Consider the following 144,179-nt stretch of genomic DNA (forward strand, 5'->3'; position numbering starts at 1 on the left):
GATCATGAAAATCTAAGCTCGCGGAGACAGTACTGCACCCATTATAGAGCAACAATGTTACATCTTATGGTGGCGCGTACATCTGTTACTCTGTCCTCAGTTATTTTACAGAACACGAGTAAGGAGCTGGTCATTGGCCTACATAATATATTTTTGTCTGCCATGGCCTTTACAGAATAATAAATAAAAAAAAGTGGCAAATACGGTTGTATTGTAATATCCCGATGTAAAGCCGAATAAACATCTGTCATATGTGGACATATCAATTGGAACAGTTGCAATAACACAAACGTCTCTAGCAAAAGCTATGTGCATATCCACGTTGTTTGAAAATAATGCAAAAAACGTACAGTATTATTTCATATATAAATAGCTATGTAGGCTATTTATGTAAATGTTTCAGCAGCGTAACCACAAAAGTTATAGTTTAAAATAAGGTGGAATGCACTAAATTGAAGTAGCCTATAGAGTTCGCGTACAGTGGTTACCATGGCAACAGTTCGCTTCTCGAGCGCATTTCGCTTGGATCAGTGGGCCTACCGGACAGTAACCGCAGTTAGCCTAGTGTCTTTATCATTTTTTATTTATTTATTTGCTATTCACACTATTTTAAGATTTCTATATCACTGAAAACGTTTAGCTCGCATTAGAAAACAAATTGGGGACCTCAACAGGACATTAGAAACCCCTGAAAGTTATTAAATTATCTGCACAATTGAGAAACCATAACAGCTTTAAAATTAGAATGATACAGTAGGTCAAGGGGGGAGGAGACGAAAGTGAATTTTCTCCCATTTAGTTCAACTTAAGCTATTGAAATAACAAAACTAACAACTGAAATCGATATATTCTTGTTATAGACCCTATATGATGGCAAGACCGTTGTGAGATTTAAGATTCTTTTCGAACACCTTTAAATAATCATATTCAAAAACGTCTTCCATGCACTTATTTACCAAACAGGTGACCGAATCTTCATTTTTCACTTCTGGCTCTATCAATTATTAAGGTCAGCATTGATCATTTTCTTGGCCTGCCAAAACCCGTCTCCCCTGAAAATGCCTCGATTCGCTAATCCTAAATCAATCGCGTCCATCCTCGTGGGCTGGGAACTAGAGGCGAGACTGGAAGTCATTTTGATGAGGAGGATGGTGATGATGATGTTGAGTGAAAAGCAAACACTCCACTTAAAAAGTGTTGTGTGTGTTTATATAACTTGTACCAATCCTAAATTGATTGATTGCGCTTAGTTCCATGCGAGAGCAATTCTTATACTAGCCTATAGTTTAACAGAGATTGTCAAGTGGTTTAAAAAAATCATATGGGCAAGGTGGTGGGTATAATTCTCAAAGGGTTGCTATGCAAGAAATGTATAAGCCATAAACATTTGGGTTAAATATAGACCTATATAAAGGAGACATTTATATTCCCGTATTGATGCATCGCGTAAAAATACAGATGGACTTTATTATTGTATTATAATTTCCTTATGACTAAGAGAGACTGCATACGATACACAGTAAAATCTACATCCTTCCTCCTAACGAAACGGTAGGTAAATCCAGAGTCCAATGGGAGAGAGTGCTGAGCCGGTATAATTGATAGATGTACTGGCTATCTTTATTGATCGCTGTATTGATTGGGCCAAATACATTGAGATTGAGTGTGGAATACGGCACAGATGCTGAGACGAATTGTTTTCATTGTTAATGCAATCTTTAAATATTGCGCATTGCGTATTTTAGGTTTGCACTTTCTGTCAGAATTAGGCTACGTGCGACCTATGCCTTATATGCTGCTTATATTTGTCGTTTTTATTAAATATTTGTAAATATTCTCATTGCTGTTGTTTTTTATAGAACGAACTATGCCTAGGCTACTGTCCAAAAAAAAAAAAAAAAAATGCTTCAGCGCCTCAGAAGAACAATACCAAAATGATCCCACAGACACGGGCATTTTCACATTAGCCAAGCAGTGCCACGGCATTGATTTTTGTGACTGTGATGAATTTGGAATAGTAATTTGAATTTATTGATTGATGTAGTGAACGAGTATTCCCAGACTCTGAAACACAACCCCCCAACTACATGCGCGCTGTGCATAATGGCTCATTTAAATTGCACTTGCTTTTGTTATTTGCATAGCATAGTAATTCCTCATTGAGCTAAATTTACTATAGATCCGGAACGTAGGCTACAAGGGCTTTTATTTTATAAAGGGCATCATTTTATTCCAAGAATACGGTTTAGTCAATAAAAAAGACAGTGAATTCACTTAAAGCATATGTTTGTAGTCCATTTCAAATAAATAATTGATAGGCCTACATATAATATTTAAAATATTATATGCATATATATAGGCTATTTCAAGGGTCTCACTTTACAGTGTTCGTGTAATTAATTAAAGTATCATGGATTGTTGTAATATGGACGCATTGTGAAGTGTAGGGCCTGAAACTAAAGACAAAAGTTTACCCTAAAGACATGAGTTACCATACCTTTAAGTTACTACCGAAGTGGAGAGTTCGTCTTCCGTTTAGGGTAACTCCCTTTTAATAGGGTGTGGAAGAAAAAAATCTGATGCCCAATTAGCTTTAACAGCAACGGCACTTAAGAGGACAATTGAATAGCGTTTAAATCTTTATTTACCAGAACAACTTTAAATGCGCAAAGGAACAATTTACATTCCATTAAGTGCTTTTCAACGGGGCATTGACTGGAACTAAAATATGCCACTATATCCTGGTTAATTGAACCCACAACTGAAATACGACGTGAGGCGATAGGTTTTGACGGGTCAGAAGCCTCTATTCCATTATCAAAGGTAATGTTCAGTACACACACTGTTTATTTATTTATTTAATTTTATACATTTCCTGTGGGCACATTTTAAGGTCGAGATTACACATTTGTCTTGTTTTAAGTTTTAATTAAATGAAAAGGGGACATTTATGAAAAGAAATTAAGCTGAGGAACTATTGATGACATGTTGCTGCAAAACGAATGCTTGTTAATGTCTTGAAATCATTGGAACCAAATTATTTAGAAATAATTATATATTAAAAAAACATCAGTTTTTACTTTCATTGTTGACCTGCAATGGCCTTTTCACAAGCCTGAACACCTGCAACAGGCAGCTGATGGAGTGTGTACTTGTATGTATTTACACACTAGTTGATTTCACCTTCATTTGAAAACATTCTAATAATTTGAAATAATGTTTATGTATCTATATTTGCTCAGGTTATTAGCAAATATATTCAATTGAATCATTTTAGATGTCTCTGAAATACTTGTAGTTCATTTAAGGATACACTGCTTTTGTTGAATGTTTTATTCATATCGTCTGTATTTTTATCTTTCTGAATAGAATGCCTTCAGATGTGACCAAGCACAAATAAGAAGAACAAAGAATATTAGGTCCATGCACAATATATTGATTAGGCTACATTACTGAAGATAATGCAAGAAAATAAAGGTAATATATATAGATATAGATTTTGTATGACTGTTTTGATTTCCTTTTTTTTTTTTTTTTTTTTTTGCTTTGCACAAACTTCAGTGACCTTTACTCACCTGCAAGCCTAAGAGCTGACATGCGCTGGAACTCGGGTTCCTGCAGCCACTTCCACATCCGTCTGAACGTCTCCCGACCTGACTTGAGTTTACTCCAGGGTTTGGGATTCCTCAGGAGGTCCGAGAGAGTTCCTTGAGAGCGACACAAGATCCTCTGGGCAAAGATGGCCTGTGGAATGCTGTACCTCTTTAACTCCGCCGTTATTCGCTGAGCCACCTCCTTGGTGTTGATCTCCTCCACCTGCCCTGACCCACCACCCTGTCCGCCGGCTCCTGCTGCCTGCCTATCCCGCTCCGAGAGCACCGACCCGTTCGCCTGAGAGTGCGTGTGACTGTGGTGGTGGTGGTGGTGGTTGATGCCGTTGAGAGAAGACATGATGCCCGCCCCATGCCCGCCCAAACCCCGCGCCAGGTGCTCCTCGCCCCGGCCGAGCATCGCAGCGTGAGACTCGAACCCTCCCGTGGAAATCATCTTGTCGTTCCCCAGGTGAGCACTCGGACCGTACGCGCTCAGAGTCTGTTGGGAGTTGTGCAAAGACCCAAGGCCATTGGAAAGAGGCGATAAAGGTTGTCCCATCCCGGACAAGTCTTTGGAGTAGTGGCCGTATAGGTTGCTCATGGACGCGAGGCCCCGGTCATCCCGCATCAGCGTGAAGCTGCCGCTGACATTCCCGGCGGCGAGACGCTGGTGCGCGGGATGGTGATGAGCGTGAGGGTGCGGGTGATGGTGAAATTTCTCTGAGACGTTGGATATGGGAGGCAAATGGTGCTGCAGCGGCGTCAGGGTTGTGTAAGTGCTGCTCAGGCTCATGCTCGAATCGCACGACATGGTCATCGCTGGATGGAGAGGACCGGACAGCGAATGGTCCGTGCGATACTCCCCGGCACCGTCCAGTATCGAGGCCATGCTGGACACCATCGCTGACCTGCCGTGCGATGACACCAAGTTCCTATGGGTCGCTGACTGTCGCGCGTGAGGAGAGTTCATCAAGTCCCCCGTTTGATGGGAGTGTGACACGCCGTGCAGATTCCCAATGTTTTCCATTGTAAGTTCCATTGTTGAAAGACACTGTTTTCCCTCTCTCTCTCTTTCCTTTCTCTCTCACACTCTCCCTTCCAATAAATTTTAAACGATCTCAAAGCCGCGCGCCATTGATCCCCGAGATCTTCAGTGTTAGTCAATCCAGCATTTCACCACGCACATGTACGTACGCCTGGTGTCTAAACGCTTGTATCTATCGCCGTGGCGCGCGTCTTACTACTGACAGTCGAAGCTGACCGAGTGAGAGTGTCTGTCTCGTGACCGCGCAATATATTAAGATGTGTGTGCACGGACGCGCGCAACCCACAAAATAAAGGTTCTTCGGTGATTCTTAGATTCAGCAAAAAGCCTTTTTTTCTTTTCCAGATCCAAGTTTTGTTATGTAGGGATCTTGAGTTAATTTTGATGTTTCATTATTCAGGTTGTTCAACCTATTGGTTTCTGATTTGTTTGAATCACCAGTAAGCCAGAGAAAGCTATAGGCAATGTGTTTTCTAAAGAACTAGAGAGTAAAAATATCTTTGTGAAACTTAATCAAGATGCAAAAGCCTTTTAAATGGTGTACACTCACGCAGTTTTCCGACTAGGGCTGACGTCATCAATACTGTCTAGAGACACCTAATATAGGTGATTCACTTACTCTCACAATTCGTCCCTCCACTGTCTTTAAGAGACCGAAATCGAGTTTTTTCCCCCACTTATGTGGGGGTACATCTGCACAGTTTGACACCAGCAGTGTTGTTGTGAATTATTGGGGATTCCTTATGGACATGATTCATCGGTTTCTCCTGATAAAGTTGCTTAACTTGGCGCCAGTGTGCGACATCTTAATGGTTAAATATTAATGGATTTCCCAAACCCCAAGTAGATAAGATAGTCAAATTCCTTTTGAACGACGCGAGATCACATGGTTAATCATATCATATTTGTGTTCAACGCTTGAAAGTTTAAAGAAATGTCATTATCAAACAAATGGGCTATTTGCAGTTTTATAGGCTAATTGCTTTATGTTGTGGCAGAAACTGACGTGATATAATTAACGACACGCTTTGAACATCAGAAAAAAACACATTAAAAGGGAAAGAAGGTGAGACAAAAAATCAAAGAAAGGAAAATGACAGTAGCCTACACTTCATGTTCACTGTTTTTTAGGCACAATAAACAATGTTTTATTAGACGAGGTTGAAGGTAGCCTATTTCTCTGTTGCATGGATAACATGCAAATGTGTCACATTCATTTATTTACTTTGTTGTTCCATTTACATACAGGCCTGCCATTTGTAATGTCTTTTGTCAGGACCACTGAATTGTTAGTAAGCAGTGTAGGCCTATTTATAAAAAAATAATTAAAAAAATGTCTTAAAAGGTAGCGGTATATAGCCATTATATTTTAACTTTTTCATTTTCAAAATAATAGTTCACACTGCTAACATTTTATGAAATAAAAATGACTGCATAGGCTACAGTTTTTTCTCTCTCTCCAGATGATCACTTCCGGTTCACGCCTATTATTAATGCCTCACTCGCTGATCAATAAATTGATCATTCAGAATGGGATGGGTAATAAATGTAATGTATTAGTTTTCTCTCGCTAAGGGTGAATCCCCGTCGTCATTGACTATCATAGGCCCACTCGTTTATTTGCAGTCATTAACAAATAACGGAAGAAAAACATGGATATATTTATATAGCCTACCAAAAAAAGACCATTTCTTTTTGGTCAAATTTCCTTGGATCTTAATCGCTGGACGAGTCACAAAATAGTCAACAACACAACAAGAAAAACGACCTTTAGTTTAAAACTTAACTTCACCATTAGCTTCACTGCAAATGTTCAGATAGGAAATTACAATTTTATTATAATGATGAATAGGACTATGACATTAGGAAAAACATCCTTGTCCGTTGGGATTGCTGTTTCTTTATTGATCCTTGCAATCAGTGTTATTGAAAATAAATTAGGCCGCTCACAAATCTTTGCAGCAGCTTTGCAGAATTCACGGTCCTTTCACTATTTCTCATACTCTCACAACTAGGCTACGACTGCACGTATATCTAGGCAATATATATTTGAAGTTAAATAACTGTTTGTTATTTGACCATGTGCAACTAAAGCCTGAATTAATTCCGATGTTTATCGTAGTCTATTATTGTAGGGTATATTAATTGCAAGCATCTAGCCTAAATGAACTAAGGGGTTAGTGATACGATAATGTTATGAGTCTTGGGCGGCCGTATGCTATAGCTACACGACAAAAAAGGGTTCAGATATTTCTGGTTCATATATCTGGACACAACCACAATTGATTATTGCATTGATTTGTTCCTTGCTATTTACAAAATCATGCTCGGCTATGACAGGATAATTGAAAGCGGTTTAATGTAGAGATGCACAACAGCTGATGCGTTTACTGGTGAGAAGATCGTATAGGCCTAGTTATAACGATATGTATAAAAAAATATATCTGTACTATTTATGATATTGGCACCGTATATTGCAGCCTATAGGCTACAGTGCATTTGCCTTTTTATTTTTTTTAATTTACAAATTATTAGATTTGCTTAAGGTAAACATAAGGGTGACAAATAATCAGGTTTTGCAGAGAATGTCAATTGTTTAACAGATTAATGATGTTAGAAACGTGCCATACACACGAGTGTACATACTTTTGTTAAGTTATATGATAATTATGATGAACTTTTTCGGTGTAATTATATGAATATTTCTTGTATTTTGGAGAGATTTTAGGAAGTGGCCTATTTAAATTGTAAAAATGCTTTGACTAAATGCTGCACTAAGAAACACATTCGCCTTTGTTTTGAAATGATATATTTTAATACTTTTTTTCTAATTGTAATTATTTGTGTGGGCCTGTGTGGGTTAAGAGGTTGTTTCTATTGCATATTTAATCCACCCAACAGAATTTGAATTCTTTAGGGAGTAAAGTTTTGTACTATTCTCTAATATAGTGTTTTGATTCTCTGAATAATGTCTTGGAGCTTATAGTGTAACATTGTACTTGCTGCATACATTATTAGAGAGCAGACCCTGATTTAATTTTCGCTCGAATATTCAAACGAGCTAGACGTACCCTGTGGCTCTCATATGAAATATTAAAGCTGTCGATATCCAAATAGAGACTAGGAAAGCCATAGATACTCAATATTTTATTTTGCATTTCTAAGGGGGTGTAAGTCTACAAACACAATTGCTTAAGAAGTGAGTCCACTGGTTCCATTGTAATGCATTATATTTAATATCATACAATAGTTTTTTATACATTCAATTTAAGATAGAACATGTTGTCAAAAATCTCCTGAAAATTAGTTGTCCCGGTCGTTATGACAGATGACTGTGATTTCATTTTAAATTTGTAATTAGGCCTTCCAATAATCAATAATCAGTATTTGTCAATATTTGTGTGCAAACCAATTACCCTGAAATATTCAAAGAGCAAAATAAACAGTAAAGTAAATTAACAATTTATTTTAGGTCGCTTAACTTCAAACAAATCGATTTTTTTCTGAATAAGTGAACTCAACTTTTTTTCTAAACTCAAACTCATTTAATTTTTTCTAGTTGTGTTTTCCTTCTCATTTATTATTATATATTTAATAATATAATATTTGTCGTTGCATACATGCATTCGGATATGCGAAGATTAAATGAGTGCTTTATAGTGTGCTTTAAAGGTCCAGATATTCTTTCTGTGGGTTTGATTTGTTTCTATCACATAGTGTGACAAAGATAGACACAAATATGCTTGACTGCATTAGTGGTATCACTTGGCTGATCGATCACACCCTAAAGTAAATTTACTTGAATCGGTTTATTGGCAGAAGTCAAGCAGTTCTGTTGAACTGACCATTGCAGCAGAGTTAGGCGAGGCGTTGAAATTTGTTTTCTCTTCAGACAATGAAGTCTTCAAGATTTGGCTCTGTAACTACTTACAATATTAAGCATGTTTTTATATTATACACTGTAAAACAAAAGTTGCTGCCTTAAATTTTGAAGTACAATCAATTCGGATGTTAAAGTAATTTCAACTTAAATGACATTAAACTGACTTGAAAAAAAAAAGTTGAAACTTGTTTAACTTATAAAAAAAAGTTAAAATTGCTTCACTTATTTTGATGAGTTGAAGCAATGTAAAACATATGTTGTCATAACTTATTGTTCATAAAAAAATTATAGGAACAGCAAACACCGACGTTACTTTAATTAAAACGTGGAGCACAAAAGTACAAAAAAACTGATTGTTTCTGACAACATATTTGGTTACACGGTAATTTTAACTTAAACTATAAACAAGTTATTTGGAAAGTCACATTTTCTTAGAAAGTTGTTTGTATTCTTAAAACGATATTAATAATGTCTGTGCCTCATTGAAACACGTGCAGGCTATTTCTTAGATATTACAGAACACTCGACACACGACATATTCACAAGTTGAACACATCGAATATATTTTTTCCCAAATAAAAATAGGTTCTACAAAGCAAAGAGGTTTTGAAATGTAATAGTTTTAAATGACTATTAGTAACCCTTTATTTTACAGTGTCCTTGTTACACGTTACACTAGTGCGCGTGTAATTATGCACAAACCTTAACCACAAAAACCCTATAAGTAGGCTACATGTAGTTAATTATTATTACTCACTACTTAGATATGTAATTGCGCTGTAACAAAGGCACCATAAAATAAAGTGATGTTTTTTTCTAAATTAACATTAAATAGCTACATTCTCCTGTATTTATAACAGTTTTTGCTTATTTAACTCTAAATCTTTATGGCTATTAAAATAATAATAAAAATTCTCGGATTGAGCCCTGCTCTGCAGGTGGAACAGGATTCTCAGTGTATTTAGAGACCTGTGTATTTGACAATGCTGTGCGAAAGAGAGCGTGTGATCTATGGCTCTGGTCGCTGATCGATATATCCGCATTCTGATCGATTGGTATAAAGCTTTTCATCAGAAAATGCTCCATCTTAGCCAAACGCGGAATTTTAAACATTAAAATGTTGTTGTAGAAAATATTTTGTTAGAAATGTGCGTTCTGAACTGATTTTCTTTTTGTAGTCTAATAATTTAAATAAGTAGCCTAGACTAATATTAAAATATAGGCCTATATATGTTTTTGTTTTGTTTTTTAGACCCATTACTCACATTATCATATACGGTTTGTTTTAGTATAGCGTTAAAAACAATGTTTTAGGCCTAATGCTCATCATAAGATAACGATGAATACAAAAGACGTCGTATAAAATTCTAATTTTGTCATTTGCGCTTATTTGATATTTTCCATATTGACCGACATATGCTAAAGCTATTTTTTATTTGTCTTTATAGGCTATCGCTCTGTATGTATCGATATTATTCTCATATGGTATATTTTTTTCTTTACAGCTGCATGCACATGTGATACACATTTTAACACATAAGGTCTTTGCCTTCTCAGTCGGATAGCAGCATCATCATTTAAATATGATCGATTATATCGATTATATAGCCGGTTTCACAGATGTCATATACTTTCCTTTTTTATCTGACCTCTATTTTTTTTTTTTCGAAAGAAGATAAGGTTTAGTTTGCTGTAAGTAGAAGTATGTAAAACGGGGCAAAAATTTGATCTTTTAGTCATGCAACATGTCTCCTTTGCAGCTGCATAGCCCATTAATATAATATTTATCATAACATTTTATTTCCAGTCATTTCTTAAATCATACCCATTTTTGTTTACTTTTTGTTTACCACAGTCAGGTGTGTTGACTTATACTAGCTATAAGGTGTGTTATCATTTTGCATAAAGCCATGCAAGGAAAATCTGTTCTTATATAGCCTATTTCACTGAAAGTTTAGATGTCAGCATGTCATAACACCACATGTGTCAGACACCTCAGCTCATTGCTTTTCCCTTCAGTATTTTAGTAACATAACAAGGGTGAAACTAATATTAGTCTATTATTGATCAGTAATAGTTCAATTTATTGAAACCGCATTGATAACTGTGATTGGTGAAGTTTTAGGCCTATTTAGCCTATTGTTCTTGTAACTTATTGGGCACATATTGTCTGCACTGAAGATTTAAAAAGATGTTTTTGAAATGCTATTTTGTAATCTCCACACACCTGTCTGTGTAAGAAATGTAGGTTATCTTTGGAACTTTTAAAGTTTAAAAAAAAAGTAAAGTAAAATTTTACTTTAATTGTCTTAAACAGTATGTGAACAAGAATAGTTTTTTTGGTCTTAAAATAATCATATTCAGCATTTATACGGTTATGCAAAGTCAACATATAGCCTACTGTATATGTTGCAGAATGTTTTCATTTATAGTATGTAATAACTCCTGGTAGAGCAGTGAATTTAGAGTCATCAATATCTGTGTACGTGTGTATGTGCGGCGCACCTTCAGCTTTCAATACAAGGCTTTAGACTGAGAGGAGAGTGGAGAGTGGAGAGAGGAGGAGGGGGGCAGTTCCCAGCCGAGAAAGCACCGGTTGCTAGGCGACAGGCGAAGGAGAGATGGATTGAAAAGGCATACTCGATCAATTCCGGTGAGAGTGAGGGGAAAAAAGGAGAGAGTGACCCAGAGAAAGAGAGGGGGAGAATGCTATTGCAGCCAATATCATCCTGAAGTCTTTAAGCTCGGTTAAAAAGCATCGTTCTGTAGTGGCTATAGCCATATGTCTCCGTTACTCGCACCTGCCGCCGCCAAAACATTTACCGCCGCCATTTTCTGAGTGACCTCAAAACCGCCCGTCCACCTGCCTCGAATACGTCCCAACTGACGGAGGATTGTTTTTTCTTTTAAATTCTCCAATTCACAGCCCGATTCGACTGATCCGAACAGATGCCCTCTTCCACCCCCCATACGCGCACGCGCTCACCCCGCAGTGTGTGTGTTTCTGCTACACAGAGCAGTGTTGAGTGTATCGACTGTGCATCGATCCTTCCACTCACCTCCCTGCAGTCAGCTCTTGTCCTACATAGCAAGGCCTGTCTGATTCCTCCATTAATGGCCCTTATCCAGCGCCAATCTTTATTTAAACTGAAAAGTAGGAATCAGCACCCCCCCCCCCCCACATACACAAACCTTTCTTTCTTTCTTTCTTTCTTTCTTTCTTTCTTTCTTTCTTTCTTTCTTTCTTTCTTTCTTTCTTTCTTTCTTTCTTTCTTTCTTTCCTGGCTGTTTTGATTACTCTACATATTGCTCTTGTGGTAACATCGAAATCGCTAAGCTCTGTAATCAGATCAAAGCGGTTTGAGTTGAATTTCTGTGCTGGATTCAAATTTGGCTGTGGAAAAAGCGATGGGGGATCCTTATCTTAGCCATGCAGAAACAAGCCATAAGCAATAAGACATTGGTTTCTATCTGTGCTGGCACACACAATAGGGATTAATTGATCTCCTAATACCACAGATAAATCAATGTCCTCCGCCCCCCTCCATTTATTTGGCCAATCAGAGCAGGTGTCATTGGATAAACGGAAGTCTTAGGCCAATAGGAGTTGGACTGTTCGTGGATTGACATGATTGGAGTCAATCAAATTGGCACTGGCAAGGGAGCTGTATGGACTTAGCTCCCAAAATACTCTTTCTCGCCACAAGCTATATCTGCAAAGGAAAAGAAAATAGGTCTATGTAACCTAGGCTACTACAACGTGTAGCAAAGTAGCCTAGAACAGTGAAATTGAAAACAAAAGAATGTAAAGTTTGTTTACCGGATGCAGCTGCCATATTTAGTGTTACGTGAATGAACTAGGGCTGTCAGAGACTGACATTTCCTTGCCTTTCCTTTGTAATTAAGTATAAAAGTAGAAATTACATTTTTTTTCTAACTATTTTTATGTCTTATACGTCAATTTAATACATTCATAAATATAAACTCCCATGCTCTTAGACGCCTTTAATTTCCCTTATTATTGTATGACCCTAGTCTGTTCAATATGTAAAAAAAATTCGCCACTGGAATTTTCTTGGGAATATGGATTTTCAGGATTTTGTTGGGTGAAGCCTTTTCAGCATTTTGTTTTGCGTCTTTTTCACTGATATCGAATTAAATAGGCCGTCAACCCTGGCTAGCATCTGTACATCTACACATTGTACATAATAAAGCTGCGTCCTGCATAATGTCCTACTGACCCTCAGTGTTGACCTGCTGAAATCTCCAGTTTCTATTCGATCTTCTTGCATGCTCTCTGTCTCTTTGTTTTGCATCCTTTATTTTATTTTCTTCCACAGATTCCCTTCGTTTACCACAGTCATGATTTATCCAAACATTTTGTATCAAACACTGCTAAAAATATTCCCTTTCTTTCTCGAAATATTGATTTTGCCTGTAGCATTGTCTATGGTCTGTGTGTGTGAGTGAGTCTTTGGATGTGTTTTATGGGCTAAGGAAGGGGGGTGCCAACATTAAAGCAGAAAATGCATTCAAATACTATGTGTTTTCCACTTTTAATAAAACCCTTGAATCGCCAGACACCACACAATCATCTTCATCAACTTTGCTCCTCAACATGTCCTCAATTCCTTGGAGTGATTTGACATGCTTAACTTTTACCAGACAGTCCTATTCAAGTACACTATGAATTTTGCAAGTTAGTCATTTGCAAAATGGATGAAAAGCATATAATTTTGCTGCAACAATCGCAGGCTCTTTTGTCGTCGGGGCATAATGGAAATGGAGGGAACTGATCAATAGGTTATTGATTTTCATTGGATGGAGTTGGGGGAATTGAGAGAAAGCGAACAAGGAAGAAAGAGAAAGGCGGTGGGGGCTGACTGTGAAATGCAGGTTTTTGAAATCTTCTGTTTAGAAGATGAATGCTTCTACTGGAAGCAGGTGATCTTGTTTGTCTCCTCACACTTGCCTGTTTTGAAACCGTTCTGGTGCATTGTGGGATTGGCTGACTCACGGGGCATAGTTCGCCTCCTTAAACTATGTTGCCAAAACACATTATGTGAACTTTAATCTGTGTCTGTTGGGTCATTATGTCGAAAGTCTAGCAGTAAGAAATTATTTTTGCAAAGAAATACAAAACTTTGATGTCTGTTTTTTTTCTTCATTCTCCTTTCTGCAGCATTAAAGGGACAGTTTACCAAAAAATGAAGATTAATTTATTCACTCTCATGCTGTTCAAAACATTTAAGACTTTCTCTCTTTTGTGGAACACAAAAGAAGGTGATTTTTGTTGTTGTCCATAATAGGGGCAAAGGAGTCCAGTGTTGTTTTGGACCTGACTTTCATTGTACAGACAAAAACACTTCAACATATCTTCTTTTGTGTTCCACAGAAGAAAATCATTCATACAGGTTTTGAACAACATGAGGATGAGTGTATATACCTTTCATTTTTGGGTGAACTATCCTTATTTTCTTAGAGCCTGACTCATTGTAGGAAATGAGTCCACCTACAACATGAGGGTGAGTATTTACCTTTCATTTTTGGGTGAACTATCCTTATATTCTTTGAGTCTGACTCAATGAGTCCACCTCACCATTAACTCTACAAAAACTCTCAGAAAATACAAAATTACAATCATTATCATGCCTTTATCTCCACATTTGAGAGGGAGTTCCAATTGATCTGTCCTTGAGGGCGATTGGCCTGCACTTTGCAGTGTTTGGGGTGCAGGCTATGTTATCTGGGCCGGTATCGCAGGCGGATGTGTGGTGATACGTGTGTATGGCGTGTTAATGCGTGAAGCTGGACTTGCATTGATCCCTGTGCAGGATGTCAAACATTTTAGCGGCGATCTCGTCCTTGTTATTGCTCTCCACCGCCAGGCTGTTAATGCATAAAAATCGTTTGTCCCCATGTTTTCCTCCCCATCTCAATTGGACGCCCAGAGCAACAGAAGAATACCACGTTGTTTTACTCCATGGGCACTCCTCCCCCTCCCTTCTTTCTGTTCTCCTCATCCCTCATCCTTCCATTTTTGTGTCCATCTATCTTTACGACACCTGGTTTCATCTCCTTAATGTTTCCGGACTTGACAGTCTCCCTGGTCAAAAAGTCTTAATTAAGCCTGCTGTGTGTATTTGCAGTTAGGCAAATTGCAACCTGACAGGGCTAATAAAAACATTTTCGAGAGAGGGAAAGCGAAGGAACCGAGCGAAGGTGTGGAGAACCGTCATCCACACCCCAACAACCCTATCTGTTCCTTCCTCTCTTTATCACTGTCAGCCATTCCCTGCATCCTCGCATTTTCTACATCACAGCCCAGAGGAAGAAGGATTGATAAATATTGCGGGGTCTACTTTTGCAGGTCTTTAATCTCTCTCGCTTTTTGTTTTGGCCTGCGGGACTAATCGATTAGAACATTAAATCAAAAATCCTGGAGATATCTAGATATGAAAGTTTTGTTTGCAAGGTTTTGAGCTCAATTGAGCTCAGTTTGAGGACGTATGTTTCAACAAATAGGCGTCTAGGATAGCCAGTATGCGTTTGCTGAAGAACCTGCCAAAAGTTGGGGTCCAGCTACTGACCTGGAAGGCCACAGATGTTGACCTTTCAGGATAATTAGCTTTGGATCAGTGAAGGCCACATAATCTCCAATGATATTTCAAACCTTCATTCCTTGTATGTTTAAAAAGGGTTTCAAAGCTTTTCCATTTGTCACAACCTTGAAAGAAACTACACTACAAAGTTTTCATCATTGCAAATCTGTCACAATTTCTATCATTTTAATTCGAAATACATGATCATTCATCTTGCTTTACTTTACTACTATTTATAGTGAAAAAGGTACAATGAATTTATTCATGTATTTGTAACTATTGTAGATTAAATGACTTGCTTTGCATAAAGAGGCAGCAATAAAATCTTAGTTTTAGTCTATTTAAAAAAAATTCAATAGGCATATATATTTTAAGAAACTGCTAGATGAAGGCATATTGTGCCATACACATGTTGTAAGACAGCTGTACATGATCTGACACACCTTATTGTCCATATGCCCATCACTTATCTGAAGTGTGAGAAATCCATTTCTGTAGTCTCAGGCCTTCCTATGCGAGACCACTGGTCTCCTCGCACCTCTGGTAATAGTGTATGAGATCCATACCTTCAGCTGTTGTATTGCTTGCTCATGTGAGAGAGTGGACATTGGCTGTTGCGGTCGCAGCTTTCTCGAGAGTGAGAGAACAAGAACAGGAACCAGAGGTGTCACAGCTTCGTATCGCAACGTCTCAAGAAAAGGACTCTTGTGTGCCTCGACATGTTGTATTGTCATTGTGTTAAATGTGTGTGTGATTGCACGAGCCTCTTTAGTGGAGGACACTGCAGCTAATCAGCCAAGAGGTCCTGTAGGGTGTTAGTCCTAATGTTAAGAGCGTCCTCCTTTCCTCTCCAAGTGTCTTGACATCTCTTAACCTCTGTCAATTGTAATGGTGTCACTAACCACGTTTCTTCTCACAAACCGCTCCTTGCAGACTTGCCTAATGCAGCTGTGCATGGAGAAGTATTTGAATATGTAAAAATGTAATGTAATAAATGTAAATAAATGTAGGCTAATACATGTTATGTTATAATTAAAGCTCAAATAAACTTCTAAGCAATTGTCTCAAATGAGAAAAGCATTGTGTAATTTGAAAATGTTATAAAAACGTTGTGTTCCGTTCATTTGATTAAATTTATTCAAAAAATCTGTTTCCTGAGCTATTTGACATGTTGAATCTAATGAGCATGCTCAAAGAAACTGAATATTCCTGCTGCAGCCTTCAGATGGAGTTTGAAATATTGGAGCCTATTTATTATTTCCGACTACTGAGCACATTAACGACCAGGCAACATCGTATTTACATGTGAGAAACTTGGAGTTGCGAGAAACTCATTGAGTTAAGTGAGTGTCAGTGTAAAACATGCAGCAAACTTGCTTTGCAAAATAAATGTTTGATATAGGTCTATCATGTAGAATTAACTGACAGTTAGAAATCACAATGATGTGAAAAATAATGTATAGGCTAAAATATATTATGACCGAAAACGACCGTAATGTTTTACGACGTGACGTGCCATGTTGTCGTATAGGACTCTTGTCAGTTTGAAAGCAGAATTAGGCATAGGTCTCAGGTGCTCTTGAAGGCAGCATCTTAACAGATTCACTCACAGCTAAGACAAAAGAAAGGTGAGTTCGTGTGTGAATTAGGCTAAGACGTTTAGGAATTTCTGTGAAAGCTTCCTTTCGCGAAAACAAAAGAGTGTTTTGTCCTGTACACAGCATAGCGTCGACCGTCTAACGAGAGAGAGAGAAAAAGACATTATAGATTTAAACTTTAGCCTATTTCTTGTTAGTTACACTAGTTTAAATATTTAATAAAGTCGTTTTTTGTAGCTATAGGCTACTCTTCGGTAGTCATGTTCGACTCTTAACACACTTTTAATTTGTTGCTTAATTAAAATTTTGTGGTAGGCTAATTGAAACGTTATTTGGGAAAGATGTGTATTTTTATGTAAAAAGAAAATATATGTATGCTATTCGCGTGTAAAAAATACATCATTTAAAATGATTAAAAATTAACTTACAGAAATTATGAAAATCGACAACCATCTAATAATAATAACACTTGCTAGAGGAAAAGTAAACACAACCGTTTTAATGAGATGGAGAGAATGATGAACAGGAGGAACTAAAGCGACGGTGGTGTCACTATAGTGTCTGTAAGTGGGGTCAGGAGCTTAGGGTCAGTGCTGGAAGGTGAAAGGTCACTGCTCCTAAAATACCTTTTAAGAGTCCTTCAGAGATCTTATGTAATAGCTTGACCAGAGGTTGTTAACCTGTATATGAGGAGTGCTTCCTTCGAATATATTTCGACATATGCTAGGTTAATGAGAATGTGGAAATGTTGGTCAAGTTACAGCTCTTTCCTTTATGATCATGTTCAATAGAAAATCACCTTATTTGAACTATTTTCATAAAACATGAAATAAATGTAACAATAGGAAGTATATAAATAATTTCATAACTGTGCAAAAGGTTCTCAGGCTATTAAACTGTAAAAATGTTTGTTAATTAACCTATACACATAGGCCTACGTATTGTGATAAAATCTAAATTAAATGTTTTAATTTAATTTAATTAATTCAAAAAGCAGTATATATATGTAATACTAAGCACCAATGGACAACATGTAATTTTCTCTGCACTTTGTCATTGACTTTACACCTGTAATAGGCAACAACAATGCAGAGTATTAAAGAATATTCCTGAATAATCTATTCTAACAGCATAACATTTCTCAGGAACCTGGTGTCTTTGTTAGGGAGACGCCATCCTTTTCTTCCTTCTTCAGTTCTACGAGCACTCTGCGTCCACCTTCACCTTTGCACCCCCCTTATCCTCCTCTATCTCTTTCTCTCCATCTTCTCTTAACCCCCCCCCCCCCCCCCCAATCCTACCCTTCTATCAGTCCATGACCATTACGCTCATAAATCAATATTGACGACCCATCATCCAAAGGATGAATTACGGGACTGTGGATTGTCATGTGACCACCAGGTTTTACATTATGTTTCGGCTATTTAGTTGACGCCATTATGCACAGGGATTTGGAATGAAGTCCTTTCAATGCAAGGCAGAGGAAGGAGACGCATTATCGTCTTTAAAAGCACTTCATTGCCGTTTCTCTTCAACTGATAAAGAACGAGGTGTGAAAGAAATGAATAGGCCGCTTGGTGATGCAAAGCAGATACCGTAGCTCTTAACAAGAAGTTTCATACAAACACACACCCACACATTCACGCAGAGGGAATATGATCGATGCTACGTTTTCTGTTTTCACAAGAGTGTTCCGATGCATTCATACGCCTCACATAGTGAGTAATCAAATGCTCACGATGTCGGACTGAGTTTCTTGCAAGGTGTCCGTCTATTTGTGGGAAGCTACAGTCTTCTCATCTGCAGAATTGAGGGACGAGGCCTGTGCTTAAGCTTCAAAATTAAAATATGTGGGCTGGTAAGAGAGCCAATCAGGGAAGTGCTTTTTATTGCCCTCTGGCCACTTCTGACCTCTTGACCCTGGCCATGACCCCTCAGGCCAAAGGTTACCCTCAGGGGTCAGAAAAGATCACTGGCAGGCAGGTCTAAGAGTTGTCACCATGGAAACCACTGGAGATAGATGAAGATAGGGAGGTTGAGGGGAGATCATGATGCTTGCCAAGGTCCTCTTTGTTTCATCGCCCAGTGGTTTTGTGGGTTTAGGATCCCCCTGCTGGACAAAACCAGCCGGGTTTAGGTTGAAAACTGAATCAGAAGGTCATTGGTTGCTTTTTCTTTAGCTAAACACATTATATTACACTGTAAATATCAGCATATTCTATCATATTGGTTTCCTTCAGTGATTTAATCTTTTTTTTTTTTTTTTTTTTTTGCAGGTTCAGATGGCACATCAAATAGGCTACACTAGTCTATGGCCAGAAGTTTTCTCTTGGTTGAGACTAAAATACAATATGGAGGATTGGTTTTGAAATGAAATGCTCAACAAGCACATTGGTCCATATAGTTCTGGACCTTATTCACAGCAGCGCCATTTTTGGATTTTTAACGGGAATGAAAGCGAGGCTGTGATGGATAGACATACATCTCTTTAGTGTGCTGTTCTGTTATTTAAATGGGTGGTTGATTATGATTTCACTTTTCTAACTTTAGTTAGTGTGTAATGTTGCTGTTTGAGCACAAACAACATCTGAAAAGTTACAATGTTAAAAGCAAAGGGAGATATTTGCTTTTAAAGAAATTCCTTTTTAAGGACTGGCTGGTAGGGACTACACATTCCTCCCGGGTTAGTGACATCACTAACGCTAGAATTTACATAAATACATCGGGAACACGATTTATAGATTATCACGCCAGAATATGCTAATCAATGACAAGAAGATAACTACACATAAGCTACATAAATTCATCAACTAACCATTCAGAAATGTCCTGTTGCTTCTACATGTTGTAACTTCTTGAGTCTCTCCATCATTGTCTGACTCCGGTTTGAACATACTAAAAGGCTAAAAGTTGTTGAGGTAAAAGGACATGAGCTCTTGATGCTCCGCCCATGTGCTGGGAGCAGCAGCTCATTTGCATTTAAAGGAACCGAAACAAAACGGTGCGTTTTTGCTCACCCTCAAAAATGTAAAATTTTAACATGCTATATATGAAAATATATGTGGGGTATTTTGAGCTAAAACTTCACATACACACTCTGGGGACATCAAAAACTTATTTTACATTTTGTGAAAAGGGCATTATACCACCAGTAATGAGATTTGGGTCGTTCTGTTGATGAAACACTGCAAAAATATTTTAGAGAAATTTCAGTAGACAAAAAACTCCATAAGCTGTAGAAAATTATAAGTGATCTAGGAGCTTTAAACAGCTTTTTACAGCGGATGCCATTGAAAACGGGGACGTACGCTGTTTCTTGTGAATGTGCGAGAATTCCGATTATTTTGCGCTGCAAACCAGTGTGTTTATGATTATGATAATAATATAACATGTTAACAAATACCAGTTTGCAACGTCAAGCAGCATAACGGACTGTTTTAGAACAGCTCAAATAAATAGCCTCGAAGCGGCTGACACCAGAAGTCTTGCACATTCAAGTTAAAAATAGCTGCGCCTGCTCTTTCTTTAAAAATAAAGTGGATAAATAAATCCTGTGAGTACAATGAGCGTATTGTGCCACCTAGTGTTTAGATTGTGTATAGATTGCTATAAAAACAAAAACAAAGCTGAAAGGTCATGCAAAGATAATGATACTTTCACCCTAACCAAGCCCCTTAGTGTAAATTCTATTGTAATAAGTATTCAGAAAAAAAAAGAAATAAAGAAAATAACTTCAGTTGTCTATATCAGCCTTTGCACCTCAGAATCCAAATCTGTACTGTTAGGCAGCCTCAAATGTCTGATGATCTGGGGTAAGTCTGTCTTAACCAAACTGTGCTGATCCTGCGTTGCACAGTTAATCACCAGGTAGCAGAAAGCTTTGGCACCGTGAAGGCGTTTGATCAAATCAGCTTTGGAATGCTGAATAGGACTAAAACCGGGGCCAGAATGTTTTGATCGGCCTTTGCCCCGCGACTCATCTCTTCTTACCCCACTGTCCGTTAATCAGGCCCACGTCTCCGGCGTTAATCTCCGCCCCCTCCCATGTACCTAATTAGATTAAGGGGATCAACACACCAAGCACTCCTCCACAGCTTAATGGGGTTGAGGGGACAGGCCTTTGATTAGAACGAGAAAATGAACAGAAGTCAGTAACACACGCATGCGTGTCTCTTTACCAGAGATACAGTGTGTTGAGATGGGAGTCAAAATGCTTGAGCCTTTACACTTTTTACACAGCTACAAAATAGCCAACAGTAATGAAAACAGATTCACTCAAAACTGTGTGAGTTTGTGCTTGAGAGAGAGAGAGAGAGAGAGAGAGAGAGAGAGAGAGAGAGAGAGAGAGAGAGAGAGAGAGAGAGAGAGAGAGAGAGAGAGAGAGAGAGTGCAAATTGCAACCTGGTCAACAGCTTGTATCTTATAAACATAAGGCACGCATATGCAAGAGAATTAACGTCCTAAAGCTGTCAAAGGCAAGAGGATTTAATGCCGAGGACCTTTCATGGGAATTAAGCAAATTAATGCAAAGAAAAGAAAGATTTGGTTCAGAAAATTTAATTAGATGGCTTTGTAACAGTGATAATTGCTTAACAACCTTGTTTCTTGGGTAGGTTCCCACTCCTCTCTCCCATAATTGTGGATATTTATGTCTCAGTTATCCTTCAAAGAAAAAGGAGAACATTGTTAATTAAATCTAATTTTCTTCAAATAAATGTGCGTTGTATTTGTGTTGGTTGATAGAAATGCACATTTAATTGATCAATTAAATATGTATAATTAATAATAATTATTAATAATATTTTGTTCCAATAATATATAGCTATATATATATATATATACATTTTTAAAAGCTAGTTTTGTCAAGTATCCTCACAAGCACAGTTAAATTAAATCTTAAATGAACATTGTGAGAAAATGGGTTGTGTGTCAGGTCCACTTGATGTGCCTCGGGTCTTAAAGTGACAGTTGCCTAATAATAAACCTGCTGCTGATTGTCATTAAGGATAATCAAAGAAACAAAGACATCACCAACTCGCTGCTCTTAACTGAATTACTTTAGCTTTAGTAAGGATTAATCTATATTTATTTTATAATTTATGCAGTGAAGACTGTGAAGTGTTTGTTAACTTTATTCAATTTCTGTATCCTACCTGAGACCTATACCTGAAAATCTCAACAACAAAAAAATCAAAAATAACAAAAAAACATTGTGCACAATAAAAAAACAAACATTTAGCATTTTGCCTGGGCAAGTAAAAATCTGAACCGGTCTGACTGAGCCAATAGAAAAAAAATTGATCCCTGATGTATTGAAGTGCACATCAGGTAAATGGGACATTTATTATAATGGGTTTATGAGAAAATTCTTTTAAGTTCACTTAAAAGTTGTATTTTTTAAAGCCTAATAAATGTTAAAATGTATAGCTTTTCAACAAATGCTGAATGGCTATAATTAATGGCTAAATACTGGCCTTCTTTCATAAAAAGATGCCAATAAACAAATATTTAAAATATGGGCTACTGTCTTTATGTTGCTTCTACATTAATTTGGAGTTTAAATGGGAAATTATTACGATATAAAAATATATTAAAAACTTTAATGTTAGGTGTGATCATCGCGATTAATTACAGAAAAACTTGGGATTAATTAGTTCAATTAGTTCAATCGATTGACAGCACTAATATATATATATATATGTGTGTGTATATATATATATATATATATGTGTGTGTGTGTGTGTGTGTATATATATAAATAAATATATTTAAAAAAAAATATATATATATATATATACGCACACACACTATATATATATATATATATATATATATATATATAATTAATTAAATATATATAAATGTATAATTACGAGTCTATAAAGTATGTGCACTATCATTAAGACCTGCCTGAACAAGTATCAGAAAGTATGTTAGCTTTATGGTAGGACACAGCAGTCTTTACAAGAATAAATGTGAATTTTGACTGTAAACATTTATAAATTGGGTCACTAATTTGAGCTCTCTTTTTCTCCAGGCGGGTCAGGGTTATGCGAATGACTGCCTACATCTACATGGCGTCTTTAGTTCATCCTTTCGAAAGTGAAGTGGGTCAAGACCGCTGTCTTCCTGAAGCTGGTAGGAATCAGAGAACTCTTAAAGGCGTCAGAAAGGACGTAAGCCGAAATCATAATTTAGCCACTAATTATTCTGTCCAGATGTCCCACATTAGCTCATGACCCTCTTGTTCTGCACACGGTAATACAGTTTTGAGGCTACATCTCGCCCCACACTCGGCTAACTCATCCCTCCCTCCCTCTTCTCCAGCAGAAGTGTAGGTCTTCACCCGAGGAACGCTTACCAGATTATGCTGTGTGATAAGCTTCCTATTTTTCGAAACTGCATGGCGATTTATGGGATTATCTGGGTACTTATCCCGGAGTCGGCTTTGGGCAGCCTGCCGAAATCTCTTAGACTAAAGATTTGGCTTCTGAGCTCTTCTGTCTAATTATTATCTGGAGTGGCCACATCCGTGAGGAATGTGTTCACTTTTTTTACACCATGCATAATGTCCTCCCGAAGTGATGCGCGCACACTAACACACTTGGTGAGAAATTAAATGGTATTATTGTATTACTGGTCTTAATCATTTGTTATGTTGCCCTCTAAGATTTTTTTAACCTAATTTCACGGTTTGCCTATATCTGTTTAAGCGCACAGGATTTTGTACTATCCTTATGGACCTTATTAGTTCTATCTCTAATTGCACAATACAGTTTATTTTCTTCACTGGATGTTTGGTTTATATATTCCGGGTTCAGTACGTAATGTTGGTTACCACAAAAATGAAAAAAAAGGGGGGTTACAGGAAGGCACTTAAGTGAATGGGGCCATTTTGTAAACCTTAAAGTATCACTGTTTCAAAAGTTTAGATATAAGACGTAAACAGTGAGCTTTACAATGTTTTTAGTGTGAAAAAAATTACCTATTAACCTTTTCTGTGTAAGGTCATTTCAAATTTTACTTCACAAAGCCATAAACCCTAAAATAACTGTAAAAATGCTGATTTTAAACAGCTTTACAATTCAAATAATACACACATTTTAATAGAACAAGTGCTTTTATAAAATGATAAGATTCACATTTGTGACCCTGGACCACAAAACCAGTCACATGGGTCAATTTTTTTAAAGAAAATTGAGATGTATACACCATCTGAAAGCTGAATAAATCAGCTTTCCATTGATGTTAGGATAGGACAATATTTGGCCAAGATATGACTATTTGAAAATCTGGAATCTGAGGGTGCAAAAAAATTTGAACGTTGAGAAAATCTCCTTTAAAGTTGTCCATTTATGTTCACGATTGTGCTGCATTCACTCACAAAAATTAATGTTTTATATTTACAGTAGGAAATATATAATTTTGACCCATACGATGTATTGTTGGCTATTGCCACAAATATACCCGTGCGACTTGTGACTGGTTTTGTGATCCAGGGTCACATTTCTGTTTTTAAATCCTGTAAAAATTTGGCTAATTTACTTCCATCGTAAGTGCATCAATGTAACCTTGAATTTTGCTTCTTTTTTAATATAACAGATGTTGAAATAGTTAAGAGGACTCCTTTAAGAGGATGCGATGATTAAGAAAACGCAATACTTTTCATCTAACTTTATTTATTTTTCATTTTACATATAAATGTGCACATATACAAGATGGATTAGAAAATATGTACAATTTAATTTCCAACACTGTTACATGCAGACATTATTTCAGGGTTAGATCCGGCTATATCAATCCATGAAGGGATGGTGTGCGATGTGTCTGAAGTGCAGCCCAGCTCCAGTAGACTCTGGGCGAGAAGCTCATCATTAACGGATGGGATGGTGGACAACACCAACACGGTGTCCGTTTCAGGCGGCCGAGGGTTTGGTAATGCGCGGGTAGAGCGAAGGGCAGCTGCCCCGTTACCCTGCGGATCCTTCTCCGGGCTCGACGCCGGTGGTAGTCCCCATTAGAGAAGTCTTGAAAGTTGGCCGGATGAATAGCCCAGAAATGGCCCTTGCCGTTGTCACTGCGGCCGGCTTTGATGAAGCACTCGTTTAAAGAGAGATTGTGTCGGACGCTGTTTCTCCAGTTCTTGTCCTGTTTAAAGAGTAGAGAATGTGAATTATGGCTCATATGAAAGTCAAAGATGATACTTGAACCTCCGAGTATGAAAGATCTATAGACAAAATAGGCAGTGTATAAATTATTATCAAGCAACTGCAGAGGGATAATTTAAGAATTACCCGTCACAGTACAATATCATGCTAAATTGTCAAATCTTTTGGTTTTGACGATACAATCTCAATGTAAGTCTTTGTCAGATCATGGGATTCAAACTTGGTCTAACAGATAAAGATCCAATGACTTTATTAGACACTAAATTCAGATCCCAGTTCATAATATTTTGCCGTGGTTTGTGTTTCCTTGTCTTTGTGTTGTAGGTCTTTTAAAGAAGTGCTTTGCCAAATGCAGTAAACAACAGGATTACGGTTTGTAGACTTCCTTAGAAAAATTGTTTGGTAAGGATTACAAATGTGAAGAACTGCAGTGTAAAAAAAAAAGTTGCTGCCTTAAATTTCTTAAGTAAAATCAACTTGGATGTTTAAGTCATTTCAACTTTAATGACATTAAATTGACTTAAAAAAAAAGAGTTGAATCTTGTAAAACATATAAAAAAGTTAACTCTAACTTATTTTTAATGAGTTAAACCAATGTAAAAGCAAATGTCATAACTTATTGATCACATAATTTTGACTTTTCAAGAGATTTTGTAGCAAAATTGCCCAACATTTGCAGACAAACTCTTTGAGGGAGCTTATGGCTTTCAAAGGTACAATACCTTGCTTTTGAAGTAAGGATAGTGATCCATGATCCACTGGTAAATATCACACAGTAGGAGTTTCTTTTCTTCTGAATCCAAGATGGCCATGGAAATGAGGGCAATGTAAGACTGCGCTGGCTTCTCATCCGTTCCTTCACTCTTCTCGCTCGCCTTCTCATGTTCCTCTTCACATTCGTTATCTTCGTTTTCCTGGTCCTCCGATTTTACGCTATCCTGTTCTGAGAGAGTTTTTTGTTCGGTTTCGTCGACTGTGGTTTGAAGACATTCTGGAGGGACATTGTGCTCTGGTTCTGCTCTCTCGGTGTTGCGTCCCTTATTGTACAATAGGTAGTCAATGGTGAACTGAAGTCCCAGTTGTTCTCGATTGCTGCGGCATGTGTTGTCCTCCATATCTGTATTGTTGGATCTCTGTCGCTTAGTGGTTGAAAATAAATTTTTTGGAACCCACTAACATTTTGTCCTGGTTCGACTTTGAGCGTTCTGTCTTTTCAAGAAGCGCTGTTAAAGATTAGTCCAACAAACAATTAATTCGGTAACAGATGTGACGTCAGTCTCCGAGGCATGCGTAAAGCGAGTAAACGGGTAAATACGTTCGTTAAGTTGTGTGTTTGTTCGCTTAGCCACCTGTTCGGACCGAACAACAACACCAGTTGCGAATCTTCCTAGAAAGCCTCCTTCTAGATAGACTTCTCTCACAATGACCAGAGAGTTAACGCCACTTAATTTAAATGCTCTGCATATTTAACCACGTAATTAGAAGCAAAGTGGGGTACAAGAGAGTTAGAGGCAGGGGGTCTAATTGAGGGGGATTATTTTTTATTAACCCAAGCAAATCTTTGTAATTACGAGAGATTACACAGATTAATGTACACAAATTGTCTCGGGTGGTGGCTGCAGTGGTACAACATGACCTCTGGGTGTGTTTATCCTGTTTGGGTCAAGTCTTTAGGACCAAAACAAAAGCATTCTGTATTTTTGATTACTGTAACTTAAGATTTTTTTTTTTTTAAATACAGTTTTAGAAATCCGCTTTCATGCACTAATGTCAATATGAATGTTAAAATGTTTAGTACAGTACTTTATTTATGATTTTTGTTGTTGTTGTGTTCAATCAACAGTTAACAGTTTAAGTAGCCTAATATACAGTATAATGCAGTTATGTGACGCAACCTTTTAATTTAATTCCAAACATTAAAGTTTAATTTTAAGAGAGCATTTCCAATCAAATTTCACATTTATGCTTTATTACTTTTATCCAAAGTGACTTACACTGCACTAAAAGTATAATTTCTTTCTTTCATATTTTTCACATGCTTACCCTGGGAATCGAACCCATGACCTTGCTGTTGCTAGCACTATTTTCTACTGTTTGAGTTAAATAAATTCTCAAAATGACCTTGTGTATAATGTAGAAATCATAATTTTCTTTTTTCCATTTGTCTTTTTTTCCCATTCAGGTCTATTGTAAAGAAAATACTACTAATAATACTTTAAAAAATATATATTAAAATTTATTTTTCAAATGGAAAAAAAAAATACTTTAAATGAAATCTGGTGTCAGCATAAAATAGGCTACATTTTAAAATATAAAAGTGTCTACTAAATAAATCTAATATAATAAATTAAACATAAAATAAAGTACCTACTGAATGAAAATATTGTTTAAAATAGAATGCATTATGTCAATTAAGTCAGCTTTTATGGTCATTCAACCAAGTGTGGCCCTTATAGGCCCTGGTGCTAATTTTACACACTATTTTGAGATTTGAGATTTAAGACTCACCGTCCACAGGACATTGCATAACAGTGCAGCACATAACAGAAGTGAGATGTGATTGTGAAGTATCTCATTATTGGTTTCAGTTTAAGTATAAATAAAATTCTATCTTTATTTTTCAGCTTTTCTCTGACATTTATCTTTATTTGTTTTATTTTATTTAATAAAAGGTGTTGAACTGGGTCAACATCTGCACTAATATTCTTATTTTGCACAATAAAACTTTTTTTTTTTTTTTTTTTTCAGGAGTCATTTTACCGGAGGTCTATATGTGAACAAGCATGTTGTATTGGTTTCAGATTATCCAAATGAGTGCCCTAAAAGACTTTGTCAATTAGTTCATTATAGGTCTTATGAAGGTAGTGATTGGATTACATGTGAAACTGTGTTCCTGTTAAAGCCTCTGTTAGTGTGGTTGTTTGTCTGTTGTTGACCTGACACTGGAGTGGACAATGATATTACTGGGACGTGAGTGATTGATGTCTTCACTCAAAAGGTATGAGAGTTGAGCACGTGGACTACAGCATATCCCTATGACTCATGTGCATATTTGACTTTAAATATAACCACACACACACACACACACACACACACACACACACACACATACAGGCATATGTGGTTTATGAGGCCACTGTGTTTTTTCAGTGGTTTATGGGGACCCACCTTTTCGATTATCCAATAAAGATAAAAGTTATGTCAAAAATTTTCATTTGGTCTACAGAAGACAAATCTCACTTCAAAAACTTAATTTCATTTTTATAACATACATATATTAAATATGTGACATTGTACAGGGTTATGGGGACAAAACCACATTGTGGTTTATGAGGACAATAGTGTTTATGAGGTCTCTATATATACAACACACAGATCGAGTTAATTGATGGTTTATGAGGACAATAGTGTTAATGAGGTCTCTATATATACAACACACAGATCGAGTTAATTGATGGTTTATGAGGACAATAGTGTTTATGAGCTCTATATATATATATACAACACACAGATCGAGTTAATTGATGGTTTATGAGGACAATAGTGTTTATGAGCTCTATATATACAACACACAGATCGAGTTAATTGATGGTTTATGAGGACAATAGTGTTTATGAGGTCTCTATATATACAACACACAGATCGAGTTAATTGATGGTTTATGAGGACAATAGTGTTTATGAGCTCTATATATATATATACAACACACAGATCGAGTTAATTGATGGTTTATGAGGACAATAGTGTTTATGAGGTCTCTATATATACAACAGATCGAGTTAATTGATGGTTTATGAGGACAATAGTGTTTATGAGGTCTCTTTATATACAACAGATCGAGTTAATTGATGGTTTATGAGGACAATAGTGTTTATGAGCTCTATATATATATATACAACACACAGATCGAGTTAATTGATGGTTTATGAGGACAATAGTGTTTATGAGCTCTATATATATATATACAACACACAGATCGAGTTAATTGATGGTTTATGAGGACAATAGTGTTTATGAGGTCTCTATATATATACAACACACAGATCGAGTTAATTGATGGTTTATGAGGACAATAGTGTTTATGAGGTCTCTATATATACAACAGATCGAGTTAATTAATTGTATATGGGAACACAAACTACAAAGTCATTATCGTTTATACATATATGTACAAAATGGGAGAAGGAGCAATTATACATCTGCAATCAATTCACTTCTGGACAATATGTCATTGCTCTACTTTGCCACTACCTGTTTGTGATTGCAAGTATGTACTGACATGTGCACATATACTGCAGAAAAAGTACAAACCAAGAGAGAAAATGTCTGGTTTTGCATTAGGAGATACAGACAGTAGCATAAATATTAGTGTTTCATTAACAAGTTATTTTTTAATGGTTTCCTGGCCAGGAATTACCGTAGATTAATCAAGGACTATGCCTCACATAAATTAGGACATTTCATATATTATAAATAAATATTTTGTACACTTCATATAATGGAAATGGTACTATTTGTGATCACAGGCTCCTGGCTCCTTTTGAGTTCATGTTGTTATTAAGTAAATTAACCTATCACTGGATAGTGCAAAATGATTCTCACAGATATGAAATATACCAGCACAAAAATGGTCTATTACACAAATAATCTGTCATCTTTAAACTATTTTCTCTTATGTCACAATTCATACCCTAGTAAAAAGTAAGTATTATATTTAATATATTTAAAATACATTTATTTCATACTAAGTATAGTTAAAATCCATTAACATATTTACTGACAGATTTTTGAGACTTACTGATATAAAAAGTATTATTAAACTTTATTTGATGTACTACTGCATAATGCATATTTCTTAAAAATAATTGTTTTAATTTCTCTTTTGGTGAAGACTGTATGATCTCTGAAAAATAAATGAGAAATATTTATAGTGCTTTAAGAACAAATTTAGTTGTTACAATTTAGCAGACTATAAGTATTCCAGTTTAGGATACTAAAATTACCAATTGCAGGGCATTTTAATTTAATTCAATTACATTAAAGTATTTTTATTTTTTATTAGGGTGTACTTCACTGTTTCAAAGAACTAAAGGTAAATTAGTGGAAAAACAACCTTGGTATAACCCTGACTCAACTGCGGATCCAGTTTTCCTTTAGCTACTCTAACAATGTTTGTTACTTTTATAGAGAATGTGTAATGTTTTTAGCTATTAACCTAGCTCCAAAATTGTTTACTAATGTAGGGCTAAGTCTGTCTCAATGGGATCTCTGTCTGTCATTTTCTGGTATCCTCAAGAACCAAAAGATGAGACCTGGAATTAAACAGTGTACTTTTACTGCAGAAGTTGTTTGTCTGTTGTATAGGGTTATATATTGTCACTGTCCTTCCAAAACCTTGTATGTCCAAATAAGCAGGTTTTTAGGAAATTGAAAAAAACACTTAACTTTTTAAACAATTACTAATACTCTGTGTTGTCAAAGTTAACAAGCACTTTTTAATACTTTTTATTGGTTAAATATTTTCAAAACCCAGTGATAATCATGAAGAATGACAAATATGAATGATTTATGGCTAAAAATATGGAGAGGACGTTTCAGAAGGACAGCAGTGTTATGACAGTAAAGCAGAATAATGGAGCCAAATCAAAAACATCAGAGAAATCAGATAAATGCTTTGTTAAAGAGATAATCCTTACAGTGTGTCTGTATCCCAAAAACTAAAAATAAAGAATGTTTGTAAATAGAAATGTTTGACAGCGTAAATGTACAAACACCTTAAACTGTTTGAAGCAGCCATCTCACTAGTCAGCTGAAACTGAAGAAGGTGCTGGTATTATTTGAACACTTTAGGGTGGTTTCCCATACAGGGCTTAAGACTAGTTCTAGACTAAAATAAACATTACAGCTGTCTGAACTGAAAACAGGTTGCGCTGACATATTAAAATGGATCAGTGCTATTGTTTTGTCTCAAAATGAACACACATTCATTTTTGTAAGCCATGTTTGTAAAACCACTTGGGCATTAATATATTTGTTAATCTATAAAATATTTCCTTCAAACACAACATTCAGCCAAAATTATCCATAATAATTATCTAAGATGTCTTCCTCTCCTCAGCTGACCATAGCTCAGCTATTTTATATGTCCAGTGATGTTATGTTTACACTGAAATGTTGATACTGTCCCAAACATTTCATTTTGCTTCATAAGATATGTAATAACCCCCTGATCTCATGTGGTTTACTTTTAAAGGGTTCATCCCAAAATGAAAATGTTATCATTAATTACTCACCCTCACGTCGTTCCAAACCCGTAAGACCTTCGTTCACCTTCAGAACACAAATATTTTTGATGATATCAGAGAGGTATCTGCCCCTCCATAGACAGCAACACAACTGAAATTATTTAGGTCCAGAAACATAGTAAATACAGTCCATGTGACATCAGTGGATCAACTTCAGTTTTGAGAAGTATTTATTTATATTTTATGTATGTTTTTTTTAAATGTTTTTTTTATATATATGCATTTTTTGGGAAAACAGATGACCATAGACTGGCGAGGAACTATATATGGTAATTTCATTGATCTAGATTTGCTAAATATAGATTTTTTTAAGTCACAAAAGCTCAGAAGTCTTGTAATACCCTCCAATAACACTTCAGGGTTGAAGTTATAAATTTCCATTTATTTCAATGAGTGAAAAATGAATTTAATTTCTGGATAAAACACGAAGAAGTAATGCTATTACACAAACTGCTATATGTTATAATGATAACACTGTCAATTCATGAAAGATTTGTGAATATTCATAAAAAAACAACTTTTAGGAAGTACAATCAGTAAACACGTAAGAATTAGAAGAGTAAACGGTAACACTTTACAATAAGATGTCATTTGTTAACATTAAATGCATAAGTTAACATGAACTAAGAATGAACAGCTGTATTTTTATTCACTAACATTAACGTTAATGTTAGTTAATAAAAATACAGCTGTTCATTCGGTAACACTTAATAATAACGCTCAGTTGTAAGTTATTTACAAGTAATTAGTTAATGATGAACTAATCATTTACAAAACATCATCATAAGTGATTAATAAGTGATATGTTAGTATTTTTATATACGTTTTATAGATTAGGTTATATATAATTTACAAGTGATTAGATAATGATGAACTAATAATTTACAAAACATGATTATACGTTCACAAATGATTATTAAGTAATATGCTAAAAATGTACAAATCTGTCGTAATTTATCTTAAATAGCATATCATGAAATATTCAAACAGATCCTTAGTAAGTGGTTAATAAGTTACTAGTTAATATATTATTTGTCACTTCAAAATAATTAAAATATCAATCATTTAAATGTTTAACCTTCACTGAAGATCGCATCATGAATAAATTTACAAATCTTTCTGCATCCCCTAATCTAAAGTGTAAACAATTCATCAGTTGTAAATGTTTTACTCATTTTTCAAAGGTCTTTCACCCAGTGTGTATACCCACCTGATGCCCACACAACCTGTAACCGGCAGGTTTGTAAAACATTTACAACTGATGAGTAGTTTACACTTTAGATTAGGGGATGCAGAAAGATTTGTACATTATTTATTCATTATTTATTCATCAACAGCGTTTGAATACTTTGTAGTGTGTACTGCAATGTAAGGACTGACTGGTGAGGGTAAAGATGTTTTCTTTGGCAAACATGAGCTGCTCCCCAAATGACGCACTATAGACTCTGCACTTAACTAACGCACTATGCACCATGTAGTGTATGAATTAATTATTTAGTTATTTAGTATTTTATAACGCCCCACAGGAACCTATTTTTTTTTTCATATCAACTTTAAATTTGGAATAACTTATTTAGATGTAAGACTTCAAATTGATATAAAATTTAGGATAAAACCTGTTATGTACAATACGTATTTTATATAAAATATAATACAAATTTTTGTGTATTCTCTTTACAGTAAATTTAAACTTCTGTAATTTGTTAATACTTTTTTTGGTAACACTTTAAAATACGGATCCTTCGTTAATGAATAACTACACAGGAACAAATGAGTAACACAATGTTAACAATCTAGTAACTACAGTTAACTAACAAGTAACTCTGATTAACGAATTAGTAATTGATAGCACACAGATTTTAAGTAGTAGTTAACTATTAACTAATCAATAACTACTATTTTTTTAATACTTCCCAGAGAACTACTGAATTTTTTACAGATTTAAGTGGTAGTTCACTAATAACTACTATTTTTCAATACTTCCCAGAGAAATAATGAAAAAAATTCACAATTCATGCAAAACTTAATAACTAATGCAGGAAAAATTACTAGCACTAGATTAACATTACTGCTAGATACTGTACACTAATTATAAATATGTAATAGCGTAGCAGACTTATGATTTGGGAAAGCTGTCAATAATTAGCCTATGCACTGCTGTCTTTTAGAGAACTATTCATAAACTAAATAATTTTTAAGAATTGTTTTTATAAATGCACTTGTCTGGAACACTTACCCTGTGGCCGATTTTCCGGCATTCCTCTGGACTGGCTTTGAAGAACTAGACTCATCATGGTGAGTACTGGAACATACTGAGTCATCAGCCATCCAAATACCAGTTATTTTATTATTTAACCTACTTCTCAAAAGTGTTTTTATGTATGTCTCTTTGCTCATATGTAGATATATATATAAATATGTGTTTGTATATATATCCTGTGAATGATTAGATGATTCTACCCTTTCGGGTTGGCTCTTCATTAGTAACTACAGCATGGAATCATGATAACTAGTAATGACTCAAGTGTTACTACATACTTCTATAGGAATTATTAATTATTTGGATCCGTATTCTAAAGTGAAGATCATGTTAACTAACTAGTAATGGCTCAAGTGTTAATGCATACTTCTAAAGAAATTTTCTAAAAGTATAGTATTTAAAAGTTCACAAACAATATCTCACACGCTTGAAATGACTTGTGTTTGGTATTCCTATAGAAGTATGTAGTAACACTTGAGTCATTACTAGTTAGTTAACATGATCTTCACTTTAGAATACGGATCCAAATAATTAGTAGTTCCTATAGAAGTATGCATTAACACTTGAGTCATTACTAGTTATCATGATTCCATGCTGTAGTTACTAATGAAGAGCCAACCCGAAAGGGTAGAATCATCTAATCATTCACAGGATATATATACAAACACATATTTATATATATATCTACATATGAGCAAAGAGACATACATAAAAACACTTTTGAGAAGTAGGTTAAATAATAAAATAACTGGTATTTGGATGGCTGATGACTCAGTATGTTCCAGTACTCACCATGATGAGTCTAGTTCTTCAAAGCCAGTCCAGAGGAATGCCGGAAAATCGGCCACAGGGTAAGTGTTCCAGACAAGTGCATTTATAAAAACAATTCTTAAAAATTATTTAGTTTATGAATAGTTCTCTAAAAGACAGCAGTGCATAGGCTAATTATTGACAGCTTTCCCAAATCATAAGTCTGCTACGCTATTACATATTTATAATTAGTGTAGAGTATCTAGCAGTAATGTTAATCTAGTGCTAGTAATTTTTCCTGCATTAGTTATTAAGTTTTGCATGAATTGTGAATTTTTTTCATTATTCTCTGGGAAGTATTGAAAAATCGTAGTTATTGATTAGTTATTAGTGAACTACCACTTAAATCTGTAAAAAATTCAGTAGTTCTCTGGGAAGTATTAAAAAAATAGTAGTTATTGATTAGTTAATAGTGAACTACCACTTAAATCTGTGTGCTATTAATTACTAATTCGTTAATCAGAGTTACTTGTTAGTTAACTGTAGTTACTAGATTGTTAACATTGTGTTACTCATTTGTTCCTGTGTAGTTATTCATTAACGAAGGATCCGTATTTTAAAGTGTTACCCTTTTTTTTTATTCCGCTTCTGCAGTAATCTGCTGATTGTTTTCTTTAAAAAGAGACCTACCTTAGATCCAAAGTGTTCATGAATTACAATTTAAGTTTGGATAAACTTAAAAAATGGGGGTGACAGTTAAGGGGTTAACTAGTAATTTTTTACCATTTACTAAGGATCTGTTTGATTATTTCATGATATGCCATTTTTCAGATAATTTACGACAGATGGGTAAATCGTTAGCATAGTACTTAATAAAATTAACATATCACTTATTCATAATTTATAAACACAGTCATGTTTTGAAAATAATTAGTTCATCATTAACTAATGACTTGTAAATGAATTAATAAAACATACACAAATTGTTAGCATATCACTTAATCATTTGTGTATGTTTTGTAAATGATTATTTCATCATTAACTAATCACTTATAAAAGACTTACAACTGAACATTATAATAAAGTGTTACCGTTCATTCTTAGTTCATGTTAACTTATGTATTTAATGTTAACAAATGACATCTTATTGTAAAGTGTTACTGAGTAAACAAGAGTGGAATCAGTTAAAAGTTAGTCATTTTGCGCCTTAGGGTTACCCCTCTGTTACGGACAAAATCTCTGATGTTTTGTAATGTTCTATTTTGTAGAACTGGCTCGCACTTCTTGCACAGCTCACACTCTCTTAAAGATGCCAGATGACCTTTGGCAATGTGTGGTTTGAAATGCTTTAATACTGCATTGACCTCTGCATTCGACCACGGTCGCCTTGCACCTTTGTCTGGCTTCGGTTTACCACCAACTAAGAACAAACAAGACAATACAAATGTTTGTTAAAATCAATAACTAGTTTTTTGGTATTGTGCCTTGCAGGACACCTTTGAATAGAGAGTATCCCAAATTGAATAACAAAGTGTCATGTTTCTTATCAAAAAGCCAATCTGTAGCTTTTATTCTTTATGCTTTGTCTTTTAATTATTTAATGAAAAGTCATTAAATCTAATCCATATTAGCACTAGAAATTGAGATTCAATTTTGTAAAATATAGGGGTGTAACGGGGTATCGTGTGTCATACGATTCATGGTAATTTTCCAAATCATAGTGATCATCCCTATCCCCTTGTTAGTGGAGACTTGAGTGAGCAGAGCAGGTGCGTGTCATTTATTCGTTTGGAATGGACTTGTCAAAGGGAGCGATGTCATTTCCTCATTATCTTCAGCTGGGATGTTCCCGTGACGAACATGTGTGCGTAGACAGATGTCACTGTTTTAACGTCATAAATGTATTTTTATTTATGTGACCATGAAACGTACGATACGCAGATCATTACACCCCTAGTAAAATATATTTTATATTAAATACAAATTAAATTCCAACTTGACCATACCAATGCGTCCAGGAATTGGTCTGTCAGCTGAACTGCATGTAGGTTGATCGGTGTGCATGTCCAAGTTACTGCCTGAAAAATATGTAAAAACAGAACAGATGCAATTTATTGACATAGTATTTGAGGTATGCCTGTTTCACAGTGAGTGTACAGAGAAATAGAAACCTGGTATAACTTTTTTTGTAATTTCTTTTTTTTTAAATATTCTATTAGCAAATAAAAATCAATCTACATACCATTTTGTCCACATATATTTGTGTCAGTCTCCTCTCTGTCAGATGTGTCCATGTGTTCATCTAACAATCATGTAACAGAAAAGTGTAGGTGATGCATTTTATTAAATTCAGTGCACCCCACTGATGATCAGTGCTGCTACAATTTCATTTTCTGCAGAGTTGTAGTGAAATTCTCTAGGTTATGTACGGTAACCCTCGTTCTCTGATGGAGTGAATGGAGACGCTGTGTTGAGTGTACGACACTAGGGTTGCTCTTGGGAGCCCAAACACCTTTGAGATCTTTGAGAAAAGGCCAATGAAATTGGGGTGTGCAGAATTTGCATAGCTAGCCACACCCCGATATCCGGGTATAAATAGCCTAGCTTAGCATCTGCTCACTCATTCCATTCTGAGGGCAGCGTGTCACAACCAAATGACCCTCCTTCTTCACGACTTTCCAACGTCCAAAATTTTAGGCTGCAGTCTCCACCATCGGGAGAACCTCCATGTAGGCGGAAGCCCATTAGCTGTTGCCTTTTCTCTATACTTACCAATAATTAACTTGGATGTAATGTTGGGAAAGTGCCCTGATTCCACCAGGGAGAGAAGACACTACGGATATCACATCCTGCCGCCTAGGGGAGGTGACGTGACAATTCCACCTATAGACTCACTGAGGAAGTACTATGGGGAAGGTCTCCACGTGAGGGGAGATCTGCCAAGCACAAGACCTGTTAACAGTGTGACCTAAGGGGAACACTGCGCCCCACATGTGGAGCACAGAGCTTGGGCAAGGGTTCACTTTCTGGGAACTTGACTTGTGTTGAGTTCTCAATAGCAAGTTCCTCCACCAAACTTGCTAAGAACAGGGAGTGCTTTGTGTGATGGAAGGGTGGTCCAGGGTTCATAGAAGGAATTCATTCTGGAACGAATGAGCGAGTCACCACCAGAGGGGGTGTCGCTGGAATAGGCTTTACACCTTGCAGTCATCAAGGGCTGACGTTCAGCGTTCGTGAGGATGCCTGCCCCATTCACAGATTGTAAAATCTGGTGAATGTATTAGGTGTACCCCAACCTGTAGCTCTACAAATATCTGCTAGAGAGGCCCCATTTGCCAGGGCTGCCGATGAGTGTGGATGCAGACAGGCGCCTTTCCAGGCCACCTTGTAGGAACGAGAGCACAGATCCGAAGCTACATCTCCGTGGGTCCTTCCCATGGGAAGAGCACCAGTTGACGAAAATGCACCACTTCAGGTCGTACAGTTGTCTCATTGAGGGGGCTCTGGCCTGAGTGATGCTGTTCACCACTGCTGGTAAAAGCTCTCTTAAATCCTCCTGGTTCAGGAACCAACATGGAGGTTGGACCCTCAAAGGTGAACCGTAGGAACGGTCTGTGCTTTGGCAGGATTAAGACATGGAAATACGCGTCCTTCAGGTCTGAAGCAACAAACCAATCTTGTGCTCTGACTCTGACACATGTCAGTATGCGTTTCAGGGTTAGCATTTTGAACGAAAGCTTGTGAAGGGGCCGGTTTAGAATCCTCAAGTCCAAGATTGGTTAATATTAGTCTGCCATCTTCTTGGGTACAATGAAGTATGGGGTGAAGAAGCCCTTCATTTTGGCTTGGGGGACAGACAGACTCAACTGCTCCCTTCCTCAGAAGGGTTGCAACCTCCGCCCGCAGAACAGCAGCATTCTCGCCTCCCACCGAGGTAAAAAGAATGCCCCTGAACTTGGGCGGTTGCCTGGAGAACTGAATCAAATAGCTGAGCTGAATGGTTCTGAGGAGCCATCAGGAGGAACTGGAGAGGGCTTGACCAAGCATCCAGATACCCAGCCAATGGTGCCAGAGGAACTACAATCAACGTTCCTTGGGTGGGGTTGTGGCTGGGCAGACTGGCAGGAATTGTGGTAGGAAGTGAAATGTCCTGCAACCCAATCCATGCCTTGTCTACGAGGGCTGCTCTCTGCATCAGTGGTGGATGTGGGAGACTGTGCTCGCCAACATGCACTGACTGGGCAGAGAGTGCACCCTCTCTCACCTGAACATGAGGAGCCAAACATGCCTTAAATCCAACAATGAGGTTCAAAGAGGTGAGTGAAACGCTGCTTCTCATGAAGAGACGCTGCATTCGGCTCAGAAGAATAAAACAAGTGAGCAGATGCTAAGCTAGGCTATTTATACCCGAATATCCGGGTGTGGCTAGCTATGGCAAATTCTGCACAGCCCAGTTTGATTGGCCTTTTGTCAAGGATCTCAGAGGTGTTTGGGCTGCCAAGAGTGACCCCTAGTGTCGTACACTCTACAAAACCTTGAAGTAAATGACTGAAAGGGAACATTTAGCCTTGTCATTTCTAGACTGTTAATGTTAAAATCAGCATTTACTGTTGTGATAATACATGCATTATCTGCAAATCTTTAATACTGTACTTTTTCATAGCAGAGAGGCAGCACACACAGACTGGAAGATCCTTAATTGAAGATAATTTGGTGGTACATAATTATAGGATGTAGAAACGAAAGATCATCATCACCATGACTCTAAAGCATGTGAGATTTATACAGCCTCGTTACATTGCTATTAAAAAATAGCACTGCTTATTTTAAATTGTGGAAATAAGCAAAAGATTTTAAAAGTTGATTGTGACACGTGGTCCCAATGAAACGGTGGTGGGCTTACAATGCTTACAATGAGTGAAAGTATAGCAGGACACTGACTTTTTAACCACAAATAAAATAAAAATAAAAAACTCATCTAACCATGGGTGTGTGCACTGGTTGTTGATATAGGGGAAGAGAGGTGCTCCCATACCCCACTAAAAAAATAGTTTAAAAAATAATTACAAAAACCCTCACCTATTGCAGACCATGTTAGTACGGAAAAGAAATAAAAAAAATTTTACTCTAGTATGCTAAAACGTTTTTGTTAGCATTTAAAATACATACCATTAATTTCATCTGCAGTTTCTGTGTCCAGGGTTGTATCTTCATCACTCTCATCCTCATCGTCGTCATCATCATCTGTGAAATCTGGACAATCAATGGGAAAGTACCAATTCAATCTTCAGTCAAAACAAAATTCCAACTTTCGTATACTTCATTGTGGCTGGGTTCTTATGCTTACAAGGTGATATTGGGTAAAACTAGTCTTTACCATACAGTGGGGGTAGTTGCAAATAATGTACTTGGCATTTCCTTTCCTTTTGTATTTCCTCCCCCTCACTGTTTTTGATGTGCAAAATAGAGGTTCAAAATATAAACAAAATATAAATAAACAAGGCAGACAGCCTACAACTGTTTGTTTTCTTCATTTTCTAAATGCACAAAATTGTGTTGGTATTATGTGTATACAAATAAAAGTAGATCCACAGATTCACAGATTCGATTGCTGTATTGCTCTTGTCTATAGGATCAAAACTGAATGTGTAATTTAAGTTCTTATTGGGGTCATCAGGAGAAGACGCTTCAAAATGCGTATTTGTGTTTGCCAACCCCAGGGGGTTAAGTTGTACTCATTAGGGATGTACGGATGAGGAAATTAAGCATAAACAAAATGTTCCGTTGAGCTTTTGCCTCCCTCATTGTCCGGTCAATGATTGTGCTGTTTTATTATTGTAACAATACACAGCAACATCAGACAAGGGTAAAAGTCAAACTGAATGGTTTAACAACATGGGCAGATAAAACACAATGCTAAACAGTAAAGCAGTGGGAGGTAAGTATAATCCAAAGGGAAAAGGGTACCAGGTACGTATATTCCAAAGAGAAAATAGTACCAGGTAAGTATATTCCAAAGAGAAAAGAGTACCAGGTAAGTATATTCCAAAGAGAAAAGAGTACCAGGTAAGTATATTCCAAAGAGAAAAGAGTACCAGGTAAGTATATTCCAAAGAGAAAAGAGTACCAGGTAAATATATTCCAAAGAGAAAAGAGTACCAGGTAAGTATATTCCAAAGGGAAAAGAGTACCAGGTAAGTATATTCCAAAGAGAAAAGAGTACCAGGTAAGTATATTCCAAAGGGAAAAGGGTACCAGGTTGTAACGGTCACCAGCTGGAGTGCCCTTGAGAGCCACCTGAGGGCACTCCACATCAAGACTATTATCATTCACTCACAGACTACATCTCCCATCATTCTCTGCCTGGACTCATCAGCACTCATTATCACATTCATCTGTATCTCATCTTCTTGTTTAGTTCACCCCATATAAGCCTGGTTCACCCCATCACTCACTGCGAAGTTTTGTATGTTGTTGCACTGCATTTCCGAGCGTTTCTCCTGGTTTCATGTCTCTTGGTATTTTGGATTTCTTGCCTGTTCCGTGGATTACTCTTTTGCCTCTGACCCCTGCCTGTTTTGTTTGTTTGTTTGGACTGCCTACCTGTGCTTTGACCTTTTGCTTGTGCTGATTACGATTCTGGATTACACTTCAAATAAAGCTGTATTTGGATCTCACCTTCTAGTCTCGGAACAGTTTCGTGACAGAAAACTTCGCCACACCGAGATCCAGCAGCCATGCCAACATGTGTCCGGATGTCCAAATCATGCGTCTCCGTCAGGAGAATCGGTCCATCGAAGACTACGTCGCAGATTTTATTGAACTGGCACATCTCACGCTAATGAGCACCGAGTGCTTAATGATCTTTTTCCGCGGAGGATTATCTGAACCGCTCCGGTCATTGATGCCCAACCATGATCCTCACGGGACATTAGAACAGTATATAGACCTGGTCCTGTTGTTGAGCGGTTCATCATTTACTGTGGGCATGGAGGAGAAGGAGCTCCGTGAACCTGCAGTATCCCCTCAGTCTGATCTTCACGTCACGCCTGCCCAGCCTGAGAATCTTCACATCACGCCAACCATAAAGCCTGCCACCAGATCGGTCTATGGGCGTCTAGGACTTATTTCCAACATGACAGATCCACCGCTGATGTCAGCACGTACTGCCAAGAGGGCCGCCCGAACAGAGTCTCGTTCCGCCGAGACCACCGTCCCAGGGTCTGGTCCTGCTGCGACCACCGATCCAGGGCCATATCCTAAGATGGCCGCCGTTCCTGAATCTCTTCACTTCATGCCGGCCAAGTCTGAGTATCTCCACGTCATGTCTGCTGATCCAGAACCAGAGACTGTCCACGTCACGTCTGCCGATCCAGAGACTGTCCACGTCACGTCGGCCGATCCAGAGACTGTCCACGTCACGTCGGCCGATCCAGAGACTGAGCTTCACGTCACGTCGGCCGATCCAGAGACTGACCTTCACGTCACGTCGGCCGATCCAGAGACTGAGCTTCACGTCACGTCGGCCGATCCAGAGACTGAGCTTCACGTCACGTCGGCCGATCCAGAGACTGAGCTTCACGTCACGTCGGCCGATCCAGAGACTGAGCTTCACGTCACGTCGGCTGACTCCACGCCTGTGCCTTCGGACAAGATGGCCGACTCCACGCCTGTGCCTTCGGACAAGATGGCCGACTCCACGCCTGTGCCTTCGGACAAGATGGCCGACTCCACGCCTGTGCCTTCGGACAAGATGGCCGACTCCACGCCTGTGCCTTCGGACAAGATGGCCGACTCCACGCCTGTGCCTTCGGACAAGATGGCCGACTCCACGCCTGTGCCTTCGGACAAGATGGCCGACTCCACGCCTGTGCCTTCGGACAAGATGGCCGACTCCACGCCTGTGCCTTCGGACAAGATGGCCGACTCCACGCCTGTGCCTTCGGACAAGATGGCCGACTCCACGCCTGTGCCTTCGGACAAGATGGCCGACTCCACGCCTGTGCCTTCGGACAAGATGGCCGACTCCACGCCTGTGCCTTCGGACAAGATGGCCGACTCCACGCCTGTGCCTTCGGACAAGATGGCCGACTCCACGCCTGTGCCTTCGGACAAGATGGCCGACTCCACGCCTGTGCCTTCGGACAAGATGGCCGACTCCACGCCTGTGCCTTCGGACAAGATGGCCGACTCCACGCCTGTGCCTTCGGACAAGATGGCCGACTCCACGCCTGTGCCTTCGGACAAGATGGCCGACTCCACGCCTATGCCTTCGGACAAGATGGCCGACTCCACGCCTGTGCCTTCGGACAAGATGGCCGACTCCACGCCTGTGCCTTCGGACAAGATGGCCGACTCCACGCCTGTGCCTTCGGACAAGATGGCCGACTCCACGCCTGTGCCTTCGGACAAGATGGCCGACTCCACGCCTGTGCCTTCGGACAAGATGGCCGACTCCACGCCTGTGCCTTCGGACAAGATGGCCGACTCCACGCCTGTGCCTTCGGACAAGATGGCCGACTCCACGCCTGTGCCTTCGGACAAGATGGCCGACTCCACGCCTGTGCCTTCGGACAAGATGGCCGACTCCACGCCTGTGCCTTCGGACAAGATGGCCGACTCCACGCCTGTGCCTTCGGACAAGATGGCCGACTCCACGCCTGTGCCTTCGGACAAGATGGCCGACTCCACGCCTGTGCCTTCGGACAAGATGGCCGACTCCACGCCTGTGCCTTCGGACAAGATGGCCGACTCCACGCCTGTGCCTTCGGACAAGATGGCCGACTCCACGCCTGTGCCTTCGGACAAGATGGCCGACTCCACGCCTGTGCCTTCGGACAAGATGGCCGACTCCACGCCTGTGCCTTCGGACAAGATGGCCGACTCCACGCCTGTGCCTTCGGACAAGATGGCCGACTCCACGCCTGTGCCTTCGGACAAGATGGCCGACTCCACGCCTGTGCCTTCGGACAAGATGGCCGACTCCACGCCTGTGCCTTCGGACAAGATGGCCGACTCCACGCCTGTGCCTTCGGACAAGATGGCCGACTCCACGCCTGTGCCTTCGGACAAGATGGCCGACTCCACGCCTGTGCCTTCGGACAAGATGGCCGACTCCACGCCTGTGCCTTCGGACAAGATGGCCGACTCCACGCCTGTGCCTTCGGACAAGATGGCCGACTCCACGCCTGTGCCTTCGGACAAGATGGCCGACTCCACGCCTGTGCCTTCGGACAAGATGGCCGACTCCACGCCTGTGCCTTCGGACAAGATGGCCGACTCCACGCCTGTGCCTTCGGACAAGATGGCCGACTCCACGCCTGTGTCTTCGGACAAGATGGCCGACTCCACGCCTGTGTCTTCGGACAAGATGGCCACCGCCACGCCTGTGTCTTCGGACAAGATGGCCACCGCATCCCCGGAGCCCGTTCCTGAGCCGGTGTCTGCTCCTGAGCCGGTATCTGCTCCAGCCTATGACCCCGTAGCTGCCCCCAAGAAAATGTTTAGGGGGGGCAGTAGGTCCCACGATGGGACCATAGAGGCCGCGCCGCCATGGTCTCCTGAACTGCCGGTTCTACCGTGGCCACCAGAAGGGTCTTCTTCACCATGGCAGCCCGAGGATCGTCTCCGCCATGGCCGCCTGAAGGGTCGTCTCCTCCCTGGTCGCCTGCGCTACCTGATCCGCCCTGGTCACCTGCTCTTCCTTGGTCGCCTGCTCCGCCCTGGTCGCCTGCTCTGCCTGCTTTTGGATTTCTTGCCTGTTCCGTGGATTACTCTTTTGCCTCTGACCCCTGCCTGTTTTGTTTGTTTGTTTGTTTGTTTGGACTGCCTACCTGTGCTTTGACCTTTTGCTTGTGCTGATTACGATTCTGGATTACACTTCAAATAAAGCTGTATTTGGATCTCACCTTCTAGTCTCGGAGCAGTTTCGTGACACAGGTAAGTATATTTCAAAGGGAAAAGGGTACCAGGTAAGTATATTCCAAAGGGAAAAGGGTACCAGGTAAGTATATTCCAAAGGGAAAAGGGTACCAGATAAGTATATTCCAAAGAGAAAAGAGTACCAGGTAAGTATATTCCAAAGAGAAAAGAGTACCAGGTAAGTATATTCCAAAGGGAAAAGGGTACCAGGTAAGTATGTTCCAAAGAGAAAAGGGTACCAGGTACGTATATTCCAAAGGAAATGGGTACCAGGTAAGTATATTCCAAAGGAAATGGGTAACAGTTAAGTACATGCACATGTAAGCATGTTCCAAAGGGAAATGGATAACAGGTAAATATATTCCAAAGGTAAAGGGGTACCAGTTAAGTAATTCCAAATTGAAACAGGTAACAGGTAAGTATATTCCAAAGGGAAAAGGGTACCAGGTAAGTATGTTCCAAAGAGAAAAGGGTACCAGGTACGTATATTCCAAAGGATATGGGTACCAGGTAAGTATATTCCAAAGGAAATAGTAAGCATGTTCCAAAGGGAAATGGATAACAGGTAAATATATTCCAAAGGTAAAGGGGTACCAGTTAAGTAATTCCAAATTGAAACAGGTAACAGGTAAGTATATTCCAAAGAGAAAAGAGTACCAGGTAAGAATATTCCAAAGGGAAAAGGGTAACAGGTAAGTATATTCCAAAGAGAAAAGAGTACCAGGTAAGTATATTCCAAAGGGAAAGGGGCAATAGGTAAGTATATTCAATTGTGTATTAACTTACCACCAATTTCATCAAGCGTTTTTCCTCGTAGCTCATGCAGCTTTCCTTTCTCAAGGGCAAGAAGCAGCTTGGAAATTTTTGCACTCTGTATGGTGGCCTCAGAAAGACGGTAAAACTGTCTGTGCACTGTTATGTCGTGACCCAAAAAGTCCGCCAGCTGATCCATTTCGTTGTCCTTTAAATTTAACATCTGAGAAGTAGTTGCCATTTCTTTCCTCAGCAGAGTAGATCTTAAAAAATCAGGTTTTTGGGCACCACATTCATCTGCAAACTTCCTGAGACATTGATGTCCCCTGTAGCATGTGAGGCAGTGAGGAACGGCGAACAAATACTCGTTCTTGTTGGGCACACCACACTGCTCTCTCTTCATAATCATTAGATTTAAGGACTTCGTCATTTCAGGAGTCAGCAAGACTGCCACTTTTCTTCCCCTTTTTCCCTTGAGCTCGACCCGCTCAAAGTACATGCACAATTTCTGTTCATACTCCGATAAATTCATTTCTTTCTGTGTAATTGAACAATCTCGTTCCAGGAAATTTTTAAGCTTCATTTTTGAAACTTCTCCTACTCGTCTCCTATTGAAAAGCACAATCTTGGTCAGCGTTGTTCTTGCAACATTAGAATAATTCTGTGGTGTTGCTGCCTTCTCCAGTGCTGCAGTTGCTGACTTTGTCTTTACATCAAGATGCTTGTTAAGCTTCATGATGTCTTCGGTGAGTGGAAGTTTTGCTGGCTTGTTGTATTTTAAATCACTAATCGTGTTTAAAGCACTGTGTGAAATGTATTCAGACCACTTGGCCCGATAAAGCTTTTGGAAAGCATCTGAGGACTTCACTAGGTTTTCATCTTCAGCCATGAGGGCATGGCAGTGAATTATGTCATTTACTTTCAACAGGGAGTGGCCGATTTTTAATGCAAGACTTGGAGTCTTATAGGTGTTTTTGTTCTCATCAAACCCTGCAGTTTTCTTCACAGCCTCAATCACATTCAGGAAATTTGATGGTTTAACCGCATCCTCTAAAGTTAGCACTGGAGACCTCTTGCGCATTGTCTGTAGAAATCGGCCAAGCTGGCGGATTTTTTGCCGAATATAGTCATGTTTTGAGGGATCGTGTCCATGTTTACTATAAAGGGACTCTGCAAATCTTAAAAGGCAAAAGTCATTGCGAACAAGTGCAGCAATTTCATCATCGTGCATGCGGCTTAACATCTTCAGTACCCCTTCTTCAACAGCGCTTGAACATGTTGATTTGGCTACTGATGCTAAGCCAAGTATTCTCTTCCTGCCTTGGTGGTCATGGTCCGTTGGTCTTGAAGGGCACCTTTTCATGTGTCTCCATAGCTCTGCTCTCAAAAACATGCCCTTACAATGGAGACAATATTCATATTTTTTAAAGCCACCCTGGGCTCTTCTTTTGACTTTAAGCGAACCAGCTCCATCTTTCAGCACCTCACAGTTATGTATGAAGTTCCCTTTGTTTCTAAGTTTCTCTAGGCACTCCTTTCTACTTTTTGAGCCTGCAGGGAAACTCAAAGCTTTGGCGATCTCTGCATTTTCCTTAACATGAACTTTAAAATGTCTAGCTATTTTAAAATTAGCTTTTTTGCAAACAAAGCAGAAATTCAATCCCTTCTTTGCAATAGATGTTGAGTCTGTTGTGTTTGCGGATGTTTCCTTTGCAGTTATTCCACTGATGTGACTTATATCCATCATTGACAATTCTTTCTCTGCCAGAACTGTAGATTTTGCCAATCTGCTTGGTGGTTCATCATCTTCTGAATCGGTTTCTGAAGCTGGAACATATTCTAGATCATTATCTGATATGTCCTCTTCACTTGTTTCAGTTTCATTCTAATTCAAAGATTACAAAACAAATAGTAAGGCATACATAACACACACATAAAGCATTACAATGACACCATATTGAAGCATTGCAATGTACAACATTTTCTTTTGGAAACTCCTGAGTTAGCAATTTATCTCACTGATAATCCATAATGGCTTGATAAACAAGCATTTTGGATAGGGTTGGGCGATGTGTACCAAACTGGCATCAGGCAATGTCTACAGTGAAACATTGCAATGGACAATGATATTGGGTAGTGTGCGCAGTTATAAAAGTCAGACACATCACCTTTGTATATACATGTGTTGAGCAGATATTAAGTCACATGCATCTTCACACAAATGGTTCATCCAAAAATGAAAATTACACCATAATCTATGGTAATGAACCAGGCTGGGAGTTTTTAAAAGCCTCAGGAATCTTTTGCAGGTGTTTAGAGTTAATTAGTTGATTCAGATGATTAGGTTAATAGCTCGTTTAGAGAACCTTTTCATGATATGCTAATTTTTTGAGATAGGAATTTTGGGTTTTCATGAGCTGTATGCCAAAATCATCAGTATTAAAACAATAAAAGACCTGAAATATTTCAGTTGGTGTGCAATGAATCTAAAATATATGAACGTTTAATTTTTATCATTACATTATGGAAAATAATGAACTTTATCACAATATGCTCATTTTTTGAGAAGGACCTGTACATTTGGCATGTATGACATAAAGTTGAGTAAACTGTAAAATAATTTTCATATTTGGATGAACTATTCATATGATTTGAAAGTTCAGCGTTCATCAGGGTTGGCCATTATACTTTACCATGTTACTTTGATGCTAAAATATATGATTTAGTTATTAATTTAACATTAGTGTTGCACGATATACCGGTACTAGAAAGGTATCGCGATACCCAGCTATTAAAATCGGTAGGATACTACATTTTATTAGTACCGGTAATTTAAGAGTGACAGCACTCTAAATAATAAGAGCCGTATTTCTTAATTTTGCGTTGATGTGTGACAGCCGGAGTCAGGGTGTGTGTGTGTGCAGAGCTCTGCTTCCACTTTACATTCACTAAACGACGGAAGCAGAACAGTAAAATATATACACACAGCGAAATATACGTGAGAAAATAAAGCGCGGGACGTGCTTGCGCTGCCGGCTTAGACCTGAAGCGCACCGTGCACATGCCTTTCACACTTTCACACAGCATGCGATCGCGACTTCAGTTCTCTTTCGCGCATTATTAGGATTGAATAATGAAAATTCTTGGTAAAACGTACGTCCTGGCGAGTATTCACGTAAACACAGTCGGGTATGTCTTTAGTGAACGAAAACCGTTTGTAAAAATAAATAATGTTTCATTGGGTAGCGTTTAGGTCTTAAAGGGCCGGACCAGCAGCCTAATATTCTGTGTGATTAATGTAAATTAAACAACAGAAAATAGACAATCACCCAATGCTTGACTGAATAAATTTGATCTATTTATTAAGAATCAGTCTATAGTTCATTTATAGAGTGAAGACTTTATTTTTTTCAGCTACAGTACACTTAACAGTATTCAAAAAAGAAACGAAGCACTGTTTATTTTATTTGTCTCATAGTATGTCATATTGTATGTAATTAGCTTTTTTGCTTATTTTTAATAGCAAAGATAAAATTAAATTAAATATCTATATTGTAATTATAAAATTACATTTTAAAAATAGGCTATTAAATAACTCGTTTCATGAAATAATATTTTGGTCATCCCAAACCTGTTCAGAATTGTGAAAGGTTAGCAAATGTTAACAATTGATAATAATGTAAATGTTGCAAACATCTTTGTAAGGAAGTACACACTGGCATGTAATTATTATTATAGGGGAAGGGGAAGGTCAAAAAGCAGGGCAGGAACAGAGTTTTAAGTTTTTTTTTAAATTAATTTATAAAATTGTAAGTTCTGTCATATTTTTCAATTACTTTTACTGTTTTTGTTTTTTTCCCATGGTATCGATTCAGCATCGGTATCAAGGTATTTTAGTCTGGTATCGTATCGAAGTCAGAATTTTGGTATCGTGACAACACTATTTAACATTAAATTCAACTAAACTAAAAGGTAATGTTATAAATGGTGGTCTGTTTGTCTCACTTCTCTGTATTTGAGAGTGTCAAATGCTTTGAATGTCACAAAAATAGAGTACTTACCCAACTGTTTTGCATTTCTTCTTTTTTATGGTAACAGTACACATGCCATGTAGTAGTGCACACTGTTTAAGAAAATATAATGTTTAATAGGAAAATTCATAAATAAAACAAAGCACTTATTAGTAAACCTAAAATAACACGTATTTGGATATTACAATAAACATTACCACAGGAAGCTGTCCATGCAAATGAACAACAGTAATAACAACTAGATAAAAAAGTTTGAGTGTTTGTCGTTGCTACAGATAGACAGATAGATAGACAGATAGACAGATAGATAGACAGATAGATAGATAGATAGATAGATAGATAGATAACTAGATAGATAGATAGATAGATAGACAGATAGATAGATAGATAGACAGACAGACAGACAGACAGACAGATAGATAGATAGATAGATAGATAGATAGATAGATAGACAGATAGACAGATAGACAGATAGATAGATAGATAGATAGATAGATAGACAGATAGACAGATAGATAGATAGATAGATAGATAGATAGATAGATAGATAGACAGATAGATAGATAGATAGATAGATAGATAGATAGATAGATAGATAGACAGATAGATAGATAGACAGATAGATAGATAGATAGATAGATAGATAGATAGATAGATAGATAGATAGATAGATAGATAGACAGACAGACAGACAGATAGATAGATAGATAGATAGATAGATAGATAGATAGATAGATAGATAGATAGATAGATATACAGATAGACAGATAGATAGATAGATATTTTTCAACAGTTATGCTAACAACAATAAGACATTTATAACATTAAAAAAGTGACATCTGCTGATGCACACGTAACACTACGTTGTCACAGGAACATCCCAGCGGAAGATAATGAGGAAATTACATCGCTCCCTTTGACAGGTGCATTGCAAAAGACTACATAATGACACGGATCTGCTCTGCTCACTCTAAGCTCCCCACTAACAAGGGAAGAAATCAAAGTGATAATAATGATCACTTTGAATTAGAAAAGATATAGCACACTAAGACAGATCAGTCTGAAGATTAGGGCTGGGCGATATAGGCCTATATCGTTCGATATATTCATGCACATCTCATCAGTAAAGCTGGTTCTTTGATTAGCAATAAATCTCCATCAGCTGTTTTCAAACGGACCGCCAGTTCGTTCAGAGCTGTAGATCACTGATGAGGCGAAACTGAACGCGATATTGCGTAGCTTGTCACTGATCTACGGCTCTGTGAACCAATAGCTAACGGCTTAACGACCATCAGTTGTAGGTTATGAGAAATAAAATAACCAAAATAAACATTCCAATTTATATTATTAATACAATCTAATAAAAGTCCATCAGAAAAAATATATATTAATAGCCTGCCTGATAATGAATTATCTAAATAGTCTAGCAAAGTATGAAAACTCATTAAACTTGTTAAAATATTTTTATGTAGGCCTATAGCCTACAGATTAATGTTTTTTTTTCTCCAACTGATGAAGAACAGGCTATTAGCATTTAATTTGTGCAATAGGTGAAATTATGTATGAAAACAGCTCAAAAGCAAAATCTTTTTGTGATAGGCCTACACTAAAACTTATGTAACAATTCGTTTTTTTAAGGATGATGTCATCACGCACAAATATCAATATAGCTTTTTTATAAGCAAAACAAAAACTGCGTTTGTGAGAATAAGAACGCTGGCAATTTCGATGACGTCACTGGCATGGTAGCAAAATCTTTTTGTGATAGGCCTACACTAAAACTTATGTAACAATTCGTTTTTTTAAGGATGATGTCATCACGCACATTTTATTTCACAGATTTGAAATAAACTTTCTAAAATGTTATTTCAATTATTTTTCAAATAATTTTTAAATGTGTTATATTATAATGTTATTGTTGTTTTATTTGGTTATTTTATCTCTATTTAACAAAACTGTAGTCAGTTTGGAAACCTTGCGCCATCTGGCGGTAGTTTCGTGAACGACTTTAACACGCGACTGAACTAAAGTTAACTCCGTGGCCCTGCAGCGGCGGTACATGCGGCGGTAGTAGGCGTTTTGGTTGGCCACCTACTGTACAACCATAGATATGTAGATTCCCTATTAAATCGCAGACACCTCTGCGTGCTTGAAACGATCGAATGAGGAATCTACCAACACATATCTATGGGTTCAACAATCCGCATGATATTGTTGTTTACACGGTCGTCAAGGACATGCAGAGAGAATGTGGGAAGCCACGCCATCGTTTTTCAAAGTCTCCATTTTCCTCCGTTTACACTGAAACACAACTGCAGCGTTTTCAAAAGTCTCAATTTTCGAAGTTGGAAAACGACAGAGTAGTGTAAACGATAGGCGTTACTGTTTTAAAACTAAAATCCACTAGTGTAAACGGGGCCCAAGTCGAATTCCATCAAGTTGGCTTTCTCATGCCTACTTAATAACATGCCTTTTAAGTTGCATAGTAACCTGACCATGATTATGAGCCCTAATGCTAGAAAATATTCCCATTACTTTCCCTGTGCTCCCCTTAATGTGGAAATAGTATGTCATCACAATTCTTACCTTTAAGCCAGAAAGCCAAACATGGTTTTATAATTTCTAAATATATGTAATATGTTGTTCATTTGCCATATATGTATTTGTTACCATTACACCTGTCAACATGAAAAAGTCGCATGTGAATTTTAATACTAACCTTGACATTTCAGCCCCCACCACTTCAGCGGGGAAAATGGTCCATCACAAACTGAGCATTTTTTTAAAGATGACATCATCTCTTTGACAAGCTGATGTGTCTTACAACCTAAACGAAACAATTTCTGAAATTAATCATTTAATGTGTTCATTATGCAAATGTAATATTACATTTCAGTAATCTGTAAATGTTTAGACAAATCAAGTGCATAGGTTGAGTGCAAGTAGAAGTTCCAATACTAATATTTTGAATTCAATACCATTAAAGTTGTTCGGCATTGTGATGTTTAGCATATTTTCTTAGCATGTGAAATGCAGTAATTGATCATCAATAAAGTTTATTAGCTGGCAGTGAGTTAACTTTTGCATATGAAATACTGATTGATTTAAAGCAAAGACAGTTAAAACATACCATGTACATACAATTTGTTTTATTTAATTGTAAATAAAATCTTGTTATTTATTAGGCACCTTAATATTTTAATTTATAAGTAATATTGAACGCTTCAACAGAGTATTCCAGAGTGCCATGTAATATAATGTAATAAACCATCTTACCTTGACAGGCACTTGCTGGCTTCTTGACTTGCTTCTGAGAACCATATATTATTTCCTGCAGAAGAATGAAGCCTTCATTAAAGATGAACTGAACTGAAAATAATCAACGTTGATAACGTGTTGTTTATGACAATTAAAAGTAAATGACACACATTTTTTAAATAAAAAATATCAATATAGCTTTTTTATAAGCAAAACAAAAACTGCGTTTGTGAGAATAAGAACGCTGGCAATTTCGATGACGTCACTGGCATGGTAGGACCTGCGAAGTTATATAGGCAGTTGCAGCTGCAGGTCCTATACACACGAAAATTAGTCATTTTAATGGCATGGGTTAATGTGAGGGACAGTCCAGTAGTATGACTACACATTTACGAACTAATCAGTGGCGTAACTTTGTTTTAAAGGCAGACAGAAAGAAAGACAGGCAGACAGGAAGAGAGAGAGACAGACAGGAAGAGAGACAGGAAGAGAGACAGGAAGAAAAGACAGGCAGACAGACAGACAGGAAGAAAGACAGACAGACAGACAGACAGGAAGAAAGACAGGCAGACAGAAAGAAAGAAGACAGGCAGACAGACAGGCAGACAGACAAAAAGAAATACAGGCAGACAGACAGGAAGAGAGACAGACAGACAGACAAGATTCAGGAGACAAATATATTGACAAACCTCTGTAGAAGGTCCGTGAGTAGACACAGGCTGACTCTGCTCTGTAGACAAAGTTAAGGGCTGATGAAGACCCTGAGAAACAGAAACAAAACACAGAACAAACTTATAACAAATGTAATGTTTAATAGATTATTGCTAAAGTTCAATACATTACAGACTGACAGACAGGAAGAGAGACAGGAAGAGAGACAGACAGACAGACAGAGAGACAGGAAGAGAGACAGACAGACAGGAAGAAAGACAGGCAAACAGGCAGGAAGAGAGACAGACAGACAGGAAGTTCAATACATTACAGACTGACAGACAGGAAGAGAGACAGGCAGGCAGAGAGACAGGAAGAAAGACAGGCAGACAGACAGAGAGACAGGAAGAGAGACAGACAGACAGACAGGAAGAGAGAGAAGCAGGCAGATAGACAGGAAGAAAGACAGGCAGACAGACAGACACACAGGAAGAGAGAGAAGCAGGCAGAGAGACAGGAAGAGAAACAGGCAGGCAGACAGACAGGAAGAGAGACAGGAAGAGAGACAGGAAGAGAGACAGGAAGAGAGACAGGAAGAGAGGCAGGAAGAGAGACAGACAGACAGACAGACAGGAAGAGAGACAGGAAGAGAGACAGACAGACAGACAGACAGGAAGAGAGGCAGGAAGAGAGACAGACAGACAGACAGGAAGAGAGGCAGGAAGAGAGACAGACAGACAGACAGGAAGAGAGACAGGCAGACAGACAGGAAGAGAGACAGGCAGACAGACAGGAAGAGAGGCAGGAAGAGAGACAGACAGACAAGATTCAGGAGACAAATATATTGACAAACATCTGTAGAAGGTCCGTGAGTAGACACAGGCTGACTCTGCTCTGTAGACAAAGTTAAGGGCTGATGAAGACCCTGAGAAACAGAAACAAAACACAGAACAAACTTATAACAAATGTAATGTTTAATAGATTATTGCTAAAGTTCAATACATTACAGACTGACAGGCAGACAGAGAGACAGGAAGAGAGACAGACAGACAGGAAGAAAGACAGGCAAACAGGCAGGAAGAGAGACAGACAGACAGGAAGTTCAATACATTACAGACTGACAGACAGGAAGAGAGACAGGCAGACAGAGAGACAGGAAGAAAGACAGGCAGACAGACAGACAGAGAGACAGGAAGAGAGACAGACAGACAGGAAGAGAGAGAAGCAGGCAGATAGACAGGAAGAAAGATAGGCAGACAGACAGACAGACAGACAGGAAGAGAGAGAAGCAGGCAGAGAGACAGGAAGAGAAACAGGCAGGCAGACAGACAGGAAGAGAGACAGGAAGAGAGACAGGAAGAGAGACAGGAAGAGAGGCAGGAAGAGAGACAGACAGACAGACAGACAGGAAGAGAGACAGGAAGAGAGACAGACAGACAGACAGGAAGAGAGGCAGGAAGAGAGACAGACAGACAGACAGACAGGAAGAGAGGCAGGAAGAGAGACAGACAGACAGACAGACAGACAGGAAGAGAGACAGGCAGACAGACAGGAAGAGAGGCAGGCAGACAGACAGGAAGAGAGGCAGGAAGAGAGACAGACAGACAAGATTCAGGAGACAAATATATTGACAAACCTCTGTAGAAGGTCCGTGAGTAGACACAGGCTGACTCTGCTCTGTAGACAAAGTTAAGGGCTGATGAAGACCCTGAGAAACAGAAACAAAACACAGAACAAACTTATAACAAATGTAATGTTTAATAGATTATTGCTAAAGTTCAATACATTACAGACTGACAGACAGGAAGAGAGACAGGCAGGCAGAGAGACAGGAAGAGAGGCAGGAAGAGAGGCAGGAAGAGAGACAGACAGACAGACAGGAAGAGAGACAGACAGACAGACAGACAGGAAGAGAGGCAGGAAGAGAGACAGACAGACAGACAGACAGACAGACAGGAAGAGAGGCAGGAAGAGAGACAGACAGACAGACAGACAGACAGGAAGAGAGACAGGCAGACAGACAGGAAGAGAGGCAGGCAGACAGACAGGAAGAGAGGCAGGCAGACAGACAGGAAGAGAGGCAGGAAGAGAGACAGACAGACAAGATTCAGGAGACAAATATATTGACAAACCTCTGTAGAAGGTCCGTGAGTAGACACAGGCTGACTCTGCTCTGTAGACAAAGTTAAGGGCTGATGAAGACCCTGAGAAACAGAAACAAAACACAGAACAAACTTATAACAAATGTAATGTTTAATAGATTATTGCTAAAGTTCAATACATTACAGACTGACAGACAGGAAGAGAGACAGGCAGGCAGAGAGACAGGAAGAAAGACAGGAAGAGAGACATGAAGAGAAACAGGCAGGCAGACAGACAGGAAGAGAGACAGGAAGAAAGACAGGCAGACAGAAAGAAAGACAGGCAGACAGGAAGAGAGAGAGACAGACAGGAAAGAAAGGCAGGCAGGCAGACAGGAAGAGAGACAGACAGACAGGAAGAAAGACAGGCAGACAGACAGGCAGACAGGCAGACAGACAAAAAGAAATACAGGCAGACAGACAGGAAGAGAGACAGACAGACAGACAAGATTCAGGAGACAAATATATTGACAAACCTCTGTAGAAGGTCCGTGAGTAGACACAGGCTGACTCTGCTCTGTAGACAAAGTTAAGGGCTGATGAAGACCCTGAGAAACAGAAACAAAACACAGAACAAACTTATAACAAATGTAATGTTTAATAGATTATTGCTAAAGTTCAATACATTACAGACTGACAGGCAGAAAGAGAGACAGGAAGAGAGACAGACAGACAGGAAGAAAGACAGGCAAACAGGCAGGAAGAGAGACAGACAGACAGGAAGAGAGACATGAAGAAAGACAGGCAGACAGACAGTAAGAGAGACATGAAGAGAGGCAGACAGACAAAAAGAAATACAGGCAGACAGACAGGACGAGAGACAGACAGACAGGAAGAGAGACAGACAGACAGGAAGAAAGACAGGCAGACAGGCAGACAGGAAGAGAGACAGGCAGACAGGAATAAAAACAGGCAGACAGACAGGAAGAGAGACAGACAGACAGACAGAGAGACAGGAAGAGAGACAGACAGACAGACAGACAGGAAGAGAGGCAGGAAGAGAGACAGACAGACAGACAGGAAGAGAGACAGACAGACAGACAGGAAGAGAGACAGGCAGACAGACAGGAAGAGAGGCAGGCAGACAGACAGGCAGACAGACAGGAAGAGAGACAGACAGACAAGATTCAGGAGACAAATATATTGACAAACATCTGTAGAAGGTCCGTGAGTAGACACAGGCTGACTCTGCTCTGTAGACAAAGTTAAGGGCTGATGAAGACCCTGAGAAACAGAAACAAAACACAGAACAAACTTATAACAAATGTAATGTTTAATAGATTATTGCTAAAGTTCAATACATTACAGACTGACAGGCAGACAGAGAGACAGGAAGAGAGACAGACAGACAGACAGACAGACAGACAGACAGACAGACAGGAAGAGAGACAGGCAGACAGACAGGAAGAGAGGCAGGCAGACAGACAGACAGGAAGAGAGGCAGGAAGAGAGACAGACAGACAAGATTCAGGAGACAAATATATTGACAAACCTCTGTAGAAGGTCCGTGAGTAGACACAGGCTGACTCTGCTCTGTAGACAAAGTTAAGGGCTGATGAAGACCCTGAGAAACAGAAACAAAACACAGAACAAACTTATAACAAATGTAATGTTTAATAGATTATTGCTAAAGTTCAATACATTACAGACTGACAGACAGGAAGAGAGACAGGTAGGCAGAGAGACAGGAAGAAAGACAGGAAGAGAGACATGAAGAGAAACAGGCAGGCAGACAGACAGGAAGAGAGACAGGAAGAAAGACAGGCAGACAGAAAGAAAGACAGGCAGACAGGAAGAGAGAGAGACAGACAGGAAAGAAAGGCAGGCAGGCAGACAGGAAGAGAGACAGACAGACAGGAAGAGAGACAGACAGACAGGAAGAAAGACAGGCAGACAGACAGGCAGACAGGCAGACAGACAAAAAGAAATACAGGCAGACAGACAGGAAGAGAGTCAGACAGACAGACAAGATTCAGGAGACAAATATATTGACAAACCTCTGTAGAAGGTCCGTGAGTAGACACAGGCTGACTCTGCTCTGTAGACAAAGTTAAGGGCTGATGAAGACCCTGAGAAACAGAAACAAAACACAGAACAAACTTATAACAAATGTAATGTTTAATAGATTATTGCTAAAGTTCAATACATTACAGACTGACAGGCAGACAGAGAGACAGGCAGGCAGAGAGACAGGCAGACAGACAGAGAGACAGGAAGAGAGACAGGCAGACAGACAGAGAGACAGGAAGAGAGACAGACAGACAGGAATAAAGACAGGCAAACAGACAGGAAGAGAGACAGACAGACAGGAAGAGAAACAGGAAGCAAGACATGCAGACAGACAGTAAGAGAGACATGAAGAGAGGCAGACAGACAAAAAAGAAATACATGCAGACAGACAGGACGAGAGACAGGCAGGCAGAGAGACAGGAAGAAAGACAGGCAGACAGACAGAGAGACAGGAAGAGAGACATACAGACAGGAATAAAAACAGGCCGACAGGCAGAGAGACAGACAGGAAGAGAGACAGGCAGACAGACAGGAAGAAAGACAGGCAGACAGACAGGAAGAGAGACAGGAAGAAAGAAAGACAGACAGACAGAAAGACAGGCAGACAGAAAGAAAGACAGACAGGAAGAGAGAGAGACAGACAGACAGGAAGAGAGACAGGAAGAGAGACAGGAAGAAAGACAGGCAGACAGACAGGAAGAAAGACAGACAGACAGGAAGAAAGACAGGCAGACATAAAGAAAGACAGGCAGACAGACAGGAAGAAAGACAGGCAGACAGAAAGAAAGACAGGCAGACAGGAAGAGAGAGAGACAGACAGGAAAGAAAGGCAGGAAGACAGACAAGAAGAAATACAGGCAGACAGGAAGAGAGACAGACATACAGGAAGAAAGACAGGCAGACAGACAGGCAGACAGACAAAAAGAAATACAGGCAGACAGACAGGAAGAGAGACAGGCAGACAGACAGGAAGAGAGGCAGGCAGACAGACAGGAAGAGAGACAGGAAGAGAGACAGACAGACAGACAAGATTCAGGAGACAAATATATTGACAAACATCTGTAGAAGGTCCGTGAGTAGACACAGGCTGACTCTGCTCTGTAGACAAAGTTAAGGGCTGATGAAGACCCTGAGAAACAGAAACAAAACACAGAACAAACTTATAACAAATGTAATGTTTAATAGATTATTGCTAAAGTTCAATACATTACAGACTGACAGACAGACAGACAGACAGGAAGAGAGGCAGGAAGAGAGACAGACAGACAGACAGACAGACAGACAGACAGGAAGAGAGACAGGCAGGCAGACAGACAGGCAGACAGACAAAAAGAAATACAGGCAGACAGGCAGGAAGAGAGACAGACAGACAGACAAGATTCAGGAGACAAATATATTGACAAACCTCTGTAGAAGGTCCGTGAGTAGACACAGGCTGACTCTGCTCTGTAGACAAAGTTAAGGGCTGATGAAGACCCTGAGAAACAGAAACAAAACACAGAACAAACTTATAACAAATGTAATGTTTAATAGATTATTGCTAAAGTTCAATACATTACAGACTGACAGGCAGACAGAGAGACAGGAAGAGAGACAGACAGACAGGAAGAAAGACAGGCAAACAGGCAGGAAGAGAGACAGACAGACAGGAAGTTCAATACATTACAGACTGACAGACAGGAAGAGAGACAGGCAGACAGAGAGACAGGAAGAAAGACAGGCAGACAGACAGACAGAGAGACAGGAAGAGAGACAGACAGACAGGAAGAAAGAGAAGCAGGCAGATAGACAGGAAGAAAGACAGGCAGACAGACAGACAGACAGGAAGAGAGAGAAGCAGGCAGAGAGACAGGAAGAGAGACAGGAAGAGAGACAGGAAGAGAAACAGGCAGGCAGACAGACAGGAAGAGAGACAGGAAGAGAGACAGGAAGAGAGACAGACAGACAGACAGGAAGAGAGGCAGGAAGAGAGACAGACAGACAGACAGACAGACAGACAGGAAGAGAGACAGACAGACAGACAGACAGACAGACAGACAGACAGGAAGAGAGACAGGCAGGCAGAGAGACAGGAAGAAAGACAGGCAGACAGACAGAGAGACAGGAAGAGAGACAGACAGACAGGAAGAGAGAGAAGCAGGCAGATAGACAGGAAGAAAGACAGGCAGACAGACAGACAGACAGGAAGAGAGAGAAGCAGGCAGAGAGACAGGAAGAGAGACAGGAAGAGAAACAGGCAGGCAGACAGACAGGAAGAGAGACAGGAAGAGAGACAGGAAGAGAGGCAGGAAGAGAGGCAGGAAGAGAGGCAGGAAGAGAGACAGACAGACAGACAGGAAGAGAGACAGGAAGAGAGACAGACAGACAGACAGACAGGAAGAGAGGCAGGAAGAGAGACAGACAGACAGACAGGAAGAGAGGCAGGAAGAGAGACAGACAGACAGACAGGAAGAGAGGCAGGAAGAGAGACAGACAGACAGACAGACAGACAGGAAGAGAGACAGGCAGACAGACAGGAAGAGAGGCAGGCAGACAGACAGGAAGAGAGGCAGGCAGACAGACAGGAAGAGAGGCAGGAAGAGAGACAGACAGACAAGATTCAGGAGACAAATATATTGACAAACCTCTGTAGAAGGTCCGTGAGTAGACACAGGCTGACTCTGCTCTGTAGACAAAGTTAAGGGCTGATGAAGACCCTGAGAAACAGAAACAAAACACAGAACAAACTTATAACAAATGTAATGTTTAATAGATTATTGCTAAAGTTCAATACATTACAGACTGACAGACAGGAAGAGAGACAGGCAGGCAGAGAGACAGGAAGAAAGACAGGAAGAGAGACATGAAGAGAAACAGGCAGGCAGACAGACAGGAAGAGAGACAGGAAGAAAGACAGGCAGACAGAAAGAAAGACAGGCAGACAGGAAGAGAGAGAGACAGACAGGAAAGAAAGGCAGGCAGGCAGACAGGAAGAGAGACAGACAGACAGGAAGAAAGACAGGCAGACAGACAGGCAGACAGGCAGACAGACAAAAAGAAATACAGGCAGACAGACAGGAAGAGAGACAGACAGACAGACAAGATTCAGGAGACAAATATATTGACAAACCTCTGTAGAAGGTCCGTGAGTAGACACAGGCTGACTCTGCTCTGTAGACAAAGTTAAGGGCTGATGAAGACCCTGAGAAACAGAAACAAAACACAGAACAAACTTATAACAAATGTAATGTTTAATAGATTATTGCTAAAGTTCAATACATTACAGACTGACAGGCAGACAGAGAGACAGGAAGAGAGACAGACAGACAGGAAGAAAGACAGGCAAACAGGCAGGAAGAGAGACAGACAGACAGGAAGAGAGACATGAAGAAAGACAGGCAGACAGACAGTAAGAGAGACATGAAGAGAGGCAGACAGACAAAAAGAAATACAGGCAGACAGACAGGACGAGAGACAGACAGACAGGAAGAGAGACAGACAGACAGGAAGAAAGACAGGCAGACAGGCAGACAGGAAGAGAGACAGGCAGACAGGAATAAAAACAGGCAGACAGACAGGAAGAGAGACAGACAGACAGACAGGAAGAGAGGCAGGAAGAGAGACAGACAGACAGACAGGAAGAGAGGCAGGAAGAGAGACAGACAGACAGACAGGAAGAGAGGCAGGAAGAGAGACAGACAGACAGACAGACAGGAAGAGAGACAGGCAGACAGACAGGAAGAGAGGCAGGCAGACAGACAGACAGACAGACAGGAAGAGAGACAGACAGACAGACAAGATTCAGGAGACAAATATATTGACAAACCTCTGTAGAAGGTCCGTGAGTAGACACAGGCTGACTCTGCTCTGTAGACAAAGTTAAGGGCTGATGAAGACCCTGAGAAACAGAAACAAAACACAGAACAAACTTATAACAAATGTAATGTTTAATAGATTATTGCTAAAGTTCAATACATTACAGACTGACAGACAGACAGACAGACAGACAGGAAAAGAGGCAGGAAGAGAGACAGACAGACAGACAGGAAGAGAGACAGGAAGAGAGACAGACAGACAGACAGGAAGAGAGGCAGGAAGAGAGACAGACAGACAGACAGACAGACAGACAGACAGGAAGAGAGACAGGCAGGCAGACAGACAGGCAGACAGACAAAAAGAAATACAGGCAGACAGGCAGGAAGAGAGACAGACAGACAGACAAGATTCAGGAGACAAATATATTGACAAACCTCTGTAGAAGGTCCGTGAGTAGACACAGGCTGACTCTGCTCTGTAGACAAAGTTAAGGGCTGATGAAGACCCTGAGAAACAGAAACAAAACACAGAACAAACTTATAACAACACAAGTCTGTGCTACACAACCACAGTTTATTACACAAGGAAGACAATTAACAATTTTCCCCAAAGAAGACAATACAGTATATTGTATCATATAATTTTTGATTCTATTTGTCACTATTATTTTTTCAATAAAAATCCATTATACCCTACCTTCTTTATACTGCGTTTGGAACGCCATGGCAAGTCATCTCCTCCATAGTCATAAGTAATTTCTTGACCTTCATTTATGTCAGTAATGGCGAATAAACAAAGATGAGGTACACCATCCAGCACAATTTTCTTCATCTTGGAATTTGGCTTTGTATCATCATTAAGTAGCCTTCCAAGTGATCCATCCTCTGCTGATGCATTAATGCTACAGGGGTCATAAAAACCAACCATTATAAATATTAACAAATATTACACTTAAGAAGATAAACATTATTGGTAAGCATTTCAACCTGCCTCAGAGCATTGGTTTCAGGGTTAAGAAGGTCCAGATATATTTTAAGATGAGATAGCTGGCATAGTACCAAATGAAAATGTATTCAATATTTGCTCAACTTTTGTTTTTATTTGTTTTGTGTGACACGGCTACTCACCAGAATTCATTTCCATTGTGCTTAAAAATATATGTGTATTCAGTTGTTGTTGGTTCAAAAGAGTGCGTTATCTTGCTTAAAACACCACGGTATTCAACAATGAATGACCCTTTTGTAATAGGGCCTTTTGCAAACACACCTCGTCCTGTTAAAACAAAATTAAAAGTATGGTAAACAGTTGTTTTATTATGCAAAACAATGTTTTAAAATTAACCACAGAGCAGGTGTTTTTCCTTACAAGTTTCAAAGGGTAACACTGCAGTGTTTCCCAGACTTATTTGTGGTGGCATATATATGCAAATTCATTAACTTTAACTTTGCTCCAGGGTTACTTTAAAGGGGTGGTTGATTGTGATGTCACTTTTTTCATTTTAAATAGTGTGTAATGTTGCTGTTGGTGCATGAACAGTATCTGCAAAGTTGCTGCGCTGAAAGTTCAACGTAAGCAGAGATATCGTCTTTTAAAAATCAGGAAGTTTAATGCCTACAAAAACGACTCGAATGGGACTACAACGAGATACTTCCCGGGTTTTATACGGAACTGACCCATACATTTACATCAACCCTCCCTCCGGAATAGGCAAAAAAGGGGGCTTTGTCGAAGAGGAATAGTTATAGTGGAGAGCCGTATGCATGCCGTCGAAAGTGTGTTATTAAAACATGAATCAGTTCCAACTTTAAAACCAGAGGCAGCAGTTGTTGGGCCACAACCTATAAGTAAGACTTAATCATTTTAAATGTATTTGCATGTATAATTTCAGACGTAATGTTTTAGTTTTATCAAGGATGTAAACAAATGCCAGTGCTGGCTTTAGGAGCCACTATGCTGTGTGTCTATGACAACGCGTACAAACATTTTGGACCTGAATTTGTAATTATTAGGGGTGTAACGATACGCGTATTCGTATTGAACCGTTCGGTACGAGGCTTTCGGTTCGGTACGCGGTACGCAAATACAAACCGAACGATACGTTGGACCATTTTTCCTGCCGACCAAAATTTGCACGGGCACGACCACCACAAGCATTACACAGCGACAAATGTCAAACGTAGTGAAAGCGGAACGAAACTGCGCAACTCAATATTTTGTTCTTCATGGAGCGTTTATCAGTTTGGACCATCAGTGTCAGTTCAGCGCGAGTCGATCTTGATCAAGCGACACTGTTACTACACAGCGCTAAGAGATCCAGTAAAGAAAGCATTTGAGTTCGCCACTGAAGTAATGACATCGCTGCGCGATCTAGTGAGAAACATTCACATTTCTCCGTTATTAATGGACCAAACAGCGCTGACGTCGAAACCAGGAGAAACATTGTTCCATGAATGAACTAGTTATAGGCTTTAAGTCCACATATCTGCTGCAACATTCACCATGGATTTAATGTAGTAACACTAACTGTAACCATAGAAGTTTGGCAGAAATAGTAAAATGCTTTCAAGTACATCACACATCTTTTTCCAGCTCTTCAAAACTCAAATATGATCATATTTAAATGTTATTTTTAATGTGATGACCAAAACATTATTTGTTCATCATTCAAAGATTACCACCAATTATAAAACTAAAAGTTTCAAGATGTAGGAGAAAACACTTATTTAAAAATATTTTTTCTTTTAATTAATAGGACATTTTTCTGGCATTTCTTTCTTTTTGCTGTAGGCCTATTGAAAACGTATCGAACCGTGACACCACTGTATCGTATCGAACCGAACCGTGAATTTTGTGAACCGTTACACCCCTAGTAATTATGTACTAATTTTGTAAATTTATTTTTCCATATATATACTTTATGACGTAATTTTTCGTTTTGATCAAGGACGTAAACCAATGCCAACGCTGTTTGTTTATAGTAGCCAGTTAGTTCGATGCTATTTTGTGTGTATAAGACAAACGTATATAAAGTAAAAAAAAAATTATAGAGCCGTGTTTGGGGAGGTTCTGCTTGACTCTTCATTGCCGCTTTCTGGGTCTGATTCTGGCTCAAACTGATACGGCAGTATTGACACCATTATTTACATTTGACCAGAGCACATGCAACTTTCACCCGTAAAGGTAATGGGCGTGAAGTTTCCGGACAACGTGCACTACGCAGTTTAGCCAATTACAACACACCAGCCCAACTAACCAATCTAAGCCCATTGCCTGTTTCTGAGGGAGTGGTTTCATAGAATCAGGAAGTCAACCGGTCGTTCAAATGACAGAGGAGAAAGCGGCTTACAATAAAGGTGAAATTTATGAAAAATAAGGCTTTAAAAAAACACACACACACGAAGACATGTTATATTGCACCCCATAAACACAATCATGCCAAGAAAAAAAGCAGTAAACCACCCCTTTAACACTCTTATTTTAACACTTTCACACTCTTGAGTGTGGTCTCACATGTACTCCCTGTGGCTCCCTGTGGCACAGTGTATAACTGTGGTTAACCTGCAATGAGACACAAAGTTCACAAAACAAATATTACCTTTAGTTTGACTGATATATTTCCAAGTGATGCTTTCCTTGTCTTTAGCCAGCCTCACGTAATATTCAGCCTCTTTGAGAGGATTTAATCCTCTCAATCGACTCCTCACCAAATTCACTATTAAAACATTATATCAGTTTATAACATTATTAAACACATAATATGCAGTGCAATAATAATACAAGATATGGACTGTAATATTTCTCTACGAAAGGGACCAAAACAGAACAGAGTAACAACAGTTAGGCTACCTAATTTAAAACCATTTGACAAAATATAGGCTAGCACTATAAATGGAGTGCTTTCTGAACTCTGTTTACCTCCTTCAGTTTAAGATAACTTAAATGTTTATGTAAATGTAAATCAATAAAAATTAATAATTTTATATTGATTGACTACTGGTTTATAATCAAGCTTTGATTATAAGTTAACTCCCTGCATCAACACTTTTAAGGGTAAATTTATCCACATGTACAGTTTAATTGAACAAGGTTATCAGATACAAGGCTTTTGGGAAAATATAGCGACAAATTCATATTAATTCAAAAGTTTAGTTCAATCGTGCTTAATTCACGTTTGGTTAAATTGTGTCCACGTAATACTAATGTGTACACGACTTAAACACAGATCACTGTTGATCACATACAGTCACTATACTGAGTCCTCATACACCAAACCATGATCTCATAACCCATGACTATAACACACACACACAATAAACACACACGGTTGATCACATACAGTCACTATACTGAGTCCTCATACACCAAACCATGACCTCATAACCCATGACTATAACACACACACACACACACACAAGACTTAAACACAGATCACGGTTGATCACATACAGTCACTATACTGAGTCCTCATACACCAAACCATGACCTCATAACCCATGACTATAACACACACACACACAAGACTTAAACACAGATCACGGTTGATCACATACAGTCACTACACTGAGTCCTCATACACCAAACCATGACCTCATAACCCATGACTATAACACACACACACACAAGACTTAAACACAGATCACGGTTGATCACATACAGTGTCCTCATATACCAAACCATGACCTCATAACCCATGACTATAACACACACACAATAAACACACACGGTTGGATCACATACAGTCACTATACTGAGTCCTCATTTACCAAATCATGACCTCATAACCCATGACTATAACACACACACACAATAAACACACACACAAGACTTAAACACAGATCACTGTTGATCACATACAGTCACTATACTGAGTCCTCATTTACCAAACCATGACCTCATAACCCATGACTATAACACACACACACAATAAACACACACACAAGACTTAAACACAGATCACTGTTGATCACATACAGTCACTATACTGAGTCCTCATTTACCAAATCATGACCTCATAACCCATGACTATAACACACACACACAATAAACACACACACAAGACTTAAACACAGATCACTGTTGATCACATACAGTCACTATACTGAGTCCTCATTTACCAAACCATGACCTCATAACCCATGACTATAACACACACACACAATAAACACACACACAAGACTTAAACAGATCACGGTTGATCACTGTTGTGGTTTCAATCTTTTTGTGAAATCACTTCTCAGAGATCTTTGATGCCAGAAATATTTTAGACTTTATTTAACAAAACAAAGCCGAGCAACCTCCTGCAGGAGATCACTCCCGAACTTTGGTTAGCTTTTCACATATATACATCGCCTCCAAAAATGGTCATACATCCTATAGATAGGGTCTTACACCATGTGACACACTACAATACAAATAGAATTCTCTGCTTGCATCAGCATTATGACCTTTCTTTAAGCCCCCAAAAGTCAAACCAAAGACACACACAGAGGAAATAATGGTGTACAAATATATAGCTGAATTATTTATTTTCTAAATAATAAAATTTTCAACATTCCCTCCTCTGGGGCTTATTTAAGCCCCACTTTTAGTATCCTTTTCCAGAGTGTAGTTTCAAAATCCAGCCCCCTCACTTATGCTAACTTGTGACTAAATCAAGTCACCCAGTCTCTTTTCCAATGACTAGATTATGTAACCACACTCGGGAGGAGCATTCGAGCCAAACATCTCTCTCCATATATTTATCTTTCTTTCAGTTGTATTTTTTCTTTTTTTCATTCAATGGAGAAAGTAAAAGACTTCGAATTCTCCCTAATAAAACAAAAAACATTGTTATAAGTGTGTGGATAAAATTGGTTCAGCATTGCCTGTCACAGTAGAGTATGTCAAACATAAAAATCCCTTATACATTTAAAAGTGTTCTTGCGGTGTAGATATCCTCTTCGACCCAGACTCCCAGGGTCTGGCTCATCAATCATCTTCTTCATCTTTATTTGAGGTACTTGAATCAGCATCCAATGTTTGTAAATTTTAATTTGGTTTAAGCCCAATCTTAATAATATATGATTTGGTTGCCCTCTAAAATTATTTTCCATTATCTTGATAATTCAGCATTTCCATTTGTTTAAAGGGTTAGTTCACCCAAAAATGAAAATAATGTCATTAATGACTCACCCTCATGTCACCTCCGTTCATCTTCGGAACACAGTTTAAGATATTTTAGATTTAGCCCGAGAGCATTCTGTCCCTCCATTGAAAATGTATATACAGTATACTGTCCATGTCCATAAAGGTAATAAAAAGATCATCAAAGTAGTCCATGTGACATCAGTGGGTTAGTTAGAAGTTTTTGAAGCATCAAAAATACTTTTTGGTCCAAAAATAACACAAAATAAGACTTTATTCAGCATTGTATTCTCTCCCGGGTCTGTTGTGAATCCTTCACAGTTACGCTGCTGGCGTAAGACGCTGATGACGTGTATTTCTGGTGCGCCCGAGCTTCGTTTACAGTCTGAGGGAAACGCACGTGTGATATATCTTCATGTGTAAAACAATTCAGAGTTTATTTGATATGTGTTTGTGATAACACGCAGCGTTTATTATAATTGCAACTTTTATTGCATACTACTATAGTAATGTAGGGGGGGAACCAAAGAAAGCGGAACCAAAAAGTGCGGGTATTGTTGCACCGCGCTGTTTAGGTGACGGACGCGTTCATCGTCTCTCATACAGATATTTGGAGATGAAGATGGCGGTTCGCTCTTTCACTCATTGATTCCATGATTCTGTTTTCCAGACTGACATCTAGGAGAGTTGAGAGTAGTGAACCCCAGTCAAAATCATTTGTTACTCCAGTTACACCATTTGAAACTCGTAACAAACTGTGGGGGCTCGTCCGGGATCTCTCCTCATCACAACCAGGAGGAGCAGATCCAGAGATACTAGAACCACGCGACCAAGGTGACAAGACGCTGCTGCCGGCCAGGAGTCAAGCCGTGGGTGTCCGAGGAGGGAGACCAAAGGGAAAAGGGATCTCAACCTCGCTTAGGAGCCGCACTGCTGATCCAGAGGCCCGGGCGCGCTACTTACCAGAGGGCTACACGCTGATCCTTTGGTCATCGCACTCCAGCATCAGGGGATCTCACCTTTGTTTTGGGAGGTCGACACGCACACACACACGCCACTTACTCCACTGATTAAGTCACTACACCACTGATTTACTGAACTCACAATCCACAAGGGGACATCAGAACTACACACCATGTCAGCAACGCGTAAAGAATTAGTATGGGGCATCAAGAAACAACTATTCAGACTCTCAAGCAACGACATCTATCAGGTTGCAAAAGAAATTGCAATTAACAGTCAACATGAAGAAGAGCTGAATGCGAATGATGAAGAAGGGTGCATGGAGTATGTAGTCTCCTACATGCAATCTGACACTTTATTGGGACTTGAGGATGAGGGTATGGGTCAGTTGTTGGTTTTAAATGATTTGATAGGTAGAGTAATTAATGCTGATGCACCTGTTAATTTTCCAGTGGGTACTTTGAGTGATGGTAGCACACACGTTACACCTAGTCACAGTCCATCCACTACAATCCCAAACTCTGCATCACAACCTCATTCTCACCCTAACATTACAGTTATGCAAACACAACCCCACTCTAACACTCATACCAATACAACAACACAGTCATTAGAAGAACTGAGACAAGTGTATGAAGAGATGGGTGAGAAACTGCGACGACGTGAATTTACAGAGACCTCACCACCCACAACTTACCTCCACCAGACTGAGTCAGAGTTACACTGTATGCCACAGATGACCTCAGAGAGACCAGTAATACTGAAGGACCTCTCCTACCTGCAGCGCAGAGACTTCAAAGTACATGGTGGTCAGGTTGGGGATCAGAACTCTGATTTAAATTTCAACAATATCAGCAAACAAATCGACGAGGGAGTGAAAGAGGGCTTTGCGGAAGCAGAGGTGGTGAGAGGGGTGTTGAGGATCATCAAACCAGGGGCTTTTAAAGATATGCTTGTAAACAAAGATTCAATTACAGTATCTGAACTCAAAGGTTTCCTCAGGTCTCACCTCGGAGAGAAAGCAACGACTGAGATGTTCCAGGAATTGATGTGCGCCAGGCAATCAGACCAAGAATCACCACAGCAGTTTCTCTACCGCATGATTGGGCTCAAGCAGAAAATCCTTTTCCAGTCTCGACAGGTCAGTGCAGACATTTCATATGATCCCAAGACCATCCAGGAGGTGTTCCTCCATACTATCTATCAAGGTTTGGGGACAAAACATGCTGACCTCCGACAGAGACTGAGGCCTCTAATCTCAAACAGTCAAGTCACAGATGAGGAAATCCTTCGACAGGTCATGAAAATAATAAGTGATGAGAACGAGCACCAGCGTAGGCTGGGCCAAACTCCCCGACAAAAGGTAACACAAGCACACAGCGCCAAGGTTGAGACAGTAGATCGTAACAACAATTACAAGTCACGGGATACACCATCAGACAATGAGAATCTCCAGACAATACAACAGCTCACTTCTCAGGTAGAGACCCTGACACAAATGGTGGCTTCTTTGATTGAGCAGCGGACAGAAAATACTCGTGTGTCTTATCCTCCTCCTCAGCCAACCTCTAGCAGACCTGTCCAACCACAGCTGGGGCAACCTACAGTCCAGGTGAGAGGAAGGACAGCTCGTTGTCCGAAATGTACCGAACAAAATGCACAGGAGTGTAACCATTGCTTCGTGTGTGGAGAGGCAGGACACAGAGCAGTGGGATGTCTGCAACGAGTCAGGGTGCAGGGAAACGGGGCTCGGTCTTTGTGGAGGGACGCCCAGAGACCGGTGAGCAGCTTCAGTCCCAAATAGTAACAAGTAACAATCAAATAACAAGGCACCCCAAGCAAAACAAACAGCAAAATCCACATGTACTGACCAGCCAGAATAACTTAGCCTGCAAGGCACCCCTAATTGGGAAGAAAAGTCTGCTGAAATGTTTGATTGGCGGGTACCCAGCTACAGTCCTGTTTGATTCAGGCTCGCAGGTGAGCATAATTGACCAACAATGGACTGACACTCACATTCCTAATCATATCTTGAGACCCCTTTCTGAGCTTTTAGATGAAGAACTTGGCGTCTATGCAGTCACTGGACACGCTGTCCCCTATAGTGGGTGGGTTGAGCTCACTGTCAATCTTGTAGGGAATGAAGACCCGAATCTCACCATACAGGCCCCTTTCCTAGTCAGCCCACTGCCACTGCCCCAGCCCCTTCTAGGAGCCAATGTCCTCCAGGAGATCATCAGAAGGAAAGAGTCCTCAGGCGATGCTGTTGCAACGGTGGTCAGCCTTCTCCGCAGTGCCTTTGGGATAGATGAGGAACAGGTGGAGACCATTGTGAATTTCATTCAAGTGCCTCCTAGGACATACTGTGATCCAGTCACTATAAGAGTGGGCCAAGACCATACTATCATTCCCCCTGGCAGAACAGCTCATGTATGGTGTAGGGTACCCCCAAACTTTGATGTCTCTAACCCCATTGTTCTATACGAACCGACGGAGGAAAGCGCTGTCTTAGGGCAGTTGAGTGTAGGAGAAGGCCTCTTGGAAATCAATAACACCCGACGGCCTTATGTTAAAGTGCCCATCTCCAATCACTCAAAACATGAGGTCACCCTGCCGAGAAGAACCTCTCTGGGAACCATCCAACATGTCATCAAGGTCATTGAGACTGATGCACCAGAGTTACATCAGGCTGATCCCACACCAAGAAAGATGACATCAGTTGAGGTCAAGGCCGTCGCTTCTCCCAGCACCTCTCCACCCGAGCCCTGGCTTCCTCCTGTTGATATCAGTCACCTCAGCCCTGAACAACAACAGGCGGTAAAGGAAGTGCTCTACGAGGAATGTGGAGCATTCGCCCGCAACAGTGGCGACATAGGGTGCATCCCCTCCCTACAGATGGAGATCAGGACTAAGGATGACATCCCAGTTCAGAGGGCCTACGCTTCCATCCCAAAACCACTCTACAGGGAAGTTAAGGAGTACATCCAGGAGCTGCTGGTTAAAGGGTGGATCGTGAAGTCCCAGTCGCCTTATTCAGCTCCTGTCATCTGTGTAAGGAAGAAAGATGGGTCCTTGCGCCTGTGTGTCGATTACCGGCTTCTAAACAACAAAACCCTGCCGGACCGTCACCCTCTTCCCAGAATTCAGGACCTTACTGACTCCCTGGGAGGATATGCCTGGTTTTCAATCCTCGATCAGGGGAAAGCCTACCATCAAGGCTTTATTGCCGAAGGATCCAGGTACTTGACCGCATTCATAACCCCATGGGGGCTGTACGAGTGGGTCAGAATACCCTTTGGGCTATCGAACGCCCCAGCAGCTTTCCAAAGGAGCATGGAAAGTATGCTTGACACGCTGAGAGACGAATGCTGTATTCCTTACCTCGACGACGTGTTGTGTTTCTCCAGGTCCTTTGATGAACATGTGCAGGTGCTACGCAGAGTCCTCCAAGCCTTGCAACACCACGGGGTAAAGCTGAAGCCGGAGAAATGCGAGCTCTTCCGCAGGGAGGTCCGATATGTCGGCCGGTTGGTGTCAGCGGAAGGAGTAAAAATGGACCCCAAAGACCTTGAAGCAGTGCGGGCACTGAAAGACAAGACACCACAGACCGTTGGGGACGTCAGGCAGTTGCTTGGGTTCCTGAGCTATTATCGAACATACGTGCAGGATTTCTCACGTATAGCTAAACCCCTGTATGATCTGCTCCAGTCGAAGCCCAGCACCCCTCCAGCCAAACCGCCACGAGGAAAAACAAAATGCAATCAGCAGTCCTCCCGTACTCCGGTAGAATGGAATATGCAACACCAACAGATCCTTGAACAGCTTGTGGATCGGCTAACCAAACCCCCAGTGCTGGCGTATCCCGATTTCAATAGCCCCTTCACACTCCACACAGATGCCTCCCAAAAAGGGCTCGGTGCAGTTCTTTATCAGAACCAGGATGGGAAGATGAGGGTGATTGGGTACGGGTCACGCACACTAACATCGGCCGAACAAAATTATCACCTACACAGCGGGAAGCTGGAATTTCTCGCGTTGAAGTGGGCGGTATGTGAGAAGTTCCGGGACTACTTATTCTACGCCCCACATTTCACAATCTTCACGGACAATAATCCCCTCACATACATTCTGAGTTCTGCCAAACTCAACGCAGTGGGTCACCGGTGGGTGGGACAGCTGGCCGATTTCAACTTTGATATCAAATACCGGCCAGGCAAAACCAACATCGATGCTGACACCTTATCACGCTGCCCCTGGACATTGACACCTTCATGGCTGGGTGTTCGGAAGAGATATCGGAGGAGGCAGTATGTGCTGTATGGGAAGGAAGCCGGAGAGCACAACAAGGAGATGTGGCCTGGGTGGCAGCCCTCAACTTAACATCCCACAGCCAACCTCAAGTTGAGCCTCTGCCGGAAGTCAATCATGATGAGCTTGTGAGGGAACAAAGAAAAGACCCTGCTATTGGGAAAGTAATGGCGTTGAAGGAAAACGACACACCACTAACAGAGGATGACAAAAGGGGAATGGACACACACGCAAGGAGGCTGTTAAGAGAGTGGAGCAGATTACACATAGAGAATGACCTTCTCTACAGGAAGAGTGCAGGTCGACAACAACTGGTCCTGCCCGCCACCTACAGACGAACAGTACTCACCCAGCTACATAACAACATGTGCCATGTTGGCGTGGAAAAAGTTCTGAACCTAGCAAGGGAGCGATTCTATTGGCCTTTCATGAAAAGAGATATAGAGGAGTATGTGACCAGAAAGTGCTCTTGCATTAAACAGAAGAAGCCAGCCACACATGAAAGAGCACCAATGGGAAGTATTACCTCAAATTCACCCCTTGAGTTAGTGTGCATCGATTTCCTTCACCTGGAAGCTTGCAAAGGTGGATACGAGTATATCCTGGTAGTGGTTGATCACTTTACCAGATTCGCGCAAGCCTACCCCACCAGAAACAAGGCTGGTAAGACAGCTGCTGACAGGCTTTTCAATGATTTCATTCCCAGATTTGGATACCCGGCCAAACTACACCATGACCAGGGTCGAGAGTTTGAGAATGAACTCTTCAGAAGTCTAAGGCAATTAGCTGGTGTCGCCCACTCGAGAACCTCTCCGTATCACCCCCAGGGCAATCCTGCAGAAAGATTCAACCGCACGCTATTGCAGATGCTCCGCACTTTGGGAGAGAAAGAGAAGGAGAGTTGGAAAGACCACCTGCCCCATGTACTCCAGGCATATAATTGTACAAGGCATGAGGCCACAGGGTTCTCCCCATACTATTTGTTGTATGGCCGACATCCTCGCCTACCCGTGGACATCCTCTTCGGCCTCATAACAGATGAGGGAGCTGAAACTAATGGACCAAAAGGATATGCTGAGAAATGGGCTGGAAAAATGGTGGAGGCGTACAGAATAGCAGACGCAAACAGCCGACAGTCAAGCTCCAAAGGGAAGACATACTACGATAAACGGAGCAGAGGTGTGGTTCTTCAGCCTGGGGACAGAGTCCTGGTACGAAATCTCAGTGAGAGAGGGGGGCCGGGAAAGCTTAGACCGTACTGGGAGCAGCTTATCTACATTGTGAGAGAACAGGTTGGAGAAAATCCTGTCTACAAAGTAAGCCCGGAAGCGGGAGGCCGACCAGTTCGAACTCTACACAGGAACCTCCTGTTGCAAGTCAACGACCTGCCTGTAGAGCCTCTTCAGAACCCGACTACCAGTACAGCTGAGTCACAAAATAGAAAGAAGAGAGCTTCAGACATCTTGCAACCCACGCATGAGACACAGGATCCAGATATAAGTGACTCTGAGGAAGAGGAAAGCGTGCCTCGTTACTGGCTGCGAATACCGATGGAGAAACCAAGAGCTGGGAATTACCTACCTGTGCCGCATGTTAATCCTGACTCCCAAAACAGATCTGGACAGAATGAGACCCACCTGGGAGAAACGATTGATGTAGAACCTGAACAGGACAGGGAGAGTGTTAGAGACGAGGAACAGGGGACATTCAGTGAGGATGAACATGGCATGGAACAGCTTCAACCTGCAACCGTTCAAGAGGAACTGCATGCTGTCCATCAAGAGAACACTGTCCCCACACCACAACCAGAACATCAGGTCCTATTGAGACACTCCACAAGAGAGAGACGGCCAAACTATGTGTTTACTTACCCATCCTTGGGTCAACCTGCTTATCACCCGCGGCCCACTGTGAGTGCAGTTGAAATCCAGCCAGTACAGTGTACTTACCAGTGTCTCAGTGCACCATACCTCCACCACTTCCAACCCCCGTCCATGGCCCCATACCCTTACTTACCTGTTGTGTATCCAGCTCACTGTGGATGAGAAGCCTTGAAAGACAATTACACACACATTCTATACTCACTAGACGATATCTAGCACACACACTATATAGGACATACAGGATACACTAATTGAGAGTTGAAATGTGTTTTGTTGAAAAGAGTGAATGTTCAAAGTGAAATTGTTAAGAGTATCTCGTGTCAGGAGCCACTTTTATTTGTTGGGGAGTGTGTGATATATCTTCATGTGTAAAACAATTCAGAGTTTATTTGATATGTGTTTGTGATAACACGCAGCGTTTATTATAATTGCAACTTTTATTGCATACTACTATAGTAATGTAGGGGGGGAACCAAAGAAAGCGGAACCAAAAAGTGCGGGTATTGTTGCACCGCGCTGTTTAGGTGACGGACGCGTTCATCGTCTCTCATACAGATATTTGGAGATGAAGATGGCGGTTCGCTCTTTCACTCATTGATTCCATGATTCTGTTTTCCAGACTGACATCTAGGAGAGTTGAGAGTAGTGAACCCCAGTCAAAATCATTTGTTACTCCAGTTACACCATTTGAAACTCGTAACACACGCTGTAAAAGTGTCTCATCCGCGACATGCACATTTACGCACCATTAAAAAAATGATATCCACGCAAACAATGTAGAATAGCTTGAATATAGCGTGCGTCTCCCTCAGACTGTAAACGAAGCTCGGGCGCACCGGATAACACGTCATCAGCGTCTTCCGTCAGCAGCGTCACTGCGGAGTCGTGAACGCAGATTCACAACAGACCCGGGAGAGAATACAATGCGGAATAAAGTCTTATTTTGTTTTATTTTTGGACCAAAAAGTATTTTCGATGCTTCAAAAACTTCTAACTAACCCACTGATGTCACATGGACTACTGTGATGATGTTTATATTACCTTTATGGACATGGACAGTATACTGTATATACATTTTCAATGGAAGGACAGAAAGCTCTCGGACTAAATCTAAAATATCTATAACTGTGTTCCGAAGATGAACGGAGGTCTTACGGGCTTAGAACGACATGAGGGTGAGTCATTAATGACATTATTTTCATTTTTGGGTGAACTAACCCTTTAACAGTGATTTTGACAATTACTATGGGAAGTACACAACAGAATAATAACCACCTTTCAATATTGCAACGTCAGAAAACATTCATAATTTAGCAAACCATGCTCATAATTCTCCAAACTTCAAATCAAGTTTTCCTTGACTTTTTGCTCTTAAACTTTTTTGACTTAATCCTGTATTCGCTAAATGTTCCTCCCTGCGCAGTATTATTTGGTATAAGTGCAACACTGATCTTCAAACATAAGTCTTTCTACTTTTTGTCATGTAATTGTTTTCCTCCTGATGCAGACAAAGCATTACAGTACATCTCTGATGATTTATAATAAATAATTTTTTAATTCTGCGTTTTTGTTTTTCGTGATCCATATGAATATTAAAATAGGGCTGGGTTAAAATACCTATTTCTCATTTTTAATTGCTTCTTATTTATATGAAGGAATATCAATTCTTAAATTTGAAGAATCCATCTTTTAGTCAATCATTTTTTAGTTGATGAACGAACAGAACATTGTAGTGCACCTTCTATCCTTTAAATCGCTTTGTGCTTCGTTATAAAGTTTTATATTTTAAATTCTGTCTATTTTATTACCAAATTTAAACATACCATTTTGCCTTTTTCAATGCCATATGTTATTGCTCCTCATTGTAGCCCCTCAGTTCAAGCGTTTCTAAACTGAATACCACTAATTCTAATTTCTAAATAAACTATCATGAATAAACTAGTTATGTCCCATGTAATCACTCAAACTAAGAAAGCTTTAGAGCAATGTTACATTTACCTCATAAAAGTCATTCAATAAACTCAGACAATTAGGAAGAACTGCTAACCCATTATCTGAACTTATTTCTGATAGCATTTCTGCATCTAAGGAATACTTCTCTGTTAGAAATCTCATTTCTGCATCTGCCCCTCCTCTGCTAATATCATTGCCTTTACCCGTCTATATCATGTCCACATAATCCATTATCAAGTGTTTTAATAGTCCTTCTCGCCTATTTGTGTCGCTGTTCCTTTCTTAACTTAGTTTTTTAGTTTTTTTTCCACAAATTTAACATTCTTAATCTCTCCTTTTCCTTAATCTCTCCTTATTCCCCCCTTGCACACTGGTCAAAACCATGCGCATCTGGATTGAAAATATTCAAAAGTTATGTTGGTGTAACAATCTGTTCTTTATGTGAATGTCAAATATCTTTTTGACCCTCCTCTGGTACCATAGATTTTTCTTAAGGCCTGCTTGTTATTGAATTCGAATAACTTCCAATTGAGTTTGTCGTTCTATTAGCACTACTTGATATATATTTATTTAGTCAATAGCATATTGAATCATATCATAATCTTATGAATTAAAGTTGAAATTGAATATTTGTTAATAGCCAGTCTTAATACTTGTTTTTAATTTCAACTCTAGCCTTAAACTAATTAGGTATACCCCATGTATTGACAAGTTGCATTATGAGTACCCGTTTGGATCTATTTTAAAATGTCTTTTAGATCATTTTTTTTTTATTTTCCTTTATGAATTGTCTTAATTCCCATTATGCTACATTTCTTGAATTAGTCGTTACCATTCATTTTATCATCATACCATACATTTTTTTTCTCTTCAATCTATTTTTTCTGGTGGGGTTATTATTAAGTTGCTACTAAATATTCAAGGGCTTTAACATTACATTTTTTTAGAAAAGTTTGGTTGATGTTGAGTATTGTTTGAACTTGTACTCATCTCTTTCACTCTGTTGATTCTCTTCTTTGCACAACTCCTTGTGAATTTCCCACATTCTGCAACTTTTCATTCCTGTGATGCTGGTCAAGTTTGTCTCCTTTTTCCATTTATGTTGATCTTTGTGAGTTTGTTGCAATGGGTTGTAGAGCCCTGCACGGGCCTCAAATCTAGGCCCTAGCCCGAGATGCTCAGGCCCTAGCCCGGCCCGTGTCCGACAGCTCATCATAATTATCAGCCCGAGTCCGACCCGAGCCCGTTTTTTTTTTTTTTTTTTTTTTTTTTATACAGCTGTAGCTTGGCCTAGGGCAAACTAGCTATTTGCAGTCATTAAAATAGGTCCGTTTTGTTAGTTATGTTTTTTTTTCATTTCTTTATTAAAGGGTTAGTTCACCCAAAAATGAAAATAATGTCATTAATGACTCACCCTCATGTCGTTCTAAGCCCGTAAGACCTCCGTTCATCTTCGGAACACAGTTTAAGATATTTTAGATTTAGTCCGAGAGCTTTCTGTCCCTCCATTGAAACTGTATATACAGTATACTGGCCATGTCCATAAAGGTAATATAAACATCATCACAGTAGTCCATGTGACATCAGTGGGTTAGTTAGAAGTTTTTGAAGCATCGAAAATACTTTTTGGTCCAAAAATAAAACAAAATAAGACTTTATTCCGCATTGTATTCTCTCCCGGGTCTGTTGTGAATCTGCGTTCACGACTCCGCAGTGACGCTGCTGACGGAAGACGCTGATGACGTGTTATCCGGTGCGCCCGAGCTTCGTTTACAGTCTGAGGGAGACGCACGCTATATTCAAGCTATTCTACATTGTTTGCGTGGATATCATTTTTTTAATGGTGCGTAAATGTGCATGTCGCGGATGAGACACTTTTACAGCGTGCGTTTCCCTCAGACTGTAAACGAAGCTCGGGCGCACCAGAAATACACGTCATCAGCGTCTTACGCCATCAGCGTAACTGTGAAGGATTGACAACAGACCCGGGAGAGAATACAATGCTGAATAATGTCTTATTTTGTGTTATTTTTGGACCAAAAAGTATTTTCGATGCTTCAAAAACTTCTAACTAACCCACTGATGTCACATGGACTACTTTGATGATCTTTTTATTACCTTTATGGACATGGCCAGTATACTGTATATACAGTTTCAATGGAGGGACAGAAAGCTCTCGGACTAAATCTAAAATATCTTAAACTGTGTTCCGAAGATGAACGGAGGTCTTACGGGCTTAGAACGACATGAGGGTGAGTCATTAATGACATTATTTTAATTTTTGGGTGAACTAACCCTTTAAGTTAATTTAGACAAATGTTCGGTTTCTTTTTGTTTTTTTTATTGACGACCAGCAGCCGACAGCGAGTTAAACATGTTTGATCCATTTAGCCTCTCAAATCAACACTTTACTTGGCTACAATAAAACCCATAAAACACCTTAAGCATATCACACAGACAATTATAGTTTAAACGTTTATTATCAAAGCTGAGGCAAACTGCTCTGCTGCACAGTCGCAACAGCGCTCGCAAACGAAATGAGCTATAGCCTACAATCTAAACAAATCAAATAGGCTAAATGGCATTAAATTAAAAACAAACATGCAGATTATCTTACCTCAAAAATCAAGTCTTCACTACAGAACATGGCCATTCTAATTTCCAATAGTTTCCAGCAGACTAATGAAAATAAAGTCGTTTTTCAAACGAAAACCAACAAGACAGCCCCTAACATGGCTAAGAACAGTTTCTTACAGAGCAACGTGAAGAAAAATCACAGCATCCACGGTGGAAGGTTTTAATCCAGTCGTACTTTTTTCTTGAACTATTCCAGCTGCGCTGAAGTCACGCTCGCTATACTTCTGCTGCTGGCGGGGACACTAGAGCGAGCCGGTCGCGCGAATCTTGGGCCGTGCCACCGGGAAAACTGTGTGCGTGTGTGTGCGCGAGCAGACTATAATGTGTCAGTCATATGTCAGTGTGATAGGTTTAAAACGTCTTTCTATGTTTGTTTTTCCATCGTCAACTTCTCATATTTAATTTTAATACATGTCTGAAATAGGCTATAAAAAGAAGGATAAGCCTAAAACAGGCCCGAGGCACGGCCCGCGTGTGAACTATGACGTGAAAATTGGCCCGAAGCCCGGCCCTAGGGGCGTAAATAAGTCGGGGCCCGTCGGGCTCGGGCTGAAATGCAGGGCTCTAATGGGTTGTTTCCTCTCATTTGCAAGGGAAGATCATTGCCAGCATGTCCTTGATCTAGGGCTGGGGTAAACGATTATTAATTAAACGATTAGTCGGGCGATTATTTTATCGATTAGTCGACTAATCTAACGACTAATTGGACGATTAATATAGCGATTATTTTCTGTTGCTCGATTAATATAAAAAACATAATGTATCAAATAAATACCAAAAAATTCTTAATAATATACTTTATTAAACAGTTTTGCACAGCAAAAAATCTTCTGCTTTACATAAAATAAAATTATTTTACTGTTATACAAAATGAAAGGCCAGCTTGTTTACTCTTTTACAGTACTAATATAACTTGTTCAAAAAATGATAAAGTTGTAGTGCAAAAAAACCACTGCATTGCACAGTATAGACATTCCTGAGAGTGTTTAACACTATAAAATTCCTGTTTTCTTTTTAGTTTTACTGTCCCAACATAAATCTCTCCTGTACAAAAAAATGCAGTGCAAAAACAAACACTGTGCAGTGCACAGTACAGACATTCCTGAGTGTGTTTAACACAATATAACAGTCCCAACATAAAACCTGATGGAATCGAACTGACTCTCTTAACTGCTATTCTGTAAGCTAAGCTTACATGATAATAAAGTGTGTGTACAATATAGTACTGTCCACTTTCCTCCACTTTTCTCCATCCATTACCACTCTTTACTCCTCTTCTACACTACCTACTCTGAATTACTGTGGAGGAATGCGAGCATGTCCACGTGCTCTTTGGTGAGGCTTGCTCTTTTTTTGTTCACAATGAACCCTGCTGCTGAGAACAGACGTTCAGAAGGTGTGGATGTTGCAGGGGCAGCCAGATAGGATTTTGCCACAACAGCCAGGGCGGGGAACTTTGTTTCATTTTCCTTCCACCATTGGAGTGGGTTTTTGTCCTTTGGAATGGGTTTCTCCCCAAAGAACACTTGCAGCTCATTCCTGACAGCATCTTCCCTCTGGTCTTGGCCTGGTTCTTCATCTTCCGACTTCTCATCATCTGTGCCAAGCAGCATGTCCAGAACAGACTTTGGCTTCTGTCTGGCCACTGGGGGAGTCATCTTCAGGCTCTTCCCTGACTTGCACTCGTCTGGCTTCAAGTGCAAGGGTCTGAAGTTTGTTTTTTACCTTCAGGATGTCGTCTGTGGACAGGAACTTAAGCTTTCGGAATCTCTGATCAAGGGCCGCGGCGAAGATGCACACATTGTTCCCGTCTTCATCATATGTTGTCTCAAACTTCCATCTGAAAAATAATGGATTTGATTTGCACACTTAAGATCAAAGAAATTCAAGGTGCTTAGAGAGAAAGATAACAGTAGAATCAATAGCTCTACATGATAGAATGGCAATGGGAAAACATTGAAAGATGCAAACTGGGAAAGCCTAATTTAAATATTCTATTAGTTCACTATAAGCGATTTAAAGAGCTGAATAATTAAACTAACCTTGAAGCAATCTCTGCTGTGGCTGGTGTTTGGAAGGTGGTAATGGGAGCAGACTCAAAGGCTGTCTGCGTGGACTTCTGTAGGCCTTTCACCAGCGGAGGCAGGACAGAGACTGTGACGTATGCCTGTCCACTCAGGAAAACGGTGGCTTGCTCGAAGGGCTCAAGTGCTTTCTGTAGCTCCTCCAGGAGGCTTCACTGGTCGGCTTTCATATCCAGGTAGTGCTTTCCTGCTTTGGTGACCTCTGGGTCTGAGAGGGTTGCGGTTACAGGCCACCGCTGCTCAAGGAGGTGTGTAATCATATAGTAAGAACTATTCCATCTAACAGCTACATCCTGGGTCAACTTGTGTTGAGCTGTGCCCAATTGCTCTTGTTTGAGTTTCAACTTCAGGGTGGCGATACCGCTGCTATGGAAGTACCCGACGAGGCTCCTTGCTGCCCCAAGTGCCTTGTTGATCCGGGGATCTTTCAGAGCATGGTTGACGATCAACTGGGTGGTATGGCCAGCACATCGAAGTGAGGCAACACCATGCCTCTCCTCAAGGATTCTTAGGGCTTTCACTACATTAGCTGTATTATCGTGAAAAATCGCCTGGACATCATCACGGAGAGAGAAGTCAAACTTCTCTGCCACCTCTTCAATCCAGCGAACAATGTTTTCTGCAGTGTGTCGGTCCTCAAGGGGCTTTGTGCACAAAACGAATGAGACCCTCTCCCAGTTGTCGTTGATGTAGTGGCAGGTCACTCTGAGGTATGCCTCTGTGGCAATACTTGTCCAGGCATCGGGGGTGAGTGATTTTTGAGGACCGGTTCTTTAAGTCTTTCTTCAGATCTTCAAGAGTACTTTGATATGCCTTCTCCATCTACTTTGTGAACCACCACCTGGAAGGACATTTGAAGCCTGGGCAGGCATATTCAATCATGTCTATGAAGGCTTCACCTTCAACAAGAGACACAGGCCTCATGTCTTTGACGATCACCTGTAGTGTAAGATAAAGAAAATTTGTCTTAACGCAAACATAGCACCTTTCATAGAGCCATATATTGCTTACAGTGTAAGAAGATTAATTATTAGACAATCCAAAAAAGGACACAAAGAAAAGGGGCAAGTTTACTGAAGAAACACCCATAACCTAGCTAATAAATATAAGACAAAAAATGGGCACAGCCATTCCATCCTAAAAGATGCTCAAAGCAAGCAACAGTGAGCTAATAATAATTACTTACTCTCAAGAGCCTTTTGCTCAGTTCAGCTGCCTTCTGTGGAGTGCATTGCGTCTCTTTCCCAAGATAGGACGGCAAGGTTCTTTGCTTTATCCTAGAAAACACAAAAGTAAATTAGAACAACAGCTTAGACAGTGGGGCATTTTAATTCTACTCTTAACCTCATTGCATTGCAATACTATGCTAAGTTTATTTGAATCCTAACGTGGCTACATTTAAAATTAATATTATGTCCAACAAAGCATTTCATCATCATGATTAGGCTAGCCAGCTGCATTCAACGCACAACAATTTTGATCTGGTTCTTACAGAGTACTATATATATACACTGTAAAATGTTTGGTACTCAAATGAGCCCTATCACACTTGGATGTGGAGCTCATTTTAATGTTTTCAGTGCTCATAAAAACATCCATTAACATTAATTCATGAGCACTGCGCACCAGCTTGTGTGCAGCCCTGGCCTGGACATTGCTTGGCTACGTTAATTGACATTGGCGAACTAGCGTACTGAATCATGATACTATAAGCTGTCTAGCGTTAGTCTAATGTTATGTATTTGATGTACACGATCACAGCATGAGTTAACGCTAACTAACATGAAGTCGTGACTCGGGAGTGAGCTAACGTTAGACAGAACGTCAAAAGCTACTGCAATCTGCTTGCTACCGTAAGCTAGATCTAGCAGCTGTGCACTTTTGTGGTGCTGGGCTAACCAAGGCATCTTAGCTCTGTGCAGTTTGTTCATGCTAGGTTAGTAGCTAACATTCACGTTCGCTAACGTTAGCTACTATAGATAGCGGTGTTCTGCAGCCGTAAACTAGCTACCATTCAAGCCAACATTAGATGATAACTAACGTTATCTAAATAAATGCGTTACAGCAGTCTATGAGCCAGTAGCTAGCTAAGGTTAACAAACCTAGCACGAACAAACTGCACGGAGAGCTAAGATGGTTAGCTAGAACCACCGAAGTGTGCAGAGCTCAAGCTAAACAACACACTACACAAACATGAAATTAATTTCGCCAACGTTAGTACTTACTTGTTTTTGTCTGCTTCACGAGTGACAGTGGGGTGCCTTCGTTTCAGATGTTCCCACATTGCTGTAGTGCTGGTGTGGTATGCCAACTCCATTTGGCAAAGAGCGCAAATAACGACACCTTTACGCTTGGAACTAAATTTGAAGTATTCCCATACCTTCGATGATTTAGGGCGACTTTTTCTGTTGATGGGGCTTTTTGCATGGCTTTGTTGGCAATTGTGAGAAGTGGTTGCTGTTTCGTCCTCCATTCTACAATGTTTTGGTCTCCCACGCGTGTGTCGACGCAAAAAATATGACGTCAAAAGGTCGACGTCATCGACGCGCCGCTCCGGTCCTACCTTGATCCCTCACTTTCTGTTGTGGAGGGGGTTGAGGGTTGTTGGTGTATTTTAAGTTGAGAGGCATGGACTCAAATGTCACTTTGACTTTGCTGATCAATGCACAAGCCTCTTCTGAGATTACAATGCACAGTCACTGGTTCTTTGTTAGAATCATCCCAGAAACCTTCCTGGAAGTGAGCTACTGTCATCTGTGAATGAAACCTTAATTATTTCTGTTAGTGACAACAACATATATTACATCATCTGCTCATCTGGCCCATTGTCCTCCTCGGTGTTACCTGTAGAATGGTCATGTGGGCTGAGTGGTTTCCTTTCATTAGCAGCAGGGCTTGAACCCATATATTCCCTTTATTTTTCATAAATTTGGCTTTTTATCTATATATTTGCACCTTCTTTACATTTTTCTCACATTAAATTTCAAATGTACTTTTTACAATTACAAATATCTCATTGTTTTGAGTCCCACTATCAGCACACTATTCATCTTGGACAACACTCAACCCACTTTACAAGACAAAAGTTACAAGACATTATTTCATACTTTTGACAAATAATCAGCTCCATCATGATATGCTGAAAAGAAAGTCAGATGTGTTATGCTCCATCATGATATTCTGAAAGGAAAGTCAGATGTGTTATACGCTGCGCAAGATGTGGCACTGTTTTTACCCAATTTTTTCTATTGCCACTACATTTTCAACCAGGAAATTTAACCAAATTCATCCATGGCCATTATTTTATTGGGCAGAGTTTGCCCTGTGGGCCCACATATTAAATTTTTAATACAGCTGTATTGGCAAAATAATAGATTTGCCTCAGTGTCTCTTCAAACACAATCTCTCACTCCATTCATACTCAGTCACACGCATTGGCCATCACACACACACTCCTGTGGCTGCTGCAGCAGGTTCTGCTCTAAATGCGGAACTTATTTTAGCTGTGGAATGCCACAAGGTCTGATCAGGTCAACACAACTATGTCCAATCACTATTGAGAAGTTTCCGTGATCATAAGGTTTCGTTTAACACTGGTTTTACAAACCCTTTTTTCTTTTTATAAACTTTATATCCTCTATATTTTAGAATAATAGGCCTAGTTGGTCTAATTTTTCCTTCATATTATTTTTGTCTTTGCTAGGGGTGCGCCGATTCGATATTCGGTATCGGTATTAGTCCGATACTGGCCAAAATCACTGGATCGGATATTGCATGAATCGCGGGAGTATAACCTGATCCGATCACGTCCGTTAGTCCTAAATTGTCATACAAATGCTTAACAACACCTGAGAGACATGCCGTAAAGAGAGATGAGCAACATGCGTCACGCAGGGTTGCCAGATTTTCACATACAAATCCCGCCCAATTGCTTAAAAATAACTAATTTTTTGCGCGTGCAAATTAGTTTTCCAGGCGCGCTGTTCATGGTTGCATAGCAACGGCAGACGCAACGGGAAAGCACACGCCTGTGAAGAGGAGAAAGCGGTGCAAACTGCGCTCTCCATGATGACGAGGAAGTATCATCAAATAATTAATTGATTTCTAGCCCTTGCATTAGCTTTACTACTAGATATATTCATTGAGATGAGAAATAAAAAGCCGCCCTGTACAGCTATGATCAGCTGTTTGGCCGAGCTTTCCATGTTGTTACGGAAAGGCCGCTGGTTTTTGTCACATGACCTGTTGAGATGCTTCTATTATAAGCTGCGCGCCTACATTTGAAATAACGAATTTTGCACACGCATAAAACGCGATATGTGAACGGCCCCTAAAGTGGTATCGTGTGTGGCTTTATCTAGTTAAAAAGGCCTTTTAAATATGAACGCAGTTTTGGATTAAATAAAAGGACAGTCAAGTCAAACAAAACGCTATACCAAATCCAGCCTCCGTTCTAATTTTTTGGTGAGTTGAGCACCCAGTTCTATCTGTCAACATATTTTCTTTTTCTTATAGGGCTGGACTTGTACCTACTGAAAAAGCAGAGAGGGTTAGTTTAGCAGAGAATATAAAGAATTGCTCTTAGACCAGTGAATAATCAAAATGAATAAAGTTAATATAATAATTAACCAAATTCGAAGCAGTCTCTAGAGTGATCATTGAGGAGGCCACACCTGTGGTGCCCGTAAGGGTCAGTTCTTCTGTTTTTAGATCATCAGTCCGTTGAAGCTTCTTGGCTGTCTCTCTGCATCTGTCGTCAGCCGATGAGGTCACTCAAAGGCCTGGTGTTAGGCTCTGCTGTTTCTCTGCCTCTTCTCAGTTTGGGCATTGAAGTTGATCCTGACAGAGTTTTGCATCTCAGGATTTTCTCTTTGTCCTTAGGAAAATTCTCAAGTGAAAGTTTCACCTTTTCCAGCATTAAATCAGTCTTTCTCCTTGTTGAGCTTTCCAGAAAGTCAATTTCAGAAGGGGAGCTGAAAGCCCCTCACCCACTTCTGTCTTCTTTCTGCAGTTGTGTCTTTGAACTGTCATTGCTGCTCACGTCCCATTCGTCAGGACACTGTCATTGAAGCCATCTGAAATTTTAACACTCAGAGATCTGCATGAATCAAATTTAACTTTTAAAAATACTAGGTCCAATTGTGCCTGAGTTATTAGCTCTTTATCTAAAGTCCACTTTTTAACCATATTTTTTTACTAGTTCTTTTATATAAAAATCTCACTGGTTGACAACAGCAGTTCTTCCATTCTATTTTTAGTAAAGCAAGTTCTTCATTGCAGGAAAAAGCAAGCTATTTCTGTTTTTCAATATCAGCAATAATCTAACTTTGATTATCTGAGTATCAATTAAATTTTCCCTATCATAAAATCAACTTTCACTCTTTATTCTATCTTTGCATGCTGTGTTCAAATAATCTAGCATGGTGAATAACATTTCTCAACCAACATCAAGGAATTCCTCTTATCTTTTCTTTTTAATTATTGAATCAACAATATTTACTACAATTCTAAGATTCCTAATGTGTATGACTGTTGAAACTTAAGTCACCCAATCTTGATCACATTCCGCACACTGCACAACTTATTTTTTCTTAACACAAACTTAATCTGCAGTGGAATAATTTTTTCCACTCTGTATCAGGGATATTTTAGACGTCTTCAGATATATCATATCATATATTAAGCACGTGCAATCTTATTTAGCCTACATTGATCTATTAATATATATATATATTATTAGGCTACATTCATTTATTAAATATTTTTTATTTATTTTTTAATCTTATTTCATACTGCAATAATCTGCAGAGTTAATATCTTGAAACAATTGTTTTCCTTTACTTTTGCTAATACACACCATTTATACATGTCTCTAAATCCCATTCACACATTCTTTGTCCCTTTTCAAGTGACCAGGGTCAGGGGGGTCACTATTTTTACCCACAGGCACAGTCAAGCAAGACATAGGATCCCACAGACACACACACCCTATTCTGTACTCTATTCCCTGTCAGATCTGAATTATCATTTATAAGCAATACATTAAAGATGAACTGATTCACTTCCTCAACACAGTGAAAAACAATACCTCTTTAACTAAGATTCACTGATTCACTTCCCCAACACAGTGATAATTTTAAAACGACCCTATTCTATAGATTTAGCTTACCTGAGCAGACGCTTGCTAATCCCATAACAAGGCGTTAACCATAAGCTAAAATTTAGCCTACCTGAGCAGACCCTTGCTAAACCTAACAAGGCGGTAACCATAGGCTAAAACTATCCTATTCTATAAGATCTAGCCTACCTGAGCAGACCCTTGTTAAACCTAACAAGACGGTAACCATAGGCTAAAACTTCATCTGTGAGCATGCTCTTTGCTCATCATCCATCAAGGCCCTCTTGATTAAGCAAAACACAGATCAATCAACTGATATCCTTATCAGTAAATACAAATCCTCTGTGTGCATGCTCTTGCTTATCCATCTAGGCCCTCTTAATAAAGCAAACACAGATTCTTGCGTATACGTACAACAAAACCTTAGCGCCAAATCAGCAACACCAGTGTTCATAAAATCCACACAGGATCATATAAGCACTGGCAAACACTACTGGGAGCTCCCCCGCGCTATTACAAACTTCTTGATATCTACAAGGCCTTCTGCATGCAATCATTTCTGTAATAAAAGACACCTTTTTCAATTTTGTTTTAGTTCTTTTAAATTTGAAGAAGCTTTTCTTACCACTTCCGGGCAGCTGGTGACCAACACACACTTTACACAAAAGCAAAAATGCTCACCTCAAAGTACAGTGGCCACTGTTGTTTGTGCCGGTCACCAGCGATGCCCTTTGTGGTTCCTTCAGCTCCTAACACGTCCTGCCGGGGTCGCCACTTGTTGTGGTTTCAATCTTTTTGTGAAATCACTTCTCAGAGATCTTTGATGCCAGAAATATTTTAGACTTTATTTAACAAAACAAAGCCGAGCAACCTCCTGCAGGAGATCACTCCCGAACTTTGGTTAGCTTTTCACATATATACATAGCCTCCAAAAATGGTCATACATCCTATAGATAGGGTCTTACACCATGTGACACACTTAAATATAATTCTCTGCTTGCATCAGCATTATGACCTTTCTTTAAGCCCCCAAAAGTCAAACCAAAGACACACACAGAGGAAATAATGGTGTACAAATATATAGCTGAATTATTTTCTAAATAATAAAAATCTTCAACATCACATACAGTCACTATACTGAGTCCTCATTTACCAAACCATGACCTCATAACCCATGACTATAACACACACACACACAATAAACACACACACAAGACTTAAACAGATCACGGTTGATCACATACAGTCACTATACGGAGTCCTCATACACCAAACCATGACCTCATAACCCATGACTATAACACACACACACACAAGACTTAAACACAGATCACGGTTGATCACATACAGTCACTATACGGAGTCCTCATACACCAAACCATGACCTCATAACTAGGGCTGCACGATATGAGGAAAAGCTGCGATGTGCGATAACATTGTTTAATATTGCGATGACGATATGACTTGCGATAAATGTGATTGTTAACTATACTGTTCCCATGTCTTAGTGCTTTAATAGGTTCTTTGCGTGATATGTCAAACGTTTATTACCTGCCTGGTTCAGAATAGAGGTCGACCGATTAATCGGTCGGACGATTAATCGGCCGATTTTTTGCATTTTTTAACATAATCGGCATCGGCCAATATCCACCTATATCAAGCCGATTATTAGGCAGGCGCACACGTGTACGACGCACGCTGCCCCTAGAGTCATTATCCAGCAGAGTGAGCAGACCGCAGACCTTCAGCTTCCAGTGCCTAAAGAAAACGGTAAGGATTCCATTCTTATAACTCCTTTATATTTAATTAAAAACTTTTCATGTTACTGCCAACTTTGAGAAAAAACATGAATAGGCGACATGACGTTCGGCTACTTTGGATATTGATAGCGTAGTTGAGGTTGCATTATCACAGCAGAAGGGTTGCTATCATGTCACAATAAGTAAGCAAGAAATTTGCAATTGCAGACAGTACATTTGACTTATTTTTTCTGTTTGTGTGTCTTATATTTGAGAGGGTTGTCACTCAATGCAGAGAAATAAGTAATAAAAAAGAGACCAACGCGCACTATAAGCTAGTGAAGGACTGGCTTTGCTTTGCTAGCGTCGTCGCGGCACTGGTGCCTTAACGACCGTTATCTACCGGACCGAATATCAACACGGATTTCTTTGCTTCATTTCGGTGCTACTGTTATGCATTTGTTTCTCTTGGATGCTCTGAAAACGGACGTTAGAACAGAAACACCGCGTCGCTGCATGTGACGCTAGTCAGCAGCTAACTTTAGCATACCGTTAGCTGGATTAAACACGGTTAAAATGCTGGCCAAACAGTGTAATGTTGTGTGACTGTATTTCACTGTAGAGGCGCTGGAGCGAACGAGAAGTCAAAGAGTGTTTACTTATATTTGTGTGTGTGTGTGAGAGAGAGAGAGAGAGAGAGAGAGAGAGAGAGAGAGGGGCGTGGGAGCGATCGAGAAGTCGCAGAGTGTTTACTTATATGTGTGTGTGTGTGTGTGTGTGTGTGTGAGGCGCGGACGCGATCGAACAGTGGAAACATACAATTTACTAGTACGTTATTGCTACTACTATATTATTAAATAATTCCGTCCCCCCCCCCCCCCCCCCCCTTTTTTTTGCGATAATTGGGTTATGTCCATTTAGCTTTGTCCATAAAACAAAACAAATAAACCATAAATACATGTTTCACTCAGGACAGTTTTTGGGAAGAGGATAGAAATGTTTTTAGTCTTGTATTACTTACAATGCACTGAATTATTAGCTGAATTATGAAACATTTTTTAGATTTATATCTATAGCCTACCTATCTATAAAATGACTTGAAGATGATGTCAAGATACTATACAAAAAATATTAACATAACCTTTTATTTTTCCCCTTTTTTAGTCATTACAGTCTGATGGCTGAAAAGAAAACCACCCCCATGGCAGCGCTTCACCCAGCCAAGTTTATTTGACAGCTTATTTTCTTCTTACCTGTTTCGTTTATTTAATATATTTGTTATACATTATTTATACAATGTTTTTACTTTATACATTTTTAATTTTGTGTTCAATAAATGTTTTTGTTGAGAAATTTTGTCTATCTTAGTAATTATTTGTGTACTTAAATTATATCTTTCAAATAGAGGTTAAAAACAAGCACATATCGGCCAAATATCGGCCAAAATAAATCGGCAGCATTTATCGGCCATCGGCCGACCCGGATTAAAAAAAATCGGCATCGGCATCGGCCTGAAAAAACTCATATCGGTCGACCTCTAGTTCAGAATACACAATTTTAGCGCGATCCGTTTGACGTATGGGTGTCGTGGAGATTCGTAATAACGACAACGGGCTCGGGACGCAAGATTTGATCGTTTCATCTCGTATAGTGGGCGACAACCTACGTCGCGTCTGCGATGCTTCACAACAGAAAGACTATAGCATGTTTAATTCTTTAACGGTCCTCCACAACGGGTTGAATATGTGAGCGAGGCGAGACGTGAGTGAGTGAGAGAGTGCAACAGTGAGTGTGTGTGTGCGCCAGTGAGCGTGTGTGTGTGTGCGCGTGAGTGAGCGAGTGAGTTTGTGTGTCTGTGCGTGCGAGTGAATGTGTGTGTGTGACGGCACGCGATGACTGGTCGGAAAGCAACGCGTAGTCTGACATGTTTCTTGTCCACGACAAGATTTTAGGAGTCAAAAACGTGTAGGCCTAGTGCTAATCTGAACCAGGCATTATTCATCGTGTCAGGCTGTCTGTTGCGATGTGTTCATCGCGGGAGTTCATATCGCGATGACGATGAAAATTCGATGTATCGTTCAGCCCTACTCATAACCCATGACTATAACACACACACACACAATAAACACACACACAAGACTTAAACACAGATCACGGTTGATCACATACAGTCACTATACTGAGTCCTCATATACCAAACCATGATCTCATAAACCAGGGGGCTGTTCCATAAAAGATGCTAAGAAAAGCGGGGATTAAACTCCAAAACCCGACTTGAATAAACCTAACAAATAAGTTGGGGCTAAAGCGGTTTCATAAAAGGTCATTCAAGTTCACGCAATCCCACTAATTTGATCCAGGTTTATCTAGTCTAGATAACTGCGTGTGCACGCGTTTCTTAAGCAGCCCTGGAGGTCGATCATAGATCAAATCGATCCACCATCAAACTGCATATATTTTGTGCTGTTTTATGCGTTTGAGACGTGGTGTTTGCAAAACTTACATTTCACAGGAATATTCTCCATCTGAAAATCTTAGAAAGTCGTGCAAATAGTTCCATTTTGCTGTAAACTTCAGATTGAACGAGCGCTGCTGCGCGCCAAATAGGAGCGCAATAGTTCTGACTAATATACATTTTGCTTTGAAAATTAATAGGCTATGCGATATTTTATGATAATATCTTCTGATTATAATAATTTATCTTTAGGATGTTGGATCAGTTGCAGTGAACTTATATCTCATTACACTAATTTTATACTTATAATAAAACAATTGAACAGAAGTAGGCCTAATTCAGGGAATAATTTTTTTTAAGAAACCAAATATAATAAAGATACAAAATATAGTTTTGGGTTTAGGACCTAAGCTACTTAAAAAAGATAACTTATACTTATTTAATTAGAATGCTAGGAATTACAGCTTTTAAAGCAATCTTCTTCTTTTTTGGAGAAAGCAAGAAGGTTTGGTTAGATTTAGTTTATACAGTGCATTATGAAGAGGATAACATGAAATTAAGAGCAAAAGTATACATTTTGAAAAGATATGTGCAACTCTAAAATCAAAGAATATTCCATAAAATAAAGGAATACATTAGCCTATAACTAAATAACCTTCGCTCCCTTAATTCTAGTTATTTGTTATTTTATTTATTTACTTATTTAATATTTGATATTTAAATAATATTAATTTATTAACTTATTATGAATTATGTGTCATTATAAGAGTTTGATATAAATATGTGAATGTTTGATTTTTTCAAAAAAAAAATTCATATGTAAAAGTGGCTATGTACTTAATGGTTGTTGTTCTAATTGTTTTTATGTGTTGGTGGGTATTATTACAAAAGAAAAAAGTAGAAGGAAAAATAAGATTTATTGGGGGGAAATATTATGTCTTTAAAGGAACTGTCCATTTGTATAATTGTGAAATGTATTTGAATTGAAAGACATAATAAAGTACATAAAATATAAATGCTAAAATATTGGTTGTTGGACATTAGATGTGCCTTATTTAGAATTTTAAACCTACAATTTAGTGTATTTTTATGATATAAATAACTGTAAAGGGACTATTGTAATGGGGTAAATCAAGTGTAGGTTAATATAGCAATTACTAAGCTCAGATTCATCTTACCAGTTTAAATGCATACTGTGCTTTTGTAATTATTTATTTAATACATTTTTTAAACTATCTAATAAAATCACAAAACATTCAGCCAGTAAGAAAAGAAAACCTGTAGGATATATGTATATAGCCTATATATATTTATATATGTATATAAACCCCGACATATGTTTGTAGGTCTATATTGTCTAATTTATCATTGCCTTATTTAAGTTGATTTTCTTTACTGTATATTTATTTTTGGACTTATAGTGGTTAATAAAGTCAAATAATGGTATGAGAGATTGTCAGTAATTGTGTTCCTATTGGTCAGTGTTAGAGGATCTGTGTAACTTAGCCTGACAGTTAGCCTGCCCTGGACCAGGCTAGTTTCCCAGCATAAGTTGCCAGGGTAACTGAGTTTGAACTATTTTAAGTTTGCTTTATGAAACAGAATCAACCGACAATAAGTCTGACTAACCAAAATAAGTCTGGCTTGTATTCTAATCTTGTTTTATGGAACAGCCCCCATGACTATAACACACACACACACACAAGACTTAAACACAGATCACGGTTGATCACATACAGTCACTATACTGAGTCCTCATACACCAAACCATGACCTCATAACCCATGACTATAACACACACACACACAAGACTTAAAGGAGAACTCCGGTCAATTTTAACATTGAGCTCAATTTCTATTGACTTGAATGGGGCAAGTTTTAAACCTGCTTTTATCCTCTTAACATATTTGATGTGTCATTACAAGTGCCCAGCCATGTTGAGTGATTCCTTCAGAGTGAACACGAGTGAATCTGACTGCAGTAGATGTGAAAAATATGAATAAAAATGATGTTATATCAGCCAGCGCAAATACCTGTATTTAGTTCCTGTTTTCGGTGGAAGTCCAAAGTAGTCGATTGTCGAGTTCACGCGCGTGATCATAGTAACTAAACCTATGCGCGTGAACTCGACAATCGACTACTTTGGACTTCCACCGAAAACAGGAACTAAATACAGGTATTTGCGCTGGCTGATATAACATCATTTTTATTCATATCTTTCACATCTACTGCAGTCAGATTCACTCGTGTTCACTCTTAAGGAATCACTCAACATGGCTGGGCACTTGTAATGACACAAATATGTTAAGAGGATAAAAGCAGGTTTAAAACTTGCCCCATTCAAGTCAATAGGGTGCAAATTTTAAAAATAGGATAACACAGTGTAGGCAACACCGATTTTTGTCGTTGTTCTCTGTATTGACAGCACTCCAAATTTACTAAAAATTGAGCTCAATGTTAAAATTGACCGGAGTTCTCCTTTAAACACAGATCACGGTTGATCACATACAGTCACTATACTGAGTCCTCATACACCAAACCATGACCTCATAACCCATGACTATAACACACACACACACAATAAACACACACACACGACTTAAACACAGATCACTGTTGATCACATACAGTCACTACACTGAGTCCTCATATACCAAACCATGACCTCATAACCCATGACTATAGGGATGTTCGCCGTGACGTCACGACGCGCTCTGGTTGGCAGAAGAAAAGCAATGACCGCTTAAAGCGCAGCGCAAACACAGAAGAAAATGGTTGTATCGTGCTTTGTGATCGGCTGTGTTAACAGGTTCGATAAGAGTAATAACCCCAAGAGCTTCTATCGTGTACCTAAACAGCCTGAATCAAGAAAGAAAGCTTTGAATTTCTGCAATTATGCGTCTATACCCAGCGGAAAACAATGGGAGCCAGCGGACCACGATCGCGTCTGCTACCTACATTTTGCGTTAAAAATTAAAACTAATTTTGTAAATAAATGTTACTAGTAGGTTCTATCGCATTGATGGGTTAATTAATGAATGAATAACTGTACAAAATACCGCGGAAGACGTGTCAAAGTGTTTGTTTACATAACTTTTTGTGCATGCTGTGACTGAGCAATGGAAGTATAATAACACTGACATACCCTTATAAATTAATGGCAAATTATTGTATTTTCATTCATACATTTTACGTATATGTTAACCAATGTTATATATCAGAGGTAAGATAATTTTGAATATAGCCCATGGATAAATTACACCTGTATTTTTACTCTAGTTACCAGTTATCCTTAGTTACAACAAGTAATATTCGTAATTATTACTTAATTTATAGGCATCTAAAGATTTGTACGCCTTCATCGACTCTCTGGTAAACATAGATGGCGTGTCGATGAGATACAGATAGATGTCGCCGAATGTCAAATCTGGCCATGTGTCCGGGCTTTTGCTCCAATTCTCACTCAGGTGATATTGATCAGGCAGAGAACATGAACCCTGGTTATATAAAAGCTTAACCTTATATCTCTTTTTTGGTTCTTCGGACAAATAATTAGCATATGCTGACAAAACACAGGTAGACTGCTGCGAGTCTGCGACATGTTTTGGTTCTTTCTGCCAACCAGTTCGCGACCACGCCCATATCGTGACGTCACATTTGACTCCGGCGAACATCCCTATAACACACACACACACACAAGACTTAAACACAGATCACGGTTGATCACATACAGTCACTATACTGAGTCCTCATACACCAAACCATGACCTCATAACCCATGACTATAACACACACACACACAAGACTTAAACACAGATCACTGTTGATCACATACAGTCACTATACTGAGTCCTCATACACCAAACCATGACCTCATAACCCATGACTATAACACACACACACACAATAAACACACACGGTTGATCACATACAGTCACTATACTGAGTCCTCATATACCAAACCATGACCTCATAACCCATGACTATAACACACACACACACACACACAATAAACACACACGGTTGGATCACATACAGTCACTATACTGAGTCCTCATACACCAAACCATGATCTCATAACCCATGACTATAACACACACACACACACACACAAGACTTAAACACAGATCACGGTTGATCACATACAGTCACTATACTGAGTCCTCATATACCAAACCATGACCTCATAACCCATGACTATAACACACACACACACAATAAACACACACACAAGACTTCAACACAGATCACGGTTGATCACATACAGTCACTATACTGAGTCCTCATACACCAAACCATGACCTCATAACCCATGACTATAACACACACACACACAAGACTTAAACACAGATCACGGTTGATCACATACAGTCACTATACAGAGTCCTCATACACCAAACCATGACCTCATAACCCATGACTATAACACACACACACACAAGACTTAAACACAGATCACGGTTGATCACATACAGTCACTATACTGAGTCCTCATACACCAAACCATGACCTCATAACCCATGACTATAACACACACACACACACACACACAAGACTTAAACACAGATCACGGTTGATCACATACAGTCACTATACTGAGTCCTCATACACCAAACCATGACCTCATAACCCATGACTATAACACACACACACACACACACAAGACTTAAACACAGATCACGGTTGATCACATACAGTCACTATACGGAGTCCTCATAACGTTACACCAAACCATGACCTCATAACCCATGACTATAACACACACACACACAAGACTTAAACACAGATCACGGTTGATCACATACACTATACTGAGTCCTCATATACCAATATACTACACACACAATAAACACACACAAGACTAATTAAAACACAGAGCACTGCCTACTCTTAAACCGGAACAATAACAGAATTTCTCTAGAAAACAAGATTCAAGAGACAAATATATTGACAAACCTCTGTAGAAGATACGCGAGTAACGTTAACGTTAGACACAAGCTGACTCAGCTCATTATACTAATGTGCACTAACGTTACATACCTCGTGTAGATAAATCTTGAACACCTTGTAAGATACCAATTCCATAGCTCGTTTTATTTACGTTACATATGCCCAATTCGGACGTGTGTAAAAAAAAAAAAGTACATCTAAACCTCATGGATTCTAATGGGGATTTAGTGCTAACGTTATTCACAGTGGAGGAGCGAATTCTTACCTTAACGTTGTTCGTGAGTGCTCAAAAAGGGTTTTAACACTGGACTTTAAAAAGATTTCTTCTCGTAAACTTCGAGATGGAATGTGGACGGTAGTTAAATTATAACACGACCTCATAGTTTGTCTAAAAACAGAAGCCTAATGGGATTTTTACGAGGGTGGTGAGAGATCAACACAGACAAAAGGCGAATTGGTCTGAATCCATGATCCATCTCAGTTTTGTCGCTGAGATCATTAAAAAATATATTTTTACAGACGTCCATGTTCGAAACGAGCTAAGGAATTAGTATTTATCTATAACTTATGAGGTAACTTAACGTTAGTAGACAGCATATATCACGTGGGCACAATTTAACCAAATGTGTGAATAAGTCGTGTTATTTTCTGGTTATATTTTCCCAAAAACCATGTATCTGATAACATTGTCTTCAATTAAACTGTACGTTACATGTGGGTGAATTTACCCTTAAAGTGTCGATGCAGGGAGTTAACTTCTAAGTAACCTTACTGCTTGAATAACCCACGAGAAACAATTTCCTTCCGAATAGGGCTACGTTATAATGTGCACATTTTAAACAGCGCGCTGTGTAAGTTTAATACATGTACAGAATATAAAATAAGAAGGACTTACTTTTTTTCCAGCTCCACAAGCGCGACGCATTATCTCCACGCTCTTGTTGGTACTGACGTTTACCCGCGATTGTATGAAACGGCGCGAAAGTGTGTGTAGTTTGGCGCGAATGTGTTTTGTATTGCAATACCAAATCCCGCCTACAGAGGCGCGATTCGAAGTTCACACATACACATCATGGTTTAAAAGGACCTTATTTGTTAAGGTCATAAAAAGCATGCCAACTGTTATAATGGCCAAATAACAATGTGAACCAATAAAATAAGTCATGTATTGATCATTTAGGTCATCATATTAAATAATCATAATTTAAATCATATTTTTTTATCAACTTAAATTCTCTGATTTATGAGGACATAAAAAATGGCCTCATAAACCAAATGGTCTCATAATGCTGGTGTGTAAACCTGAAAATTGGTTTCATAAACCACATATGCCAACACACACACACACACACACACACACACACACACACACACACACACACACACACACACACACACACACACACACACACACACTTCAATGTGCTATGCAGTCCTGTAATGTCAGTCTCTTATGATACACATACAGATAAAGAAAATAAAAGATTCAAAGAGCTGCACTAAGTGATTGTGAGTTGGAATGGTCACATATTAAAAGCATAGAAAAGACCAAAGACAGTTCCGTTGAATGTTAATGTTAAGTTTCTAGAAAACAAATTGAATTTTTCTATTCACATACAACCATTTAACAAAACAGTTATTACAATTGTAGCTATTAAAATAAACTTCACTGAAAATAATATAATTACTGATTGCTGAATGCCACAAAAAAAAAAATCATCTCTAATATTCTCCCTAAAGAACAATCTGAAGTTCTTCTCATGGGAAGTGACTTAGCATGGATTCTGTGGGAGAACAGGTGGACTAGAAGAATCACTGTCAGCTTTGCAGATCAATGTCATAAATAAATAACCCTGGGGTGACTTTTGCAACCGGTTCATTAATTGAGCCAAACCTGATTTTATTGCATGGTTTCCTGGCTTGTGGTCCCGCAAATTGACTGTGATCGTCACCCTAAATTAGTTATCTTATTTCACGCAAGTTCTTGAAGTTCTTCAAAACAAGAGAACTTTTAAATGAGGCAAATCATTGACAGCAGCGCCATCCTCTGCTAGGACACAGGATTAACATACCATTAGATTCACCAATACAATTTCCGTCCTCTTTTTACTCACCTTTATGTTGTGTAGAAACCCGAATTTTCTCTTCATTAAAACACAAAAAGAGTTATAGACAGCCCCAGTCACCATTCATTTTCTTTGTATGATTTCAGTACAACGAAAGTGAAAGGTTAATGAGGCTGTAATTTTGTCAAACAACTTTATTTGTGTTCCATAGAATACGGGTTTGGAGTATCATTAAGTTGAACAAGTAAGGCTGAATTTTCCCTTTTATTTCAAAATAGTATGGGATTATTGTTGTATGACTTGAGAACAGGTATTCTTGTTCTAATAATAGACCTACATACATTTTATTTAGGGTTTTTTGACGTCTGTAATGACCAATGTAGGCTTACCTGTTTTATTCCAGTTCTGCTTATCACGCATAATATTTACCTCAGCAAATTGTTCTCAAACATTCTATGCTTCCCCTCCCCCACCGCATACAATAAAGAGAACCACGGGATGGAGTTTCCTGAGGATTCTGGATTCAGTCTCGTGTGGATTTTCCAGACTTGTCTACCCCCAATTGTCCTCAATGAGCAAGTATGCTCGTTGTATTATATTCCACAATACATTGTAAACGCGATGCGCTTGTGGATATATTTATGAGTAGGTTTAGTGTGCTTCTATAGTCATTTTATGGCTGAAATTACACAAAGCATTCAGTCCTCAATATCACGGCTTTTTGGAACTCATGAAATGGATTTTTCCATGCGGAATGGATCGGATGGAGCCATGCGCTCCTCTTCCACTTGTCGCGGGAAACCCACCTCTCACATCACATCTGAATGCAAAATGCAATGTGCTTTCGCTCTAACACCAGACTATTAAAGTGGGCAAATCAGACAGAGAAGTTCAGGCGACGGTGGGTAGGTTTACAAGCACCAGAGGCCTATCAGAAAGGGTAGACCTTGCTTCAAGTTTTCTTTTTTTGACTACACTGTCCCTTTTAAAGCTCGCTGTCACGCCTCTTCACAAACGACCCCGCCTACTTATGGACAGTCCGCCGTGCTGATTGGACACCGGCGGCGGTCATCGAACGCCTTCTCGGCTTCTCATTGGCCAGCTGCTGCCTTTCGCTTCAGGCTCTCGCGGGGCTGCTGTGCGAAGATGGCGGCCGAACTGGTTGAAGCGATGGTGAGTAGATGAGATTTGTAAAAATAGTGTCAGTAAAATGAGCCATTTGAGTCAGAGGCGGTGCCTATTAAAACAACTTGAGTTTAATTTCATAATATGATATTTTGTGCTCATACAGGAGAAGTGGCAGTCTGTAAAGTGCTTTGGCAATTTGTATGTGTGTAATGTGAATGGTTGTGTCTCAAAACCCAGTAAGCTGTCTATGTAGCCGGCATATTTGGCTCGTTCTAACGTTCGATTCGAATTTTTGAACGTTCTGAATGTTCATTTGATTCCCAAAAAGCAGTCTGGGGGTAGACAGTTCACCAGGCTTTTAGACACAGCTAGTGTTCCTGTGTGCGCGCGCGGGGGCGCGCTGCCTGTGGAAATGAATGATTAGTCTGCACAATACATAACAAAACAGTCCCTAGCTTTTCTTCGTTCAAATAATACGGCCATATAGTTTTAAAAAGCAACAAAAGTGGATATTAGTTTGCAACTACTTTGCAGTAGTGCTTATTATAATGTATGGGTATATAGTCACATGCACAACTGATGCATGTGGGTAGCTTGACAAGATGTATCATTTTCATTTGTGCAGTATCTCTTTACTACTGTATATCAGCAGATATTCGCATCCATGCTGATATTTATTACTACATGATGATTACAAATATGGCCATTGTTTTAACAGTTTTTCAGAGTTGAGTTGTGTGTAATGGTTATATGGAGAGTGTCATGGGCCTGCATGGATTCAGTCATGGTAGACTACTAGAGATCGAGGCCATTTAGAAGCTTAAGGAATGTTTTCGTAATGAATTGAAAAAGTCAAAACAATTTTCATGTTCTATTAACAACTTTATAAAAAGTAATGTAAAGTTTCAGCAAATTTGACATTTTAGTAGATGCTTTAATCTAAAGCAACTTTTAAAAATTCGACCTGCGGATATGTCTTTTAGGCCAGTTCACAAAATTAATATTGTTTTGGGAATATTCCATGCGATAAATGATTGTCTGTTCAGACCGTCATTCACATGCTGTCAATGCAATGTGTTTTTGTTTTTTTACAGAGAGGTGTTCTAATCTTTTTTTTTTTTTCATCGCAATGCGAAGAATACTGACCAACCAATCAGATTCAAGCTTTTGGTCACATGCCCAGAGCTGCTGCTGTTACATAAAACAAAAGTAGCTCAGCACTGCTTATTGTACCGGGGTAACCACTGTATTTCTGTTTAGCTAACGCCACCTAGTGTCAGAGAGTGAATTTGCATGCTCATTCAGCCTGTCTGCCGTTTGCAAAATCGGACCGATTCAAGCTTGGTGTGAGACAGGCCTTCACTCAAGGGCATTGTTCCCTTTTGGGAATCGAACCTACAACCTTTACAACAGATATTGAACTATATGCCGCACACCTCACTAACAACAGTGTTTTTTTATCCTTTCTCATTCTCGCCAGAACATGGTGAAGAGTTTCCGGGTGTCTGATCTGCAGACACTGCTGGCCTCCATGGGCCGCAGTAAAAGCGGGTTGAAGCAGGATTTAGTGGGAAGAGCTCTTCGGCTCGTGCAGACCGAGTACAGTCCAGAGCTGCTAAAGAACGTCCGACAGCTCTACGAGACGCGCTTCCCCAAAGCCTCGGCCTGGCTGGCTGCCCGACGCCCGGAATCGGTCCCTGTAACCTACCCTGCCCTCAACACCTCGCCCAGAGGCACGGGCCAGGGAACAGACTACCTCAACGGCATCCCCAAACCGGTGCCGCCTCCTGCGGCCGAAGTCAAACTGGTGCCCCTGCCATTCTACCACAACTTAGAAACGCTGCTGCCACCGACAGAACTGAGTGAGTCCCATTATAATTAATAAATAATAGGCCAATTTTAAGAGGTGTGCCTTGCCGATGATGAAGTCAAGCCAGCGAGATAATTCTGAGTTTGTCACTCTTTGCAGTCGCTCAGAACAGTGAGAAGCTGCAAGAGAGTCAATGTGTTTTTGAATTAACAACAAGCCAAGTGGAACAGATCCGGAACTCCAGGTAAGAAGTGCAGTCAAACTGGTGGCTTTATTTAGCAATCAACCGATGACCAATAACAAATGGAATAATAATAATAATAATGGAATTTAATGATAGAAAATAAAAAAATGCAGGATAGAATATAAGTGTGGATTATTAGTGTGCAGAGCAGATTGTCACAGAGGCTCATTGTTTACAAGTTTCAACACATCTTCCCTGCATGTTTTTTTAATTTTATTTATTATTTTGGCTACCTTTATTTGCAGTTATTCATGGCTTAACAATAAGGATTCAAAAAATGATACATTATATTTTTAGTAACAGTGTGCTGGAATAATAAACATATTTTTGCTGGAAAAGACTGCATATTTTGCAAAACATTACTTTTTTACTGCATTATGCATTTATTATTATTCTTTTTTTTACTATGTAAACACAGACACAATTCCACCAATTTCCCCAAAAAATATTACAAAATGACAAGCAATATTGTGGAAATTAAAAACCCATTTACTATATAATATTATGTATTATATAGGGCTGTAACGATTTACGATATTAAACCGAAATCGCGACACTCAGATCCACGAACCTGTGTCGCGGTGTGAGAAGGCAGATTGCGATCGACACACCCCTTCCCAGACTTATCTTTCTCGTCCAGAATAGATCCTAGGGCTGTGACGGGGTCTTTTACATATTAGGTATGGGAATTTCAAGCAAAAATAATATTCGAAGATCGCTGGGTATCATTTGATTATTATTCAAAAATCGCACCTCTCCCCCACACGCGCGCGCGAGCACACACACACACACACACACACACACACACACACACACACACACACACACACACATACAAGCAAACACCAGAGCAAGTGAGCAAAGCGCGCGGTGTGTGTGTGTGTGTGTGGGGCACCGGCGCGCGCGTGAACTGGAGCTCACCTCATAAACGAATCGAAACTTATATAGAAAGCTTGAAATACTTTTACTTGATTTAACGTTAATTCAAAACATAAAGAAATGGCTGCTTAGGCTAATTCGTAGGAAGTGTGCATTTCTCTATGCGCGTTCACTTTGTGGCAAGCGTTATTCCTGCGCTTGAGATGCGGAATAGGCAATATATTATTGGTGGTTTACAGCACAGACAGTAAGCCTCGGTTACCTCAGAAGAATTTTTAACATGCTCGAATCATCTCCACAATGGAGTATAGTTCTGTTTGTTTTTCAAAAGTATTTTGTAACAAGAAAACAGAGTTATAGCTTTAGCTATTTATTTATTTATTTATTTGGCTTTAAAAATCCTCCCTCCTCGCAAGAATCGCGGTTTGTATCGAATCGTGGGTCAGAAATCGGGATACGAACCGAATCGTGGGTTTGCTGTATCCTTACAGCCCTAGTATTATACATTATTGAGTGGCCAATCTCAAAATGGCCAAATATCAGCCAATGAGTCTACATGGCTGATGTATTTTCTTGTTTACTCAAAATACAAAAGAATATTAAACATCTTTAATTGTATTTACTCATAACAAATGTTTGTGCCTGCACATGCACAGTGAACTTCGCCCAGGGATGAAATCGGTTCAGGTGGTTCTCAGGTACGTCATTCAGCTGCATCTTGTTGGTAAATCAAGTTTTGGTCATTTTCTGCATGCTGACATGCCCTTTTCTTCTCCTAGAATCTGCTACACAGACTCAATCGGCGTTCAGGAGGACCAGTATCCTCCCAATATTGCTGTGAAAGTGAATCAGTCCTACTGTCATGTACCGGTAAGTGTTGTGAGAGCAGGGAGGATGATCGTAAATCTAAACCACTGTATATAAATAACTTTTGTGTGTTATCTTTGTTTGTTAGAATGCTGTAAATCTTGTTGCTGTAAATTATATTTTATTTATTTTTGTTCAGGGATACTATCCCTCCAATAAACCGGGTGTTGAGCCGCGTCGGCCCTGTCGACCCGTCAACATCACGCCCTGGTTACACCTCTCCACAGTCACTAACAGAGTCACCATCACGTGGGGCAACTTTGGAAAGGTACAGAGACTTGACACAAAGAGCCGCTTTCTTCTATCCATATTTGTGAATGAACATGTTAGATGAAGGATGCTTGGTTTAGGCACAGTTGAGTTTGTTGTTGCTAAGCGCTATGTTTTGGATGCAGCGGTACTCTGTGGCAGTGTATCTGGTGAGGGTGTTCACATCTGGAGAGCTCTTCAACCAGCTGAAACATTGCTCAGTTGAGAGTCCCGATCGTTGTCGCGAACGCAGTAAGTTTCGTTGCCTTGACCAAACATATTGCATCATGATCAGAGGTTTTACACTTGAAAACCTGACATGAAATGTGTTTTAAAAAAGCAAATGTTTTGAAATCAAACTGTCCTTTACTTACCTATTGCAACTTTGAACCGTTGTACCTTTTTAGATTATTTTTTTTCTCTCTTGTATTGTACTATTGTACCTTTAAATATATCTTCATACTTATGATAATTAAGCACAACAAAAAAAGTTTTCATTGCATTTATAAACTTTATTGATTTTTGGTCAGTACGTTCTTTTTTTAAAGATGTATACTATTATTCAGCAAGTGCATTAAAGTGACAGTAAAGACTTTTATTATGTTTCAAAATGATTCTATTTCAAATAAATGCTGTTCTTTTGAACTTTCTATTCATCGAATAATAATAATAATAATAATAAATGTTTTTTAAGTAACAGCAAATCAAACATTAGAATGATTTCTGAAGGATCATGTGACTGAAGATTGGAGTAATGATGCTGACAATTCAGCTTTGATCACAGGATTAAATTACATTTTAAAATCTATTCAAATAAGACTGTTATTTTAAATTGAAAGGATTTTTCACAATTTTACAGTTTTTTTACTGTATTTTTGATCAAACAAATGCAGCCTAGTGCATTTATCCTTTTTTCCTTTCAAAAATGTTTTTAAATTTCTGTATACACACACACACACATGGCATCAATGTTTTATTGAAACTGTTTGGATTGTACACAGTTCAGGACAAGCTGCGCTTTGATCCTGAGAGTGAGATCGCCACTACGGGACTGCGAGTGTCCCTCATCTGCCCTGTAAGTGTCCTGTTAAAGTCTTTTTATATGCAATCTGTGTGCCAATGTTAGTCGATCTAATAAGTGTCTTTTTAACGCAGCTGGTCAAGATGAGACTTGGAGTGCCGTGTCGAGTGCTCACCTGCGCCCACCTGCAGTGTTTCGACGCTGTCTTCTTCCTGCAAATGAATGAAAAGAAACCCACATGGACCTGCCCTGTATGCGACAAACCTGCTCCATTTGAGCTTCTTACTATTGACGGGTAATCACACTTAATCCAACTCCTCGATTCTGGTTGGTTCTGGCGGTAAAACTCACCTTAATGTGACCCGTTTCAGGTTGCTGTCCGAGATCCTGAAAGAGACGACAGAGGATGAGGAGGAGATTGAGTATTTGACTGACGGCTCATGGAGGCCAATCAGGGACGACAAAGAGAAGGATCGAGACCGGGAAAGCAGTCGCTCGCCCGACTATCCGGTGGTAGATATATGTAAGAAGGTTTTCTGTCTTCTGAAATGGCCTTTACAATGGACCTTTTTCACATTTCCGGTGTTCTCAGAAATGGAAGTCATGGTTGGGTAAACTTCTATAGTGGTCAGACCAATGACTTTACAAAAAAGGAAGAAAATAGAGATTTGATTATGTTGGTCAGAAGACATATACATATGCATATATATATACACACAGGGCTTGACATTAACTTTTTTGCTCACTAGCCACTGTGGCTAGTGGTTTTCCAAAGTTACTAGCCACTTAGCATTTTCACTGGCCACAATTTTGACATTGATACCATGGGAAAAAACTTGCATATAGATATTTGTAATATTATCTCATAATTTGGCAGCAGGTATATTAGGCTACTGTCACTTTAATACCTCACTATCCATTATAGTGTTGCACATGCGTTTTCTTTCTCAAAAGAAAGACTGCATTTATATGAATACTCGCCATGACCTGCATTTTGACATTATTTTGTGTGTGTTTGACTGTTTAAGCACTGACAGGTGTCTTTATGTCCGCGCACTTTGGGTGTGAGCACAATATCTGTGAGAATAAGTAAAATTGTGCAATCCCATGCTGAAATGAAAGCCCTGTAACACCAATAATATTCATCCGGAGCAAATTAAACAAGTGTGTGAGGGGAGGCGGGTTTGTGTGTCAACACGCTGTCAGAGAGATAAGAGAGCGAGAACGGACAGCTGTTATCGTGCATTCTATGGAAAATGAGTTTCAGATATTTCAGTATCAAAAAATCTATATTTTTGACTACAATTGAAAAATGCATATATTATATAAAATTCAACCTGCCTACAATTGAAAAATGCATATATTATATAATTCAACAATCCTACAATTGAAAAATTCATATATTATATAAAATTCAACCTCCCTACAATTGAAAAATGCACATATTATATAAAATTCAACCGACAAAGTGGTTAGTAGGAGTGACTGCGTCACACGCCACTGCTGAAATACAACCACATTTGTGTGTGTGTGTATATGTATACGTGTGTATATAGATATGAGTTAATATTACATACGGTTTCTTTGCATTTATTTTGGGCTTAGAGTTTACAGGGCTAGGGTACTTAACTGTGTGTGTGGATGACCGTGTTCGTCTGCCACCACCGAAGACCATTTTTGACCTAGGAAAAACCCTGAATAGAAACATCCATGCAATGCAACACCCTTAAAGTCCCCCTGTGGTGAAAATCAAGATTTTAATGTTGTTTATATGTCTGTGGTATTTTTAATATTCTTTAAGACAAACCATGTGCAAAGTCATAAGTCAACGTCATTGCTGAGTATTTTCTCCTTAAAACTGCAGTGAACCAAAGACTGTCTCAAAAATGCAGTTTGAAATCGCTGGTGTTTCTGATGACACAAACTACCATGTAACAAATCAAGTCAACGTGTGAATGTGATCAACAAGTGGATCTCTGAGCTGGTGTGAGTTAGTGGAGATGGCGCTAATTAGCATATTTATAGAACCATGTATACTAAATGAGGCAAGGGTGTAGAGTTACATTTAAGCTATTTATAAAGGCATAAAGAATTTTTTTCAAGGAAAAAACATGTCATTTTGGTGATGAATTTTAAGGGATGAAATTATTGATTACAGGGGGACTAACTAGTTTTCTGTAATTTAATGCTAAAAGAATATAAAGTGTAAAAAAAAAAAAAAAAACTTTGCTAGAATTATGATGTTAATAACTGCACACACAACATCAGTCTGTGAAAAGGGTCCATACATTTAAGTTGCGTAATATGGTGGATTTTTGAGCAAAGCTAAATGTCTTAACGGGACTTAACTCTCGTCTAAGGTGTTCCTGAGGCGAACGGCCACTCCCCAGCACATAGCAGCACAAACCAGTCCGGGAAGTCTGGATCGGGAGGCGCGTCGGCAGGAACCGGCGGCACCAGCGCCGGGTCGGGAGGCGGAGCCGTGGTGGACCTGACTCTGGACGACTCGTCGGAGGAAGAGGGAGGGGGTGGGGCCGAGGACAGCGAGGACACGGACGACAGCCAGGACAGCCCCGCCCCCAAACGAGGCAGATACGATTATGACAAAGACCTGGTCACCGCATACTGAGACCGGCAGGACACTTAGACTTGTTGGGGGGGAGGGGGGTGTAGATGGGATCTGAGCCTTGGAAATTCAAGAAACGTGTCCCTGTATCCTCTCCCGAATGCATACACACTCATGCACGCACACAGACACGCAAACTCATGCGCTGCTGACTTCTGGAGCAGTCGGGCGTCGCGTTGACAAACTCGTAGATGCCCCGTAAAGCCATTCCCAGTCATTCACTGCATCCCAATATCGATTCTCCCTTTAAAGACCATGGAAGAGTAACACCACCTTCAATTCTGCTCTATTGTCCTCGATTTCCTCTCCACTTTGTGTTCTGACAGGTTTAAACATCCTGGGAAATTTAAGATCTTGCCTGTTTTAGGCTTTCAAAATATGAGAAAAGCCACCGCATCTCAAAAAAGTTCATTCCTTTGGTCGAGATCATACAACCATTTGCAATCTATTCAGAGGTGTTTTCTGTTAGTCCTCCACATAAGATGTTTATATATTAGCTGTTCGTTTCAATGTGATTTGGAGACATTACTGAAGAATTTCCTCAAATTTCTCTCATTTTTGCTTTTAATTTGTCCACAGAAGTTGACAACCTACCTCAGTCTAACAGCGGCTTGACCAGAGGGTTATTGAAAGGGTGTTGAATGAAATTATTTTTTTTCTTTCTTGTTTTGTTTTCAATCCCTTTTGTTTTTCTTGTACAGCAACACTGGAGAGGCATCAAGCATTAATTATTATTTTGTGCTTGCCCATTTAGGCATCATATTAAAAATGATTCTGACTCTAGCAACGAGTTTCCGGTCAAGTCTGTCAGTCAACTAGCGTGAACTAAACTGAATGCGGTGCGCAAATCGACACTTCATTCAGAGGGAATGAAGGTTCGACATCAACTGTTCTTTTGAGATGCTTAGTCAGCGAGTAAATATTGTATGATATCTAATGTAATAATGACAATGTATTATTTCTGATCATTTAATCGAAAATTGCAGGTCTAAATGTCATGTTATTGCTTTCTTTCAGTTGTTTTGGTCCGTACAAGGCTGCTAATGTCACGACTTGAGAAATTCTACACAGGAAAGGCAGAATGATAAATCAGGTCGAGGAGACGACAATACGTTGTTTTCTTTTTCTTCTAGACATGACTGTGGTAAATACTAGGTTTATCTAGCAGGGGAGCAGATGTTATTGGCATGATACCTTAAAACCTGATCTTTTCAGTTCACTCCACTTAAGTTTTCCCTTTTTTCTTTTTAAATTAACCGCTGATTTGTTTGAGCCCATTGTATGGAGGTTGTGTGTGTGTTCATTTCAATCGGCTGAGGAGGTGTTCAAATTTGCATAGCGTTTTGTGGACTTGGAGACATGCGCGGTTTTTAAATGTTCCTTAATTTGTTGTCAGAATGAGTATTTATTGATTTAGAAGTTTTTCCCTCTTTTATTTGAATTGCGTTTGTGCATTTGAGACATTTCGCAGCAATTTCACAAGTTTCCAGCATGTTGCTTATAACGCTGTGTCCTCTCACGGCCTGCTGGTGTACGCGCAATTTCAGCCACTTGCCGAACATTAGGGAGCTTAGTCTGGACTACACAGACTTGACCTAAACCTCGCACGAAAGAGAACTTGCGCTAAACGACCAAACAAATGGCACATCCAGGCGGCTGATCTGTTGAGGAGGACTCAGGGATGACGTGTTAGTTCTACTTGTCTTTACATTTTCTTCTCAGTCAAACTTGACTCTCGAACCAGGTTCCAGCATTACCTTCAGGTCATGTAAAGCAGTCAGATCTCTGATCTGGAAATTCAGATGTACTTTCATTACATATACGAATATTGATAAATATCGAAAGGACTTTTTCTTTTTCTTTTTTCTTTTCTTGTCCTCCAAGATTCCAGAGAAAATCACTACACTAAGCTCACTTGTGGCAATTTTAAAGGTTTTTGTTTCCAACTTATCCTGAATTCTGACTTGAATACTCAGTACTGTATCCTATCTGTGCTTGGGAATGTCTCAACAGAAGAATATCGCCAGGAATTGCTTGTAATTTTAGGTTCGCCTTTGAGTCGACATGGTCTTCCTTCATCTTTTCATGATACGCCCAACTTTTTTCCCTTTTCTTTAGATTTCTCTTAAAAAGAATAGTCAGTTTCGCTTAAGACCGTAATGTAGTATGATCCCCTAAATTTGACCACACTTTTAAGGTAAGGAACCTCTTGAATAGACTTCCATTTTTAGATACCTAGATCAATCTATTAGAGAAATGTGGATAAATGTACATTTGCTTATAATTAAGAGATAAATGGATGGTGATTGATGACAAAATATATTTCCAGCTCAAAGGTGAAGACATCCTCTGTGTAGCCAGGTGAGGTTGAAATGTTTTAGTTTTTTTTGGGAATGGAGGCATCCCTTCTTGTTACAGTGCTTAAGACAGCATGGGCAGTGGCTTGCAGTTCTTGATGTAACTGATTTGTTTGTGTCTTTTTATATGTTCATATTAAAAGCCAATAAAAAACAATAATATTTTATCAAGTTTTGAATTGCGTCACAGTTGCTCCAGTGGGTGGGCACAAGTACTTTGTTATTGGCTACTCTAGCGAATCAGTTGTCCCTGTCTGAACTGAAATCAAACTGTAAAGGCTCTAACACCTGTCAATTATGTGTGCAATTAATTAAACTGATTTAAAATAAATCTAGATTTTGTCTTTCCAGTGATTTTAAATCTTGGATTTAACTCCATTGATTGCTTAAAGAATATATTTAACTATTCAGTAAAAAGCACAATAATATAGTTTCTTCCAGAATAACAGTTGGTTTGATGAGTTTGATATCACATTAGTCTACTTGCATGGCACGAAACACTGAAAGATTGAAAATAATTTTTATGCCGCCTATTCCATATTAATATATTTTACTGTAGTAATTATGGTATGTTGTCAAGTTATTGTCAATTGGTTTCAACAGGGTTTACAGACCAAGCTCAGAGTGCATAAAATGAAAAGTAGGCTACTGTAAAAAAAAAAAAGGGGCTGCCTTAAATTAGTACAATCAACTTGGATGTTTAAGTAATTTCAACTTAAATTATGTTAACATTATTTGAATCTTGCATAAGTTATAAAAAAGTTGAAAGTTGCTAAAATTATTTTTGAAGAATTAAAGAAATGTAAAAACAGGTTTTCATAAATTTAATACTGCAATAAATGTGACAAATTAAAAATATTTAAGAAACTTACTTGCTTGTTTAAAAAAAATTTTGTACAGACTCAAAGGTTGTTCAGAGGTGATTTTAGATAGGCTATCTTTTTTTTCATCACTCCATAAATAAATCAGAAAATACTGTCAACAGCCAGATTTTTTTTAGGAATAAAATTAGGCAAATTATATGACCAAAGTAATACCTCTGTAAAAAGAATCAAAATATAAATAGGAATAAAAGAGTAAAGGTTTTCTGACGAGTAGGATAAATACTCATTTTCAGGAAACTGCTGTTCAAGATATGTAGCCTACTGTAATTGAAATCTACAGATGCAAATAGAAGTGCTATACTAGACACTTAAAAGTGTATTTTGTATTTTTTTTATTTCCACTGGTCTGAAAAAGCACATTATGAAAAGATAAAAAGCCCCAAATCTCAGAATTGACCGATGGGTGAAAAAACATGTAGTGTTTTTGCGTGTAGTGTTTCACCTTATGTTTTTGGCGGTAACCATAGACTGTAAAAAAAATGGCGGTAACTGAAAAATAAATATTTTTTTGTACCCCTTATAATGTTACAGTTCTTCAGTTCACCACTAGATGTCGTTCTTACTCATATAATCACTCCTTCTGTCAAAGCTCGAGATAAGTCAAGTTCTGACGACAGTTTCTCGCGAGAGCTTATGAACGAAGCGCTTCCTCTTGGTTGGATAGCGGTTTCCTGGTCGGACTTTATCCCCCCTTCTCCTCCTCCTTTTTTTTTCTTGGGGGAAATTTCAACTTGTGTTTTCGCGGGTCCTCCATCAAAACAATTTCGGACAGCATTTCGCGGTGGTTCCTGTGATTGTGAACGACAGGCCTGACTTGTCTTTTGCCGCCTTCTGTCTGTGGGAGCGCTCGCGAGTCTGAGGCCGTATCGAAGAGACATTCCAGCGATGCACTCGCTAAAATAAACTGCATTTCGTGTACTTTTGCGCCTATGGAAGTCGCTCTTTTACTTGTCACCTTCATATTACTTGGCACAGCTTCTGGAGGCATGGCAGGGTGTTGAAATAGGGTCTTACGAATCTCTGAAACTTCTATAGCGACTGCCAGGGTTTGTGTAGCAATTTGAAGGATTTGATGTAAGTTAAGCAGAAACAAACTTGTTCTCTACTCAGACAACTATGGCACCAAAAAGAAGACCGGTCCCCTTGATTATAACCCCCACAGGAGAAGGACAGTCAACCAACATAGATGCAGCGGCAGAGTAAGTAACGTTATATAATCTGCTATGTCTGACACTTGTTTGGTTTCCCTTCCTGCTTGCTTCAGTATGTCTCACCTGGTCTTGATTTTCTGTTTTTAGGGCCAACCTTGAGGCCTTACAGAGGAAGTTAGGGGAGTTGGATTTGGATGAACAGCAGAGGAAGCGTCTCGAAGCTTTCCTCACCCAGAAAGCCCAGGTGGGCGAGCTCAAAGATGAAGATTTTGAACCCATATGCGAACTTGGCGCAGGTAATGGTGGAGTGGTTCACAAAGTCCGTCACAAACCCTCAAGACTGGTCATGGCCAGGAAGGTAAGCCATCTACAGACTTTATGCACCTGCTGCTGCTAGCATTTAATGCATGCTCACGGCATTTAATGGTCAAAAGCCTAAACCTTATGTATTTTTCCTCAGCTTATTCATTTGGAAATCAAACCAGCCATCAGGAACCAGATTATACGAGAGCTGCAAGTTCTACATGAGTGTAACTCACCGTACATTGTAGGGTTTTACGGCGCCTTCTACAGTGATGGAGAAATCAGCATCTGCATGGAGCACATGGTGGGGCCAGTGTTGTTGTTTATGGTTTAGCCTATAGCAGTGCTTCTCAATCCTGTCCTGGGGATCCCCCACCATTGCACATTTTGGATGTCTCCTTCATCAGACACCAAATTCATGGTTTGCAGTCTCTCTATTAATGAGTTGAATCAGGTGTGCTAGATGATGGAGAAAATGTGCAGTGGTGGGGGGTCCCAAGGTTTGAGATCCACTGGTTTATAGCAAGAGTTTATAGCAAAAGTGTTAAAGCTCACTGACATGTATTTTTCTGCAGGATGGTGGTTCTTTGGATCAAGTACTGAAGGAAGCCAGAAGAATCCCTGAAGAAATTTTGGGCAAAGTTAGCATAGCTGTAAGTATTACTGCCCACCTCTGTCTTCCAGATAATGCTGATTACAAATCAACCATACAAATACAACAATGACTACTAGTTAGTTATTGAAGTTGACTAGTTTATTAAAACAATTTTAAGTGCTGCCCCCCTAATAGTTGACTAGAAGAGGCATAGTCGAGCAAGATTTTATTAGTCGGTTAGTCGCCGAAAAAAAAAAACTCCACAGGAAGTGTTAAAGTCACGCAGTCCGTGAGAGGGGGCTTGTGGTGATTACAATATGTCTGGCAGGGAATCCAAACGTTCACCTATCATCCATCAACTTCAAATATGGCTTATCATTCGAAACATGTAAATAGTAACTTTACATGGCCGCTTGCTCTAACATTTAACCTAAATAAATGTACGGTATTATTAGGCGCATATCCAAGTGTTTGTGTGGCGCGTGGAAGCTAAACTATAGCATGCTTTCTGCATGACATGAAGGTAACGGAGCGATTACTTGCATTTTTTTCCTGATAACAGCATAAACTTAAAATAGAGTTTAGAGTAATAGCAAAGTGTCTTTTATTTCTGTACACACAATAACAACCAAAAGTTGTGCTTTTACGAAATAAAGAAAACAAACAGGATGATCTTTCTCCTGTCTTGGTCTCCCTGAACAGCAGCGTGTCACATACATTAACCGAAACTCAGCGTATAGGATACTTGGCTAACACAGACATGATAAATATATCTATAGAAAGCTTGAATTGTCAACCAATTAAAGTGGAAAACAAATATTGTCAGATTTTGTAATCTCTGCAGCCAAAAAACACAGAAAACATTATCAATTAATTTATTAAAATGTTTAGACTGTCTCCTTGCTGTTTCACGACACATTCATAATCATTACTTTTGCCAGTGTGCTGTGGCAAGCTTTATGCATTCGCTGATTAGGCTATGTATTATAGGGAATTAAAGGTTCATTGTTATACTTATTAATATACACGTGTGATTAGTCGACTAAACGCAGACTTTTTTAGCCAGCTTTTATAGTGTGTTTTTAGGTATATGTTTTATCATTAAATATGTTCCCCAAATTTGTCACTTTTAATTAAAAAATTACAGATACGGTTGCTGTTCAGATCAAATCTGCTGAGCAATGTTCTTGTTATTATGCATAGTCTGTAGGGTTTAATTTGTTTGAAACTACAATAGCTCTGTGCCCTGTTTGGCTATATAGTTTACAATTGGTAGAATCTTTTTTTTTTGGTGTGAAATCTTATAGCTTATTTAGATGCATAGTATTGTATTTTAATACCTGTCATTTATTGGTTATCTGCTATAATGTGAAAATAATAAGATAATATCGGCAATTTATCTTTTTTTTATGGTAACTGTTTTTAATATTTGCATATGTAAAGTAATTGCAGTATGTATATAGGCAATACACATGTAAAATGATAGTTGTTGTGAAACGGCTGTAAGAATCCCTGAACTGAGAAGTGCAGAGGGCAACCTGCTCTTCTTGTTATAGTCTAAAAGCAGAATCCAAAAATTGGTACACAACCTCCATCGTAACATGTCTGGCACTATTACGCACCGAACCGCAATATAATAAAGCTGTGACCACACCCACGGATTTGCAAACTCCCTTTCAAGTCAGAGTCAGCAAAGCACGCACATTTTTCAACACACATTTAGCTTTTGTTTCATCCAAATGAATAGGGTTAAACTTCTGTTTCACATTTGATCATGACAAAAAACAAACACTTTAGCTTGAAGACCAAACAAAGGTGTAGAGATCTATTTATGTGTGTCCATACTGTTTATTGCACGTGTGAGCGAACGCATCTCAGCTTTCGGTAATCACAAAGCAGAAGTTGTTTTGTAAAGACTAGACTATGTAACACGTTCTGTAAATTCAGGAAGCTGGATAGCACATTGACCGTTGAGAGAGAAACCCCATTGATGTTATCTTTAACTCTCAATCCACAGGTACTCAGAGGTCTGGCATATCTTCGGGAGAAGCACCAAATAATGCACAGAGGTACACGCATTCCTTAATAATATCTTAGAAAAAGTACATGTGCGTACACGTGCTGGATGGCGGCAGGAAGTAGCCCCCTAATGCAGCTATTGAAATTGCATAAGAAGCTTAAAATTATTATTCTAGAGAGAGATTAGGCCTCACTTTTTCAAAGGTATTTACTAAAACTCTAACCAGAGACCTTCACCCAACTGCTAACCTGAGATTAATCAAAGCAAAGTTATTGCTAAAGTTTATAAAATTCCTTTTTATGAGCTATATGTCAGTCTTCTACAATAATTTTTTTTTTTTTTATCACTACATAGGCACATTTTATTCCAAGTAGATCACCAGTTAGCGTAGAAATATATTCAGTGTCTCCAAGTGTGGCGCAACCAACATTTGAAAAATATTACTATGTCTGAAGATGCAAAGTATTAGTTTCTCTATCAGGTTGGATGAGGGATTGGAGGAGCCACACTGGGTTTGAAGGGTTAGACGGAGGGTCAGGCCTATAGTTGTGCTGTTGTGGCAGGGAGCGCTTGCCTGCTTGCAAGGAGCTGTCGCGGAGCCCAGCCGGTAATTACACCCTCTCGGATGTGATTACATGGCAGCCGCACCCTGCACCCCCCTCCCTTCTTTTTCCTCTCCCCCTCTCACCCCTCTTTCCACTCCTAGTGGGTGTTAGGGCTGAAGGAGGGCCCGTCATGTGCGGAGTCGTTGCATGTCCACACTGTTATTTGCTCCTCTTGCCCTGTGTTTAAGAGGAGGGAGGTAGAAGTGGCTTGCATGCCTGTCCTTTCTGCTGTGACTGTTGTCAGAGTTTGCTTTGCAGTATGCTGAGCATCTTGCAAAATGTTTTTGCTGGGCGTGCTGGAGAAAGGGTGTTTGAACGGGGATGAAAAGCCAGGTGGTGCCGCTGGGATTTGGACCCCAGCCCTCCATCTTACTTGGTCTCTCTCTCTCTCTGGTCCCTACAGACGTTAAGCCCTCCAACATCCTGGTGAACTCGCGCGGTGAGATCAAACTGTGTGACTTTGGCGTGAGTGGCCAGCTCATCGACTCCATGGCCAACTCCTTCGTTGGAACACGGTCGTACATGTCGGTGAGTCACCCTCCCTCTTCCCTCCCCAACCCCCAGCCCTTCTCGTTCCAAGCCCTGAGCTGGTGCCCAGGATTCTTCCATGTGGAGAGGAGGAAGTCGCTGCCAGTTTTTAGCCCACTCCTCCTGGCCACCTGCAGGGTGTGGTGCCCCACCCTAGTAGAGCCTTGACTTGCTTTGCTCTCTGCCTTGACAGCCGGAGAGACTCCAGGGCACGCACTATTCGGTTCAGTCAGACGTGTGGAGCATGGGCCTATCGTTGGTTGAGCTGGCTATTGGACGCTACCCCATCCCCCCTCCCGATGCCAAGGAACTGGAGGCCATATTTGGCCGGCCAGTGCTGGACGCAGGTGGGGCAGAAGGCCACAGCATGTCCCCGAGACCCAGGCCTCCAGGACGACCGGTTAGCGGTAAGACTGTTTTTAATTTCTCAGAACATTTTTGAAAATTTAGTAAAGTGAGGTGGATCCATACTATCAGATACAATTTACTATCCATTGGATAATTAAAGAAATCTTTTAGTCACCTAGCATGAAATATTTGGGTTGCCATAGTCTGCGTAATATACGTGTTTTAGTCAAGCCTTGCAAATTGTTTTCCCCCAGGACACGGATTGGACAGCAGGCCAGCCATGGCTATATTTGAGCTACTGGACTACATTGTCAATGAGGTCAGAGGATTTGCTTAGCATGCAACTTACTTTGTGCTTATTTGTGCCTTTTATAGTATTTTTATGTAGCAGTTTCACTTCAATATCACCAATTTTCTGCTCCCCACCTGTCTCCTCATCTGCAGCCACCACCCAAGCTGCCCCATGGCGTCTTCACCATGGACTTTGAGGAGTTTGTGACAAAATGGTGAGCTCCTGTTGTTTTATCGTACAAACCCGCAAAGACTAATTTGTCGTCATTGTTGAACAGTGGCATCTAAACTATGGCACGGTTACAAAACATTAAAAGGGCCGTAGTACAGGCCTGTCCAATTTTCTGCAGAGTTTAGCTCCAACCTTCCCTAACACACTTGCCTGGAACCTTCTAGTAATTCTGAAGACATTCATTAGCTGGTTTAGGTGTGTTTAATTAGGATTGGAGATAAACTCTGCAGGGTAGTGGACCTCCAGGAGCAGGATTGGGAACCCCTGCCATTGTACAATGCAAGTTTGAACCTGGACTGCATTGTTCCCAATCCCACACCTTCACCAACTAATTTCTTGTCAATCTTTAATAACTGCATTTACTTTAAAAGTTCAGTTGGACTGAAGCAATGATTTTTCCTCATGTCATGCAAACACTTTAGTCTGACTGAAATTGTATCTGAAATCATTTAGTTTTTGCAAAGTCGGACAAACATATCTAGATAATGTAATTTTACCTTAGCTTCGTCAAGCACGTGCACACATTTATCTGACAGAAATTTACCAGTTGGCTATTTAGTCCTTCAAAAATTAGATTACTCTCACAGGCAGGTTAAGATGGTATCATGAAAAATGCAAAAAAAAATCTGTGGATTAGAAATAGTAATTGTAAAACTACTTGCTGTCCTATCAAAGAAAGGCAAAAAGACACAAACAAGAGGAGACTTGTTTTTCACTTAAAAACCCTAACACCTCTCTACAGATTTCTGATCTAATGTTTTGTTGATTTGGGATTTTTAGTTTGTCTTATTTATTTGTTTTTGTGTGTGTTTCACAGCCTCATTAAGAACCCTGCTGACAGAGCTGACCTCAAGATGCTAATGGTACGTACATTTGCCTATATGGTAACCGTAAAATTAAGACAGAGATTCAGAAGTATATTAAATAGAAATTTTTGTTTTTATCATCTGTAAAGTGCAATAACATGGTTTGAGAAGGACTTGAGAGCTCTTTGGAGTGTCCGCACACATATCCAGTAATGCGTGTTTGTACATTTTTGGCCATGTTGGCGATTAGCACTAGTTACGACTTGAATTTGAAATTTTCCCCCCTCCCACTCATTACCGTATTGCCTGTTGGTACTCGTAACATCAATATCATGATGTTTTGCCAAATACTGCATTTCAGAAACAGTACTTGTAGAAGTATACTGAGGCAGGAACTATTAAAAATAAAATGCTTGGCCCCAGAAACTGCTCATGTGTAATTGATCATGTGATGTTCAATTGCAGGGCCACACGTTCATCAAGCGGGCCGAGGTTGAGGAGGTGGATTTTGCTGGATGGATGTGTAAAACCATGGGCCTTCACCAGCCCAGCACACCTACTCATAGCGCTGAATGAACGCTGGCTCACAGCGTAGGCACCCATGCCATCCTCATCTTCCGCTTTACTTCTTTCCTCTCTGCCCTCACAGGCCTGTATGCTTGTAAGCATCCGACACACTATTTTGTGCACTCTTTCTCTGCTTGCTCTTCCCTTCCACTGCAGTGTGTTCTGGGGACATTGTTTTTTAAGAGCCTCTGGTGTTGGAACACTTAGTCATGTGAATGAATATGGAGATTAGAGTCACTTAAGTAGAGTGGCTGTGTTTTTAACGACCAGATTATTCAGGAATGTTTCCAAAATGGTAAAAAAATCAACAGCAATTTCATTAGTTTTGTTTTTTCTTTTCATGGACTGTTTATTAAGTCATTATATTATTTTGTTGCTCAAGTGATATTCATTAACAGTTTGTGTTACACTGTTAAAATTGATAGCATGGTTCAATGGCAAAAAATAAATTATGAATCAACTGCTGTTTGCATCTAAAGAAAGAAAATAGGGCTACTGTGGAACATACAGGTTGGTTTATTACAAAGGTGATTATTAAAAATGCAAGATGCCCAAGCGCATTTGTACAGGTGTTTATCTTGTGCATTGCAGGCAGCACTTTTTAATCTGCTCAACATTGGCCCTTAAAAGTTTCATCATGTCTTTCTACAGTAAGTTTAAGTCTTGTTTGTCACCACTGCTTGAACGGTTTTCTAAAATCTTGCTTTATTTTTAACTTCAAATTATCTTCAGAAGGGTATATTTGGGAAGATGTATTGTTTATAACTTATGCTTCAATTTTTTTTATATATAAAACCTAAAATTTCTTTCTTTTGATTTCAAGTTTTGAGTACAACTAGGGTTGCACCTAACTTTACAATGATTTTCCATGAGCCCTACTCCAACTAAGACCACAACAGGTACACTCATAGTCTGTTCTTCAGTGGTATATAAAGTGGAAAGTAAAGTCTCAGGCCCCCATGTACAGTGCTATGCAGATCAAATGAACCTCAGCAGATATTGCCGTATTAGTAGGTCTTATAAATACACGGGTGTTACAGATGGGCATTGTGAAGTGTGGCTAAAGCCCACTTGCTCTAAATAGCTTTGTGTTTCTGTTTTTCTCTCTCTAGTACTTTTCAGTAACATTGAAACTATTATTCACACACTGGCATTTAGCTCAGACCAAGTGAATGCACCACCACACTTGCGTGTATAAAAATATATGTACAGTACAAACGGTACTGATTTCAGTCTTAAAAATATTTTTTTTGACTAGTTTAAAGAAGAGTATATAAGTCATTTTATTACCATTTGGAAAGTGTTGAATACAGTTCTAATATAAATAAAACTTATTTGTGAATGATTATCCTGCTGTAGTTGTTGTCAGTCTTCTTCGCTGTTTCTTTTTAACATTGAATCAAGTTTTAAGTGTCCCTATTACACTGCCCTCTATGGTTGGTGTGTGTTAGTTCATCATGCTCGTCTCCTACTTAATACTCCAGCATTTAAGCAACTCGGTGTCATACACAATTACACTCTTCTGCGTTCACTCCCTTTTTTACGGGAGAGTCCTCAATTGTACAGTCACTCTCAGAGAGGTCATATACTACTCCTCCTGGTTTTGAGTAACTCAGTCCAGCAGCAGGTAAACCAGCGAACGAGTCTCTAAGTGGTGGAGGATAATCCATGTCTGTCCCGCTGGTCGACTGCACTTATCGCTTCTCTCAGCATGAATTTGGTAAGTATGTAATCATAGTACGCGTTTAGGTGTTCGATTACTTTTTTAAATTACGGTTTAAATTGAAAAGTTCGGTTGTTAAATATAATGGGAGAAGAGGTGTCAAAAAGGTGTAGCAGAGAAGTGTCACTTCTATCCGACGACCCCTTTGAGAGTAGGTACATTCTGTGAGCTGTATTAGTTTGAAACAGTGGAGGGTGTGTGTATATGTTTTTGCGGGGGGGAACTGCTGGCAGACCCTGAGTGTCCTGGAATGTGCCATGGCTTGTTCTGGGGTGGGACTCTATGACCTCAGGCAACGGGATGGGTGGGTGCGACTGCATTCACACACACAGGGGAGAAAAAAGGACGGTTAACTCTCATTATTTTGGCGCGCACACTCATCCAAAGTACATGTGCAACACCCCAGCAAACAACTTTGTACAAATACAGGCCGGTTTTACCAGTGACATCCTTGTGAGCTCTATCGTTGTGTTAATGTCATGAGTGATAGTGGCCACTATGGCATGATAACAGCCTTTACTGTATTCCCCAGAGAGCAGCAGAGGAGAGCAGCATGGGGGAATGCTGTTTCTTTAAGAGAGAGGGAGAGCGAGAGAGAGAGAAAGGGAGGGACCTTTTTGCCCTCCAGAAACCAGGAAGGGAATTGAGTTGATCTGCTGGTGCTTGGTTAGCGCATACAGAGCTTTAAACGGCAGGGACAGCTAAGAGAGAGAGAGCTCCACAGAGGAGGAAAGAGCTAACCCATAACAAGCACCGCCACGGCCATCACAGGTGAGCTCGTTTCCCCCTGCTTGTCCCCCGTGTCGTCTGCCCAGGGCCTATCGACCGAAGAGAGCAAGGCTGAGGAGGAAGGAATGAGGGAGGGGGACCGAGAGGAGAGAGATAATGTGTGTGGGGGGTAGGAGGGGGCTGCTGTGCCAGTGAGGAATTATTTATCCTTTTTCTTTGGTCTTCAAAATAACTGCTTTAGTACACCTTCAGTTCACTGGTGTTGCTTTAATAAACTTTTTTTCTATTCTCACAGTTGTTAACTTTTTTTGTTGTTGTTTGAGGCAGCACTTAAGGGGTGTGTTTTTCGGAGATTAGACGAGCAGAGAAGGTTGTAGGAAGGAACCAAAAATAATTCCATAGGACAAGGTACGGTATTACGCACTAGGGTCCAATTTTTTTTATTATCCTCGTCATTCATTCAGAAACAAATTCTGATAACTTGTGCATACACCTTTGGAATTGATATTTCAGCCTTGAATTCGGTTTGCACTGGTTGTAGCTGTGATAAAATATTTTAGGTTTAAAAAAGTCTCCACTGGGTTAAGAATGCTAAATATTTTGCATGGTGTAGTGTGACTATCAGTTTATTCTGTTGAAGTTCCACTGAGTTGTGTCTGGATCCCTTTGTCTTTTTTAATACGTACAGAGCTTGGCACTGCTTGTTGGCTGGTCTGTACTTTTAATACCTGGCATCCTGCTAGCAACACACGGTAGTGTATAATTCAGCTCTGAATGCTTACGTTGAAGCAAGCTCTGAGATGTGGGGGTGGCAAGAGCAGACTGTTTGGGACTTGTAGTTCGTAGCACTGGCCTAGAAGCAGGTGAAGTCATACTTAAGGACTGTGCTTCCCAGAGTGCCTTGCCTTTGGCCATACAGGAAAGGGAACAGCCAGTAGCCTATCCTAGTGGGGAGGTGTGGTGATTGAGAAGCAGGCAAGCCAATCACAGAGGGGGAAGTGAAGCTAGAGCAGCGGGCTGAAAATAGAGTGGGGGAGTTAGTAGGTGTCTGACTGTGTGGGATCAGGCAAGGGCTTGCCTATGTAACTAGGGCCACTCGGAAGTTTCCTGTCTGCAGTTTCTCCAGAGCAGAGCCCTGCCCAGGCACAGAGGCAGGCAGGCAGGCAGAGGGAGACGGAGCTGACCCACAGGGAAACAATTCCTGCCGGCCGGTAAGAGCTCCAAATGCACTCTCACTCTCTCTGGTGTCTGAGATGGGAAAGGCAAGCTAGAAGAGAAATAATGGAATCTTAAAAGGGGAAAGAGAGGGACTTGGCTTGATTAAGTTCAGAGCGCTTGACCCACTTGCAGATGGCATAGAGATGAAAAACGGAGGCCTTCTGTGTTAAGGTATGACTTGGTAAGCTTCTGTGCAGCAAGTTTCACTTTCCAAGTTCTTTCTGACTGAACTGTCTTTGTTTTAATTGTTGTTTTTTCTATCTGACTGTTACAAATTGTAATTTAATAAAGAAAATGCTTTCTAGCAGATGCAAATTGGTTTTATTTACGTTTTGATCACAAATGGTTGATGACTGTGGGTTTGACAATGGCATCTCTGGTGGATTGTGAAACTATTTTAAATAAACTTAAATTCACATCAAAGACATCCTGCTCAATGATATCTCTAAGAACCTTGTAAAGTTTTTTCTCTCCTCTTGGCAGATCCCTTGTAGGCTTCTCTGCCCCATTATTCTTTTTATAACTGTGCCATAATGCACATCAACATCTACTCCCTTGGTAAGGGTCTTTAGCAGGGTCTCATGACTTGTCCATTCAATAGACTGCATGTTTATCCTGGACTCAAAGGCGTTGCAGGAAGCTGCAGTCTCTTTCACTCTCTTTTTATTCAAAGATGTATGCAGATCATTTCCATCCCATACTTGCTCAACTCGTTTTCACTAGTGCGGGTACAGGGAGGACACAAGGGGTATTTTTATTCACAGATGACGCCCAGTGCCTGAATAATGCACAGACAAGGCTCCTTGTCTCACAGGGGTGAGGCCGTTCTTTATTGTCTTTTGCTTGTTTAAGAGGCAAAGGGATTCTTACCCACCATAATCCAGTTAGCACTGCATATAGTTAAATTACCAGGGTCGTTTCAGGTCAGCATTTATGACAGGTAAGGCATGCGTGAACTGCATGCAACACACATTATGCAGTATTTCTCTTTTGTTTTAACTTAATGTGTTGCTGTGTTCATTTCAGTATGTCTTTTAATATATGTGGAAGTTCAGTTTTTTTAAATAACTGATTTAAGTATTAGTTTTGTTTGCTCTTGTGTGCATTTAAAGTTTCAATTGCTAGACTCTCATCAAATGTGAATCGGTTAAGTTTTTATGCACTTGCTTGTGTGAAACATTTGACTAGCTTTTGAATGCTTATGAAATACAAATTTTATTTGCACAATCCTTAGTTTTACTTACACAATCCTCTAGAAAAGTTAAGTGAAATCATGGTCTGTTGTGAGGACATAAAGCATCTGTTTTTGTGTCCTTGAGCAGTGCAGGACTGAGGGCTGAAAGGCGGTAGAAGTTACCAGCCGCTACTGTTTGACCTAAAAGTATAGTTCATGCTGAAGTAATCCTTTAGCATTTTGAAGACACTTTGAATTGGCTTTCTGGATAAGGTTTTTATTACGTCTGGGGGACAGTGTACATTTGTAAAGCATTTTTGAAGTGATCGAATTAAAGCCTGATGCTGGGAGATGGGCTGATGCAAGCTAGCATTACTATCGGTAATCAGAGAGCTCATCTCATTATTCTCTCATTGCGCTCTTTAAAGGGCCTTCTTCCACTTGTCCTTATCTGCTGAGAGTCTGTCGACACAATGAGTGAGGCCTTCTTGGTTTTCTTGACAGTAAAGTAGAATCCAATTGCTGTAAGTTTATGCTCTCGCCCCCATTCTCTATTGTGGAGCTCGACCTCCAGCAGATGGAGGAGTCCTTGACATACTTACCTTAGTGGTATTGTTCAGAGATATGCTGTGATGTAGAGCTGAAAAAGAAATCCTGGGTGGGTTGTCATTTCTTTTTGCCTTCTCAGCAGAGGCAGAAGAGGGAAGTGGAAGCTGTGGTAGACTGGTGGTGGAGTGTGCAGTGCAGTGTCTGGGAGAGCTGGTCATCTGATAACAGAGCGGGTTCTGTTACACCATCACCAGAGTCACGCAGGAAGTCTTCTTCCGCCCAACCGGCCAGGCTGCCGCAGCAGCAGAGAGCTTGAGACACGAGCTGTGGCCTCAGCGCAAGGGCACTGGAAGGGCTGGAGTAGTGCTGCCGCCATTAGTCAATTTAGTTTCTGTTTCACGTGTTGGTTTGCATGCTCTTTCCTTGTTTCCTGGCCCAGCCACAGATTGCCCAAAAAGACTCCGGAGTTGTGGGCAGCTCAGAGACAGATGCAGGGAGTTAGGCCTGGAAAAGTTTGGTCAAACTATGAGGGGGCGTCGTGGCATTTTCACACATGGGCTTCATCTTCTAACAAAGCTGCTGCTGGTCTAGAAAGATTGTAGGCACATTGTTGCATTCAACGTTGGGTCTCTTGCCATATCTGCTCTACCTTTTGCTTTGTGCTCTCATTCTATTTGATATACGTCTACAACTAAGACCTTTCATTTCACACTATAAAAAAAACATAGTTTGCCCGCACCAAAACTTTTATTGATCTCGTTATAGGTTTTGAAAAGAGGGAGGTAATTTAGTGTCTATAAAGGTTTCCAGCGACTCAGCGGCTAGTAAAATCAAGAGTTGCGCTAGCTCAAAAGTTTGTGTGCACGTGCTTCAATCAGTCTAACCCAGTACCTTTTGGGGGGCATTGTGCATACAATTCTGGATTTTTTGGCAGCTTACTGACATATCTCCAGTGAAACGACCCAGCACGACAGCACTAGTTTTATCAGTTGTTCGACCACTTCCTCCTTGCTCTTTTTGCGACCAATCATGCTTCCCTAACCAATGCTGGCAGGAGTGACTCATTTGCAGGGCCTTGCTCAAAATCCTGTTCTTCTTGGAACAAGTCAGCCCCTCTCCATACTGTTTACGATTATCCGGTAATATCCTCTCTGCCTTGACCTTGAACCCTGTCAACCTAGTCTAGTGACTCCCCTTCCCTCCCTTAAGAGGCAGGAGGAGCTAATCTCACACACCCATTTGCTTCCACACACATACTAAGTTTACATTCATGTCGCAGGGATGCCCTGTGTACATAACTCATGTTTGTCATTAATCCTAATTAACTGATCCTTTCCAAGGATTCCCAAGCTCTCATGAAATACACATTTAAAGGTGTGAGGCTATATTGACGAAGAGAGAAAGTTAATAGAAAGAGACTGAAGTGTTTTTTGAAACCATACTGCTTGTTTTGGTTCATGTCATAAGTCAATGTGTTTTCCTGGAATGCGTGGCATGTGCTTGCCTAAGATGTTTCATTCTGAGGTGTCAGTTTTCGGTTCATATAATGAGTAAGTAGATTTGCCGTTTGCTGTCCTTCGCTGGATTAGCTTTGTTTTAGAGTTAGTTGAGGAGAGCAGCAGCTGCATTCTAAGAACTTAATCACCAAACACATTAAATAACCATGACTCAATTTGATTGACGGTAGTTACCTGGTTCTTGTAAAAGATTTTACTGTGTTGGAGGTGTTATTTCCAACTGGTAACATAATGCTGGACTATTTCTGCTCAACGGTTATATTGAAGTATGATACAAAAAGTGCAACTATGATGTACTTTTCAAGCCTATCTAAAGATAAATAAGAATTTCTAATCTGGTTTTGTTTACACTTGCCCAGTATAAAAATGATACAGATACTCGTTAATACAGTTTGACAGTCTCTGAAATCTATTTTCGAAAGCGTCTCTTCACATTGGCTGGGAGGGGCTGTTAGGAGAGGGTGGGGGCTGAGTTGGGATGAGTATTCGCAGTAACTTGTGGTTTGACTTGCAAAGTAGTTGAGGCCTGTGCGTGCGGCCGGCAGAAGAGGTCTGGAAATGAGACGTTGGGGCCGTTGCATGGCCCCTGTCACCCATATCCATGAATAAGTTATTAAGAATGTTGGGAGCCCTGAGAAGGTGTCAGGATCAGGTTTGTTTGCACTGTTTCCTCTTTCTTTCAGCTTTGCCATGGGTTTATTCAGGGACAGGGATGCTGTTCAACTAGTTTATTGTATCACCCACAAGCTGAAGTACAGAGAGATGACTTTTGAGTCTCCCTTCTAAGTACTCCCTTATGTCAGCAGAACAGCTCTTGCCATATTTCTCTGAAATTCATGTTTTTTTCTGATTTGAAGGGTTTTTCTAGGTATGGCACAGGTTCCTCGTGAATTGAGTTAAATTTGTCTGATTTGTTTATTGTTTATTTTAGTGTTTAAGGAGACCAGAATTGAAACATTCTGTTATTTACTCAAATGTTCCAAACCTGTAGGATTTTTTTCTGTGGGACACAATACCTTAAACACAAAAACTTTTTTTCTCATCTTTACAATGAATGTCAATTGGATCCAAAACAACATCACACCCTATTGAAATTCATGGTGTGGGCAAAAACAGTTGAAAAGTTAGTACGGAACAACATAAGGTGTGGATAAATGATGACGAATTTAAATTTTTGGCTGAACTATCCCTTTTAGATAAGCACTATTTTTAAATTGACAATTTACCTCTATTCATGTGGAACCTGTGCCATACTTGGAAACACTTATTGTCAAACCCAACCACCAGCCTGTCCTCTACCTTGACTTATTCAAATTATCTGCAATAAAACGATGAGATAGAATGCACTTGTTAAGTCAAGTGGGTAGAAGTTGTCAAAGTTTCCCCTACAGATGCCCATAATTTTGCTAAAAAGTAAAGGGAGAGACAGTGAGAAAATGGCTTAAACCATTGGCTTATGGGCATTACCATCAAACTTTAACAAGTCAAGACATGGTCCAGTGGGGGACTATTATTGGAATGGCTTTACTGAAGTGTGCTATATAGAAATGTGTAGTGCATATGTGCCCTAGATTATGCCAATTTCATCATATTCAACTTTTTTACTGTTTGTGCTAGAGTCAGATAGCATGTAAAAACGGTGCACATAAGGTGAGCCTGAATGTCACCCACAGTAATAACGCAAGTAAGACAAGTAGTGGGGGTTGGATTTGCTGCTGAGTTTTACCTTCCCACTACCTCTAGTGTTATACCAATAATGACCTGACTTAGTGCCAGATCTCTAGGTGTGGAGGAAGGCAGTTTTGTGAGAGCGTGAGAGAGAGCAAGCAGCCAGGTTGAGCAGGTCTTGCATACATACCAAGGGGCTTGATCTGAAGGAATGTCATTTGAATACATTGCTCTTATTGGGTATAATCCTCAGTGGCCTCACCCCCTGCTGGGTCACTTTGGCAGATGGAGGGGCGGGGGGTAGTTAGGCTGTTTGGCTTTCACGTGTGAGCGTGTGTTTTCCAATGGACAAATCAAGGAAGGTTGCCTTTCAGAGCCCCCCTCCCTCTACCCTCGCCTGTACTGCGGTCGATCATTTTAATCTCCCCCCACACGTGATCAAGGGGACAGGCCTTTCCTGAAACTTGGCACACAGTGCAGGGTGGGGTAACCGGCTCAGACCGGATTGACAACCTCCCTATTTAATACTGTTCCCTTGCAGCCCTGCGTGTGTCCTCCTACTCTTCCTCCTCTACTGGGTTTTTTTCCACTCAAGCCTTTAGCTGGCAAACCCCTGCCCCCACCCCCTTCCCCAGAAGCCAACTGACACGCAATTCAGTGCACATGGTGCACTATACTATGTGATATGCACTCCCCCAGCAAAGCAGCACGGTACAGATTCTCTTTTCCCACTGCCATTATGACAGCAGGCTTGCCACCCTCTGACATGCTGCTACATTTGAATTCAGTTAACACCCTGAACTGATTGCTGTTAACTAGAAGGCTCAGAATGCATTTTAAGACATGGTAAATTCTCAACTGCCACAAGTTGAAGTCAAACAGAAGCTTATTGACAACATCATAAGAGAGGTGGACAGTAACAAAGTACATTTACTTGAGTACTGTACTTAAGTACACATTTTGAGTATCTGTACTTTACTTGAGTATTATTTTTTCTGGAAACTTTTACTTTAACTTCACTACATTTGAAAGACAAATATCGTACTTTTTACTCCACTACATTTCTGTCAAGGTCCTTGAGTAGAGAGTAGTAACGTCAGGGATGATTTTGGTGATGAAAGTCTGGTTGACGTCAGGACTCGACTGATGTTGGTTTCTGACGTCAACCGATTTTCAACCACAATACAACGTCTGTCCAACGTTGGAGATTAATGTCAATCTGACATTGGATTCTGACATCAACATGATTTTAATTTTCAACGTTGGGTTTGGTCTTCTAAATGCAAATTTTGTCATTGTTTTGGAGCACACTAGCTTATAGATGACAGTAAGGCTAACATATTCATACTAAAAGCCAAAAAACTGGGAACAGCCATTTGGGTGTCCGAAACCATTGTGGACGTTATTGAGTGACTTATTCAATCCCACGACTGGAACTGTGTTATAGAGATAAATGTGATATTGATTTGAGGGAAGGCATGCAGAGATTCAGAGGCATAAGGTACTGTAAATTGGTTATTACATGCAACAATGCAACAATAATAAAACAATGAATTGACATTTACTTTTATACTTAAGTACTTTTATAAATGAGTACTTCTGTACTTTTACTCAAGTAAAAATCTGTCTTTACAACTTTTACTTGTAACGGAGTAATATTTGACCAGTAGTATCTGTACTTTTACTCAAGTAAGGAAGTTGTGTACTTTGTCCACCCCTGTTATAAAGACTATTTTTAAGCGACATTTTTGCACCATAATTACACGGCAAATAAATAAAGTTAGGCAAATGTTTATAATAGTGAAAAAGAAACTGAGAAGCGGAACTGAACTATAAGTTCAGTATAAATATATATTCATTATCATATGCAAAACCAATACCTTCTCATAAAAAACTGCACCAATTCTCCCTGGACTTTTAAAAGTCTTTCAACCAGCACATAGTGTATTTACAGTCATGGTTTGTTGACAGAATATCCTTTTATATCTTGAGGCTTCCATTTGTGGTTTGGATATTCTTGACCAGTGGTCTTTTGTATAGTAGCAACCATTTGGCCACTATCTATTAGCCTCTCTGCTTCATTTGCATACAAGGCTTGGAAATCCTACCCTGGATGTTAATAGAGCGCAGAGAGAAGGAACAGCATAAGTATGGTCCAAACACAGTGTTAGTGTCTTAAGCTGCAGCATGAGTTGTTCAGCTTGAACTTCCAAAACTATTTTGTTTTTTTAGTAATCTTTTCAGGTCATTGGTGAAAATGATTTGGAGTGTTTGAAAATACGTTTAAAATGTTTTCCCCACTCTGTTGTGGTTTTATGTAAAATACTTGATAAATTGCCTTAATTTAGTAATAATAACAATTGTTTTAATATCTGCCAGTCACTTTGTCACTTTATGATTAACTGTTACGGTTTCTTACAGACAGGCAGACGGACAGACGGCAGGACGGACGGACGGGTGGCGGCTGCGATTGGCGGCTCGGCGGCAGGCTGGTGGAAAATGTCGTCGGGAGCAGGTGGGCGGGGAAGACGTGAGGGGAGGGCCTGTGGGGGTGCAGGTGAGGTAGAGGAAGGACCAGTGGGCATCCCCTTCCCCGAGCACAGTGCTGACCTGCTGGGCAGTCTCAACCGGCAACGGCTAAGTGGGCTGCTGTGTGATGTACTGCTAGTTGCCCAAGAGAGAGAATTCCCTGCCCACCGCTCCGTGTTGGCCTCCTGCAGTACCTACTTTCATAAGCTTTTCACCTCTGGCCTGGCTGCTGACCGCCAGAAAGTCTATGCGCTGGACTTTGTGCGGCCTGAGGCGCTGGCCGCCCTCTTGGACTTTGCATACACAGCCACACTCACAGTCAGCCGCAACAGTGTGGTTGACATCCTAAGCGCTGCCCGTGTGCTGGAGATCTCACCCGTCCAAGATGTCTGCACACACCTGCTGGACACCAAAGTGCTCTCCCCGCCGGTGGGTGACCTGTTTTTTTTTTACAACTCGACTGATTAATGTTTTGGAGCAGTATGATGATGTAGTTCCATTTCTTTTTGCAGGCGGGCAGTGAACAAGATGAAGAAGAGGAAGAAGAGGAGCAAGGAAAGAATGGAAAAGAGCAGGGCATCCGGCTGCGTGCCCGTGAGTACTTGGAGTTCTTCCAGAGGGGGGCGCATTGGGGTAGCAGCTGCAGCACGCCAGAGCTCAGGGACCTTCCTGCACACCTGCACTTTAGCCAACGCAATGGCGCTGACAGCAATGGCACGCCCATCGGCCTTGCTGACTACTACTCCCCACTGGCCCAGGCCCTATCACAGCCGACTCGTGACCCTGAAGATGATAACATGGATGAGGAGTGCCAGGATGTATCTTCAGCTCTGGCTCGAGGGAAAGGTGCAGAGGCTCTGATACCCTTTTATGCTCCCACTCAGAATGGACATTACTACCTCCATCAGGCAGAGCTTAAATCAGAGAGGGAGGTGGAGGTGACCGGTGAGCGGGAACATGAACAAGGCCCTGCTAGTGCTTTGCTACAACAGATGATGGACTCCTTGGAGCATAAAAGGGAACAGGCCTCGACAGGTGGTGGGGGTGAGGAGGATGGGCCTGAGGGCGAAGAGCAAGACGTGGAATTTTACTTGAAGTACTTTAATAGTGCACCACACGAGGAGGCCACCACTCCCTCCATGTCTCCAAGTCTGCTACCACTGTGGTCAGTGAGGGGCAACGGAGGTGGAAACCAAGCGACTGGAGGGGGTAACAGCGGTGAAAGGAAGATGCGCTCTAAAGCCTTCCAGAAGTGCCCCATCTGTTCCAAGGTCATCCAAGGTGCAGGCAAGCTTCCACGCCACATTCGTACACACACAGGAGAAAAACCCTATGAATGCGCCATCTGCAAAGTGCGATTTACCAGGTATGACATTTTTGCTATTTGAGTCACTTTTGTTTTTTATCTTATGCAAAATTGAGCTTGGTTTGTATTTTTACATACTCTAGCATATTGTGTGCTATCAAATTTAAATGGTAAGGTATTCAGTGCACTAACACAGTCAGCCATAAAGTTGTGTTTTATGTTGACAGAAAAGGTTGCATGACAAAGTCCTGGAATTTTAACAAGGGGGTCCAATAAAAATGGGTTGTGGTAGCACAACCTTGTCTACTGTTATCAGGGATGAGGCCGTTATAAAACTCTCCATGCCGATATTGAAAGGGATTACAGCACGGTCTATCTACGCCAGTGAGTCAGCTGAACTTGTAACCCTGGGTGTTATGTTGATTATTGCCCCTGGCATATACAGCCCCTCTTTCAGAAAAATGGCTGATGAAAAATATAGTGTGCTACAAGACTGAATCTCATTTAGAAAGCTGCTAGCATGGCTTACCCTGCACTTAAGGGCATCACCTCTTCCATGAAACCATCACCTTAATGAATTAATCAGAAGACACGCATTGGAAAGAGACACTGCACCAAAAATATCCAGTACCCTATTTGCGTAGCGATGGATCTAAGTTTGCCACCTTTAAATACTCGACCTATTGGGAAGGGGTACTGTAATCTTAATCCCGTTTTATCAGGGTTAAGAGTGCACTTCACTCACACTGCAATAAATCAATCCTAACTTCTAAATAATTAATCTGTCTGTGCCCCACTCTGTTACACTGTGTGTATGTGTGTGAACGTGTTTCCTCACAAGCATGTATATTACCCACATTATGGAGAATGTATGAGAAAAGTGAAAGAAAGGTGAGAAATTATGAGTGGGAGAATCTCCAGATGCATTAAAACGTCTAAATACACAAGCAGCAATCAGTGTGTGCACATATCTGTGTTTACATATTCTGGTGTGTGTCTGTCCATGGAAGAGCGTGAGCGCGTTTGTGTGTTCGGTAAGCCTCCAATGTTCTGGACGGGTCAACCACCCTAGTTTGTTTAGCTGTACTCTGCCCTGGTCACAAGCTTAGGGGAAGGGACAGAGAGGGGTAAGCTGAGAGCAGAGTCTTACAACAGAAGGCTTTGTATTTGACACCACACTATAGCTTTCTTATTGGTGCAAAACTATATACTTTGACAGTATGCTGTCTCTTGTTGAAAAGAACCTACTCTTTAGCCATTCGGACCAGTTTGCTTTGGGTGGGGTGTCAGAAATGCTTGAAGGAGATGACCAAGATGAAAAAGTTTTGCTTGGATTAATATTTAAAAAATATAAAACATTCCAACAATAATATATTTTATATAGTTTTTATTGTGCTTTTAAATAGTTGGAGGACACTTGAGGAAAGACATTAAAGGTTGAACCACATTCTTCCAAACCTGTTTCTCAACCCAGCACACCTTTTCAGTCTAACGTTGTTTTTTTCCTAACTAAAACCTCTCCTCAGCTGAACTCAGCTGCCTTTGAAGATTTCAGATTTAGCTTGTAAGACAAGCAATTGTGCTCTTTAACACATTCACTCTTTTGGGAAACCCAGGGCCCGCTATGACTCTAAACTGAACATTGAGCCCTTCAGTGCCTCATTGGCCTAAAAAGAAATTATGGCGATAAAGCTGTGAGCTTTATGGCTCTTTTCCTCATATGACCTTGGGTGCCTTCAGCACAAAAGAATGATAAATAAACTTGACTTTACTCTTGAAAATGAAGATAAGGAGGTCAGACTCTTTTTGAGGATATATGTTGTCTTTGGTGTTGCAAGAACACACATATGTATACATTTACCTCCTTAGATGTTTACTTTTATGTAGTTTGTAATATATGTGTGCCTAATTGCTTTTTCTAATGATCTATGTGGCTAACCTTACCGGTGTGTCTTGTCATCAAGTTGGAGTTAGTGACTCACCTCAATATCATCAATGGTTTTTCTGGGATATCAAGTCATGTGTGAGTGGGCATTTTGAGGACATTAAAGGCATTAAAGCGTATTGTCATGCTATTGTTTTAATTTTCTAACCTTAAATTGCTGTTGAGTCTGTCATTGTTAATTTGCTTAATTCACACAAACCCATGGGTAGTGGCTCATTTGTAGTTTTTGTATGGTCTTTTACAGGCAGGACAAGCTAAAGGTTCACATGCGCAAGCATACAGGAGAGAAGCCTTACCTGTGTACTCAGTGTGGCGCCGCCTTTGCCCACAACTACGACCTGAAGAATCACATGCGTGTGCATACAGGCTTGCGCCCCTACCAGTGCTCCAGCTGTTTTAAAACCTTTGTGCGCTCAGACCACCTACACCGTCATCTCAAGAAGGACGGCTGCAACGGCATCCCTTCCCGTCGAGGCCGCAAGCCACGCATACGAGATTCTGAGCTCCTAGATGGTCCTTTGGAACTTCATGGCCCAGACGCAGACATCGATAGAGGTCGACGACATCCGGACCGGGGCACAGGAACATCACTCATGGAGGAAAATCACGGTAGTCACACGCACAGCCCGGTTGCCGATGGGGAAGGTAGTGAAGATTTGACCTTGGGACAAAAGGACTCTGCGACTACGTGAATCCGTCTTTGTCAAAGAGGGCTTTACTCAAAAATGAGAGGAAGAATGAAACAAAAATTAAGAAACTTGAAACTATATGGTCCTCTAAAAAAAACAAAAAACAAATCAGGGTGTCACAAATCTAATCTTCTGGTTTCTTTTTCCTCCTTTTTTTAGCTTCTGCATTCCGCATAGAGACTTAACCACCAAGTTACTGGTCTGTTGGAAGAGCGAAGAGCACTTCAAATCACTCACCCATGCTGTCACCATCTTTCTGGGTCTTTTTGTTGGTGTTTTTGTAACATCATGGCATAGCCATGTGAGTACGAGAAAAAGCTACTATGCAGTTTTAACAAGTTCCTCATCTCTTGGTTGCATCAACAGGGCCTTGTCTTAAAAAGTAAGGTGTCAAACACCGGGCTGGCTGCTGCTTCAACAGGTTAGCTATGAATGGTCTAAGATGTGATCAAGGCAACCAACAGATCTCTTTTTCTAATGCAATGAGCAACATGTACATACACTATAACAAAAATTATATTGTCTCAGATTGCAATATATGCAATATTGTGATGCAGCACCTTTTTTCTAAATGTTCCAGAAAGAATCGGACAGGGGTTTGATTTAAAGTGTTACTTTCTCTATAAAAGATGATTTTTTTTTATAGGTTATCTTTTCATGGTTTAACAGGTTACCTTTTTGAGTTGAATACACATGGGGAGATCTCATTAATTTGTTTCTGGCAGAGAGAGAGGGTAAGTCAAGGGATGAGGTCCTGTGTTTCTAAAGCACTACCTTCATCTGATCGCCACTGGGCACAATCATGTTAAATCTTACCTCTCACAGGCCTGCTTTTCCTTTTTGGCAGTCTTACTTGCATTATATTCTTTCTTATTTTTGGGATTGTCTTAATATTTTGTCATTTGATTTCTTTTTGACCTTTTGAGTTGACTATTTGGGTACTTGACACTTTACATTTGTATCTGTGTGTGTATATATTAGGTTGAAATCTTATGAGACCCTTTACAAGAGGTATATTGCAGATAGATAGGGTTACATCTTTCTTAAGCTTCACTCCAGGTTTCTCACTGCGTTAAGTTTGCAGGGGGGAATATGCTGTTTGATGTTGTAGAGCATTATAATTGAGAAACCCATTTTTTTTTTTTCTAAGCTGCACTTAATGGAACCCAGAAGTTTCTGCCCAAAGTATGAATTGTGATAAATGTGCTTCATTTTGAGTCTTTCTGCAAGAGAGTGAAACTGTACGCAAACAATTGAGTGAGGGCACCACTGTTATGCAAATGGCTAGTGGATAACTTAAGCAGGGAATCTTTTATTTGTTTGTTTGTTTGTTTGTTTCAGCGACAGAAGGAGAGATAGTCGAGCACCTTTTTATGCATTTGCACAGCTTTACTAAAGATATCCAACGGAGATAGAGAAATACCTATTTAAGAAGGCAGTTTGGGTTAGGGAGATACAAAGTGCTTATTCAATTTATTTGCCCAAGGGACCACAAAAAAAAAAAAACTGAAACAACCTGAGCGATAAGGCGAGCAATAAATTAATGTCCAAATCCAAATAAGAGCACAGCTGTAGCCGAGTAAGAGGGAGGGTCCAGTTTTTATTATTTGAAACGTAAACATTATCAATTAATGCTATGTATATAGTTAAAAAATTAGAGCAATTAAGACTTTTTCACAATGCAAGTGATTGGCTGAAGTTTTGAAAGAAAGTGTCCTAAAACTGAGACCTTTATTTTAAAGTAATGTGTGCTTGCTTGCATTGGTGAGAGCGGGTGCAGCACTGTCTTATGGCCACATCAGAGCAGGGTGACTCATTGAGAGGGGCCTAGAGCGTCAGCAGGCACTTTGTGGGCACGTTGAGACGGGCTCCCCCCAAAATCTAGCAGAGTGGGTTATTTGGTTGAGTTAGGCCTCGTTTAAATAAGGCATGTATGAGGGCAAGACTTGACTAAGGCGGAGCCTTTTATAGATGATGAAGTGGCAGATTTGAAAGAAACTTTCCAGGAGCATGCATCCTAAAAGCAGTTTGTGATCCTTGCTATATCTTTCAAGTGGGTCTCATTGTATACACAATGGATGTGGTTACAGCCATGGATGCACAGTTTTGTTCTGGTGTTAATTAGAGGATATAATTTTGTGGCATCATTCCTTCTGCAGTGCTGTACCATGTTTATCTGCCTTTTGCACCTTAATAAGAAAGAAGCAAGATTTGAATGCACTTTGTTACTCAGAAGGGCACTTTTTAGTCAAAAGAAACGGGTACTTACAAACAAAAGAGCAAATGTGCTAAAAAAAATAAAAAGGCCCATCCAAGTGGGGATACTTGTTTTTTTTATTTTTTATTATAGTAGTAATTATTATTATTTTGGCTTGTATGTATGTGTTGCTTTTAAGTCTTGACTCCAAGCTGCCAAAAAAGTGCACAGTCACTCAAGAGAAAGGACAGGGTGATTATGTGTTGAAATTTTTGATTGATATGACGTTAACAGAAAAGAGTAACAGGATAATAAAGGATATGTATATATATATATATATATATATATATATATATATATATATATATATATATATATATATATATATATATATATATATATAATGATTAATTGCACTTGAGGTTAATTAAAAAAGTTCTCTATTTTGTCTTAATACAGAGGAGTGTAAAGATGTGGCAGCATCTGCAGGGATTTATGACGATAATCTATAACTACATACTCCATTTAAACCGTTTAGTTTCTGTCAATGCATTGCAATATGCTAAATTACGCTGGTCAAGTGTCGGTTTCACTTTAAATTTGTTGTTGAAGGCCACACCCTTAGCATCACACTACTGTAAGTTACGAAGTACGTTTTTGTGTGACTGGATGCCATGGCAGAATTAATCCTTCTGGAAATTCCAGTGTGTGAGCTTGCGTTTTCACACCCCAAAACACCCAGTTAATAATACATCACATGCCTGTAAGGGTTTGTGTGGTAACACATTGACCTAGACCATCTCTCATCAACTGTTTCACTCATTGCTTGTGATCCTCCAATATGAAGTTCACAGTAGCTTTTAGATTTGTTTTCGGGATTTTTTTTGTACCTATGCCACCACCCAAATCTATCCTCCCTCGTTGCAGAAGTTGGAGTGGAATTGTTGTGGAAAAGGCCTACTTGAGTTCCCTTTCTGTCTATTTTTTTCTGTGATTATTGAGTGTGAGAATTTAAAACTTGCTATGCTTTTTTTTATTGTAAAATGTGTTGCGGCTTGTTTGTATTTCTAGCAAAGATAATGTTAGTTGTGTTTGTGGGGTTTAGGGGTTAAATGGATGGTTAGGTAGGTGGGTGGGAGGGGAAGGGAGGTACAAAGCCTGATAGCACTGGAAATGGTGCTTTAGCTGAGAAAGAGTTTTTGCACTAAAAGTCACTCTTGTCCTTTGAGGAGGAGGACTGGGGAACTGGCAAAAGGCAAGGCCTTTGAGTTTCTGTGGACACAGAGTCTGTTTAATCTCCACTTCCCTATGCTTGCATCTGCAATTAACTCTTGTAAACCAAAGTAGGGAAAGACAAGGATGACAATTCTTAAGACGATTCTTAGCCATTAAAAGAGGTGAATCTTACATAAACATGTGTAAACAAATCCATTTCCTAGATGACTGTAGGTCAAGAGTCCAAAGCAACTCCAACAGAAATAAGCAGCTTGAGGAAAGACACAGTATTCATGGAATGGCTTATTTCCAATGGTTAACAGGATCAAACCCTAAGCATCTGTGTCTACGTAGCAGTTTGGTGGAGTTATTAGAGGTCTTTGTGAGTTCACACAGACTCATTGGCTTGATCTGGAGGGGGGCGTAAGCCTTGTTCAGAGGGTCCTAAAGGAGTCAGGGGCAGTGTATTGAAGCTTGACAAGTGGAGAAGGATTGCAGAGAGAATGTGCCTTAACTTAAAAGAAGATTGGGAGGATTCTTAAAAAGATGGCTTCCATTCCAGCTTCCTAAACGATTCTTGAATACTTGTCGGTTGACATCAATGTTTTGTGGACATTTCTAAGAACCAAAAGGTTGTTTGTCCAGAGATTGTCTAATACACCTCAACTTGTAAATACAACGAGTTAAAATAGTCTCCTGGGAAAAAGTTGATTGCAGTGAGGAGATTCTATCATCTTTACTTCCATTTAGCGCTGTTTATTGCTTCTGCCCCAATCGTGACTCCACTGACAGACACTACAGTGAGAAAGTGTCTAAAAAAAACCAACACACATTTCCATGACTTTAGAAGCACCATGTAATATCCAAATCTTTATATATTTTGTGTCTTTATCGGTTTAATTTATTGGACAGGATGTCAGAAAAGCATTAAAGATTGCAATGACAGTGATAACCGTAATAATCATGGAGGATAATCTTATTACAATTTTAGATATTCTGGCTGGGTCAAAGCACAACTAGCTGAGGATGACATAATGTATGGCTTGATTTGCACAGTTGTTCTCACCTGATCCACTGCTGTTTGATGCCCAGAGAAGAGGGCGCGTTGCACAAGGAGCGGCTCATGGGCGGTGGGTACTAGTTTGCACAGATTGGGGAGGGTGGGTAGCATTTTTGTGCAGGTCGGGCAGGGGAACTGTGTCTTATATGGGGGCTTTGGAGAGCCTTGTCAGGTATTGCTGTGCCATTCTGTGTACCTAAGGAATTTATAGCCATCTACGTCTTTGACTGCCTCAGCTGGTTATGTTTTACTGATCAAGGAGATGTTCTGGAGAGCAGATGTCAGAGGTTGTGGTGGGGGGTTTTGGGATTATGGGCCATTGTCTATGCTTCTCAGGTTAAATAAATACAGCAGTCCATTTTGTTCGGTTTAAGCTCAAATTTTGCCTTCTGTGTAATCAAAGCTTTATTGTACTGAGAGTACACCAACTGAATATATATATTATGAGTTTTGAAGATGATATCGAAAAGCCAACTACCCATGTGACCACAACACCCTCATTTTTGTTTTGCCTAATACCTGTACATTCTTTTCTAGTGTAGAAAACCAATGGAAAAAAAGTTTTTTTTTTTTTGGACACATCCTCATATTCTAGAATGGTGTATTGTCTCAGAATAAGGCCAAGACAGCAGGGAATTTTGGGATGGAGACATCAAATCTGAGGTCTTCAACAAGTCTTCAACAAGTCAATTTATATAGTTGTTAGAATGAACAGATGCAGGTAGATGGAAAAGAGGTGGTTCTTAAGTCTTAAATGACTTTCTTAAAAGTTGGTTTCTCTGTTCCTCTACCCAGAATGTGTAGGGAAAAGGAGTGTGTTGGGCTTCACAAAGCCATCAAGATGATAGCAGTTCTGTGATTGTAACAAAAAAGCACTTTGCGAAAGGCCATCCAGAATATTGTGTGCTGTCTCCTTTGATTATTACTGTTGTTGTTGTTGTTTTTTTTCATCTTGTTGATGCGTTTTTTTTTTTTTATCTCATTGTGGATGTAATGATTTATTTAAATGCAAAAACTACATGAAAAGAAAAGAAACTTGAATATGCGATATATTTGGGTTGAAGTCCATTTGAACTGCCGCCCCGTACCACACACACATCTCTGGAGATGCACACAAAACAAATAATGGCATATGTTCAAGTTGTTGTACATGTTTTCTTTTAACAGTTTTGCACTTATAAACTCAATTTATCACAAAGGACTTTACATTTGCTTAAAGGACATTTCTTCCTGAGTTTCCATTGTCCTGCAAGATGCTTCATAGACAAATACAGAATTTATAAGATAATAGATGTAGATTATTGGTATTGTTGGGGCGTAACTATCCCTTACAATGTCCATTAAAAGGCTGCAAATACTCAGCTTGCAATCCACCCTGTCCTAGGCAGTCAGGTTTGGACCATTATACTTATACATTATACATAAACTTTCCTGCATATGGACAACATGTGATATTTCTTAATTGCATTCCTTCTATGTTGTTAGATGGTAAAATATATTTTCCACAATGTTTTTGCATAAAGTTTAAGAGTTTATAAGGGACTCCTATATATTCCGAGCTAACATCTCTTGTATGTTTCACATTTCTCGTATCAAATCTGTACGCGTAATTCATCATGTGGGTAATCAGCTGAACAGAGGCAAGCTCTGCACAGAAAACAATAATTCATTTTCATGCTTTGGGGGCACTTTTTAACACTTATGTTGACTTTGGGGCGGCAGAAAATTCCCAGTGTCTCAGGCTTGGACAGCAGAAACCCATTTTTTTTTTTTTATTCAAGTCCTGTTCCTTTCCATTGTCTGTCAGTGTGTGTTGAAGCTATTGAGATGTACAGGAGAATTTTGGGAGAATTTGCACTTTTGGCGATGAAAAGAATTTGTATTGTATATGAGACCACTAAATCTACATCGTCTAAATCAAACAATTCCATGTTGTTTTCCTTTTTCATTTTATTCTATTTTTTTTCTTTTGTTTTATTTTTACAAAATATATCCAAAAATGTCTGACGTTTAAGAAATAAGACATTTCTATTAAAAACAGAATGTTTACGATCTCCCTGTCTTTGTGTATGCTATAATTAAAAAAATTACAAGTGTGTAATACAGGCATGCCTGTATATTAATATGTATATGAATGAAATGAAATGAAATGGGATTTAAACCTGCTCATTTAAGATGGTCTCCCAGCTGGCCAGCTGAAAAGTGCCCAAAACCCCTCTAAAAACAGCCAACAGACCAGCCTTAGGGTCAGAGACCAACTTAGGTTGAAGATTTTTGATGTTTTTCCCACCAGGGAATGTAAGGTGTTTGCATTTTCAGAGTAAACTAAATTGTACTTATCTTTTTTCTTTTATCTAGATTCTAGATTGTTTACATGTGCATCAGTGGCCTTGATCTTAATACTGACACCTATCGGCGTGGATGCCGCATTACACAAAACTAAAGTTTTCTGTTTATGCAGAGTAAAAACTTTTTCACATGAGTCTCCATCATTTGAAACATATTTTCCAGACATATTTTTCACAGAGCATAATTTCTCACCAGAACAGGGTAACTTGTTTATAGAACTCAAAATACTGTTGGCTACAACAAAAGAAATGTATCACACTTGCAAACGAGCTGTTGTACTGAATACAGTGTGGCTACTGACGAATCACAGCCATGTAAACTGGTTGCTGGATTAAAGTTGGCATTACCAGGAAGACCATCTTGGTCCTCCAGCAATGTATGAGCTAATCCAACAAGCTTAAGATATCGGGCTAGTTTTTAGAATATGGTAGCTGGTCAACCAGCTAATAGCCACTTAATTATCAACTCAGACCAGCATACTGTAGGCTAATTAGCTGTCAGATTACGCTAATTAAGGCAGAGGTATGACGACATAAATTCGTGAAAAAACGATAATTTGGTGCCGAGACTAGTTTTAGATTATCACTTTTGTAATATAGGATTTTCTTTGAAAATACGCACTTACTTGACATCAAGTAGCCTATCCAACCAGACGTAGGCCAATATTTTCACCATTGAATATTTCGTGTGTACTTTCAGGTCAATGGACCGAGCGCAGTGAAGCCACTAAAAAAAGCAAGTTAATTCAGTTCATTACATCACCACAAGATGTCACTATACCTTAACTGTTCTTCCGGTACTAAACTCTTCAACATATATCACATGTGATGGGTTTACATCCAAACGACCTGCATTGTTCTTTGTGTATAGTGAGTGTCATTTACTATAAGGTTGCTTCAAACATTATTTATTTTAATCTATAGTTATTTGTTTATTTATAATTATGAACTATGGCTTTTTTTTAAATGTATAATTATGAACTTTTATGGCTTTTATTACATGCTATGGGTGATTTCTGTTATACAGCATATTTCCATGTCTCATCTTTTTATTCTATTTCCATGTCTTAATATTTGGGATACATTTTTTACAATTCTTAAAGATAAAATCAGGTTACTTTTTTATCACAATATCCAAAATTAAAAATTAATGACATTTTCAGTCATTTCACTACACTGGTTTGAGTGGACATTTTGTCGTCACTGGTGCGATTCACTAATTTCTAAAAATTAAAAACTTAGAAAAAGGATAAGAAATATTTTAGATGTTTCTCAATTTCTTTTGCCTAACTGATATTATTCAAACATTTTCTTTCTTCACTCTTAAATTGGTCATCAGTCTTCTCTTCATCAGTTCTTTGTCACTTACCATTTCAGATTCACTTACCATTCTGACCTTTGTAATATCCCATTTAACAAAAGCCAGTTCAGACTTTATCTTCAACAAAGTGTGGAAAAGTGTATTTGTGGCAGGAAAACGACAGAAACAGCAGTAAGTATTAGCTGTGATTTATGTGATGTTTTGTGGTATTACTTTGTTTGTCTCACTTTAAAACATCCTGTGTGATAAAATTAGAGAAATCAGGGCGTTTTTTTTTACGTAAAATATGTGAATAAATGTTCGCCTTCTCTATTTGAGGCTATGGGTATTGTCCTCCTCCTCCAAATGTCCCAGACACAACAGAAACAGGATGAAAACAGAGAATTAAGGGGTGATTAATAATTAAGCAGAACAGAGCAGGCGAAGGGGTTACATTGTTTTTCTCACTCAGGGGTGTTTTTTTTCTGTCCGAACAGATTGAGTTTGGAAACAGGGTCACAGGGATCAAAGAAAACCCTGAAGCAGCCCGTTGAGTTTTTTTTTTTAGATATCTGCAGGCCCACTCTCTGTATTCTCTCTTTCTTCTCTTGCAGTGTGTGTGCGAGTCAGTGAGAGAGAGATTTCACGCTATGACAGGACTAGATAAAACCCCTGCAGATTTCCCAACAATGAACTCCAGGAGGTATATTTCAAAGAGAAAAATATGTCTTAATCGGTCTCATTGACAGCCTATTATATTACTGAGAGTCAAATGACATTAAAATCACACTTGGATTGGTTGAAATCGATCGTCGGGTACACTTAAATAACCCCACCGCACTGCTTATTTAAATTATGAAAAAAAGGTAATTGTATCACTCTAGCCTCTTTTCAAGTACGGATTTGTTGGTAACTATTCCATATGTCAATAATTTGGTGTCACTCAATACAACCCCCCCTTTGATATGTTAATTAGGGACCTTGACCTTTAACCCCTGAACCTCACATCCCCGTATTGCCAGTGCACCCCAACCCCGTCCCACACAGAAAATGCTTTCAGGGGCGCACCGCCGCCCCGAAGCCTCGCCTCTGGACATCTCTTGGTCCCTGGAGACTGAGAAGCGAGGTACCTTTAAACCACTGCGGCAAAAATCCCCACCAAAACTCTGCAGTCATTAATATGCAAAAATGCAAATGAGTGGGTAATTAAGAGCTGGAGCTCTCTGGAGGCTCTTTGATTGCTAATGAATTCTAATCTGCAAAAAAGGGGGGGAGGGGAACGAGGAGAAAAGGATGAAAGAATCAGACAAAAAGAGGGAAATATTAAAAAGTCGCTCCTATATGTAATCATATAATCCCTTATGGAAGCTACAAAGATCTCATTTGCCATCTGCAGCCATGTACACAGCACTTTAACGCGTACGGGTCGTCCGATGACCAGAGGCAAACATTCGCTAGAAAATGCTAACAATTGGCCCTGGGTGAAATGATGAGCGTATCCAAAAACCCTGACATTCCTAAGGCCCTTTGAAAGACTTTCTAAACAATAAACAGGATACTGCAAAGCTGTGCTGTACACCCTCGTAACATAGATCTTGTTTTACGGTAAATGGTGGTGAAGGTGAGTTCCTGAGAAAGACAGTGACAGAGAGAATGTCGGAGAGGTCAGGTAGCATGACTGTCTGCATGGCAGCACCAGCTGTGTTGTAGAGAGGAGATGTTATTTCATCACTTTTGCAAGCGAAAACACCCCCACTCACACTCCCTCGCTCTCTCTCTCTCTCTCTCTCTCTCTCTCTCTCTCTCTCTCTCTCTCTCTCTCTCTCTCTCTCACAGGCACACACAAACATGCTGTTATTGTTACTGAAGTAGTCCCACGATACCCACAATCTCTCACTTCACCCCTCCACCCTCCTCATCCATCTCTCCTTCTTTTTTTTCGCTCGCTCTTCGCATTCTGCACCTCCTTGTTGGTTAACTTCATTCAAAAAGTGATCATTTTTATAGTTTATTTAAAGGAATAATGAACATTCTCTCGTTATTTAACCCTCGTGTCGTTATAAATATGTGAGGTTGACCATAAGGAAAGAGAATTTTAAAGAAACTCTTTTGAGTTGGTTCTTTTCAATTAATTTGAGATGATTCAGTTAAAAAAAAACTGTCTGAATGATTCGTCCATGAATCAGACTGATTCAGTTCTTGTGTTTCTCTTACTGACTCAATAGACTGGTGAAGGGATGAAGTCAAAACCCGAAAGACTATTCGTCTCTGGTTCCCCTCAAGATTTTCCTATGAGGTTTCATAATGGGGGTTTTCAATTTATGAGTAAAATAAGGTCTGTGGTAAACATAACTTGACGATAATTGGGCGTTTTGTTCCTGCACACACTCATACCACAAAATGTTTTATCCAGTAACTTGTTAAAAACATAAGATTTTGTTAAAATAAACATAATAGCTTTAAAATTCGGTGTGTGTGATGTACGGTGTAAACCTCTAAGTATCGTCAAGTTGTTTGCCACAGACCTTATAATTTGAAAAAGCCCATAGGAAAATCTTGAGGAAACCAGTGGGTCAACTAGTCTTCCGGGTTTTGACGTCATCCTCTATTTGATCCGTTCGCGGCGGTTAACAGCTCACTGGAAGGGAAGATTATCAGTGAATAATATTAAATGGCTTAAATTTTGGTCTGTTTCTCACCCAAATCTACATATGATTTCGGACGACTTGGAATACAGAGCACAATTCTAGTGAACTTTTAAGGGGTCCTATGAAAGCTAGAAGTCGGCATGAAATGGAAGTTTCGATCGTCTTTTTTTCCCTATAGTGATGTAGCCTACATCCAAGCAAAATGGCTTCTTGAATGAGAAAAAAATGCAGGGCAGGAGTGGGACTTGATTTTGTCGAGAACTGATTGGCTGCATCCGAATTCGCATACTTCCCTACTAGTAGGCGAAAAACAGTGTGTGACAAAAGAAGTGCATTCGAATTCACTTAGGCAAAAAGTACCCGGATGACCTATTTCTTCAGGCGAGATTCTGAAGTGTGCATACGATGGACACTTTACTATCCCATGAGACCACGGGAGATGATTTATGAATGGCAGTGAAGCGACACAACTGACGCTGGTAGGGCAAATGCCAAATAGGCTACGTCCAGATAACTTTGATAAGCCCACACACATTCATACTATATAGAACATACTTTTTTAGTGGTTGTGAAGGAATTACTTATTTTTTAAAAAGTACCTACTCAAGAAAGAATGCGATTTCTGATGTAGCCAATGACTCATTGTGGTTTGCTATGGCTGTGATCTCATGGGAGTGACAGGTTGTTCCACTGAAAAACACATCTTCATAGACGTCAAGAGATGTCCTTGCAAGTGGGAAGGGAAGTTATTCTGCTTAAAGATTATTAGGGCACATGAATAATATGATGTGCATAAATCATAATAAATAC

General features: G+C 39.8%; 7 protein-coding genes across 12 annotated transcripts in view; 3 read left to right on the top strand and 4 right to left on the bottom strand.

The window, feature by feature from the left end:
* onecut3a (one cut homeobox 3a) overlaps positions 1-4,632 on the bottom strand; it is a gene marked incomplete at both ends in the record, with an annotated part of 13,295 nt that extends 8,663 nt beyond the window's left edge. Inside the window, one exon of the mRNA XM_079593212.1 lies at positions 3,576-4,632. Within this exon, the coding sequence (XP_079449338.1) occupies positions 3,576-4,632 (1,057 nt within the window). The remainder of the gene's footprint in view (positions 1-3,575) is intronic.
* A 19,755-nt stretch (positions 4,633-24,387) lies between these two features.
* On the bottom strand, positions 24,388-98,452 carry foxq2 (forkhead box Q2). 2 transcript variants are annotated; one of them, XM_079592861.1, is made up of 3 exons: positions 98,433-98,452; positions 25,612-26,238; positions 24,388-24,869 (listed from the first exon to the last, which is right to left on the bottom strand). In XM_079592861.1, the coding sequence occupies exons 2-3, from the start codon at positions 26,002-26,004 to the stop codon at positions 24,513-24,515; spliced, it is 750 nt and encodes a 249-aa protein (XP_079448987.1). In that variant the 5' UTR covers positions 26,005-26,238; positions 98,433-98,452; the 3' UTR covers positions 24,388-24,512. The 2 variants fall into 2 exon arrangements, with proteins under 2 accessions (XP_079448987.1, XP_079448986.1); XM_079592860.1 differs by lacking the exon at positions 98,433-98,452 and having other exon boundaries at positions 25,612-27,015.
* LOC306988107 (uncharacterized protein) lies at positions 31,133-96,957 on the bottom strand. The gene is made up of 26 exons (XM_079592859.1): positions 96,873-96,957; positions 64,360-64,476; positions 61,892-62,036; positions 61,461-61,665; positions 61,199-61,270; positions 60,775-60,846; positions 60,079-60,150; positions 59,594-59,665; positions 58,375-58,446; positions 58,027-58,098; positions 56,957-57,028; positions 56,452-56,523; positions 56,112-56,183; positions 55,436-55,507; positions 54,951-55,022; positions 54,455-54,526; positions 53,672-53,743; positions 52,857-52,928; positions 52,186-52,240; positions 51,629-51,736; positions 48,940-49,001; positions 39,374-39,457; positions 36,447-36,506; positions 36,211-36,282; positions 35,569-35,624; positions 31,133-31,219 (listed from the first exon to the last, which is right to left on the bottom strand). Coding segments are annotated over exons 1-26 (1,977 nt in total). The 5' UTR covers positions 96,874-96,957; the 3' UTR covers positions 31,133-31,215.
* LOC306988259 (uncharacterized protein) lies at positions 79,468-86,648 on the bottom strand. The gene is made up of 4 exons (XM_079593064.1): positions 82,941-86,648; positions 81,902-81,992; positions 80,674-81,654; positions 79,468-80,471 (listed from the first exon to the last, which is right to left on the bottom strand). Exons 1-3 carry the CDS (start codon positions 83,186-83,188, stop codon positions 81,538-81,540), a joined length of 456 nt encoding a protein of 151 aa, XP_079449190.1. The 5' UTR covers positions 83,189-86,648; the 3' UTR covers positions 79,468-80,471; positions 80,674-81,537.
* Positions 98,453-98,553: 101 nt separating the features above from the next.
* pias4a (protein inhibitor of activated STAT, 4a) lies at positions 98,554-109,555 on the top strand. The gene is made up of 11 exons (XM_079593213.1): positions 98,554-99,216; positions 100,652-101,033; positions 101,141-101,225; positions 102,761-102,802; positions 102,884-102,974; positions 103,111-103,239; positions 103,367-103,472; positions 104,222-104,295; positions 104,376-104,536; positions 104,613-104,764; positions 106,602-109,555. The coding sequence occupies exons 1-11, from the start codon at positions 99,190-99,192 to the stop codon at positions 106,868-106,870; spliced, it is 1,518 nt and encodes a 505-aa protein (XP_079449339.1). The 5' UTR covers positions 98,554-99,189; the 3' UTR covers positions 106,871-109,555.
* A 1,145-nt stretch (positions 109,556-110,700) lies between these two features.
* map2k2a (mitogen-activated protein kinase kinase 2a) lies at positions 110,701-118,902 on the top strand. The gene is made up of 11 exons (XM_079592436.1): positions 110,701-111,307; positions 111,407-111,617; positions 111,720-111,866; positions 112,138-112,215; positions 114,175-114,226; positions 115,186-115,310; positions 115,504-115,717; positions 115,913-115,977; positions 116,103-116,164; positions 116,999-117,044; positions 117,453-118,902. Exons 1-11 carry the CDS (start codon positions 111,225-111,227, stop codon positions 117,561-117,563), a joined length of 1,194 nt encoding a protein of 397 aa, XP_079448562.1. The 5' UTR covers positions 110,701-111,224; the 3' UTR covers positions 117,564-118,902.
* Positions 118,903-119,031: 129 nt separating this feature from the next.
* Positions 119,032-134,094, top strand: zbtb7a (zinc finger and BTB domain containing 7a). 5 transcript variants are annotated; one of them, XM_079593521.1, is made up of 4 exons: positions 119,032-119,274; positions 128,554-129,090; positions 129,174-130,027; positions 132,157-134,094. In XM_079593521.1, the coding sequence occupies exons 1-4, from the start codon at positions 119,266-119,268 to the stop codon at positions 132,602-132,604; spliced, it is 1,848 nt and encodes a 615-aa protein (XP_079449647.1). In that variant the 5' UTR covers positions 119,032-119,265; the 3' UTR covers positions 132,605-134,094. The 5 variants fall into 5 exon arrangements, with proteins under 5 accessions (XP_079449647.1, XP_079449648.1, XP_079449650.1 ...); XM_079593522.1 differs by lacking the exon at positions 119,032-119,274 and adding an exon at positions 119,878-120,048; XM_079593524.1 differs by lacking the exon at positions 119,032-119,274 and adding an exon at positions 119,888-121,395.
* Positions 134,095-144,179: the final 10,085 nt, after the last annotated feature.

The sequence above is a fragment of the Phoxinus phoxinus genome (assembly GCF_949152265.1).
Source record: "Phoxinus phoxinus genome assembly, chromosome: 20".
NCBI lineage: Eukaryota > Metazoa > Chordata > Actinopteri > Cypriniformes > Leuciscidae > Phoxinus > Phoxinus phoxinus.

What these genes read in the sequence shown, in the direction of transcription:
- foxq2 (XM_079592861.1), bottom strand. Translation starts at nt 26,004, where the DNA reads ATGGAGGACAACACATGCCGCAGCAATCGAGAACAACTGGGACTTCAG. An exon ending in ATCCTTACTTCAAAAGCAAG is followed by an intron (nt 24,870 to 25,611) that starts GTATTGTACCTT and finishes CTCTTTAAACAG; the next exon opens with GACAAGAACTGGAGAAACAG.
- LOC306988259 (XM_079593064.1), bottom strand. Translation starts at nt 83,188, where the DNA reads ATGGAGGACGAAACAGCAACCACTTCTCACAATTGCCAACAAAGCCAT. An exon ending in CGTGAAGCAGACAAAAACAA is followed by an intron (nt 81,993 to 82,940) that starts GTAAGTACTAAC and finishes TGTGTTTTCTAG; the next exon opens with GATAAAGCAAAGAACCTTGC. An exon ending in TGAGCAAAAGGCTCTTGAGA is followed by an intron (nt 81,655 to 81,901) that starts GTAAGTAATTAT and finishes CTTACACTACAG; the next exon opens with GTGATCGTCAAAGACATGAG.
- LOC306988107 (XM_079592859.1), bottom strand. An exon ending in CTCACGGACCTTCTACAGAG is followed by an intron (nt 60,847 to 61,198) that starts GTTTGTCAATAT and finishes TCTGTTTCTCAG; the next exon opens with GGTCTTCATCAGCCCTTAAC. An exon ending in CTCACGGACCTTCTACAGAT is followed by an intron (nt 55,508 to 56,111) that starts GTTTGTCAATAT and finishes TCTGTTTCTCAG; the next exon opens with GGTCTTCATCAGCCCTTAAC.
- pias4a (XM_079593213.1), top strand. Translation starts at nt 99,190, where the DNA reads ATGGCGGCCGAACTGGTTGAAGCGATG. An exon ending in AGTCCTACTGTCATGTACCG is followed by an intron (nt 102,975 to 103,110) that starts GTAAGTGTTGTG and finishes ATTTTTGTTCAG; the next exon opens with GGATACTATCCCTCCAATAA. An exon ending in CGATCGTTGTCGCGAACGCA is followed by an intron (nt 103,473 to 104,221) that starts GTAAGTTTCGTT and finishes GATTGTACACAG; the next exon opens with TTCAGGACAAGCTGCGCTTT.
- map2k2a (XM_079592436.1), top strand. Translation starts at nt 111,225, where the DNA reads ATGGCACCAAAAAGAAGACCGGTCCCCTTGATTATAACCCCCACAGGA. An exon ending in GCATCTGCATGGAGCACATG is followed by an intron (nt 111,867 to 112,137) that starts GTGGGGCCAGTG and finishes ATTTTTCTGCAG; the next exon opens with GATGGTGGTTCTTTGGATCA. An exon ending in TGGGCAAAGTTAGCATAGCT is followed by an intron (nt 112,216 to 114,174) that starts GTAAGTATTACT and finishes CTCAATCCACAG; the next exon opens with GTACTCAGAGGTCTGGCATA.
- zbtb7a (XM_079593521.1), top strand. An exon ending in CCAAAGTGCTCTCCCCGCCG is followed by an intron (nt 129,091 to 129,173) that starts GTGGGTGACCTG and finishes TTCTTTTTGCAG; the next exon opens with GCGGGCAGTGAACAAGATGA. An exon ending in TGCAAAGTGCGATTTACCAG is followed by an intron (nt 130,028 to 132,156) that starts GTATGACATTTT and finishes GGTCTTTTACAG; the next exon opens with GCAGGACAAGCTAAAGGTTC.